Source organism: Eucalyptus grandis, chromosome 10 (genome assembly GCF_016545825.1).
Source record: "Eucalyptus grandis isolate ANBG69807.140 chromosome 10, ASM1654582v1, whole genome shotgun sequence".
NCBI classification, from domain to species: Eukaryota; Viridiplantae; Streptophyta; class Magnoliopsida; order Myrtales; family Myrtaceae; genus Eucalyptus; species Eucalyptus grandis.
In genome coordinates this window covers 37,602,254-37,709,568 of record NC_052621.1, presented here as the reverse complement: position 1 = coordinate 37,709,568, position 107,315 = coordinate 37,602,254, and the positions used below count along the sequence as shown (strand labels likewise).

Genomic DNA, 107,315 nt, shown 5'->3' with positions numbered 1-107,315 from the left:
TTGAAAGTGGAGGAGAAAGCATATTATAGGGAGTGATTGGAGAACTCTGAAGATCATAACCCAAGATGATTGTGAATTACAAAAGTAGCCACATGTCAAAACAAGACTTCCTCCTGTTAGTGGATTTCATCAGCAAATTTTGGTAACAGGACTAATCTTTCTGAGCCTAGATGATACCGAATATTGATGATGATTTTATTCAATGATATGAAAGATTAGTTTCAGCACCTTCATGATTTTATCGAATGCTTGTCCACACTTTTTAAGCCTTATAATACTTGTTGATTTTCAGTGAAATTTAGATGCTTTGCTTGCTGAAGATTTTTGACTTCCCTCACAGCCCGAACTTGTTGGAGAGGATAAACTTCCTTTTTATATATGTTGTATAGACATTTTCTTGATAAAATTTCCTCAAGTTTTTTGTTGAAATTATGAAGGATGCCAGCAAGTGTTGGAAGGTGACAAAGTCTCACACGGGTGCAAGATTTTGGCAATCCCACATTTTGTTGGGTATTAGGAGGAAATCACTGTGGATATGCTATCAATTAAGAAAAAAATCTCATCATTTATGACAAATTTGATAGCCACATCCAAGAAAAATTATCCATCAGCTACTCTTGGAAGATTCATTAATGGTTGATTTCTAACTTACCCTATCTGGTAGGTCTGAAAAGGAATAATACCTTCTCATTTTGTTATCAAATCCGAATGTTTCTCCCTTCTTGTGATATGATGATATAATATGAAGAAGAGCAGTTTGGATGTTTCAAAATGAAACCTCATTATTATTGAAAAGAAAGTTGACAAAACGACACCAGTATATCAAGAAGGTATTTAATAATATCTACAGCTGGAAGAAGCTGGAATTACTACTTACTCATCTCAAATTGGCCTCAATGAAGTTACTCATTTCACAGTCAGATAAATCCTCTATATTTCCGTATGATAATATATATATCTACTATGACCTCCTCATGCAAACCCAAAACAAAAAACTGTGACCTTACATGTGGTCCTTATACAATTATAATTCCACATCTTCTAAATTGAAATTACATACTCTAAATACAACATGCAAAAATGAACATGTATAGTTGGAACTCTGAGTATTGGAAAATGAAACATACACTATCTCATGAACAAATTAATGATAAGTATAGTTGTTCCAAATCCATGTGCCAGGCACTTGGCCAAATTGCAGGGACATTGCTATGGCCACACAAGGTCACAGGTTCAAACCCCATGACCTCAAAACTTAAAACTTATGGGGTTTATCATGTCAAAACCATTATTTTGGAGAATATCGGTGCATAGGAGTGGCGATGCAGTGGTACAGAGGGAAAGCCACAAAATGGAGGACTTGGCAATTCTAGTGGGCACATCTTGGTGCAATACTAGCACAGACCAGTGGTGCCAGTGGTGGGAAGGAAGAATAACAGTTAGCCAGGCAGTAGTACACATACTATTTTTTTAACTTTCTCCATTCACCACTATTTTCTTATTCCACATATTCATACCTATCCTCCATTGTCCTCTGTATGAGTATCTTTTATAACGCGTGACAATATTGCTCCTCTTATCCCCATATGATATCGCAACCCAAATATATAAGAGTCTATTTAGGCACCGATGTTCTAACTCCCAAAACTTTTTTCTGTACGAAATTTCCTCATATAATGGAGAACTGCTGATGATAAATAAAGTTTGTGATAATCTAATGTTCTATAAAGGTTGACCATTTATAGAAATCTGTGCTATGTAGATGCCAAAACATGAGGCTAAAATAAGAAGACCAGCTTTCTTCCTATTTATCTGGTCTTGGCTCTTTAAAGAGTTTGGCTTTTGGGTTTGGATTGGCTTGCAAATTTCAAAGTTCAGAAGAAGTTAAAGGGATATATGCAAGGCTCTTACATAGGAAAGAATGTTAATTAAGACCAAGAAATTTTTTTTCCCATTGTAGCTAGAAGACATCCAAAAAAGAGCATGAATATTTGAAAATCTAATTAAAAAAATAATAATAATTAAAGAGTAGTTGGAAAAGATAATTTAAGAATGATGTAATCTGAGTGAAATGATCGGACACAACAATATATCCAAACTCAAAAAGATATGACTACCTATATAAAGGTGATAGAGGCAAGCTGATGCAGCAAACAACTTGCAAATATTGTGCATGGACGATTCAACCCCGATTAAAGTTCACTAGAATTGTGGCTTTTGCTAAATTGTGACCAAAAAAAGAGATCTTCAGACAAGTTAAACAGATCAACACCTTTTCTAAAACAATTCTATGCTTGAGGAGGGAAAAAGCAAGTGCAACTGGAACTATAAGTAGAGGTATCTTAGTCACAAAAGTTTCAAGCCAAAGGTGCGTGCATAACTGATGCTCTTCAGGTTAAGTCCCATCGCATTGATTAGTAGTAACTCCGTTATATCATTGGTTTAAATGTTAATATCGACAAACACCTGATTTCTCAGGTTTTTGTAGAGATTCACCTCTGAGAATGCAATAGATTTCAGTTCACTAAAAGGTCTGGATACACCTTTTCAGGATTCCACTTAGACACAAAAGTTTAGTCTGTAGCCAAGCTGCAGATTCATATCAGCTTTTTCCTCAAATCATTTGAGAAAAACCATAATGCATACTATTGTGAGAAAGGATTTCATAATTCTCAGGAAAAAAAAAAAATCATATGCAATACAGCCCGCAGAGGAAGGACTGGGCTTATAACTTCGAGAAGCAAAACATCAACCCACAAAGGAGACATATGCCATTTATCTCCAAATGGCAGAAAAAAGCAAACTTTAACAGAACAGAGGTATCTTTTCGTTTTGAATTATGAAGAGATGAATGTATTGTTCTTTTATTTCTAGAAAAAAAAAAAGGAGCTGAGAAAACACCGAAGTACACGACGCTGATGAAACCAAGCTGCAATGCCAATCGACGAACAGAGGAAAAAAGGGAAAAGGATTGATAACCATCATTAGAAGAACACGAACCTGGGAATAGAGAGAAAGGAACGAGGCAGTCGACGGAGACCATCTCCATCTTTACTCTTTTTTCTTTTCTTGGCCATCGTCTTCCTCTTTACCGAGAGACGCCACCACAAGTTCATCATGCAAAAGCAGCAGAGACGGAGGAGTGGAGGGAAAGGCTCTTGAATCTTTCAGTAGAAGATGGGCCGATTTGGATCGCAGCACAGCCCCTAGGAAAACGTGCAATAATAATAAGATGGTGGTTTTGTCTTGGGGCCAAAAAAGAAACCCAGTTTTCTTGAGAATACCTCGTTTTGTGTATATACATTACATTGGTGATGGTCTGTTGTCAAGGTTTTTTTTTTTTTTTTTTTTTTTTTTTGGTCTAATCTATTGTCAAGGTTGACCATTTTCATTTTCATGTATTTGTGCCATTTCTCCCTATTTTTTTCTGGTGTTGGCCTTACGCCAAGTTTGGCTTGTAGGTCTGGGTGAGGTGGAAAATCACAATTCACAAGAACTTTGAGGTGCTGCACGCGAGGGAATGAGAGAGGATGTTGTTAGAGATCAATCATATACAGTAGCCTATAAAGGATGGACCGACTTGTTATCCACTATGGAATATGTCAATTATATTACATCAACGAACAATTTGATGAAATAAAGTTGTAATATTCTATTGACAAATCGAAAAATCATTTGATACTATAATTATATGATCAATGTGAGACCAAAATCAAATTTAAAAAATGATTGGGTTGGGTGGCAATTCTTGATTTTTGCTCGCTCTTTGAAATCTCCCGTAAATAAGGAGAGCTATCAGTAAAATTCAGGAGAAGGAAATAATAAATCACCAAAGAATAAGAACCTGGGATTCGGAGTGGAACCAAGCCGTCGACCGATGATCATCTTTCGCCTTGTTCTTTTCTTTTTTATATCTCTTTCTGGCCATCATGTTCCTCTTTTCAGTGACTCCACTATTTCATGCAAGAGTTGGGGAGAGAGAGTGTTGAATTTTTTATTTTGGGTTATAAATAAGCTTCACTATTTATACCGAATGGTCAAATTATTTTTTTCTATTATACGGTAAGTTGCTATCGTTATTATGATTTATTTATTATTGATTATACACAATCACATGAAATTTTTTCCTATTTCAAAATTACTGATCACATTCAAATATTTACGGATTATTAATAAAAATAATCACCATGAAAATCATCAAAATTACGAGGAGTTCTTGCTTATTTTTCATTTTCATATCTTCTTTTTTATTGAACATTTTCACAGCTTGCCATGTCGAGAAATTACTAAATACAAGAGCTACTAATTTTCAATGTTCAAAGGTTTCCTTCTAATTAAACGATCCATATTAGAATGCGTGGAACACTGAATTCAAATTATCGTTGCAAAAATAAGTTAGATAGTACATATTTATATTACCATATTGTAGGGAAGTATTCTCAAAGCCCCGGGCTATATTACCAGGGATCATCTGTTGATCCACAACCACGATTACGGAGGGGAAAAGATGAGAATAATGACCAATAAAAGAATATATATTCCATCGTGGACAAAATTTAATATGAGCCAAAGCTCATTACATTCTTGCGTTTGTTTGTTGCTAGGAACTATAATCAACTCACATTTACAAAAGCAAGAAAAGAATCTATGTCCATCCAAGGACTGATAACTAAAAGCTCCTGGACACCAGGGACTTCTTGAAACGCTGTATTTTGTACAGGGGCCTAAATTGTAAGCTCTTGTATATTGATACCTTTTAAAGATTCATCACTTCTATGACTATCCAAAAATATAGCTTCATCACTTCTATGACTATCCAAAAATATAGCTGTTGTTTCCCATGCTCCGCAACTATGACCTTCAAATCAGCGATGCCGACTCCGCCACAGTCCCCAAGGTGTAGGTGGGCTGCCTTTTGGAGTTGAATCATCGGATGTATTTTCTAGTCGGACATCCTTTGATTTCGCCCTAATATATCTAGGAGGGCTGGCATCCGGAGTTGAATCACTGGACGTGCTTTTTAGTCGAACATCCTTTGATTTTGCCCTGATATATCTAAGAGGACTAGCTTCTGGAGTTGAATCGGATGTGCTTGTTCCAGGATTTTCAAGTTGCAAACCCTTCGATCCAACCCCAATTGCTCTCGGCGGGCTACCTTTTCGAGTCGAATCATCAGATGTGCTCGTACTAGGATTTTCTAGTTGGACATCCTTTGATCGTGCCCTGAACTCCAAGACATTATCCTCGGTACTTTCATCATCAAGTTGCAAATCCTTTGATCCAACCCGGATTGCTCTTGGCAGGCTAGCTTTGAGAGTCGAATCATCAGATGTCCTCATACTAGAAGTTTCTAGTTGGACATCTTTTGATCGTGCCCTACACTCAAAGACATTATAATCATTGCTTGAGTCATCGCTAGACTCATGTCCACTGATATTTTGGTTGCCAAAGTTGGGAGCTTCAACTTCTAGTAGTCTGGTGGCCGCTCCAGCCCTGGGAAGGAACACGGGGGACTTAAGTTTGTAGCCAAGCGAACTATAAAGATTGTACAATAAAGCTTATCAAAATCCAACCCCTTATCATAGTCTGTCCTTCAATATCTTCATTGACTCTGAACTTTGGCCACTCCTCCGCCTAAGTCATGGAACTCTGCTCTAGGAGTTATGGCAGACTCTGGGAGTCGAACCTGACCTGGTGGTCAGGAGGACTCTTTTTGGTCTCCACTTCAACCCAAAAATTTATCCATAATAGGTCGGTGTAAGGACAGTGAATACTACTATACTAGCCAAACTACATACTCATATTAGCTTTTCCTGAACCATTTGAGAAAAATCAGAATCCATACTACCGTCAGAAGGGATGTCATAATTCACAGAGAAAAAAAAAATCATATGCAACACAGCCCACAGAGGAAGGGACTGACTTTTAACTTTGAGAAGCAAAACATCAACCCACAAAGGAGATATATCCAATTATGATTATTCATATCATGGTAGTCCTATAAGGGTGTAGTTCTTTTGCTCAGAGGAAAAGAAAAACAAATGCTGATGGTCTGCAATCAACGAAGCTTCCATTGACGAGTTATACAAACGCGAAAAAAAAAAGAGAAAAAAAAAATATTCATCGAACTCAATAGGAAAAGTCCAAAATCAACTTAAGCTTGCACACGTACTTGTTGAAGCATACTGGAAAGAAAAGTCTGCCGCTTAGCTTTATCAATAATAAGTAGCAAAAGCCTACTTTTATCTGCAAATGGCAAAAAAAAAGGCAAAATTTAAGCAGAATAGTGGTATCTTTTAAGATAGATTATTATTATTATTATTATTATTATTATTATTATTATTATTATTATTATTATTATATTTTTTTGTAGAAAAAGGAACTGAGAAAATTCCAAAGTACCCGACGCAGATGAAACTAAGCTGGCAATGCCAATCGACAAACAGAGAAAAAAGGAAAAAGGATCGACAACCATCACAGATGAATACGAACCTGATAACAGAGAGAGAGAGGAACGAAGCAGTCGACCGAGACCGTCTCCATCGTTTCTCTTCTTTCTTTTTACGGCCATCGTCATCCTCTTTTCTGAGAGACGCCACCAGTTCATGCAAGAGCAGCAGGGACTGTGGAGTGGAGGACGAGACTCTCTTGAATCTTTTAGTATTTTCAGTAGATGGGCCAGTTCACATCTTAACAGTCCATGGGAAATCGCGCAGAATGAAAAAGAAGTATTTCTAAACAGAAATTATTTTTGAAAATAGAATAATTATGAAGCGTATAATAAAATGGAGTTTTTATCCTGAAGTCCTAGGAAGAAACCCAGTTTTCTAGAGAATTACCTCAGTAATATATAATTCAGAAGTAAATTTCATATGGCATATGATCTATTCTTAAACCGAAAAGTCAAAGCACGAGGCTAAAGTAAGAGGAACTGCTTTCCCCCCGTTTTTCTGGGGTTGGCCATACTCGAAGTTTGGCTTTTAGGCTTGGGGCTGGCATGAAAACCTGCGATTAATAAGAACTAGCAGCAGCTGATGCACACAAGGCACTTACAGAGGAGGATGTTTTTGGAGACCAAGCACATAAAACTTTTTCTTGTAAGAGCTACGTGACATTTAGATCGGCAGGTGAATATGAAAAGATATAAACAGGAGGGGAAAAAGGATTGAAAAATGATGTAATATGATGAAAAGAGAGGACGCATTAATATATTACGGTACAGAGTACACAATTATATCTCTGCACTAGCCTCACCGTTTAATTAGATAGTAAGTCAGCTCTAGATATAACCACCTACATCAACGAGATGGATGATTGACTTCTAATCTGCTATCGAAAACGTCAATGCATATGTTATCGTTGGACAATCTGACTGAACAAAGAAGACCGTGTGGGGTGGCAATTCTTTAACATCCCCTCGCTCTCTGAATCTTCTGTGATTAAAGAAAGCTACCGGCAAAATGCGAGAAAAGGATATAATACAGTACCATCACCGAAGAATAAGAACCTGCGAATTCTTGAGTTTGGCTCCCTCTTTGAAATTACACGTTGTCGAAGACAGCCACCAGTAAAGTTCAAGAATAGAAAATAAAGAAACTGAGAATTAAGGGTGGGACGAAGTGATGACTATCTTCCTCGTTCTCTCTCTTTTTGGTCATCATGTCCCTCTTTCCTGCGACACCGCAAGTTCATGCAACAGCTGGAGGGCAGGAGGGAGGGAGAACGTAGAGTTGCTGTATCCTTTTTCAGACATTATTTGTTTTATTACCAGGGAGAGATGAGAGCAATGACTGAAGTCGACTCAGTTCCTAGTGTATATGACCAATAAAAGAATGAAACTTTAATTTTAGACAAAACGAATGCAATCCATATACAAGCTTGCGTTTCTATTGTATAGAAAAGGACTATAATCATCACATTTACAAAAGCAAGAAAAAATCTATGCCTATACAAGGGCTGATAACTAAATGCTCCCGGACATTAGGAATTTCAACCTCTGTATCTTTGTACATGGGCCTAATTGTAAGCTCTTTCATATCAATGCCTTCTTAATATCTATTACACCTATCATTTTACCCAAACTGTAGCTGTTTTCCATGCCCTGCACCCCGGCTTTCAAGTTAGTGATGCCGAAATTGGCTCCGCATCAGTCCCCAAGGTCTAGGCGGGCTAGCTTCTGGAGTTGAATCATCCGATGTGCTTGAACTAGCATTTTTTAGCTGCACATCCTTTGATTGAACCCTGACTGCTCTAGGTGGGCTGGCTTCCGGAGTAGAATCATCGGATGTGCTTGTACTAGGATTTTTGCGTTGCACATCCTTTGACCGAACTCTGATCGCTCTAGGTGGGCTGGCTTCTGGAGTCAAATCATTGGATGTGCTTGTACTAGGATTTTCGAGTTGCACATCCTTTGATCGAACCCTGGTTACTCTTGGCAGGCTAGCTTCTGCAATCGAATCATCGGATGTGCCCATATTAGGATTTTCTACCTGGACATCCTTTGATCGAGCCTTGAACTCGAAGACATTATTCTCGGAGCTTTCGTCACCATCAGACGTGCTTGTACTATGATTTTGAAGTTGCACATCCTTTGATCGTGCCCGGAACTCAAAGACGTTGTCCTCAGAGCTTTCATCATTACTGGACTCACCTTGACCTATAATTTTGTTGCCCATATTTGGAGCTTCTTCAACTTCTAGCAATCCGGTGGTTGCTTCGGCTCTAATAAGAACATGAGAAATAAGCTTGGAGCCAAGCGACCAATAAAGATCGTAAAATCATATGCATCAAAGTCTAACCTTATAACATCATCTTTGCTGTTCAATATCTTCGTTGACTGAAAACTTCTTTCATTCCCATTCAACTTTCTCACTCTGATAATGACAATCGGGACCAAACAAGACAGGTAGTTTCATTAGGACAAGAAAGAAACATATGCAAGCACAAATATCAAAAAAAGGCAAAACTTACACGACGGATGAAGTAATAGGGTCGGGATTAACAGCCACCTGTCGATGCTACAAGATATCCAAGAAGCACATAAGCAAGAAGTTATTTCCAACTTAATGATACAAAACACGGAATGATAACAAATTAAAGTCAACACTTGCTACAAGACCAAAAAACAAAAAAAGTGAGTACTTACTTCATCTGGCAAATCATCTTCAATGAACTCCCAACGTTCCTTCTCAAGGTTTAAGATTTCTTTGTCCCCGTCGTCGTACAAAACCTATAGTCCAAATCAGGCCATATATATTTAGCACAATATCAAAGAAAATGCAGCTGCAAGATCTCACAATTAAAGGAAAGAGGTAGCAGCAAATAGAGCAAGAGACGCCAGCTCAAACAATTACATAATTTGTAGAAAATTAGCTATCAGATGGGACTTGAGGATAAAAAAAGCACCGATCCACATATGCAGATACACCCAAGAAGCTAACTGAGCTGATCAAAACAAATGGCAGGTCACAGTTACAGAAGCTTCTGAAGACTATGATAGTTATCTCACCTTGTGCTTTTTTGTTATATGGTTGTAAGATTCAATTCGGCCATCATAGAACCTGTAAAATGACCGATTAGGAATAGGAAGAAAATGATATAAACAACCCTAGTGCTGTAGACAATCACTGAAGTGACGGCAGCAGCTAGCCATCAATTAAGGAACAGCAGGAGCAATTGCAAGAAGGAGATGAGAATTGAAAAATATCATGCTCAACCAAGAAAGAAACAAAGTATTCCAAGTGAGGGTCCTAGGGTGCTCACATCTCATCCAATGGCCACCAGACCTTTATTCTCCGACCAATTAATCCGTCAGCAAGCACCTCAGACTCCTGAAAGTCATTTAAAGAAATACATGACTGTATGAAAACTAAAAAAAGGTGCAAAGACTATGCAACATATCAATTAGGAAAAAGTAAGAAATAAACCAAGTGCCAATGCTCTTTAATAACTGTGAACACAAATTTCAGCAGAGCTTTGCAAGATACTTCGTTTTTATAATAATGACAATGATAATAACAAAAATTGAAGAAGGCATACTTAAATAATATAACGACAAAGAATGTAGTAGATATATAAGATAAAATCCAATAAGCATATGAAAAGTGTACTGCAACAGTTACAATCATACCCTTGAGGTGCCTTTACTAGTGTCATTTCCTCCTTCAGCTGGCAGCTTCATTTTTTGATCTCTAAGATCAACAGGGAGCAGAGCTGCCTCACCTTGCAAAGTCTCCACATTTATTGTAGAAACCGTGGGCATAGCTGAAAGATCAGTTCTGCTCATGGAGATCCTTCTTTTATGGCGCTGTTCAGTAGTTTGACCCTCTCTGTACAGCCAAGAAAGAACATAACCTTCCTCAGGTCTCATGAGTGAATTGGGTTTTGGTTCCCTTTTCCTGGGAAGTATTGAACCCTTGGAGCCTAGGAGATCAGCGATGCCGTGTTCAGGAGAACCACTAGTAGCATTATTCAGAGTAGTAGATTCATTTTGGCATAGCAAAGCCACTACAGAAGAATAATCATCCAAAGTGGTGCCTATTGAATGAAGTGCTCCCTTAAGTGGTCTCAGCTTTGCTGCACAATCCAAGATCAGTTTCTCTCCCAATTTCCAACTGGAAGGTGACACTTTCTGCAAGATGGTATATCTCTTATTAGAGAATGAACAAAACAAAACCAAGCTAAACCAGCAGAAACATAAAAATTGACAGTAACCTCATTCTCCTTGAGCACACTATCCAGGAGACGGATCAGAAGATCTGAGCTGATATCTTCACTTTCAGCAAGGATGTCAGCCATTATTTGTTCCACGGCCCAGCATTCATCAGCAGATGGATTTAACCTTAATAAAAAAAAAAGCACCCATAAAAAAATAAGAGAGTATCAAAAGGTAAATGCTAAAATGTCAAAAATAAAAAGATGTTGAGAACTATCATTTAGTAAAGTCATAAGAGTGTTGTTGCGGTCTGTCGTAACAAAACTGTTAAGCCAAGTTATAATCCAACTACCAGAAAGCCATTTAGGTGCCATTATTTTTTCCAACCCTAGAATTAAGGTCAAGAGCTTGCACAGATATCGCTAAATCTCAATCTCTCTTGTAAAGATAGCAGTGTAACACCTTATATAAAATCCTTGCTACACCAAGCAGAATATCGAGTTTATCAGGAGATTCTTCAACAAAATTGAAAGGTTTAAAGCACCAAAACAAAACCATGTAAAATAGTCAAAAGATTCATCCAATCATGAAAGGCAAGCTAACTCACAAATGAACACTGATGTACATAAAAACTCATCCACAATTTTTTTTTTTTTTGGTCGATAACTCATCCGCAATTAACTAACTACAAATATCAATTTTTTGAGTCATAAGAAAGGTTACTAGACAGCAAGACAAGCCAAATTGTGATATTCCAGAAAACAAAAATGCAACTCAACTGAACAATTTCCATCAACTACTGTTATTGGTCAAAGATTAAGAAAGCTATCCTTTTCTTATGATATCTGGTAAACTATTATGCGAAAAGAAAAGAAAAGAAAAAAAAAAAAAAGAGCGTAAAGTGTTCCTGATGATAATAGTACCTAGTAAATACCCAGAAATGTTGGCACATATGAAGAATTTGTGCCTCACATTCAAGGTCAAGCATTAGCAGACCTGCCTTGACCCTTGCAATGGTTTCCAGCATAGAAAGGGCCTTTTCATGACTCCGTGTCGAGGGTTGAGATAGCTTTGAAAGAGCCTCCACGATCAGTTGAAAAATTGCCTGCCCATGAATGGATACTTAAGAAACTGTGAAAGAATAAAATTTTATCTAGAGAGGAGTGAGTTAATTGTATTAGAAAATCTCCAGAGTTTTGTTTTATATACCTTCATCTGATCGTCATTATATGGCTGCACTGGCGATGCTATCCTCAGAATCTCACTGAGGCAAGATGCCACTGTAACTCTAACATCCTCGTTACAATGTTTGAACAGAGCTTCAGCTATAAGACCCTTCATGACAGGAAGAAGGGCATCCTGGAGGAAGTCCGATGGTTCTTGCTCCATATTCACCAAGACATCTTCAGCATTCTATGTAGGGGGGACATGCACATGAAAGCAAAAGTCAGTTTCTATATCTAAATAAACAACATTAAAGAGAAATGTTTCTGGAAACGCAGAAGGAGAACAGCCACCTCAGATGCTCCAATAATTGGTGATGTATGCCCTTTAAGTGGTCAAACAAGTGGGGAGGGAAAAGATAAAACTAGAGATTTGACCTTGAAGCTCATGGTAGCACAAGAATACCATCCAGCAGATGGATAAGTGGACAGCAAAGAACACCAAGTACAAGGAGTAATGCTTAGATGAAATCCGTTTGACTCGTTTAAAGTATGCTGAAACCGAAGTTCTATAGTTTAGAAAGGAGTTTGAAAGCCATTATATGAACTCACTCTCCTATCCATATGAACTAGATGCCTTTGCCCACAAGCATAACCGCCAAATGGATTACCATATATCAACCAACTAAAACAACAAAGATGCCTGATGAGCAAATTGATGAGAAGCCAAAGACAGGAGATCAATCATCCCCCAAACAAACATCAACCATCCCCAAGCATTCAAATTTATCCCGATGAAACACAAATAAGAAATTTCAATGCAAGTAAAGCTGCACGGCTCAGTAAATCATCATATGCATGAATTGGTAAATCGAGGCAGCATACATCAAGAAGAGTGAGGAGTTCATCAACAGAAGAAGGGGCATTGAGGAGGCCATTGCCAACCAATCTAAGCTGTGTTGCCAAAGTCCTCTCTAATGAAGAAGAAGATGACGCCATTTTTTCTCTTTTTACTTTGGGTGGCAACACACGCTATACAGCTCAAACGAACACAGAGAGTACTAGTATTCTCTTGCAGATTTGCACAGAGAGTAATCAGAAACTCATCTACAATATATAGGGAAAACAAAACATGGCAATTCAAAGGAAGAAACGGAAACACGGTAAGTTTCCACCTATGCTATGAACCTGGTCATATTCCTTGAGTTCTGATTTAGCTGCCAATTTTGGTTTCTTGGTTGGACTCTGACTGTGTGCTCTTTGCTATTGTGACAAAAAATGAACATGATAGCTTTAAGTGGTATTTCGTATCTTGGGAACTTAGGAGGACCAATTACTTGCCATTCCATTGGCTTTTGCTCTGGATTCTGTACCTAATCACTCTTAAATTGCTCCAGAATTTGATTTTTCTGGCTTTCCTAATTATTAACCTGCTCAATATTGGTTTCTGTAGACTGACCAAAAAAGAAAATGAGATCTATATATTAACAACCGAGACAGAATAATAAAATCCATAAGATATGATGATAAAACAATACGAGCTTGTCCAAAGAGAACAAGGTATGTAATATCAACAAAATAAAGACTTAGACATGCGACCAATAAATTCAAATTTCAAAAGATTGTTGTGAAAATGCAAATCAAATTTTTTTATTACATCCTTTGGTTATTTTTTTAAGAAACATTTATTAAAAATCACAGTGATACACCTATATCCATGTACAATATTTGAGTATTGGCAGGCACCACCATTTTAGCTTGACATTTTGTGCCAAACATGAATAGGTGCAAGTATTACAATTTGGTGTATGTGATGACTGGCTTATAAGGTTCAAATCATATTGAATAGATTATGTTTTCTTTTTACAGAATATTGGTATCAAGGTGACAGTTCTGAACATACAATGGTACACCCAACCTGGAGATAAGTACAGCAGTGACCACAGCACAAATATAGTTTTAAAATGACATGAGCGCAATAACTTACGATTCAAATGATTCAATTCGATTTTGACTTTCTTCTTTAAAAAAAAATTGTTATCACCTTGTGCAATATTTGTGCTCTAAATAAAGCCAAAGGACATGACGCGAATTGCTAATGAACATGACAAAGCAACCACATTTCAATTCAGATCGCATCCCTCTCAAACTTGGCTCAAACTTCATCAAAATTAAAGATAGTTTGGATCCAGGTCCATCTCAACTCAACCTAAATCATCACATAGAGCACGTAAATGAGAAATTAAACATTACTTGTCCAGGTTTTTAAGCTCAAGCAGCGCATTGCATCGACTCCACTTTGTTACTGAGTTATGGACAGTAATAGTCTCAATCGCTCAGATTCTTTTCTTGCCAAGAGATGCCCATGACCTCCAGTTCCACTTTTCCATTTGAACTTAGAACATGTGTACACGATCCACAAATCCTGAAAGATCATAACTGCGGTCTCAGCTGTTAGATTTGGTTCTTACATCATATTAAGTTTCTGAAAACGATTAGATCTGAAAGCGATCTCAATGTGCACTGGAAGCAATAGCAATTTATATGCATGGTGCACTGTTAATAAACAAAAGCTCTCTGTTCCTTTTCCAAATTGAAAAATTGGATAATAGTAGATACCTGCTCATAGAGAGTTTCTTCTTATCTTTGTAACACAAGGAGAATTCCTGCAAGGACATTTAAAACAGAGAGAAATTGAAAAAATAGTGTGATCAGCACAGTAACATTTCAACGAATGAGAATGACAATAGATATGCATATTGTCTAATAACAAAGACATCCACCTTCAAGTTTTTCTCCGACCGAATAACTGCAAACTCTTTCTTGCTTGCTTTTGGACAATAAACTGTAGTACTCCTATATCTGAAGGATTTTGGATCAACAAAGCCCTTCAGCAAAATTATTCAATTCAAACAAAACAAATACAAAACCTAGGAGAAGAATAAAAGCTAGATCAGTCTAGTAGATTATTGAAGGTGCTATTTGTGAGGTGACACAATGAGGACATACGGGTATTTATAAGGGATGAAATGCCATAGTGCGCCGCCACCTCCAATGAGATTTCTCAAGATAAAACTAGGTTAAAATTGTTAGTAGGTTAACGCCGCACGTGACATGCTCGTGTCAATAAGTACTGTTGTGATTGTGGCATGTCACGTGACTGCATTTATAAATCATATTTTATTTAGCTTGTTTGAAGTTTGTTTCTTTTTTTTGGTAAAAGTAATAAATATACTGAGCTTTAACCAAACTATACAAGAAGAGATCACGGGACCAAAAACTTACACTCAGAATGACAAGGAGTCATAGCCAGTAGAAGGGTGCCGAGATGAAAAGACTGTCAAAAGTGGCAAAACCAGTGAAACCAGCATCACACACTAACACGGCAAAGTAAGAGCTAAACAGCGAAACCAGCTTGTTTGAAGTTCAATTAGCAATACCATGAAAAGGCTATTATTTTAACAACTAATACGTCTTCTTTTTTTCCGCAACAAGTATTTATAACAAAATTTATATCAGTTGCATCAAGGGAAAAAAAAAAAAAAAAAAAAAAAAAGAACAGCAGGAATGAGGATGGGTTTCGAAAGTTGAGAAGAATGCATATTATAGGGAGTGGTTGGAGAAACTCTGAAGATCATAACCCAAGATGATTGTGAATTACAAAAGTAGCAACCTCTTAAAAAAAGACTCCCTCCTGTTAGTGGATTTCATCGGCAAATTTTGGTATCAGGACTAATCTTTGTATGCCTAGATGATACCGAACATTGATGATGATTTTATTCAATAATATGAAAGATTAGTTTCAGCACCTTCATGATTTTATTCAATGCTTGTCCAAACATTTTAAGCCTTATAATACATGTTGATTTTCAGTGAAATTTAGATGATTCGCCTTATTTTACATGCTGAAGATTTTTGACTTCCCTCACAGCCTGAACTTGTTGAAGAGGATAAACTTCTTAATTATACATATTATATAAACATTTTCATGATAAAAATTCCTCTAGTTTTTTGTTGAAATTATGAAGGATGCCAGCAAGTATTGAAAGGTGACAAAGTCTCACACAGGTGCAAGATTTTGGCAATCCTACCTTTTGTTGGCAAGAAGGGTATTAGGAGGAAATCATCGTGGATATACTATCGATTAAGAATAAAATCTCATTGTTTATGACAAATTTGAAAGCTGCATCAAAGAAAAATTATCCATCATCTACTCTTGGAAGATTCATTAATGGTTGATTTCTAACTCACCCTATCTGGTAGGTCTGAAAAGGAATAATACCTTCTCATTTTGTTATCAAATCTGAATGTTTCTCCCTTCTCGTGATATGGTGATATAATATGACGAAGACCAGTTTGTATGTACAGCTCATTTCAAAATGCAACCTCATTATTATCAAAACAAAATTGACAAAACCACGCAAGTATATCAAGAAGGTATTTAATAATATCTACAACTGGAAAAAGCTCGAATTACTACTTATCCATTTCACATTGGCCTGGAAAACAAAGTTACTCATTTCACAGTCAGATTAACTCTCTCCATCTCCGTATGATAATATATGTCTAATATGACCTCCTCATGCAAACCCAACACAAAAAACTGTGACCTTTCATTTGGTCCTTATTCAATTATAATTCCACATCTTCTAAATTGAAATTCCATACACTGAATACAACATGCAAAAAAGAATTATGTATAGTTGGAACTCCAAGTATTGAAAAATGAAACATCCGCTATCTTGTGAACAAATTAATGATAAGAATAGTTGTTCCAAATCCATGTGCTAGGCACTTGGCCGAATAGCAGGGACGTTGCTATGGCCACACAAGGTCAAAGGTTTAAACCCCATGACCTCAAAACTAAAAATTAAGGGGTTTATCATGTCAAAACCATTATTTGGAGAATACTGGTGCATAGGAGTGGCGATGCAGTGGTACAGAGGGAAAGCCACAAAATGGAGGACTTGGCAATTCTAGTGGACACATCTTGTTGCAATACTAGCACAGACCAGTCGTGCCAGTAGTAGGAAGGAAGAATTACAGTTAGCCAGGCAGTAGTATACATACTATCTTTTTTATTTTTTTCATTCACTACTATTTTCTTATTCCACATATTCATACCTATCCTCCATTGTCCTCTGTATGAGTATCTTTTATGACGTGTGACAATATTGCAGCTCTTATCCCCATATGACATTGTAACCCAAATATATAAGAGATCTATTTAGGCACCAGATGTTCTAACTCCCAAAAAATTTTTCCGAATGAAATTTCCACAAATAATGTAAAACTGCAGATGATAGAAGAAGTTTGTGATAATTTAATATTTTACAAAGGTTGACCATTTATAGAATCTGTGATATGTAGATGCCAAAACATGGGGCTAAAATAAGAAGAGCAGCTTTCTTCCTATTTATCTGGTCTTGGCTCTTTAAAGAGTTTGGCTTTTGGGTTTAGATTGGCTTGCAAAATTCAAGGTTCAGAAGAAGTTAAAGGGATATATGCAAGGCTCTTACATAGAAAAAAATGTTAATTAAGACCAGGAAATTATTTTTCCCATTATAGCTAGAAGACATCCAAAAAAGAGCATGAATATTTGAAAATCTGATAAAATAAATAAATAAAGAGTAGATGGAAAAGAAAACTTAAGAATGATGTAATTTGAGTGAAATGATCGGACACAACAATATATCCAAAATTCAAAAAGACATGACTACCTATATAATGGTGATAGAGGTAAGCTGGTGCAGCAAACAACTTGCAGATATTCTGCATGGACGATTAACCCCTATTAAAGCTCACTAGAATTCCAATTTTTATGGCTTCTCCTAAATTGTGACCAAAAATAGAGATCTTCAGACAGTTAAATAGATGAACACCATTTCTGAAAAAATGCCATGCTCATGGGAGGGAAAAAGCAAGCGCAACTGTAAACATAAAAGTAGAGGTATCTTAGTTGCAAAAGTTTCAAGCTAAAGGTGTGCATGACTGTTGCTCTTCGGGTTAAGTTTCACGGTAATGGTTACTATTAACTTCTGTTATATCATTAATTTACATGTTAATATTGTCAAACAACTGATTCTTCAGGTTTTTGTTGAGATTCAAATTTGAAAATGTAATAGATTTCAGTTCACTAGAAAGTTTGGAGAGACCTTTTCAGGACTCCACTTCAACCCAAAAGTTTGTCCGCTATAGGTCGGTGTAAGCTACTATTAAATTAGCCAAGCTGCAGATTCATATCAGCTTTTTCCTCAAACCATTTGGGAAAAACCATGATCCATATTATTGTGAGAAGGGATTTCATAATTCTCAGGGAAAAATCATATGCAATATTAGCCCACAGAGGAAGGGACTGACTCGTAACTTTGAGAAGCAAAACATCAACCCATAAAGGAGATATATCCAAAGATGATTACTCATATCATGATAGTCCTATATGGGTTTAGTTCTTTTGCTTAGGGTGAAAAAAAAAAACAAACAAAAACAAATGCTGGTCGTCTGCAATCGACGAAGCTTCAATTGACGAGTTGTGCAGACGCGAACACAAAAAGGAAGAAAATTTCATGGAACTCAATAGGAAAATGACAAAATCAACTTAAGCTTGCACTGGTACATGTGGAAGCATACTCGATTAGAAAACTTTGCAGATGGGCTTCGTCAATAATTAGTAAAAACCCGATTTTATCTTCAAATGGCAGAAAAATCAACAATTTTTAACAGAACATACGCATCTTTTCGATTTAAACCATGAAGAGATGAATTCACTGTTCTTTTGTATACCAGAAAAAGAAAGGAGCTAAGAAAACGCCAAGGCACCCGACACTGATGAAACAAAGCTGGCAATGCCAATCGACGAATAGAGCAAAAAAAGGAAAAGGATTGACAACCATCATTAGAAGATTACGAACCCAAGAATAGAGGGAGAGAGGAGCAAGGCAGTCGACCGAGACCATCTTCATCTTCATCTTCATCTTTTTCTCTTCTTCTTTTTTCTTGCTTTTTTGGCCATCGTCTTCCTCTTTTCCGAGAGACTCCACAAGTCCATGCAAGAGCAGCAGAGACAGAGAGGAGTGCAGGGAGAGACGCTCTTGAATCTGTGAGTAGAAGATGGGCCAATTTGGATCGTGACACAGCCCATCGGAAATCGTGCAATAATAATGAAATGGTGGTTTTGTCTTGGGCCCGAAAAAAAAGAACCCAGTTTTCTAGAGAATTGCCCCATGATTATTTAATTTAGAAGTGAATGTTGTATATAATGTATGATCTCTTCTTAAACGAAGGTTGACCATCTTCATATATTTATGTTACCAAAAATTCAAAGCACGAGGCTAAAATAAGAGGAGTTGCTTTCTCCCTATTTTTTTGGTGTCGGCCTTCCCCAAGTTTGGCTTTTCGATTTGGGTGAGCTGACAAGTCCAAGTTCATAACTTGAGGGCAGCACCTACAAATAATGTTGTTTGAGATCAATCATATGCAATAGCCTACAAAGGATGAACCAACTTATAATCCGTTATGCAATATGTGAATTCACACCGGATTATGAGACAATATGATGAAACAAACTGTAATATTCTATCAATGAATGGAAAATCATTCAACAGTATGACCAAATAATCAACGTGACACCAAATTCAAATTTTAAAGATAATTGGATTAGGTGACAATGCTTGAATTTTGCTCGCTCTATGAAATCTCTAGTAATCAAAGAGACCTATCAATAAAATTATAATACACAACGAATAAGAACCTGGGAATTCGGAGTGGAACCAAGCAGGCAACCGATGACCATCTTCCTTTTTGTTCTTTATTTTATTTTATTTTATCTCTTTCCTGTGACTCCACTAGTTCATGCAAGAGCCGGGGAGAGAGAGAGAGTGTTGAATTTTTCATTTTGGGGTATAAATAAGCTTCACCATTTACACCGAAATGGTCAAACTATTTTTCCTTTAATATGAGATGTTGCTATCATTATTATGATTTATTTATTATTGATTATACACAATTAAATGAAATTTTTTTGTATTTCAAAGTTACCGACCATATACAAATGTTAACCGATTATTAATAACAAATGATCACCATGAAAAAATAAACTTTGCGAAATTCTTTCGTATTTTTCACTTTCATATCTTCTTTTTTATTAAACATTTTCATATCTTGCCATGTCCAGAAATCCCTAAATACAGTAGCTACTAATTTTCAATATTCGAAGGTTTCTTTCAATAAAAGAATCCATATAAGAATGATTGGAGCGCTGAATTCACATTATCGATGCAAAAATAAGTTAGATAGTACATATTTATATTACTATTTTTCAGGGAAGTATTCTCAAAGCCCCTGGCTATATTACCAGGGATCATCTGTTGAACCACAACCACGAATTCGGAGGGGAAAAGATAAGAATAATGACCAATAAAAGAATATACATTCCGTCGTGGACAAAATTTAATATGAGCCATAGCTCGTTACATTCTTGCGTTTCTATTTTGTTGCTAAGAACTATAATCAACTCACATTTACAAAAGCAAGAAAAGAATCTATATACATACAAGGGCTGATAACTAAAAGCTGCTGGACATCCGGAACTTCTTCAACTTCTGTATCTTTGTACAGGGAGCTAAATTGTAAGCTCTTGCATCTTGATACCCTTTTAAGATTTATTACTCCTATGATTTCACCAAAACTACAGCTGTTCCCATGCTCTGCACCCTTGAGTTCCATATTAGGGCCGCCGACTCCGCCACAGTCCCCAAGGTCTGGGTGGGCTACCTTCTGGAGTTGAATCATCGGATGTGCTTTGTAGTTGGACATCCTTTGATTTCGCCCTGATACATCTAGGAGGGCCAGCTTCTGGAGTTGAACCATTGGATGTGTTTTTTAGTTGAACATCCTTTGATTTTGCCCCGATATATTTAAGCGGGCTGGCTTCTGGAGTCGAATCACTGGATGTGCCTGTACTGGGATTTTCGAGTTGCAAATTCTTTATTCCAACCCTGAGTGGTCTTGGCGGGCTAGCTTCTGGAGTTGAATCATCGGACGTGCTCATACTAGCATTTTCTAGTTGGACGTCCTTTGATCGTGCCCTAAACTCGAAAACATTATCCTCAGTACTTTCATCATCAAGTTGCAAATCCTTTGATCCTACTCTGATTGCTCTTCGCAGGCTAGCTTCAGGAGTTGAATCATTGGATGTGCTCATACTAGAATTTTCTAGCTGGACATCCTTTGATCGTGCCCTGAACTCAAAGACATTATCCTTAGTGCTTTCATCATCACTGGACACGTCTCCACCTACATATTGGTTGCCCAAACTTGGAGCGTCTTCAACTTCTAGCAATCCAGTGGTTGCTTCAGTGGTTGCTCCAGCCCTAATAAGAACACGAGAAATAAGCTTGCAGCCAAGTGAACAATAAAGATCGTAAAATCATGCGTATCAAAATCTAACCTTTTAACATCATCTTTGGAGTTCAATTTCTCCGTTGAGAGAAGACTTTTTTCATTCCCATTTGAATTTCTCAGTCTGATAATGACAATCAAGACGAAACAAGACAGGTAGTTTCATTAGGACAAAATAGAAACATATGCAGACAAAAACATCATAAAAAGGCAAAACTTACAAGACAGGTGAAGTAATGGGTTTGGGATTAACAGCCACCTGTCGATGCTACAAGATATCCGAGAAGCACATAAGCAGGGAGTTAATTTCTAACTTAATGATACAAAACAACAGAAAGATAACCAATTAAAGTGAACACTTAATGACCAAAAAACAAAAAGTGAGCACTTACCTCATCTGGCAAATCATCCTCAATGATCTCCCAACATTCCTTCTCAAGGTTTAAGATTTCTTGGTCCCCGTCATCGTACAAAACCTATAGTCCCAATCAGGCCATATATAGTCAACACAATAACAAAGAACATGCAGTTGCAAGATCTCAGAGTTAAAGATAAGAGGTGGCAGTGCATAGAGCAAGAGACACATGCCCGAACAACTATAAAATTCTGAACATTTAGCTATCAGACGGGACTTGAGGATAAAAAAGGACTGATCTGCATAATACAGGTACACCCAAGAAGCTAACTCAGCTGATTAAAACAAATGGTAGGTCACATTTACAGAAACTTCTGAAGACTATGATAGTCATCTCACCTTGTGCTTTTTCATTATAGGGTCATAAGATTGAATTCGGCCATCATAGAACCTGTAAAACAATCAATTAGGAATAGGAAGAAAATGATATAAATGACCTAGTGCTGTGACCATCACTGAAGCAAACAGCAGCAGCCAGCCATCACTGAAGGAACAGCAGTAGCAAATGCAAGAAGGAGATGAATTGAGAAATAACATGCACGACTGAGACAGAAACAAAGTATTCTGAATGAGGGTCCTAGAGTGCTCACATCTCATCCAATGGCCACCAGACCTTTACTCTCCGACCAATTAATCCATCGGCAATCACTGAAGACTCCTGAAAATTATTTAGGAAAATACGTGACTTCATGAAAACTGAAAAAAAGAAGCAAAGACTGCAACGTAGCAATTAGGAAAAAGTAAGAAACTGAGTGCCAACCCTCTTTAATAACCATAAACACAAAATCAGTGGAGCTTTGCAAGATACTTCAATTTTATAATAATAACAATGATAACAATAAAAATTGAAGCGGGCATCCTTAATAGTATTACGACAAAGAATGTAATAGATACATAGTATCAGATCCAATCAGTGTATCAAAGGTATATTCCAACAATTACAATCATACCTTTGAGGTGCCTTTACTAGCGTCGTTTCCTCCTTTGGTTGGCAACTTCATTCTTTCATCTCTAAGATCATTGGGAAGCAGAGCTGCCTCACCCCTCTTCATGTTTGACCTCAATATAGTTCTTCTCTTCATTGTAGAAGCCATAGGCATAGCCGAAAGATCACTTCTGCTTAAGGAGATCCTTCTTTTGTGGGTTTCTTTAGTAGTTTGACCCTCTCTGTACAGCCAAGAAAGATTATAACCTTCCTCGGGTCTCATTAATGAATTGGCTTTCGGTTCCCTTTTCCTGGGTAGTACTGAACTCTTGGAATGTGGGAGATCAGCAATGCCATGTTCAGGAGAACCACTAGGTCTCAGCTTTGCTGCAAAATCCAAGATTAGTTTCTCTCCCAATTTCCAACCGGAAGGTGCCGCTTTCTGCAAGATGGTATATTCCCTATTAGAAAATGAACAAATCAAAACAAAGTTAAAACACCAGATACATAAAAAATGACGGTAACCTCATTCTCCTTAAGGACACTAGCTAGGAGATGATTCAGAAGATCTGGGCTGATATCTTCACTTTCAGCGAGGATGTCAGCCATGATTTGTTCCACAGCCCAGGATTCATCAGCAGATGGATTGGATCTTAATTAAAAAGGAACCCATCAAAAAATAAGAGAGTATCAAAAGGTAAATGCTAAAATTTCAAAGTAAAAAAGACGTTGACAACTATCATTTAGTAACATCATAAGAGTGTTGTTGCAGTCTGTCATAACAAAACTGTTGAGCCAAGTTATAATCCAACTACCACAGAGCCATTTTGGTGCCATTATTTTTCATTACACTAGAATTAAGGTCAAGAGCTCGCACAGATATCACTAAATCTCAATCTCTCTTGTAAAGACTGCAGTGTAACTCCTTATATAAAAAGTCCTTGCTATACCAAGCAAAACATTGAGTTTAGAAGGAGATTCTTCAACGAAATTGAAAGCTTTGAGGTACCAAAACAAAACCACATGAAATAGTGGAAAGATTCATCCAATCATGCAAGCCAAACTAACTTATAAATGAACACTAATGTACAAGGAAACTCATCCGCGATTAACTAACTACAACTATCATCTTTTTGAGTCATAAGAAAGGTTACTAGACAGCAAGACAAGCCAAATTGTGATAATCCAGAAAACTAAAATGGAACTCAAAAGAGCAATTGCCATTAACTACTAGTAATGGTCAAAGATAAAGAAAGCTATCTTTCTTATGGTTCTGGTAAACTACTATGCAAAAAGAAGAAAAAGAAGGCGTAAAATTTGCTGATGAGGACCTTACGAAAAAAAAAAAAAAAAAATTGCTGAAGATAATATTACCTAGTAAATACCCAGAAATGTTGGCACATATGAAGAATTTGTGCCTCGCATTCAAGGTCAAGCATCAGCAGACATGCCTTGACCCTTGCAATGGTTTCAAGTATAGAAAGGGCCTTTTCATAACACCGTGTCGACGGTTCTGATAGCTTCGAAAAAGCCTCCGCGATCAGTTGAAAAATTTCCTGCCCATGAATGGATACTTAAGAAACTGAGAAAGAACAAAATTTTATCTCGAGAGAAGTGAGTTCATTGTATCAGAAAATCTCCAGAGTTTTGTTTTATATACCTTCATCTGATCGTCATTATATGGCTGTACCGGTGATGCTATCCTCAGAATCTCACTGAGGCAAGATGCCACCGTAACTCTCACATCCTCGTTACAATGTTTGAACAGAGCTTCAGCTATGAGACCCTTCATGATGGGAAGAAGGGCATCCTGGAGGAAGTCCGATGGTTCTTGCTCCATATTCACCAAGACATCCTCAGCATTCTATGTAGGGGGGACATGTATATGAAAGCAAAAGTCATTTTCCATATCTAAATAAACAACATTAAAGAATACAGAAATGTTTCTGGAAATGTAGAAAGAGAACAGCCATCTCAGATGCTCCAATAATTGGTGATGTCTGTCCTTTAAGAGGTCAAACAAAAGGGGGAGGGGGAAGATAAAACAAGAGATTTGACTTTGAAGCTCATGGTAGCACAAGAATACCATCCAGCAGATGGAGAATTGGACAGCAAAGAACACCAAGTACAAGGAGTAATGCTTAAACGAAATCCGCCTAACTCGCTTTAAGTATGCTGAAACCAAAGTTCTATAGTTTAGAAAGGAGTTTGAAAGCCATTATATGAACTCACTCTCCTGTCCATATGAACTAAATGCCTTTGCCCACAAGCATAACCACCAAATGGATTCGCATATATCAACCAACTAATAAAACAAAGATGCCTGATGAGCAAATTGATGAGAAGCCCAAAGACAGGAGATCAATCATCCCCCAAACAAACATCAACCATCCTCAAGCATTCAAATTTATCCCGATGAAAAACAAATAAGAATTCCCAATGCAAGTAAAGCTTCACAGCGCAGTAAATCATTATATGCATGAATTGGTAAATTGAGGCAGCATACATCAAGAAGAGTGAGGAGTTCGTCAACAGAAGAAGGGGCATTGAGAAGGCCATTGCCAACCAATCTAAGCTGCGCTGCCAAAGTACCCTTGAATGAAGAAGAAGATGATGCCATTTTTTCGCTTTTTACTTTGGGTGGAAACACACACTATACAGCTCAAACAAACACAGAAAGTACTACTATTCTCTTGCAGATTTGCACAGAGAGTAATCAGAAATTCATCTACAATTTATAGGGAAAACAAAACTTGGCAATTCAGAGGAAGAAACGGAAACACAGTAAGCTTCCAATAATGCTATGAACCTGGTCTTATCCCTTGGGTTCTGATTTAGCTGTCAATTTTGGTTTCTTGGCTGGGGTCTGACTGTGTGCTCTTTGCTATTGTGACAAAAAATGAACATGATAGCTTCAAATGGTATTTCATATCTTGGGAACTTGGGAGGATCAATTACTTGCCATTCCATTGGCTCGTGCACTGGATTCTGTACCTAATCACTCTTAAATTGCTCCAGAACTTGATTTTTCTGGCTTTCCTAATTATTAACCTGCTCAATATTGGTTTCTATAGACTGACCAAAAAGGAAAATATGATCTATATATAAACGACCAAGACATAATCATAAAATCCATAAGATATGATGATAAAACAATACGAGCTTGTCAAAAAAGAGCAAGGTATATAATATCAACAAAATAAAGACTTAGACATTCAAACAATAAATTCATGTTTTGAAAGATTGTTATGCAAGTGCAAATCAATTTTTTTTTATTACATCCTTTGGTTATTTTTTTAAGAAACATTTATTAAAAAATCACAGTGATATACCTATACCCATGTACAATATTTGAGTATTGGCAGGCATTGCCATTTTAGCTTCACAATTTCTGCCAAACTTGAATAGGTTCAAGTATTACAATTTGGTGTATGTGATGACTGACTTATAAGGTTGAAATCATATCAATTAGGATTATGTTTTCTTTTTACAGAATATTAATATCAAGCTGATAGTTCTAAACATACAATGGTACAACCAAATTGGAGATAAGTCAGCAATGACCACAGACACATATAATTTTGACATGACACAAGCACAATGACTCGCGATTGAAATGATTTGATTCAATTTTGATTTTCTTCTTTCAAACAAAATCATTATCACCATGTGCAATATTTGTGCTCTAGATAAAGCCAGAGGATATGACACAAATTGCTAATAAACATGACAAAGCAACCGGATTTCAATTCAGATCGCATCCATCTCAAACTTGGCTCAAACTTCATCAAAATTAAAGATAGTTTGGACCCCAGTCCATCTCAACTCAAATTAAATCGTCATATAGAGTGTAAATGAGAAATTAAACATTATTTGTCCAGGTTTTTAAGCTCAAGCAGCGCATTGCATCGACTCCACTTTGTTACTGAATTATGGACAGTACTCATCTCAATCAATCAGATTCTTTTCTTGCCAAGAGACACATGACCTTGTTCCAAATTTCCATTCGAACTTAGAACATGTGTAAATGATTCACAAATCCTGAAAAATCATAACTGTGGTCTCAGTTGTTAGATTTGGTTCTTACATCATATTAAGTTTCTGAAAACAATTAGATCTGAAAGCGATTTCAATGTGCACTGGAAGCAATAGCAATTTATATGCATGGTGCATTGTTAATAAACAAAAGCTCTCTGTTCCTTTTCCAAATTGAAAAATTGGATAATAGTAGATACCTGCTCATAGAGAGTTTCTTCTTATCTTTGTAACACAAGGAGAATTGCTGCAAGGGCATTTAAAACAGAGAGAAATTGAAAAAATAGTGTGATCAGCACAATAACATTTCAACAGATGAGAATGACAATAGATATGTATATTTTCTAATAACAAGGACATTCACCTTCAAGTTTTTTTCCGACCCGAATATCTGCAGACTCTTTCTTGCTTGCTTTCGGACAATAAACTGCAGTACTCTTCCTATATCTGAAGGATTTCTGATCAACAAAGGCCTTCAGCATAATTATTCAATTCAAAAAAAAAAAAAAAAAAAGCAAATACAAAACCTAGGATGAAGAATAAAAGCTAGATCAGTCTAGTAGATTGTCGAAGGTGCTATGTGTGAGGTGACACAATGAGGACATAGGGGTATTTATAAGGGATGAAATGCCACAGTGCGCCGCCACCTGCAATGAGATTTCTCAAGATAAAACTAGGTTAAAATTGTTCGTAGGTTACGCCACACGTGACATGCTCGTGTCAATGAGTACTGCTGCGATTGTGGCTTGTCACGTGACCGCATTTATAAATCATATTTTATTTAGCTTCTTTGAAGTTCAATTAGCAATACCATGAAAAAGCTATTATTTTAACAACTAATACAAAGTCTACATCATTTTCTTTTCCCGCAACAAATATTTACAACAAAATTTATATCAGTAGCATCAAGAGAAAAAAAAAGAACAGCGGGAATGAGGATGGGTTTCAAAAGTTGAGGAGACAGCATATTATAGGGAGTGGTTGGAGAGACTCTGAAGATCATAACCCAAGATGATTGTGAATTACAAAAGTAGCCACCTCTTACAAAAAGACTCCCTCCTATTAGTGGATTTCATTGGCAAATTTTGGTAACAGGACTAATCTTTCTATGCCTAGATGACACTGAACATTGATGATGACTTTATTCAATGATATGAAAGATTAGTTTCAGCACCTTCATGATTTTATTCAATGCTTGTCCCAATATTTTAAGCCGTATAATACATGTTGATTTTCAGTGAAATTTAGGTGATTCGCTTTATTTTACGTGCTGAAGATTTCTGACTTCCCTCACAGCCTGAACTTGTTGAAGAGGATAAATTTCTTTATTATACATATTGTATAAACATTTTCATGATAAAAATTCCTCTAGTTTTTTGTTGAAATTATGAAGGATGCCAGCAAGTATTGAAAGGTGATGAAGTCTCACACAGGTGCAAGATTTTGGCAATCCTACCTTTTGTTGGCAAGAAGGGTATTAGGAGGAAATCATTGTGGATATACTATCGATTAAGAAGAAAATCTCATTGTTTATGACAAATTTGAAAGCCACGTCGAAGGAAAATTATCCATCATCTACTCTTGGAAGATTCATTAATGGTTGATTTCTAACCTACCCTATCTGGTAGGTCTGAAAAGCAATAATACCTTCTCATTGTGTTATCAAATCTGAATGTTTCTCCCTTCTCGTGAAATGGTGATATAATATGAAGAAGACCAGTTTGGATGTACAGCTCATTTCGAAATGAAACCTCATTATTATCAAAAGAAAGTTGACAAAACCACGCAAGTATATCAAGAAGGTATTTAATAATATCTACAACTGGAAAAAGCTCGAATTAGTACTTATCCATTTCACTTTGGCCTGGACAGCAAAGTTACTCATTTCACAGTCAGATTAACTCTATATTTCCATTTGATAATATAGTCTAATTTGACCTCCTCATGCAAACCCAACACAAAAACTGTGACCTTTCATGTGGTCCTTATTCAATTATAATTCCACATCTTCTAAATTGAAATTCCATACACTGAATACAACATGCAAAAATGAATTATGTATAGTTGGAACTCCGAGTATTGAAAAATGAAACATATGCTATCTTGTGAACAAATTAATAATAAGTATAGTTGTTCCAAATCCATGTGCTAGGCACTTGGTCGAATTACAGGAACATTGCTATGGCCACACAAGGTCACAGGTTTAAACTCCATGACCTCAGACTAAAAATTAAGGGGTTTATCATGTCAAAACCATTGTTTTGGAGAATATCAGTGCATAGGAGTGGTGATGCAGTGGTACAGACGGAAAGCCACAAAATGGAGGACTTGGCAATTCTAGTGGACACATCTTGGTGCAATACTGGCGCAGACCAGTGGTGCCAGTGGTGAGAAGGAAGAATTACAGTTAGCCAGGCAGTAGTATACGTACTATCTTTTTCACTTTTTTCATTAGCCACTATTTTCTTATTCCACATATTCATACCTATCCTCCTTTGTACTCTGCATGAGTATCTTTTATGACGTGTGACAATATTGCTCCTTTATCCCCATATAACATCGTAACCCAAATATGTAAGAGATCAATTTAGGCACCAGATGTTCTAACTCCCAAAACTTCTTTCCGTGTGAAATTTCCCCAAATAATGTAAAACTGCAGATGATATATAAGGTTTGTGATAATCTAATGTTCTACAAAGGTTGACCATTTATAGAAATTTGTGCTATGTAGATGCCAAAACATGAGGCTAAAATAAGAAGAGCAGCTTTCTTCCTATTTATCTAGTCTTGGCTCTTTAAAGAGTTTGGCTTTTGGGTTTAGATTGGCTTGCAAAATTCAAAGTTCAGAAGAAGTTGAGGGGATATATGCAAGGCTCTTACATAGAAAAAAATGTTAATTAAGACCAAGAAATTATTTTTCCCATTATAGCTAGAAGACATCCAAAAAAGAGCATGAATATTTGAAAATCTGATAAAAATAAATAAATAAAGAGTAGTTGGAAAAGAAATTTAAGAATGATGTAATCTGAGTGAAATGATCAGACACGACAATATATCCAAAACTCAAAAAGGCATGACTACCTATATAATGGTGATAGAGGTAAGCTGGTGCAGTAAATAACCTGCAAATATTGTGCAAGGACGATTAACCCCTATTAAAGCTCACTAGAATTCCAGTTTTTATGGCTTCTGCTAAATTGTGACCAAAAAGAGATCTTCAGACAGTTAAATAGATGAACACCATTTCTGAAAAAATGCCATGCTTGTAGGAGGGAAAAAGGAAGTGCAACTTAAACTATAAGGAGAGGTATCTTAGTCGCAAAAGTTTCAAGCTAAAGGTGTGCATAACTGTTGCTCTTCGGGTTAAGTCCTACGGCAATGATTACTACTAACTCCGTTATATCAGTGGTTTACATGTTAATATTGTCAAACACCTGATTCTTCAGGTTTTTGTTGAGATTCTAATTTGAAATGTAATAGATTTTCAGTTCACTAGAAAGTTTGGAGAGACCTTTTCAGGACTCCACCTCAACCCAAAAGTTTGTCTGTTATAGGTCGGTGTAAGATACTATCAAATTTGCCAAGCTGCAGGTTCATATCTGCTTTTTCCTCAAACCATTTGAGGAAAACCATAATCCATATTATTGTGAGAAGGGCTTTCATAATTCTCAGTAAAAAATCATACGCAATATCGCCCACAGAGGAAGGGACTGACTTTTAACTTTGAGAAGCAAAACATCAACCCAGAAAGGAGACATATGCCATTATGGTGACGCATATCATGATAGTCCTATATGGGTGTAGTTCTTTTGCTTAGAGGGGGAAAAAAGAACCAAATGTCAATGGTCTGTAATCGAACGAAGCTTACAACGACAAGCAATGCAGACGCGAAAACAAAAAAGAAGAAGACTTCATCTAACTCAATAGGAAAATGATAAAATCAACTTAAGCTTGCACACGTACACGTTGAAGCATAGTCGATTTTGCAGATGGGCTTTGTCAATAATTAGTAAAAACCTGAATTTATCTGCAAATGGCAGAAAATCAACGATTTTTAACAGAACAGAGGCATCTTTTCGATTCGAACCATGAAGAGATGAATTCATTGTTCTTTCATATCCTAGGAAAAAAGGAGCTAAGAAAACACCAAGGCACCCGACACTGATGAAACAAAGCTAGCAATGCCAATCGACAAATAGAGCAAAAAAAGGAAAAGCATTGACAACCATCATTAGAAGAATACGAACCTGGGAATATGGAGAGAGGAACGAGGCAGTCGACCGAGACCATCTTCATCTTCATCTTTTCTCTTCTTCTTTTTTCTTGATTCTCTGGCCATCGTCATCCTCTTTTCCGAGAGACTCCACAGGTCCATGCAAGAGCAGCAGAGACAGAGGAGTAGAGGTAGACACTCTCTTGAATATTTTCAGGAAGTTTTGCTTTGGAGATTTTGTTTTCTAGAGAGAGAAAAAGTTACCCGTTATTTTGTAGCAATGACCCCATTGTCATTCCGTAAAATGCAATTAGCTCCCCTAAGTGCGGTCCGTTTCTCAAATTGGTCCCTCAACTTGAGTTTATCGCAAATAACCCCATGTACCTGATAAGTAAATAATTAGGGGCAATTTTGTCCGGAAATGAATAAATAAAACTGCACGGAAAAACTAAAACAATATGATGAAGCCTAGAATATAGAGAGAGATGGAGAGAGAGAGAGCAAGCGAGGCGCAGGGCCGGCTGGCGGGGATGCCGTCCAAAAGGGGAAGACAACCTTAAAACTGACCAGACATCGTCGGAGCTCCAAATCAGATCTATAATCCATAGGAGCATACACGATACAATCCCAAAGTGAGAAGGAAATACCAATAGAAATATCAATAACCGGTTTTATTTATAGGAAACTAAGACCAGTTCATTGGCTGTCATTTCCTTTAGATGCATCCATCCCTGCACTCACTTGTTGAAGACTCTAATGCCAAGCATCAACGACAAGTCCTCTATGAGAAATTGCCCAATACGAACAGCGTGATTCCCTTCTCGCTCCTCATCCACACACAATCTCAGACACGACCACAAAGTAGACACTGAAAAGGGAGTAGAATTCCCACCGTCCTAACAAAGTAAAGATGAAGGTGCTCAAAACTCAAACCATTCCCAGAGGAAAAAACAAGGCTCAATATCAATGACCAGAGCCGCCATACTCGAAGGGGCGATGTGGGCAGGGCATTCGCCTAAGCCCCTTGCTGAATCTAGGACGCCATCACCGTCCAAACAGCCGCGTTTTAAGAGATGAATAGAATTTTCCCTTATTGTTTTCAAAATCAACCACCATTGGTTTCAAGTGTATTATTATTACCAGGGATCAAGAAAACTGGGGATGTATCATAACGGAGGCCTCCCCAACCATGCAGGGAGAAAGAGAGCGAGTAACATGACTAAGGAACTGATCCACACTTCTAGCTTCCCAAAGAATGAATAAATACAAATTCCATTTCTAGGCCATATGAAATGAACATGAGCCATTTCTCTTCCAAGCCTCACAAATACTTGCATTTCTGTCATTGCAGACATTTCCAGGAGCAATGACAGATCACCGATGCCTATACGAGGGCCAAAAGACTACAAGCTCTTGCACCTAGACCTCTATACTTTGCATAAGGAGCCAAACTTGTAAGATCTTGCACATTACTTCTAGTAATCCTACCACTACAAAAAGCTATTCTACTTCCTAAGCAGCCTCAAAATTTTCCAAGCCGATGACGACAAAGCTTCACTTCTGCCACCAAGGTCTAGGAGGGCTAGCTTCAGGAGTTGAATCATCTGACGAACTTGAGCTAGGATATTTTTGCTGGACATCGTTGGACCGGACCCTGAGCTCATATAAGTTATCTTCAGTGCTCTCATCATCACTGGACTCATCTCTACCCACATTTTGATTCCCAAACTGTGGAACTATAACTTCTGGGACTCTGGAGGAAGCTTCAGCCCTGGAATGAAAGCACTGGAGATCAGCCTCTACTCAAGCGAAGCAAACAGCAATAGATGTACAGTATCCAAATCAGACCTTTCAATGTTCTGTTTGATCATTAATTTCCTCGGTAAGTGTGACTTCTTGCTGCTGCCCTTTTTGTATTCCCGCCTGACGGAAATCAGAAACCAAACAAAATAGGTGATATCACCATGCAACCCAAGAAGTGAATGCAGGCAAAGATATTGAGTGAAAGGCAAAACTCACTTGACAGGTGAAGATTTGACAGGTGAAGATTCGGGTTTCAGGAGATCAGCCTCCCATCGCTGCTAGAAAACACCCAAAAGAGCACATTACATGGCAATTAGTTTTAAGTTTCAAACTTGTGAGTAAACATACAGAGCACAACTTAAAGTGAACACTTACTTCATCTGGCAAATCATCCTCAACGAACTCCCACCGTTCCTTGTGAAGGTTTAATGTTTCTGTGTCCCCGTCATCGTACAAGACCTACAGTCCACAATCAGGTGACATACACTTCAATATGAAAGAACATTCGATTGCCAGATTGCAAGGGGTAGGAGCAAAGTTAGGAGGCAGTGACTAGCAGCACAAGGGACAAGATAGACGAGTTCAGAAAATGTCTTTTTTCAAAGAAACCCTTCGGACTGGTATTGAGGATAACCACAGGAAATATTGATCTGCACCATCCAGATGGATACAAGAAGCTGACTGAACTGATAAGAACAGATGGTAAATGTCAGTTGAAGAAGTTTCAACATATGAAAATCATCTCACCTTGTGCCTCTTCCTAAACGGGTCATAAGATTGAACAACACCATGATAAAACCTGTAAAACAAGCAATAGGAAGTAATTGATAATTACCCTTAGTGCTAGTGACCATCAGAATAAAGCAACAGCAGTAGAAAGTGCAAGATTAAGAAGATTGAGAAAGAAACAAACATGCAAAACCCAAATGATCATGTAATATCCCAAAGTGAAGGTCCTCGAGTACTCACATCTCGTCCAATGGCCACCAAACCTTTATTTTCCGACCCACTAATCGTCTGCCAGGCACCCCAGACCCCTGAATAAAGTCAATAAAGGAATTTTGAATTTGTGAAAATCAAACTGAGGTGAAAAGAATATGCTGCGCAGCTAGAGAGAGAGAGAGAGAGAGAGAGAAGCAGCTCCAGACCTTTTGATGACTATATAAAAAAGTTCAACAAAACTTTTTGGATATACTTCAGTATGTTGATCCAAAAAAGGGAAAACTTCACAATTAAGAAAAGATAATAAAAGTACAGCATCAAACCAAAATTACAAATATACCTCTGATACGGCCTTGTTAAAATTGCTCATCCTTCCCCCAACTATCGAGAGCTTTGATTTTTTCCCTGCAAGATCCCTAGCGACCAGAGCTTCCCCATCACAAGCAACGGTGGTCTCACCCGCATCTGGTTCAACATTCACCTTTTGCGGGGTTCTTCTCTTTCTCGAAGAAATTTTAGGGGCAGCTGAAAGATTATGTCCATTCGAATGGACTTTCCGACGACCAGATTTTTGCCTATTTACACGTAGCCAAGAGAGTTTGTAGCCTTCATCAGGGTTCATCAATTTGTTTGGCTTCGGTTCCCTTTTCTTCGGAATCGCCTCAAAGTCAATTTCTAGCTCAGTTGAACCCTTGGAATCTGCAGAATCAGCGTCGTCTGTAGATGTTTTAGCAACAGGAACAATGTCGGGGAAAAGAAGGGCAGCAGCATCACTCATACTCGATCCAGGAGCACTATCCAGATCAGGAACAACTTCTCCAGGGGAAAACACAAGCCCATGAGCTGCCTGATGGAAAAAAGTCGAATGAGACAATAATGATTTTCTTCAGCCATTTACAAGGTTCAGTTCAGCCAAGGGGAAACGATAATGAGGGAAAGGACTACCAGATAGAGAGAAAGCCTACTGAAATGAAGAAAATTGGCACTATTTGTTTCGCGAAAAATATTTTCCAGGGAAACATTTTCCTCGTTTTCTAGCATTTGGTTTGCTTTGGGAAACATGTCAATGGAAAAGTATGCTTAAATTCAAGAAAACAATTTCCTCTTTAAAAAATCAGAAATAACTTTCCAAAATAAGACTAGATATCAACACTTGGGCCCGAAACTCTAAGCTTGGGCATGGACACCCCACTGCTAATTCCCAGGTCCAAGACCAAGTCTCCAGCATCTGGGCTTGAGTCCATCATAGCTGAGCCCATAACCCCAGTGCCTGAGTATGGATCCCTGGCGCCCTCGCTCGAATGCATCAAGGCAAAGGGGGGGGGGACCCGCCCCAAGTCCATCAAGGCCGGGCCCAAAGCCCCAAAGCCCCAAAGCCCGTGTCTCATACCTGCCACCTAGGCCCGAGTCCACAAAGGCCAAGCACGAGATCCCAGTACCCAAACTCAGATCCCAACACTTGGGCTTGGGTCCACGAAGGTCATGCCCAAGTCCATAGAGATTGGGCTCAAGACCACGGTGCCCATGCTCCGGTCAATCAAGGCACCCAGGTCAGGGTCTATCGCGGCCAAACCAAGGACTATAGTGCTCGTACCTGGTTCCCTGGCTGCCCATGCACAAGTTACTAGCGCCCAAATGATGTCCGTCTATTTAGGAAAATCAAATCCAATTTTTCCAAACCAAACGACGAAAAAATATTTTCTAGTGTGTTTTTTACGTTTCAGCCAACACACCAAAAAAAATTGTCATTTTCCTGAAAAATAACTTTTCAGAGAACATTTTCAAGAAATGTCATATTTTCCATAAAACAAACGAAGTCTAAATGAGGGACTTGAACATTAACAGCCAACCCTAGAGGGCTCATTAGACAAATGGTGGAAATGAGTACATATCGTCATACTTCTCTATTGACCTTTTGTACTTTGTCTCGAGTCTTTTACCTACTTTTGTATTTTGTCTAAAGTCTTTTCTGGCTCATACAGCCACTTAATATGGCATGAAGCACCTCAACATGCATGAACGACAGAAAGATGCACAAAGCTAGACATGAGGACAATTCCAAGAAATCAAGCCCCGTAAATCAGCTTTTGTACAGCAAAGCAAAGCATTGTATATACACCATCCAAGAGAACAACAATGAGATGAAAGAGCCAAAGTAAAACATTTCAAAATTTTGGCAGCTTATCATAGGCAATGGAAAATCTTTATCGGAAAAGACAATAAACAGTCAGCACCTAAGTTCCATTTTATCTAGAACCTTATTTCATGGGAGGATGGCAAATCAGAAGCAATACGATTATATTCAGCATCAAGAGAAAGGATGGGGTCCTATAAAAATCAAGAGACGCACCACAGGTTGTGAAGAACCATTAGCATAATTACTCTCCATCGTTGTAGGCTTCTTTTCACATATGGAAGCCACAACAGGAGAGTAATCATCCACAGTGGTGCCATTGGATTGCACTACTCCATGAAGAACAGGTCCAAGCTTAGCTGCACACCTGGCGATGAGCCTCTCTCCAAGCTTCCAACACAAAGGTGCAACGTTCTAAATGACGGTATACACCCCATCAGAAACTAAAGCACACAGAAACCACACTAATGGCAGAAAGGACCAAGACAATTACCTTATTTTCTTTTAGAACACTAGCAAGAAGAGGACTGAGAAGCCCCAAGGAGATCTCCTCACTTTCACCAAGAATGTCCATCATGATTTGCTCCACAGCCCACAGTACATCTTCAGTGGGATCCGACCTTGACCAAGAAGAGATCATAAAAAAATGACAGCGTATCAAAGGTGAACACTACAGAGAAAAGAAAAAGGAGAAACAGTAGAAATATGTCGAGAACTATAATTTTATTCAAGTAAGCCATCAAATGAGAACATTGACAGAGTGTCCTATCAAAGAAATGTTGATATTTACACTAGAAAGTCACCTTTTTTCCCCAACATGAATAGGATCACTACTTGATACACAATATACTACAAAATCCTTCCTTGAGGACTGCTTCCTTTTCATAAACATCCACTTGTATTTTCTTCATGCTCAAAACATCTTACTAGTTAAAGCATGTACTATTCTTGCCAAAGACGACAAAAAGTAAAAGGTGAACTTAATATTTCAATTGTTAGCATCAAAAAAAGCACATAAGAGCTAATATATGACAGAGAAATGGGAAGACAGAATAACAAAATAATGAAGGCACTGGCAGATAGATCCTAGAATCCACCTTCTCCAAAGAGGTAGGATTTGTTCTTGCCACCTTCCAACCCACCCCCAAAACCCCCATCCCAATATCAAAAGAAGAAGAAAGACTTTTTACTACTATTTCTTGCACTTCAAGTTTTGGATTTTAGGATAACCCAGCCACGATCAGCTTAAGACCAAATCTTTAGTGCAGACCCCACTTAATTGAGTTTAGCAGGAAAATCTGTGCCTATATTACCAAACAGAAAGTCATAAGTACCAAGGAAAACCATGTGACCTTGTTAACCAGATTTTTGTCCAACCACAAAAGGAACCTACCTCATAGATTAGCCTTGATGAATGTAATCAGCAAATATCATGGCATCATGCTCAACATATTTGAGTCAAAAGTAAGGTTAATGGATAAAAAGACAAGCAAAATTTCTTCAGTCAACTCGAAGGACTCAGAAGAGCAATGCTATCCTCTAGAATATCAGTCAGTCCAAAAGACTCACTTATATTCTCATCAATAAAAGAGCTTTCAGTCTCTCAAAATAAGTCCAATTATTATACAAAAGTGAGAAAATAAGTTAGTTAACAAATGTATCCAGTGAGCCTTTTACCTAATGATTGCCCAGAAATTTTGGAACATCTGGACTACCAGCGCATTGCATTGAAGGTCAAGCATAAGAAGGCATGCTCTGACCCTTGCAACAGTCTCAAGAATGGACAGGACCTTTTCATAATATTGCATGGATGGCTGAGATAACTTAGAAAATGCCTCCACAATTAACTCAAAAATCACCTGCACGTCAATGAAATGAATTGATACGAAAACCATTCAATACTAACACGCCAATTTTAAGTAACATGAAAAGTGTTGGCTGCATCAAAATAGCCATTTCAAAGTAGGATATCAGATATTACACCTTCATCTGGTCATCATTGTACGGTTCTTGAGGCGCACTTATCCTCAGAACCTCACTAAAGCAATATGTTACAGAAACCCTAACACCCTCAACAGAATGTTTCAAAAGAGAATCAGCAATTAGTGCCTTCATAAGTGGAAGAAGGGAATCTTGGAGAGGGTCTGACGGTCCTTGCTCCATGTTAGCTAACAGATACTCAGCATCCTGAAATGCAGTTGAACATGTAAGTCATGGTAATAACATTAGCTGATAAGAGAAATCCTTCCAAAATCACAAGAAGAAAAGGCACACTCATTGAAAATAGTAAAGCAGTGGATAAGTGATGTCAATGAACAAATAAAAAAATCATCAAGTGTACGAGGGGGATGAAAAATCAAATAAGCAACGGAGTTTTAAAACTCATGGGGGCACAAACATCATTAATCGTGCAAAGAAGCAAATGTTAAAGAAACATTAAGCACAACAAGCAATGTAAGTAAAGCATTCGTGCCTCCACTGCAAAGGAAAAATAAATAAAAGATAAAACACCATATCTGATATTTTATGGTCCGGAACAGAGCTTGATAGCCATTATACGACCTTAAGGTAGAACATAGATATTAACTGAATCTAGACCTCCAAGTAAAACTTTATCTACCAGATAACTTAGCGTATCTGCCACAATTATTTCCTGATGATTCTTGACATGTCCCAACTGCCAGCGGTTAGCAAGAGAAGACCCAGCAAGACAGCAAGGGGGCATTTGACACATGATAATTAACAAATGAGTAACTAGAAGTACAAAATTAGTATATTTCACCCAAAAATGCACCATATGAATTGCCGCAATGGGGACTGAATACATAACGTCAGATGACAAGAAACATCATACGTAGCCAAAAGGCGATCAAATGAGCCTAAAGCTGCAATCTTGGAAGGACAAGGACACAATCTACAAAACCATGTGAAGAATCATTATATGTGATACAAAAGAATGATGGAACAAATTCAGAAGAGAAATGGCAATCAGTTCCAAAGGCAAAGAACGCCGACGAGTAATTCAGGGCAACTACCAAGCAGCACCAAACAGCTATTCAAACACCATCGAGCTATATCCCAACGAGCACAGCACACGCAAGAAAACCCAATGCAAGTGAGGCCAAGAAACACTGCACACCAGATCATCATATGCGAATGCATGAATGGGCAAATTGGGCAACCATACTTCGAGGAGAGCGAGCAGCTCATCGCCAGAAGAAGGGGCATTGAGGAGGCCATTGCCAACCCATCTGAGCTTGGCTTCCAAGCTCCTCTCGAACGAGGAAGAAGAGGACGCCATTTCTCTCTCTCCTCACCTGCAGCGGTCACTCACGCACGCACGCACTCTCACGCTCAAAGAAACACAAAGATCGGCGATGTTCTCTTGCGGGCTTCGCGGGTAGAGCAATCCGAAACTCATGGTGCGTTCTAAAGGCGAAAATCAAAACTGGGCAACTCGAGAGCAAGAGTGGGGAGGCAGCGATTGGGGATTCGAGGCGTAGTGCAGACCATGCAGGCTGATGCAACCAAGAACGGAATTGAGGAACACCCGAATTCGGATTCCGCCAATACTATGAATTTGGTCTGAATTCTTGGGCTTCGAATCCGCTCCCATTTTTGGTTCCTCGGCCGGCTCCTCCTCCGACTGTGGCACTGTGCTCTTCATTGGCGCTTTCACGTTTGCTTCTTTCGAGTGACCAAATAATAAAAATAAGAGCTTTCAAAGGTATATGTCAAATCTTGGGGACTTTGGAATTTTGGAGGACATATAATTCACTTGCCATTTTATTTCCTTCTTAGTTTTTTCCCTAGGATTTTGTGCTTAGTCGCCCCCCTTAATCACTAAAAATGTTCAACTCTATGCCCATCACTTAATTTTATCTTTTAAAATCGTTATGTAACAAGATAGGTGTCGTAATCATACTATATGATCCGATATTTGACCACTTACCATTTGTTTAGTAATTGGTCATGTTTCGACATAATTTTAATAAAACCAACATCATTTCATTTCCTTTTAAAAACGATATGATATGGCTATGAAATGACATCGTTTCCCTCTAGTAACTCAAGTAACAACGTTGATTTGATTTCCAATTTCATGTCCACTTCTTTTTTACTTTTGTTGTCCATGCAAGTGGTTCCATAAGATTTTTAATGTTTGTTTGGGAAGAAACACTATGAATAAGGTCACATTGGTCACATTAATATAAGTTTGGATTTTTTTTTAGTGTGAATAAGAAGTTTAAGGTAGTGATATTGCAATAGGAATAGTATAGTATTTTTTGTGGAAATAACTCGGAATATGACTATTACGGTGACTTTACATGGCATAAAAAGAGTTTGGGATATTAGCATCACAACAAAAATAATTTAGAGTTTTTAGTAGTATTAATAATTTTTTTTTTTTTTTAAAAAGGTGAAGGCTAATGCACCCCAACTTTGGCTCTATATAGACCTTAAGAAGTTGAAAATGACAAATATACCCACATTATGGATCCCGCGATCCCCCTGGAGGCCGCGGCACAGGCATTCTCCCGATGCCTCACTCTGCTCCCATCGCCCCACGCTCGTTGTCGGAGGCTGTCGCCGAGCAGACCATCATGGATCGAGCTTGCCCCCATTTCATTGCACCCTACACACTTCCGTTTGCACGGACTTGCGCCCTACAAACTCCGCTTGCACGGACTTTTTTTTTTTTTTTGGTCAAACGCTTGCACGAACTTACTGGGAGTAGAAATGATCAGTTTTCAGTCTGATCCAATTTTCCTTAAAAATCGAAAACCAAACTGGGAGGATCGGTTCCCATTTTTTGGGACCGAGAACTAGAATAGACAATCTTAAGATTAGAATTCAAACCGGACCAACTGGTTTGATCAAATCCAATAGAATTGGCTATTTACAAAAAAGAATTTTAAAAAATTAAAAAAAAAACTAGAGTTATTACAATTTTATGATTTATTGTCACTTAAAAATATAAAAATATATAGAGTTAGTTCGGCTTGGTGCGGTTTTCTCCTAGAATCGGGAACCAAATCGACACTCTAGGGGATTGGACCAAATCAGTCGATTCAGTTCAGTCCGAGCAATTCTTGATCAAGGCAGTCCGATATGCTCACTCCTAGCTAGGACTTATTGGGAAACCCGCACTATGGGTACTTCTGTCATTGTGATTTCTTAGGGTGTGTACAGAGCTAAAATAGGGGTGGGCAATGGGCATGGCTCAAGACAGAAGAAAAACCCGGGAACAAATGAAACATGACAGCAACATCAAAAATTTGATTATTCAAACAGAACACAAAAGCTGTCTTAAAATTTGGTTCTCCGCGTCTCATAAACGCCTTCAAATGAACATGCTCTTGAGAGAGAGAGGGAGGGAGGGGGAGGCCATTCGTTTCCTATCTCCGTTCCTCTCTCTGTTCTTCCTCTCCGCTATCGCCAATCTTTTCCAGCTCGTGTTCGCTGCGTCGACCCCTCTATCGATCCCTTTGGAAGGTCGCTTTCAATAACCGGGCATGTTCCAACTCTGTTGTTCGACATGCTGTCCATGTTCTTGCGTTGGATTTGGCTTTTTTTACTTTCCGGAGCATGTTGGGTGTCCATCAATTTTGTTGGTCGTATATAAAGTATAGACCTTTACGTGACCTTTTGCAGATTCGGTTCGACCCAATAGGCTTTCGGATAAGCCTGAATTTTTCTTTTTCAGGTTGATTGTATAAGTCTTTGTTTAGAGCGTGCATGATAAAATTTCTACTTCTTTGTTTTTCTATTCCCCGAACAGGTTTGGAATAAAAATTCGTGTGGTAACGCAATTTGATTTTTCTATTTTGAAATAAATTTATATTCCAAAAATAGATTTGAAGAATAAATCGAAAATTTAAAATTTTTAACTTCTCAATTTTTATTTCAGAAATTGAGAAATCAATTTCTGGCCAGAAATCAATTTTTGTTCTAGAAATCAATTTTTGTTCCAGAAATTTTGTCATGTACACTCTTAAAGACCTGAAATTTCGTCCATTTCGGCTTCATTTATGCCTTAAAGGGACGTTGCTATTGCCCAAGAGTGACTCAATTCATATCCGCAAGGTTTGTAACGATAACATGTGCACTCTTAGAGACCTGAAATTTCATCCATTTCAGCTTCATTTATGCCTTAAAGGGACGTCGCTGTTGCCCAAGAGTGACTCGATTCATATCCGCAAGGTTTGTAACGATAACCTTGAGCAAGAATTTGAGCTAATCCGCGCAATTGTCAACGATTATTTGTACATCGCCATGGATACCGAGTTCCCTGGTGTTGTTCTCCGCCCTGTGGGCAGTTTCCAGAGCCCAAATGACTACCACTACCAAACATTGAAGGACAATGTCAATCTGCTGAAGCTGATTCGGTTGGGTCTCACGCTCTTCGATGAGAAAGAGAACTTGCCAACTTGCAGGACGGATAAGTATCGCATATGGCAATTCAACCTTCGGGAATTCAATTGACTGAGGATGTCTTCGCAAGTGATTCCATCGAGCTTCTCAAGCAGTGTGGCATAGATTTCAGGAAGAACAATGAGAAGGGCGTTGACGCAGCGCAATTTGGGGAGTTATTGATGTCATCTGGCATCGTGCTGAATGATAGCGTTTATTGGGTGACTTTCCGTGGTGGTTATGATTTTACTTGCTCAAGCTGTTGACGTGTCAGGATTTGCCCAACACGCAATCCGAATTCTTTAAATTGACAGACATGTATTTCCTGATGTTATATGACATCAAGCACCTGATGAAGTTCTGCAATAGTCTTCATGGAGGTCTGAACAAGCTCGCGGAGTTGTTAGAAAAGGAAAGAGCGGGGATTTGTCACCAAGCTGGATCTGATAGTTTGTTGACATCCTGTACTTTTAGAAAATCGAACGACAATTTCTTTAAAGGATCACTGGAGAAATATGCTGGTGTATTGTATGGTCTAGGTTTTCAAAATGAACAAAGTACACAACGAACATTAACTAGAATTTAGTAGAAGGGTTGTTTTTGAAGTTGTTTGTCCTACTTTGTCTTATGCAAATGCTGCTCTGTGAATTTTGGCAGAGTTTTGTTAGTTAAAATTTTCACCATTATCTTTTAGTTGTTTTGAAGTTCATAAGATAAGCTGGATTATAATTGCTTTTGGCTTTGGTACATATCAACAAAGCTTTTTCACTAGAACATGTTTGTGGAACAAATTATGTTCAGAACAAGGTCCTCTTGTGAGTGTAAAAATTATTTTTAAGAATACATGTTGACACAATATCTGAAAGTAAAATAACTGGCAAGATTTGCTGTACTCCTGGATTTTGAAATCTTCTTCTCCTGATGCCAAATGTACCATCTTCCGCTTCTCCATGACGTTGTGGAAGTATCATGTATCAATTTGTGTATTAGTGAATTCTGCAGATGATGAACAAGAAATGCATATAGCATATAGATACGCAACAATGAAACAGTTTGTACTACATGTTGGGCCAGCCACCCTTGCTATCTGTAGATCTTGCTGTCCGAAATGGTTTTTCTTGCATTCAGTTGTAGGGCTATATGTGATTTGTGTCCCCTTCTTTTGCTTCTTTGTGTGTCCTCCAGAAGTTTTATCAAGCAATTTTCTTGATATCTGATCGAGTAACCTATGAGGTTAAAACTTTTGAATGATATGTTAGAGAATATATATTCAAGTTCACTGAGCTGATAGCTAGAATGTTTATAAATGATATGCATCTTTGTTGTACTTGTCCTCAGGATTAAGAAATGCTAACTCATTTACCGTTTGGTCGTTTAAGGCATTGTTACGTTACTTTAATGTGACCAAACACATTAAAAAAAAGTTGTCATCCTTGCAGCGGGTAATTACAACTTTCAGGTCAAAGTTCTTGTTATCATTCTTTCTGGTGAACTTGTTGTCCTTTCTAAAACTTCTTTTTCTTTTGAGGTTTTGTTGTGCGCCCTCTCTGCTAGTTCCATCGAATGCCGTAATCTCTCAGTTCCAGCATGATTGAGTGCTGTGTTGAGCAATGGAATGCAATCATTCTGTGTACTTGTTGGGATAGGATGATTTTCCTTTTCTACCATTGAGTGTGACGGTGCCTTCTTTGCATTTGTTGCTGTTCTATATTCACTTATGCTGCCTATTTTCTCCCTGAAAATAGGTGGTTTTTAGCACCTCCCGATGTTTCATATGCAGTTAATGTTGAGGTTCTCAGTATAGCATCCAGGAACTTTAATGAAATTGTCCCATCCCTACAGAGCATGTTTGGCTCTATGATGTCGCCACATGAAAGAAAGAAATTTGTTTTAAAGGCCTCTTCTGTTCCAAAATGACTGGCTAACAATGGGTTTCATTTTCGATGCTTGATTTCATATTCCTCCTCCATTGTACAAAGCACAACAAAATCAATGTCCTTACAGGAATGCTCCTGGTGTTCTTTTTGTGCTACTGGTTGATTTGACAATAATCCTTTATTACTACACAGGATGTTCCTACAGTCTTGCACGATGTCAAAGCTTTGACGGAGACTGCAATCAAGTGAAAAGGGAATTTAAGGCACAGAGCTTTGATTTTAAGCTGAATTGAAGTCCAGGAGATGAGTGGAGAAGCAAACAGGTAATCTGGGGGTGGCCACACATCCTTGAATGAGGAGAATTTATGCCCCCCCTATGTTTAAAGTTCTTTTCTTAGGTAAGTAGGTATAAACGGTCTTCTCTTTTGATTCTCAAGGGATGTGATGTGCAACTAGAGAATGTTTCACTGAAGATACACGGAGCCACGACTGCTGCTATTAGCCATCAAGCCATGTAGATCCCACATGGACTCGACCATGGTCAAGCTGCCGGTAGTGGATTTCTAGTTTCGTAAGTCACGTCGTAATGGCTAGCGAGAGAACTGGGGATGGATCATTTTTCCGTCTCCATGGACGTTGTTTCCCAATATCATATCCATTTTTGTTACTTTGATTTAGTAATTCAGTTGGATTAAGATGCCTACCTCAAGCATTATGGTCTTTTCATTTGATGAATGGATTGTCGATGGTGAGGCACACTTAGTTTTTTGAATGCTAAATGAAAATATCATCTGATGAAAACCTTGTTGCAGAAAATAAGAAATTAGCTCAATACATGAGAGAGAACAGAAAATCATGAACGGCTCAATTTTGTTCTTAAGAAACATATTTCCAGAGGAGAGAGAACAAGAACATTATTTGCAAAGCTTGGCCTACTTTTTCCAGACCCGATATCATAATCAACGGTTGTCGACACATATGAGGATCTCAGTTTCTTACATGGACTGATGAGGAATAATTATTCTTGTACTTAAGATTCAAAATGTGTTAATTGGCATCTAATTCAGTTAGCTTTAGTACTTACAAATCTCAAGAATTGATTATAATCAAGTTTAATAAGGCACTTTGTTGTTTAATTTTTTCAATGGTCGACATCAGTCGTGGCCAGATCACATATGGTGTCCTTTGATTAACTATATTCAAGAGATGTTAGGTGCGCAATTTACGCTTCACACACTAGAAAAACAAAGATTCCCCTTAACTGATTGAACTTCTACATTGCGTGCATATGTCTAGAAGGACAGAAACTCGAAACTCAGTTTCCCATAGCAATTTTTTTTTTCTATCGCTAATATGATAGACGTAATCAATTACAGTTAAAAAAATAAAAATAATCCACATTTTTCATGTACTTGATGCAACCTTCAATTAATCCTCAAACGGCGATTGGCTGAATATTAACGCCCCGAAGAAAGCACAATCTGAGCCATATTCAACCAAGCAAATGCAAATAAAAAATCAAGGATGTCATCCAAATTTGGCTTTCCATAATTATGGCAGGTAAAGTGACAAATGCACGCGACATGATTGCGGAAAAACTTTCCAAGATCCGTCTCCCCCGCACATGCAACCAATAGCGAGCTAAAAGAAAATGAAGAACAGTCAAAAAAGCATATAACGAAAGATGTAAACAAGATAATTTACATGGCAACTCCCTCTCTCTCTCTCTCTCTCGCTTTCTTGGGATTCTCCAAGTCAACTATCTTCCTTCGTCTTTAAATACCTCAAACCAGAGTCATTGCTTTTCAAACTTCGTTCCAAACTAGTACCCCAAAGTTCAGTACTTGCCCACCTACTGGTTGTTGCATAAATTCTTCCCAAAAGAGTACTACTTACGGCTGATCTGAAGTGAAGTTGGAAACTGAAAAATGGAGAATGAGGAAGTCCCATCAGCCCCTTCAACTCCTGTAACTCCAGGCACTCCAGGAGCTCCACTCTTTGGAGGTGGTCAGAGGGCAGAGAGAAGTCATGGAAGGAAGTCACTTCTCAGGAACTGCTCAGGTTGCTTCACTGTGGAGGCTTGGTCCATGGAAGGAGGATTGCCCAGATCTCTGTCCAGCTCATTGCTACACCCGCCAGTTTCACTCGCAAGAAAGGTACTCGTTATGCAATGAGAATTCGACTTTTAATCTGACCCATTATTGTCATTGCCTTTTGTGAATCATGTGCCATTGCAAAAAATCAGGTGGGAGCAGAATTCATTGGCACCCTCATACTAGTATTTGCTGGAACAGCCACACCCATAGTGAACCAGAAGACTAATGGATCAGAGACGCTACTTGGCCTCGCTGCCTCCTCTGGCCTCGCCGTCATGATCGTGATACTCGCGGTCGGCCACATCTCTGGAGCCCATCTCAACCCGGCTCTCACCATTTCCTTTGCAGCTCTCAAGCACTTCCCTTGGAAACATGTATGGAAGTTACCAAGATATTCTAATTTACTAACACGAAAAATGTTCTGCAGGTACTGATGGTTTGCTCTAATTTCCTTCGGGTATAGGTGCCTGTTTACATCGGAGCACAGGCAGTGGCCTCGCTGTGTGCAGCGTTTGCGCTGAAAGGGATATTCTACCCGGTAATGGGTGGAGGAGTGACTGTTCCTTCGGCAGGTGTTAGTGATGGTCAAGCTTTTGCTCTGGAGTTTATCATCAGCTTCAACCTCATGTTGGTCGTCACTGCAGTGGCTACCGACACTAGAGCTGTAAGGGACTCTTCATGTTTGAATTACTCTCTTTTGTTTTGTCCGAAAACAGCCCTCACAAAAAAGCCATCCCAACTCCGAAAGAACAAGTAATCGGACTCATTGCCATCACTTTGTCCAGTCAGTCCTCATTTCGGTTCGAAGTGAAGGATTCTGTGAAGATGACCATCTTACTGACACTGCACATGATCTTTACATTCATGAATAGCTCCCTCATGGCATAAAAGTGACTATAGCATCAGTTATGGGGATGGATATTATTTCCTTATAGGTGTGCAGATCCGTGATTAGAGATACAACGTGCATTGTCCTCGATGCAATTATCTTCTTAGTTTAATCCGAGGAAAAGGAGACATCTTCTGTGTTTCCATTTTTAATTTCCTCGAAATCCACCGACAATGGTCAGATGCAAGGTGCCACTTTGGCAAGGTAATACCGCAAAGTAATTAAAAATCAAACCAGTGCAGAGATTGACCTCTCGGGCTCTCACGTGCCCATGGTAAAGAAATCAGGTATCTAAACAAAAGGCTTGCTCTTTCCTCCCTCTACAAACGAGGTCATTGAACAGTAATAGATGCAGCCATGCATGATCACTTGCACTTTCAATATTCCTCATCTCAAGTTCTCTTGTCTGCTGCTTGCTTCGCAAGTAAATCAAACACATGCACATATGAACAAGATGAAATGGAATGAAAGTTCCATTTACCTACCCATTGGCATGCTTAATCGATTTTCAATTGAAAATGTACACACAGGTTGGAGAGTTGGCGGGAATCGCAGTGGGAGCTACCGTTATGCTCAACATCCTTATCGCCGGGTAACTAGGAATTCTCAGTTGTTTTAAATCTTTAATTGGTTTAGGGAACTTTTGTTGTCCTCAATACATGCCACATAAATGCACACGAGTTCCAAGATTTTCACCACCAACTCAGCTTGTAAATCACCTTCAGATTAAGCCAAACAACAAGAAGAGAAAAATCAATCCGAACAGGCAAAATTAGGTATTGTCCATGCTTCTCTCGGTATGGAAATTTATTAGACCCCCGGAAATATTAACACCCCATAAGCATTGTGTGACCAACACAAAAGGTCTTTCCTGCATGCTGGGTATGTAATACCTTAACAATGCATCTCTGTGTATTTCAGGCAACAGGCAACGTTGATGTGTAAACACTGCTGTCTGTATGTTTCAAGACAAAATTACTCTTATCAAGCCAAAGGAGCTTGAGGGAAAAAAAAGAGAGCATGAAAGCATATTGATAGCAATAAGAATAAAAACCTCTCTTTGGGTACTGATGAATAAAAATGATAAAACTTACTTTTCGTCCTTAGCTCAAGCTCATACAGATTCATAAAACCACTAAAAGGGATAAGACTAACAAACCAGAGAAAGGAAAAAGAGAATATAGTTGAGTTGAAAACTATGGGACGTAGAACTCAATATCAGTCACAGGGGCATCTCCTTTTGTTTCATTGCACAGGCCAACCACAGGAGCTTCAATGAATCCAGCAAGGACATTGGGACCGGCCATAGCAGCAGGAAACTACAGAGCCATCTGGATTTACCTCACTGCCCCCATTCTCGGTGCGCTTTGTGGAGCTGGAATATACACTGCTGTTAAGTTGCCAGATGATGGAGGAAACAACCAGGGAAAGCCTTAAGACTTTTATGTAGATTCAGGAGGCGACAGGCAAACATAACACCATATTGCCACATTTAACAGAAACTCCGATAAAACAAGTATGACATAGATCAACAATATCTATTATGCACCGGCAACGTATATAGATGAAGCTAGCTATATTGCCTGTTAAGTTACTTTAATTGAGTTATTTTTTATTTTCAGAGTTTTATTTCTTTTTTACTTACATAAGGGTATAATGGTCATATACAATTTACATTTAATATAAACACAATGGGTATAGAGTTTCTGTTACACAGAAATCTACAGCCCTCTCTTTGTTTCTTTTACGTTCTCCTTCTCCTTCTCCTCCTCCTCCTCCTCTCTATTCCTTCTCTCTTCCTTCTTTCTCTCTTTCCACTTGATGCGGGTTCTCTGATCAGCTTTGTGACATTGCCCTCTGCATTTCTGTCTTACTTTATTCCTTTTTTGCTTCAAAACAGAATATTGGTCTGTAGCTACAGCGAAGAAAAATTATGCATACATTTGGACATTTGGCTTCTTGATCTATGTATTTGGGATCGAGAGGAATATATGCAATAGAATTATATTAGTCAACCATAACACAGTCATGAAACAGGCAAATCTTGTGCTTCCAGAGAGTAGATTGGTGATAATTGATTGATAATTATAGATTTCAACAATATTGCAGGTGAAATTCGCAATCTTTGCATGGTCTTAAACTATGCTTATGAGGCTTATAGAATTGATTACCATGCACAATCCATGTAGAATCTCACGCAGCTTTCTTGGGAACTCTACATGATTCTTAAGATATGATTACCAGGGTCTCAACAACAGTACAATACTATGAAACTACAAGTAAACTTTAGATGCATAGAGGAAGATTACAACCATTTTTTAAGTTAGGAAATGTATCAAGTACTCATCTGTACTCAACTGCCTTGCTTATGGAAGTCATGTATTGGAAAGAAAATATAAATGAATCAAGCAAACTTAGTCTGCTACAATAGATCACGCAATTAGGCTAGTAGTTGGCAATAGTCCCCCAACATCGATTGTTACAAATGCAAAGCTAACTTACTCGGCAGCGGAAAGAAAACCAAGCATCAAGCAATAACATCTGTATTGCCACGTCATTCAGCAAAAGAGCTAAATCTAAACCTCAGAATGCATTTGCTTGATTTTCATCTTACTTCAGAGAGTAACATCAGTTTTAACATCAGCTTTTGCGATCATCACTGGAACTTAAATCGATTTGAACCATGTCTCCATTTGAAAATAACTAACAAGCCAACACCTCCTGTAATTAGCTAAAGCATAGACTATACTCTGCTGTCTTAACAGGAACAAGATGAAAAAATCGAAGCTTTGTCCTAAAATTCTAAGCAACACAACATACTCGATGCCGCAAAAACAGGAGGAAGCTAAGCAGAAAGAGTTGGTATCCCGAATAGCACCCACCTCAAAATTCAAGCTTTCTTCGAATGCCTCGCCGAAAGATCCAGCATTTCAGAGCTTCAGAAATATCCTTCTCCGACGTAGCATTCAGATCGACATTAAAAGAAGGCCACAAATTATCCCCCAAAACGAAGCAATCGAACCCAGCTACCCGCTCAAACGAGTCAAACCATGGACGCAACACCGTGCTGACCCAATTCCGGCGCGGGTCGGGTCGAGGACCTGCGGCGGCAGAGGGAGAGGGCGGAGGCGGCGATGAGGACGCCCAGGACGTCGGCGAGGGCGTCCTTGGCGGAGGCGCCGTCGGAGGGGAAGACGCCGAGGTGGTCGGCGGCCTCCTTGGCGGCGCCGGCGAGGAGGGGAGGCGACGGATCCGACGAGGAGGAGCGGCGGCGGAGGAGGGAGGGGCGGGGGCGAGGGAGGCGAGGCGAGAGAAGAGGAGGGTGAGGGAGAGGCAGAAGAGGACGTGGTACAGCTTGTCGCGCGCCAGCCATGGGTCTTCGCGATCGACCATCGTCGGTCACGTCGTACTTCCAGCTGAAACTCCGGGATTTGAACGAGTGGAATGAAATGGCGACGAGAGGCATCTATATGAGAATGCCTTTACCTTTTCCTTTCCTTTCCTTTGAATTCATTCATGAGAAATTTTTTATAGTCAAAAAAATTAATTTATGATAAATTTATTACAGATATACAAATTTGAGGTTTAGAAAAAATTTGAACATAATTACTTATGAAGTGGCAATATCTAAATAGCAAAATTTATAAAGTGGAAACACCAATTTGTCATAATCGAAGACACGGCCAAATCCTCATATAATTGCATAGAGTACATTCCGCACCATGATTGTTTGAGGATATATTTCTTGGTTCCGATTCATAAGAAAGAACATTAAGATAGCTAGCTGCTGAGATATTCTGAAATCACAAACGGAATGCAACCACCACATACTCAGCATTCGACTTGAGTTTTATCGCAACAGACAGAAGAAAGCAAGACCACTACCATTAATTTCAAAATTTAGGTAAGAGCCAACAAAACTGTGGTACTAGTCCAAGTCTGTCTTCACAAGCAAAGATCAGCCTACGCTAGTTCAGTTTCCTGATTAGTTCATTGATGTGATCCTCTCGATTGCCAGTTTCTCCACCATCCTTGTACATTCTTTTAGTTCTCCTTAGGCCTCCTTCTGGCTTGCTGAGCATAAAAGGCCACAGGAAGCTAGTAACCTCCTTAAAATGTGGACCCACATTAGCGATCTCATGGACTATATCCTCTGTGCATAAGATGCCATACTTGCCCACTTCCTGCTCCAAAAAAAAAAAAAAAAAAATTGGCAAAGAAGGTTCTTCACACACACGAAACGCAAGACGACATGTGATGATACAAAGGGCTGGGAATGGTCCCAACAAAACTAAGGGAAGACAGCATATGCTTAATGAACAAATTTCATCTACTAGATTTCATGATGAAGTACCTGCTCAATGATGTTATTGTCCGTTAAAGGAACCCTCTGCTTGTCAATGTTTGCAAATCCCTTCTTGATAATAAGCTCCCTCACATTTGTAAGATTAGGATACCTTCAAAAAGAGAAAAAAGACAAGACAAAAAAGATCCTCCATAAAATGCTCAGGTACAAAAGACTAAGTTAGGTTAGGATAATCATGAAGGCATTAACAGGTTTCAAAATAATCACAGCGCATATGTAGAAGATGGCATTCAAATGCTAATTGTGATGCAAACATTCAACTAAGGCCAGGTGGTAAACTTTACTCCAAGGGCAGAAGACTATTAATGACTGATAATTTTTTATTAAGAACTGTCAAAGGAGATATGGAAATAGTCAAGGCCTATGTTTTTGAATAATTAAAAGTACTTATGACTTATCAAATGCTCTTAAAGCTAAGAGGTGTTACCACGCATCTTAGGCCAGCTCCACTAATAACCAGCAGCATGTGATCTATGGGTCCCAAACAGGCAGGGCTTGAGAAGACAGTATTTCTATCCCGTCTAAAAAATTTCAGTCTTTTTGACTAAAGAGGGTTTTCTGCAGTTGAACCACAAGTTGAGGAACAGACCCAAAAAATGTCACCAGCTCCTATAGCTGTCAGCAACATGACAATTACTACTACAGAATCAAAGAAGGATGCAAGGCAGAATTTAAGTTGCCTACCCATACGTGACATACGGCTCCACCTTTTGCAGCATCGCCAGGATTCCTTCAGTTGCCTTCACAAAGACACCACTAAGGACTCTTCTTAGTCTCAGATTGTTTAAGATCTTTTTAGTTTTTGGATGCATGTCATTTTTCCTGGGAGGAGAAGATGGTAGAGTTCAGAATGTGAGGACAACAAACCCACCATAAGAAATAAACTCCACTGGGCAAGAATCCCACCCTTGAATGCGGATAATGAAGAGCAGCTTCGCATTCGTCGGTGCTACTGGCGGTGCTCGTCTCTTAACCCTGTGTTTCATTCGAATGAGATCAAGTTCCTACACAAAGAAGCAAGGTAAATGATTTTGTGTCCTGTTTCATTTATTTTCCACATTCAGGAGTCAACAGAGGACCGTACGGGCATCATCAAGAAACCAAACACGATCTACGTTGTGAAACCACTGGATGTTCCCGCAGAAATGTAGTTGTAGCACCAGTTAATTCATAGTAAGCATGGTCAACAAAAGAAAAAGAAAGAACAAATGGAAAGGGGCAAAGACTGTGGCCATGACATGGGAGGAAAAAAGGTCCGACTAAGCTGAAAGTGTAGCGAAGTCCACATAATAGCCGAATACCTCTAGAGCTCAATGGGAAGCTTTCAGCAAAGTTCTCGTTCCACTGGTTAGGCTGTACCATGTAGGCGTCACAACAGACATCAACCTCCAAAATCATTGTGCTACTGACACTCTAAAGCTGACTCTACATAGAGTAAAAGTCGAGTCTCTCGATAACAGTACTGCCGAAGCAGCCCCCATCATACACGAATGTCTCTGAAGCACCAATTAAATCGACCCCAAACGGATATACACGGAGAGGACAAACTAAAATGGCCACCCATGAAATAGCAAAGCACGAGTAAGCAATCGAATCGCACGACCTTCCTTCCACGACGATCGAGATTCAGGAACCTAACTACAAGTTCCCGTTTCCCAATTCCCAGTTAACCCACAAGTACCCGCACAACCTACATCAGGACGACACGAACCCCGACATCCAAACTAAACTAAAAAGTTGAAAAAAGACGACAGCTCACCTTCTCCCTGAAATCTTTGATGAACTGCTCGGGCATTTTGAAGTCGCTCGATTTGGAGTGCTTCGACCTCTTCTGGCGCAGCTGGAGCTGGGCCCTCCGCCGGAGCGCCAACTCCTCGGTGCTCTTCCTCTTCTTCAGTATCGCCTCCTGCACGTACGTCAACGGCTGCGCCGCCGCCGCCGCCTCCTCCGCCATCGAATTGCCCAAAATCAGAAAATCCCCCGAAGCAAGAACCCTGCGCAAAGCCCAGAACGCGCCGATGAGCCAGAGAAACAATAACCATTGCAGCGAACAATCGAAGCTAGGTTAAGAAGAAGATGCCTACTGATCTGCGGATGCGAGCAAGGACCGTGAGCACAACGCGAGGGAGGCGAGGAGGAACGACTGAATGCTAGAGCTCCCGGGAGAGGAGGAGAAAGATTAGGGTTTTAGGTTGTTGCTCTTCTTTAAGATATTACCCAAAAAATATATATATACATTCGGTGCGGAGAAACGAAATATATGGGAATTTTTTCAATCATTAACAGCACAAAAATTTACTTTTTCTGATGAAGAGAAAGTAATAGGATTATGTGGAAAACTAAAACTAACCACATTTAAAGTTAAGTAGCAAATTTATTTTTAATCGGGGAAAAAATTACTCTGGATAAAACTTTACTGTTTTAAAAAATAAATTCTCATTAAATCTGCTGACATTATAAAAGATAATTCACATATTTACATCTCAAATCGTCGATATGTAAAAGAATATACAAATTATTTATCCAATGATGGGCATATGAAATATTCTTCATGATACTCTTTGGAAAGTGGTAATGCATAAAAAATTGCAAACCATATTTGAAAGTGGTGAGTTAAACGTCTTAAAAAAAAACACATTTTTTCAATTTTTCCACCATCACTCAATATGAACTTAATTAATGGCAATACTTGATCATATACCATCTGAAATTTCAGGATTTTATTGCACGTTCGGCATAACTTTTAGGCCGATAATTTTTTTCATTTATGTGAATAGTTGGTGGAGATAAGAAAAGACCTGCGGACCGGTCGGGGGATAAGAATAACTTCCCGCGAGTGGCGGCAATTTTGCAAGGAAATAAAGAATAACTTCCCGCAATTAGAAAAAAAGGCCAAAAATAATAATAAAAATAAAATTAATCAAGCACGGTGAATTGAGGAAGAAGCGAACTGGGCCAAATTGCCGTTGGGGGATCGGGCGGTCTGTCCCCGTCTCTCTCGACAAAAACCCACGGAGCCCGAATCGAAATCCGCAACGCCAACCTCCGATCGCCGCCGCTCGCAATCCGCCGCCGAGAACCGGAGAGCCGAGTTCCCGGAATCCGATCCGGCACCGGCGGAATCCCTCCGTCGCGATCGTCGCCCCTTTCTCCGATTCGATTTCGCGATAAGTTGACAGCTCGGCTGCTCGATTCATGGAGGTGCCGAGCTCATGGGACGCCCTCCGCAAGCAGGTCCTTATTTTTCTTCTTCTTCTTCTTCTTCTTCTTCCCTTATTGTCGTCCTCGTCGGAATCGATTTGACGAGCTGATGTTCCTTTTGTTCTTGTGATTGAATGGATGAATTCTTTGTTGACTTGCTGGAGATCGCCTCGGTCGGGCCTTCGTTTTTGGCTTGATTTTAGGATTTCGTTTGACTTGAATGTCGTTTTGTCATGTCCGGCGTCTGATCCACGAGGAGTCTAGGGGGCGCGATGGAGTTGATTTTGTCGGTGTCAGTTGATTAAGGTCGACTGTCCGATCTGGCGAGGATTTCGCGTGACGACTCTGGAGAGTTAGAGTCTCTGCCCCTTGAGTATTGAACGGTCCAGATCCTTTACATGTGAAGTCGATAAAGGTGGATTCGGTCGCTCAATTCGGAATTAGTGGTGCATTTTCGTCTCGACATCCTCAATCGTGCGTTACAAGAGATGTCTTGAGTGCAGAGTTGTTTGCTCAGTTTTTTTATTTTCTAAGCCGAGTACTTATGGCAATGTTGGATATGTGCGCGAGGCCGCACAGATTTTAGGAGTGTTTGGATGCCCGATCCTGATGTTTTGCAGTTGTTTGTGAATTATAATCACGGTTTCTGCAAATGCTAACAAGGGGAGCATGACCTTTTGTTGCTGAAGTGGAAAATGGTCTAAATATTCCCTGCTAGGTGAAGCCACTATTTTCCTCGAGCATCCTAACCCGTTTGTAATTTCCTTAGAATCATTAGAGTTGTCAGAATGACTCTATGACAATTTACGGATCTTATTTTTCCTGTCTCATCATGATTCCTGTCAATGTCGCTGCTGCATGTATCTTTCGCTTCTAATGTCTCTTGACCTTTTGAGTGCAGGCAAGAAAGCTTGAAGCTCAGTTGGATGAGCAGATGAATTCATATAGGAGGATTGCTTCTGCAAAGGCTTCTTCTAAAGCTGATGCTACGGAGACAGATGTTGAAACTGGGATAGATCGACTACTGAAACAGCTCGAACAAGTAAATATACAAATGCAAGCTTGGGTATCATCTGGAGGATCTGAGATGGTTTCTCATACATTGACACGGCATCAAGAAATTCTACAAGATCTTACGCAGGTATTTTTGGCAGTTTGACATTGGTTAATAGGGTCGTCGTTTTGAGATTTGACTTGGTCTAAGCACCAAATGATACTTCAGTGTTGGTTAATTTAGAGTCAACTTGAGATCTTTGAGTCTCAGCTGTGTTTTTGGTTGCTCATCAGAATATCAGACTGGAGAAGATAGAGTAGGGCTGTGCAAGAATTTTTCTTAATTGCTCTTATATCACAAGCTCATCCTAGTAGAATGATCAATTCAGGGACTAGAGGTTATCATATCCTATCATATTTCACTGATTGTTGTGCATCATACAAATAGGTCATGAGCAAGAACTTCAGTGAAAAATGCACGCATTTTCAAAAATAGTTGAATCTTCTGTAGGAAATTATTGATTTATTGGCAAATCTTTTATAAGTGCAAACCATCAAAATAGGCAGATGGACTGCCCACTCCTCTCTTGATTCAAATGTACTCCATGAAGGTGACTAAACATAATCATAAATCACACTAACTTCAATTGGTTACATACTGGATGGCAGATAAAATCATTATCATTCCTGTTGTGGCACAAATTCTGGAGCTACCTCAGCATTCGGAACTCTATTCCATTTGAGAAAAAGTAACAACATAGGCTTCGGTTGTTGAGTGGTGTCAAATTTCACTTTGTGTCTTGTCAATATGATCAAAATATTCTATGTTATTTTCTTCATGTTTCTGCCTTCTTAGGTCTTTCCTTTTCCTTTTCCCTTGCACATTCACCAAACTTGCCAAGTTAGAAGACCCTGCAGATTACCATGAGTTGCTGATTTACCATGTTTCGTTTTAACATAGAATGTTTCTTCCATCACACCTTGACTGTAGCAATGGTCTCAACTCCATTCTTGTCTACTTGATTTTTTTCCACATGCCTACCTGCGAATCTTAATACTTCCCTCCTGACTTTCAGATTATCCTTTGTGTGAGCATTGCTAGTATAATAAAAATTTGTATTGCATTTTGCTCTTTACTTTTTCTGTGATTTTTGGCTGTAGGGGGAAATTTTTTATTGCTAGGTACCTAGCACCTGTAACTGAAATATTCTTGTTTTGATCAGATGGCTGTGTAATATGTCGTTCTGAACAGAGTTTGATATTCTAGTGGGATAATTTTAGTAGGTCATTTTAACAGACTTGTCCTTTGTATTTCTATTCGCATTCTAGTGTATTTGGATATTAAGAAGAGAGAGAAAAAGTCACTTGTACTTAGGCTGCGTTTGGTTCAACTTTTAAAATGGGCCTTGGGGAAATGCAAATATCTTTGGTCTAAAGGGCTTTGGGGAAATACAAATTGCATTTGGTAAAAAATTCTTGGCAAAGCTATTTTGGCGTTAAGAGTGTTTAGCAAATCTTTTTTTATACAGGGCTTTTGGATTTCATTTTTTTCATTAAAAAAATTAAACTCTTTGCTGATTGTAGTGAAGGTAAGGGTAGTTTTGGAACAATGAGAGGTAAAACCAAAAAACTAAAAAATCTATGATGGTAGTTTTGGGAAAAAAAAAAGTAGTTCAGCATGCATGTGGTCAAATGTTGAAAGCCCAAAGCTAGTCCCTATCAACATTGGGCTTTCAGCTTTTTCAAGGCCAGCATTTCCCCCAGGGGCTTTGGAGACTGAAAGCCCCTTGGGAAAGTTGAACCAAACGCACCCTTAGAGATGAGATGCTCAAGTTCATGAAGATTACAAGACATGAGTTTATCTTTTCTTAGAAGGGCATGACTATGCCATTCTCAAGTCTATCAGTTAAGCTAAAATACCTCCTTTCTTGATCCTGTATCTTCCACTGTTCTGAACAGAGTTTGATATTCTAGTGGGATAATTTTAGTAGGTCATTTTAACGGACTTGTCCTTTGTATTTCTATTGGCATTCTAGTGTATTTGGATATTAAGAAGAGATAGAAAAAGTCACTTGTACTTAGAGATGAGATGCTCAAGTTCATGAAGATTACAAGACATGACTTTATCTTTTCTTAAAAGGGCATGACTATGCCATTCTCAAGTCTACCAGTTAAACTAAAGTACCTCCTTTCTTGATCCTGTATCTTCCACTGATCAGAAAATAAAAGTAGCCTCTTTTACTTTCCTTTTTATACTCTCTCTCTCTCTCTCTCTCTCTCTCTCTCTCAATATTGGTTGCTCTCTGTAAGAACCGGGGAATTTATTTTACATGGGAATTTCCTATTTGTTGGGGATGTGGAATGTTATATATCAAATTTTCTGGTATGGATGAGGGACTTTATCTTCCCATGACTAACTTTCTTTTGGGGTAAATTCTCATGACTCATTTGGGTTTTGAGGAAACTTCTCCCATAAACTTACAATTCTATGCCTTAAGAATTGGCCGAATTACCTTAATTTACATGAATGCAGGAGTTCTATCGACTTCGATCCAGCCTAAGAGCTAAACAAGAGCATGCTTCACTCCTTGAGGATTTTAGGGAGTTTGATAGGACAAGGCTGGACTTGGAAGATGGCCACGGTTCTCCAGAGCAAGCGCTCCTTAAGGAGCATGCATCCATTGGCAGAAGTACAGGACAGGTATGCAATATTGGCTTCTAAAATAATGGCATAACAATTTGCTTGTTGCTATTGAAATTGAAGATAAATTATGACGCAATGTGCCAGTATCAGGGTTATTGTTTGTTGTTGATGAGGTGTCACATGTAGTTTTTTTCATCTTATAGCGTGTTGACAATTTTGGTATGAACTTACAACAAGAACAGCTTGGCATGGCTACTATATACATCCCGTGTGTGTTATCAGCAACTCTTAATTTTGTGGGCATTTCACTGTTTGTTATTTTGTTTTTAGTCATAACCTGTGGTTATTAGGGAAATCTCTTGAAATATTCTGCTGGCACCTTCACCATTAGGTATCAGCTTGCATCATGGCTCTCTATATATTTTGCTTTTGCTAGGGTAGAATCTGAATATGCGCTATCCCAGTTTCTTTTGTTTCAATTTTTAGTTTCATCTGCTCTTTCAACACCTGGGCTTCTTTTATGTCAAATAACTTGATGGTTGTCCAGATGTTCTTTTGTGATCATTGCTTCTTTTACTGTATCAATGGATGCACGGACCTATACCTTTGCAAGCCACTGGCTGAACAATCTAGGTGATCAGTTCGGTGTGGTATGGGAACATCAATCTCTAATCCACTAATGTAGGTTTAAACTTAGGTACTTTGTATGTGTGAATATCTTGGCAAAACGAAAAGCCTTGGTTATTCGTTGGACCACCTTATTGAACATGTTCCTCTGCTGCAGATGGATAATGTCATATCTCAAGCTCAAGCAACACTCGGTACCCTTGTTTTGCAACGTTCCACTTTTGGGGGCATCAATTCAAAACTTAGCAATGTCAGCAGCCGCCTTCCATCGGTAAGTGGTCATTTCATTTATAAAATTTTATGGAACACAACCAAATGTTCTAAAAATTTAAATTGTTAGATGAATGCGTGGTTTATATTCAAACACTCTAATACTTTCTCTGACACGTAAGCTGGACTTTATCCTGAGACTAAAGGGTGAAAATATATAATGAGGAGGCAAATAAGATATCTGAAAAGATCTGAGCTCAGGACCATCCTATGCTGATACTGTGAGGTTTTATAGGCCATAACCGATTACTCTAAAAGTTTAAGATATTAGATGAAGGCGGAATTTAATATTTAAATATTTTGACATCAGTATATGTATTAGGGATAATATGTTTGGGGACTTGGTTGCATATGAAGCCACAAAACTTCATGGTCATGGCATAATGTAAAAAGTTACGAGTGCCTTTGAATAAGTTTTTTCTTGGTATTATCTTTTGACCAAAACAAGACGTGAAGGAGAGCGATATTAAGAGGTAAACATGATGGGAAGCGAAATCTATGTAAATAATAGATCAAATATGAAGGACGGATGGTTCTGTATTTTCTTAGCTTATATGTAATATTTCTACATGTGTCGTGTGAACAAATGTATTTTCTCTGATATGTTGCTGCAGGTTAATCAAATTCTCTCAGCAATAAAGAGGAAAAAGTCAATGGATACCATCATACTCTCTCTTGTTGCTTCTGTTTGCACATTCCTTATTTTCATGTATTGGCTGAGCAAGTAACGATGTCATTTTTAGCATTACTAGTGGATTGTCAGTATGGGCCAATCTCTCTATGTTTTGTAATTAGTTGTTCTTTAGAATGCCTCATCTGTCTTTTTATACCATTTCTCTATCCTTCAAATGGATGCTGTATCTGCATTTTACTGTTTATAGAGATAATACCAGATGCACTCAAGGCTTTGGGTCCACCATTATCTTTGTAGAGCTTTCGAACTCAGTCTCCATTACCCATTGCTTGAAGTAACGCCATAATGGTTTTGAGGCAATCCCAACATTGACCATCAACTGGGTCAACCTACAGCACATTCTCTTTAGTCATTTATTTGCCTTTGCCTGGGGAATCTTTTTTTGTTGCAAGTCCACTTATTAAATCCAATGTTTGTTTCGAGGGATATTCAAGACGATACGCTCTATAAGCTGTGTGGCATATTGTGTGTGTTATTCTTTAATGCTCTGAGTTTGATCTGGATTTTGAATTTGGTATTTTGAGGATGAATTGGTGGTAGGGATGATGTTGTCACTGCCGGGATTTTTTCCCAGTTATGAGGATTTTGTGGACATTTTTGACTTTGAAATTGATTGTTCTCACTGGGTAAATCAATTGACAATGCGCATTCAAACTTACTCTCATTGATGTCACGCTCGATTTTGTTAAAGATTATTTCATTTGAATACCTGTGATGCCCATGTGGAAAGAAAAACTTTCGTTTAATATTTCACCCCTAAAATGAGTGAAGTAGAATTGTTCTCCAAGTCAGCTGTCAAGTGAGGCTGAAAATTTGAAAGCGAAGAAGCTAAGAAGATACCATTACAACTACATCCGTCTTGGATGACCAAGCCAGAAAGTGACCGACTCTTAGGACCACCTCTCCAAGACAAAAAGTTGGCCAAGGTCCACTCAACTTGCAAGGAAGAGGCAAGGGAGGGGGATGCGGCGATACCATAATGCGAGCGCGCCCTTTAGAGAAAGAGTACCATGTACATTAGGTTAGTGCCTGATGTTTTTTTTTTGGTTAAGAGGTTAGTGCCTGATGTTAAAATCTGAAAAAGACAATCCTTCTTGCTTGGGGACATTTACGTCCACCGATTCTGTCCTTCTCATCACGTTGCGAAAATGATATGCTCGATATGATTGGCAAGGGAGTGCAATAATTTGAGGACATCGTCAGAGGAATGCCTCATTCAAATGTCTCGATCTTGGGACATTCTGTTACGCTTCTGCTTTACGTCTGTTCTAAATAGTCCGGGGAATCAAATCAAGATAGAGGGACTGACCTTCTCGGAGGGTCATTATAGAACTGCAATTTCAGTAGTCTAAACAGAATCTTAGTTGTAGATTCTAGTTACGGAAATTGTAATATTTCAGTCTCTGTACCTTTGCAGAACCTTAAAAGCATGAGGGTGTGTGTTAAAGAGATGGGGTTCCATTTCTTTCAGGTGCCAGGGAGGAGTGAAGTTGTCACTGCTTGGGTTGGATGAGGTTGACGTTACTGCAGCTTTAAAAATGTTTGACGAACTTGCAGTGTAGAAAATGAACGGACAGAGAAATCTAGACAGATGCTCGGTCCAATTGATTAGCAAAGGCATGCTTAACATAGCCTAACAAAGAAATTATATTTAGCACATGTACAGGAGAAGATCAAACGGTTCAAAAACGAGAGCTTTTAACAACCAGTTAAGACTGTTATGCGTGCCCATCATTCACGCTTTTCCTGATTGATCAAACAATTTGTCTTGGCTCTTGTTTGATCTCGGGCTTGATTTCAGGAAAATCAGCACGAGTGATAATGATTCATGAGGATTAACATGCGTAGGACGGCAATCCGGGAGCATGTCAAGGGCCCTTTCCATCAACTCCTCCATCCACCTGTCTGCCACTTGTTTGTGAAGTAAATCTTTCGCCACTGCGAGAGGACAAACGAATCTTCTGTTTGCATGTGGATTGAATTGGACTTTTCATTTGTGCACATGAAGTTTTTGATTGGGGACCACGCATCCAAATTGACTGTTAGTGCTGACAATAGAGACAAAAATTTAAAAGAGAGGGATTTGTACTTCTAGTTTTCCTTTCAATCAAGATTCAAGGCATGAAGACCAATGGAGAACTGATTTACTTCGAGAAGGATGCCCCCGAGTTGAAGTGATATTAGGGTCTTAGGGGTCATATTTAGGTGTTTGTCATAATCAGGTCATTTTGGTCTGGAAAAATCACTCAAAGTAGGCAAAGCTTTACTATTCACTCTGGACGGATACCTATTTCTCCACCCGGCTTTTAGGTCATAATTTGCGAAATTTGCTGGAAAGCGTATATTACTATGGGAGGAACCCAGTAATTGCAAGACAAACTACAATTACAAGAGTAAGGCCCTTCACAATTTTGATAGCGGTTCTGCACTTTGCAAATCCATGAAATTCAATGGAGATGATGCTAAAACTTTTTATGTAATATTAAGTGTCTTTGCTCCTATTTACCAGATGCAAACTACCCATGGCGAGAGGGGGAAAAATCATTTTCAAGCCGCCATGTAATTAGGTCAAATTAGACGTATGAGAGCCCATAGAGTAACCTTAGTCTAAGAATGCTTCGACGACCGTATTATTGGAGTCTGGTTATTGCATCCTAGTCACTCTGCCTGTTTCCCATGTTCTTGAGTATTAAGATCTGCATAGACATGATCTATCTGTAGATGATTGATATTCGTATCATTAATCATCGGTAAAGACGCTCACTGCAACTTGATGGATGAAATTGAGATGGTTCATGTGAAGAACCCTCAAAACACTAGCTAGTTACCATGGTAGTAGTACTGAGAATCACATTGATGGCTAACATCTTCTATGCGAATTCTGACATTCCCACTCCATCTACTGGTATTTGTCTTCTTGCAAAGCTCTGGCCTACCGACTTAAAATCCAACACAGACACAAGCGACCGCTTTCTGTCACTATCTCATTACACCCGCAGAGAGGACGCATACCGAAAAGGAGTTACCTGTACAACCCGTGTTTCCAACCCTCAATTTGCCATCCGATATCCGTGAATTGATTCCCAAGGAAACTTATAAAGATGAAAAAGAAAGGCAGAGGTTTGTATTAACCATCGATTCTGCTAGGTCACAGTGGATTAGATATTGACTAAAAGTTTCAGCAGATTCCTAGGCATGGAAAAGGACATATATGGAGCCTTTACCTTCTAAGTGTGGGAGCTTACCTAACAATGTGCACTGATCATTACGAATATATGTCACTTCTATGTGCGAAACAGATCGACTGACTTTCTGGTGCCACAGTTTGGAGAGAGGAAGGGCGACGTGAAATTTCCAATTGTTTTCTCCTGCTTTAGTCGAACTTGAAATAGAAGTTTCCCATGAAATGATGAAATGTCAGTTTAACAGAAGATTAAGGTTAAAGGAAATCAGTTTAGCTAAGGCCGATTAGGACGAGAACCCCTTCGGGCGATTTCTCAGATGGCACCTCGCAAGCAGCTGATGCGAGCTTTTATTGTCAATATACTTCGACCTTTTCAAAAACCATCCGGTGAGATAACGAGGATATCATTGTTCTGCTCTCCGGGTCTATAATCTGCATTGTGAAGAAACAATCATAAAAAAAGACCTAATCAGAAGACTGAAAAGCAGAACTTTTTAGAATTAATTAGTTGAACCAGGAGGTCGCCTATCTGCACAACCGTGCTGACTGCTGAGACTTTGAAATGATGACACTAGTATGGTCCACAACTCATATATGGTAATTATTCCATGAACAAACAGCACCTGTTTTGAACCATATTTCCGTAGGCACCCACTAACTTCAAGGGTGCACTAGAAACCTACAGTGCACAGTATGGACAAGCGATTGCTCCCACAATGACTGAACTCTTACACAAGATAAGGACATGACTTTTTCTGTGAAGATTTTGCATATCCTTCATTCGGGTGCCAAATTTTACAAAGCCACATCTTTTTAAAGATAAGTCCATTCCAAGACTCACATGAGTCCAAAAACCAAAAGGGCGGATTTATTCGGTCTTGGATTTAATATGTGAAGACACAGCTGCGGACATTCACAAAGGAGGAGCGTGAAGCACAAACACAAGAATGGCCAGAAGACAGGAGTTTGAGGCGAAGAGAAGAACAAAAGTACACGTTTATAGTGCGTACATGGATATAGGTGCACGATATCGCTCATGAGTTTCAATCAAGAGTTTGTAACATCTCTCTCTCTCTCTCTCTCTCTCTCTCTCTCTTCCAAAACTGTCCTGGTCCTCATATCCTAGTCCTTCTATATTAAGACCTTGTAACTGCAAAACAGGAGCAGTTCCTTCCATACATAGCTCAGAGCTTTTATTACTGGCCCATCAATAGGCTTTTGAATTTGAATATATTTCTCTGCAGCAAAAGGTTGTTTCCATGGCACATGACTAGTAAGCCGCTTTTGCTAATTTCCTCCGCATGTACCCTCCAAAGTGAGAGCAGGTCACTCAGAAAACCCAACCTCAGCTTATCATCTGAAGTCCCCTCTCTTGTGAAAACCTCATATCTTAAGCCATGGAGGGGATGCAAAAGCTAGAGGAAGATCATCAGAGACAGAGAGAAAGCAAGAATTCCGCTCTTACCCTGGATCTCAGCCTATCTAGGGAAGATTCCTGTCACGGTTCGAATCCAGAACTGGATCTCATCCAAGGTTTCGACTCCGATTCACCTCGAAACTCTGAAGACACCCTTCCAGGTAGTGAAACCGAGCCAAGAGTGTTTTCATGCAACTATTGTCAGAGGAAATTTTACAGCTCTCAAGCACTCGGAGGCCACCAGAACGCGCACAAACGAGAGCGGACGCTAGCAAAGCGTCACCGGATCGGCGGTTTTGCGTATTCCAGCATGGCCTCCCTGCCTCTGCATGGCTCTTATAACAGATCTCTCGGCATTCAAGTGCATTCCATGATCCACAAGCCGCCTCACACTTATGGACATGACGGGTGGAGTCGGCAATCGCTGAATCAGCAGCCTGCAGTTGGAAGACTTGTGGTACAGGATTCTTTTCGTGTGGGTATAACCACCACAGGATCATCATCAAATTCCGGGATCGGCAGATTCGACGGAGTCAGGAGGATTCCTTCTGCCGCCGAAGGGATGGGAGGATCCTGGTGGGGCAGTGTAAACCATTTGGATACCAAACAAGATGAAGTGCAGAAAATTGACTTGTCCCTGAAACTCTAAGCTGTTTTTCTCTTCCTTTTCCCCCCCTTTTTTCGCCCTCTCCAAGCAAAAGTAATGACATTATCTTACTTCTTCAGGCAAAGTTGGTTTATTTTGTTTCGGGATTACCATCTGTACATGCTTTTCTGAGTATAGACATAAATCACCGTGGGATGGACTAATTTCTAGGACGCTTCTACTGTCTCCTATAATCTGGAAATCCGAGTTTCTTTGTGCAGAATTAAGTTTTCTTAACAGTAGATTTCCATGGGTTGCGGCTAGCCGTAAAAACTGGTTTTGACAACCAGTGCAAAGGGCTTTTGTAAACTTAATGTGAAGTCACCTATTAATATTTGAATTTGGCCGCTATTAAATTAATGGAGGACACTAGTTGGAAGTTTAAAAGGAGAGTGAAGGACAGAGATCAGACTGAGTCTCCCAAAACATGACATGCAACAGAGTTTTTATTTAATTAAGAAGAGTAGCTTTTTTTTTCACATGCGTTATTAGTTTCATGCGGACATGATGGTCCACACTGGCAGGGGTGTCATCTGAAAGCATGTTCTTGTCATCTCTTGTTGTCACAAAACACTAAATGCGCAATGCTTGTCAAGAAAGAACATAGTAGAGTTGGATGGCTGTGATTTGTCTGAACAGCATTACAGATACCTACTTACAGTTGATTATAGACCATTTTTGTTTGGTATGGCCATGTGAGATGGCGCAGAATGGCCCACACAAGCTCTGCTATCACATCATTTTCCATACACAAACTTTGGGTAAAATCTGCATATTCATTTGATTTCTCACCTAATAAGATTTCTTGACTGTGGCCATCAAAGCAGGGGCCCACAACAGACCCCGATGTGCACTGGTTGCATCTTTTCATTAGTCATAATGCAACTTGGATTTTCCACAATCAAGAGTTAATGTGACAGAAACAGTCGCATCGTTACGACAGTTAATTACCCCAGTAATCCGACAATAGTGAGGACTATGATTGAGTTAGATGCAAGTCATAATGAAAGTTACAAGTCATGAACGCTCACCAAAGTTGGCCTCTTAGGTGGACAGTCCTTTTTTGTGCAAAAATGGGAAATGAATTGGTTTGTTGTTAAAGCAAGAAACCCCAAAAAAGCACCCGATTAGGAAGATGTCTGTGTTCAAAATGGACTCACCATTGGCTGAGATTGGGTGGGAAGCTTTACTGCAGACAATGGTCCTCACTTTTTTAATCTCATCCTAATACGTATAACGCATTGTTAGTTTCTACAAGTTGGGCATGACTTCTTAAATTACTTGAGAGAGACTAATAATCACACATCATCTTTTCTATATCCATCAATCAGATTGGTTGACCATGTCATTACACTATAAGTTTTTACACAGATAATCAAACGCAGAGATCTTAGATCATGCAAGACCGGACTGCATGCACGGTTTTCCCTCCCGCGTCTCCTTATTTCTGCTCTGAATTCTCCACATTTCAGAGCATGCATGAAGAATCAAACTGATAAATGGATCAAACTGATCATTTTGCAGGACTAAAAGCACATATCCATCCGCGCTTACTTTAATTGATAGTAATTCCATTTAAAGAAACATACGGCAGGTTTTAATAGCAGCCTTTTATTGTCTTAAGAGGGGTTGGCATGTTTACCGCAACTATGAAGCACTAGGAAGTCATTATAATTTGCAAAGGTAACAAGTGATTTGACTTTTTACCTCATTCAAAATGAGTATGATTCTTCAGAACCTAGTAAATGTGCATATCGTAGAGTGTAGCGTTAGGGAACTAATCACTTGATATCAAGCACAAATAGAATTACAAGGAATCAGGATCCGTTCACGGAGGAGGTCGCTTCACTTGTTCCTTCATTCACATTGCCTCTGCTCAACATCATTCCTCCATAAATCACCACCTGCTCTTCATATGCCATATATCATGACCAAAAAATACGAGGTTCCCTTCAATGGCATCCTGATTTACAAAGAAAACAAGATGGCCCGGATCACAAAATAATAGCCTTTTGCCAATTCAACCTAATTCAAAGACTCATTAAATAACTACAAGGGATAGATGATGGATAAAAATTAACAAATTTAGCCCATGGCACACGAACAACTAATGATACCATAAGTACAGGATGCTAGACTAAACAACCAATCAGATCAACAAGAAAATTCTCTCAGGCATGCAGTTCCCCTGTCTGTACCTTTGTGAAGCAACTTTTGGACATGGATTTCTGTTATGCCAGAGCATAATTCGTGCATCTCTTTCCAGAAAAAATAAATCTTTCTTGGCAAAAACGTCATTCAAATTAAGCACCACAGAAATCTCATCCATTTTGGGTCTTAATTGGTCTGATCCTTTGGGAAGAAACAGGAACTAAAGCTGAACCACCTCCCTCTTCTTTACCATCATTGCTTTTAACCACAGGTTTTCCAGGTTCTGGCTCTGCAGTGCTGGGCTTGGCTGATGATTGAATCTCTTTCTTCATTGCATCCTCCTGCTTTGCACGAGAGCTGCCACCTGATTGTTTCTTTGCTTCGACAACTATTTCCTTCACAGCCTCTTCCAGCTTGTCGAGTCTCACTTTTACCTCAGAAAGATCCTTTACTGAATCCACTTCTTCTTCTTCTGGAGTTTCCTCTTCCATCTCTTTCAATTTCTTTTCTTCTTCCAGCTTCTTCTGCTCCAGTTCCTGAGATAGTGACAAAAACAACAAAATGATAAATCATACACATAGCAAAGGTCAGGTTACTGGCAATTTGAATTGAGCATATGAAAGAAGAGATTAAACCCTTTAATTAGTCATCATCACATGGGCAACACTCCAACAAGACACAAACTATCCTTTTTTTTTTTTAACAAATCAAACAGAAAGAAGCAAACTAAAGTCCCCATGCATGTAATAAATTATTGAGTGACAAGAACTGCGATGTCAAGTATCAGTGTTCACTGGCTAAGTATGTAAAAGGGCGAGGCTTACAGCTTCCATTCTTCTCATTTCATATCGCGCATATTGAGCCACCAAGTAAACAGCTGTCACACAAACCATCCGCTTTAAGACAGGAGCACCAAACCAACAGGCAACATTGTAAATCTGAAATTCGATAGTTGGTAGACTTCGTAATACCCAGTGAAGGCATGCAGGCAAAGAAAAGCTGTACCAGATGGAAATCAATCCTGATCATGCAACAAAGAACTGTATAAGAAGAAAGTTCAACATTAAGTGAGAAAAAAAAAATTAAAAGAATTTGAGATTGGACCGAGTATGATTAAGCATTGTGAAGAATCGGAGATTGCATTCCCAGTTTGCATCTCACATATGAGTCATATTACATGTTGGCTACCATAATTATGACAAGAACACAGCCAGGGTTTAACATTTCAAGAAAGAGCATCATATGTCTGGTGGAGCTACAAAAGCAAGAAATGCAAATTCCATAATCATGAGGAGGAACATCTACACCTAACCTACCCAAAGTTCTTTTTCTTTGGGGGATCAGTGAACAGGATCCTCGCGGCAGTCATGAAATCCAACTTCTCCAGCTGCCTGTACGCCTTCTTGTAAGCGCCGATGCTTGATTCAGCATTCTCACCATTGCTAGAATTGGTGATGAAGGTGCTGGATGTATCGCCATTCTTGCCACCGGAACTGCTGTATGATCTCGCTCGTCGAAGTCTGTATATCCTGGTGAGGTGAACCCAAGCTTTTTGGGCACAAAACATCACTAGCTACCCCCTCCCACTTTTGAACTACATTCTGCAAAATCCAAAGGTAATCTAATTTCACTTTCTACAAATAAGCCACAAACAAGACATACCATTCAGTAAGAACTAAACGAAACAATCCAGCAAAAACAAAAGAGGCCGCGAATTTTGTTCTCAGAAGATTCAATAACTCTCTCCCTACCAACATGCTAAATTGAAAGCTACATTTCTTGCTACGCGCGAATTAACAGAATGAGGCGAATGCATCCAGCATTCCAATGGTCAAGACCGCGATTCGCGTTCTAAATAACTTGTCAAACCATCGGAGAGCTAAAAGACAGCGTCGAGAATCTTTCCGCGCCTGTCGGATGAATCAACAGCCGAAAATGTACAACCTTTCAGCACACTGCAGTGCGGCCAATATCCTAACGATGTTTACTGCAACTTCAGAGGCTAAAATCCTACTAATACTCCCAATCAACATCAAAGACCGCCATATCACATCCACGCCACATCAGTCCCCGATCAATCTCGAAAGCGGAAAACGCTCGGAGGTTATCAGACATGAACAGCAACTACTTCACTTCCAAGTCGCACGCGAACTACGCGGACACAATGAACGAGATTGAAACCTACCAGGTCGTCGCGGAGAAAGGCGGACAGCGAGATCGGCGGCGATCGGAGGGAAGCGAGCTCGAGGTGTCCGCTGGGTGGCGGCGGCGGCGGTCGGTGGCGGAGTCGTCCGGTTGAGCGGCCGCGGGGGTTGGGTTGGGGTAATGCTCGAAGCTGGGCTCTTGTGGTGGGCCGGAGATTGTTGGGCCAAATCGACAAATGAAAGCCTTTCCTACCTACTCGCCAGGATTGTTTGAATAGAGGAGATCAAATCTTGTTCTCAATTTTAATTTCAGGACATAACTTTTTTTTTTTTTTTTGGTCGAAATTTCAGGACATAACTTACATGCTTAAAAACGTTTTTGATCAGGAGTGGCCGGCCGGCGGACCGTGTTTGCTTGGCACTACACAGCCTCGTGCCTAGTAGTGGCACGACCCCTTTGCTCCCGGGTCAATGCTTGAACACTGACTTGAGTAGGATTAGATTAGTCTAGTCTCAAAAAATTTATTGGGTCAAGTTAATTTTAATATGGATTATTGAAAAAGTTTAGTTAAGACATATTTAAAGTTTGTGCCCAAGCTCGACTTTTCTTTGAATACATATTGATTATGAATTCCAAGACTCAAACTCACAATTATCAAATGATTAATATGAAATTACAAAATAAAATATCACATTAAGGAGATGGAAATTCACGTGTCTCTTGATTTTAACAAGATAACTTTAAACCATATGAGGTCAGTTTGGATCTCAATAACCATTGTATGGCATGTTTTTGCTTTTCTTTTTTAGAATTTTACCCGCAAAACTGGATTATTTTTTGGCCCTTTGAAATTTAATTATTAATTTCGACTTGATTATAATTTCCTAAAGATTTTCAATGAAGAGATGATTGTTGCACGTTATATTTTTAAAATGCTTCTAATTTCTAAAAATGTATGCCCCTGAGACTTTCGAAACCATTTAAATTAAACCTCCTATTTTCAATTATGCCAACCATTTATCCCCATATATATATATATATATATATATATATATGAAATTTATTTTAGAAAATTTATGAATAAAAAATTAGCTTTGCTAAGATTTTAATGGACGCTATGGGTGCGTTTGTTTGTGTTTCGTTCAAAAATTGTTATAGGAACAGAAATAGAAAAAACTATTTCTATTAGGGAACAACTTTTGACTAGAAAGACGCGTTTAGTAAACTTATTCCGAAAATAAAAAATGAATAGAAACATGTTTAGTAAATTTATATTCTTTTTTTATTTCTTTTAATTTTTTTTAATTATTTTATTTTTTTTCTTTTTTTTTTTTTTTCTTCTTTTGGGCGGTCGCCGCCGCCATGCCGAAGTCGGCGACCAGCCAACGAGGGCCAACTGCGGCCTCGCCCGGCCACGGCGAGGCTCGCCGGCCCCGGTGAGGCTCGGCCTCGCCTTGGCTAGGCGAGCTCGGGCTCATCGAATTTGGGCGAGCTTGAGCGTCGCCCGTGTCGGCGAGGCTTGGCCTCGCCCAGGTGGGGGAGCTTGGCCTCGCCCAGATCTGGCAAGGTCGAGCGAGCTCACCCAGATCCGGCGAGGCCAAGCTTTGCCAGGGGTTGGCGATGCTCCGGCGAGGTCGCTGGCCCTCGACGGCCGGTCGTCGGCTATGGTCGAGGTCGGCAACCGACCAAAGAAAAAAGAAAAAGAAAAGAAATTAGAGAGAAAATTTGTTCTTCAAAAGTGTTTCTGTAACAAAAAATTAATTTTTTTTTGTTTCTTATTTCCATTCCAATTTTGTTCGGGGAAAAAAAAAACAGATTTTGAACTAAAACGCAAACAAATGCGTTTCTATTCTTTTTTTTTTGTTCCCGATAACAAAAAAACAAAATTTTTGTTCATAAAAAAAAAAAAAAACACAACCATGCACGCCCTATATATCGATATAGGAACTATTTCCAGTCATACATCTCTATGTTAGATCAATGTTCAACATCAATAACATAAATATTATCAAGTCAACACATTGGATCATTACATGTTAATTACTAAACTATTATATCAATCGATACATTTCATAAAGGTCGAATGAAAAGATCGAAGCGAATATTTTATTCCACGTCCACAGAAATCATTAAGTGTATCTAACAAGAATTTCCAAATTTCCAAATTAAGCAATCGGCAATAATAAAATCGAATTAACTTATTTTCCCGTTAAGAAATAAGATCGTCAGTTTAAGCGTCGCATAATTTATCAGAAAAAAGAAAAAAATGTTAAAAGAGCGCGCCTTATGTTATGAAAATATAAATATTTTCACGACGAATTTTTCAGAAAACTGGATTGTCGGAGTATAAATGTTGGATAATAGGGATGACGATAAATTTGAAAATCAAGATCAGAAAGCTTCACTTTGGCGCGGGCGGCGAACGAGGGTCGTCGTCACAACAACGCTACGCTCAAAAACGCCAGAACCAAAAAACGCAAGCACCTATAAATAAAACGCAGGCTCTCTACAAACCCGCACTTGAAAAATCTCTACTTTTTTTCCCTCTTCTGAGAGAGAAGTTCTCCGCCTCGAAGCCGCGACGGCGCCCGCCCTCCTCCTCGCTCCGCCGCTGCAATGGCCGCTTTCGGAGCAGCTCCCGCCGGGAACCATAACCCTAACAAGTCTTCCGAGGTACTTGCTCTTCGCTGCTACGGCGGTGCGAGTGTTTTCTTGCTGCCGCGTCGTTCGGAGTTAGATGGGCGTTAAACCCGACGGCGATGATCGATCGGTTTCAAGCTAGAGGACTGGCGTGCTATCGTGCGTGCTCGCCGTCGGTTTTTTCCCGGCGACTCCTTTGGATGCTTGAATAAGTTCGGTTTAGCTCCGATCGCTCGCGGTGTTTTCGGATTTCCATTAGGGAGACGCCTTCCTTAGGAGGCCGCGATTAGTAGATTTACGTTCGGTGAATTATGCGTTGTGCGTGCGTGTGATCAGTTTGGCGATTTGGTTGTTGTTTTGTTGGATTTTTTCCGTTAGTTCTGATGGGACGGTTGGTTTTAGATGTTAGCTTGATGTCTTTGGCTAAGCTCTTTCGAATGTGACGATGTCAGGTGATTCAACCTCCCAGCGATTCCGTTTCGAGCCTGTGTTTTAGCCCGAGGGCCAATCACTTAGTTGCTACTTCGTGGGATAATCAGGTTTGCACAGCTCGGTTTGTATTTTGCTGAAACCTTACGGGCAAAGATTAATTGCTGCATTTTTAGCTTTTTGTTGACGCCCATTTGTTTTTTCCCTGTTGCCATCTCGAAAATCTTTGTAGGTACGGTGCTGGGAACTTACGAAGAATGGGGCTTCTGTAACTAGCGTGCCCAAGGCGTCGATGTCCCATGACCAACCGGTGATTGTCTAACCTCGGTTTCGTATTAAAAGGATTTTGTCCGAGTTTTGGTTTCCATGATCTAATATGTTTTCATATATGCTTTCTGGAAAATATCTCCATTTCTTTTAAAAGGTACTTTGTTCAGCTTGGAAGGATGATGGAACGACTGTCTTTTCTGGCGGCTGTGATAAACAAGCAAAAATGTGGTCTTTAATGTCTGGAGGTCAGCCAGTGACAGTTGCCATGCATGACGCACCCATTAAGGAGATTGCTTGGATCCCAGAGATGAATGTCTTAGTTACAGGAAGCTGGGACAAGACCCTGAAGTACGAGTTATTTTTCTTGTCATTTGTACACATGGCACAGGAGTATTTTATCACAATCTGCTCCATTTAACCGTCAATTTAATTGATGTACATTAGCTGGTACAGGTATCAGCGATGGTGCTGCAATCAAATTTTTCTCATAATTCCAATGTTTGTAATTCTAGCATAGAATTGTAGTGCATGGATGGAGCAGCACTATCTCATGACTAAGCCAATGCTGCATTATATAGTTGCTCTGATCTTTTAATTTTCTGCTGTTATAATTATGTTGAGACTCGCATTGGTCATGCTCTTCTGTCTTTGTTGCATCGATTTTGGAGGATAATGACCTTACATTATTTGCATGAAGATGTGTGCACATAATTATTTTAACAATGTACCACGAGGATAGGACTCGCAATGTTTCTTCCCTGTTGATCCATGATATCTGCAGCCTGATCTTATTTTTTGGAGAAATTTCTTGATGCAACTTGTTTCAAGTACTGATGATATTTTCTATATATCGTTTCGACATGATTAAGGTACTGGGACACGAGGCAGTCAAATCCAGTACATACTCAACAGCTCCCAGAGCGCTGCTATGCAATGACAGTGAGATATCCCCTGATGGTTGTTGGCACTGCAGATAGGAATCTTATTGTCTTTAATCTGCAGAATCCTCAGGTATAATCTTCTAAATTTTCAATCTAATTGAATGTTTTCATTTCATTTAACATGTTTGTTCCCATGGAATATCACTTGACATTGCAATTGTTATCCTCCATAAGTGGCCCACTTATCTGTGTTTTAAGCTACATTCAGGACAATATCGGTCCCCTTTTTATGGTATGCGATTTTGATGTGCATGAGAGACATTGGATGCTTGTTTGCATTATCTTCTGCTAATTGTGTGCCCAGACATCATGTAACCTTGGCAACCACTTTACACTTCGACTAAGAAGGAACAGGAATAGGATACTTTGCACATCCATTGTACTTGTATGCTGATACAGGTCTTGGACATGGTTATTGCTCACATTGACCTTAGACTCAAGATAATGGATAGTAGGCAAAGTTTTCCTCCACTTGCTGGACCTATTTCTCAAGGAGACTAAAGCACCTAATTAAATTTAATCTATTCATAGGCTCTCGATTGAAGTACGTTTACATCACTTAGCACATTACAACGCAATTTTACTCAGCATATAAGATGGCAGTTATCTTTTTCTACCCAGGATTATATTTCATGATAATGGTCTATTTACCTGTTTTTTTTTTTTTCTTTTTGGTAAGAACTATTTACCTGTTGTTGCACACAACTTTTCTCTAATTTCTTTAATGGTCTGAACTTGCTAATGGCAGTAATAAAACAATTTTTTTTTTTTCCTTCAAGAAGATTTAGAAACAAAAAGAAGTCGTCTTTCATTCTTTGCTCACAGTTGATAATTCTACCTCAATTTTCCAGTACTACTGGAATGAGTTTCAAGTTATCTAAGTTTTACTGTTGGAAATGATAACAGGCTGAGTTCAAGAGATTTTCTTCACCCCTAAAGTACCAGACAAGATGTGTTGCAGCTTTCCCTGACCAACAAGGTTTCCTGGTAAGTACTCAGTTGCCGCTAGTTATAATGTGTACCATTTTCTGCTATTCATTTGCTCAATACAATATGACTTATAGTGATGAGAATATGTACCACACAGCTGAATTAAGTTGATGTGATGAGAATGAAACAATGGTCAATTGCTTCTAAACCCTATATTGTGATACAATTCAGATTAAATCATGCTTGTCATCCTTTTCCCATGATTAAGTACATTGGTCTTTGTCACTCAGTGACATTTTTATATTCTTTATCTTGTACTATATTCTTATTGCGGTCCTTTAAGTTTTAGCTCCTATGTTAATGGTAAAATTCTGTTAACTCTAGGTTGGATCCATCGAGGGGAGGGTTGGCGTTCATCACCTGGATGATTCCCAGATCAGTAAAAACTTCACATTTAAGTGTCATAGAGATAACAACGACATTTATTCTGTCAACTCCTTGAATTTCCATCCAGTGAGTCAATCTTCAGTAATCCATATTGGCAACCTCATCTAGACAGTCAACATTCATCCAGAGTTTGACTTTCTTACTTCAGGTGCATCATACCTTTGCCACTGCTGGATCTGATGGTACTTTTAACTTTTGGGACAAGGATAGTAAGCAGAGACTTAAGGTCTCTCTCTCTCTCTCTCTCTCTCTCTCTCTCTCTCTCTCTCTCTCTCTCTCTCTCCCTGTGGTTGAGTTTGGCGAGTATTGCTGTATCTCATTTTTTATTTTTTTTTGTCCTGAGTACATCGTGAGGACCATTGGCTGGTAAAATGATGGTAAGGTCCAAGGTTATCATGGTTTAGGATATTATAGTATAAGGTTTTCAGCACCTTCATAAACCGAGAGTACTTTTTGAGTGGTCATAGGGCTCTCCACCTGTCTCTTGGGCTAGCCATAATGTGTTGAGCAGATCATCTTCATTTTCTTTCCTTTTAGGCCTTAGGGAGACTTTGCTTACGTTAGACATGATCATGTTTGTATAGTTTTAATGAAATATAGTTGAGTCGTCTTAATTCATCTAAATACTTGATTTATCTTTTTGCAAATCTCTTCATGATTTCCCTCTGAAGGTCTCTTACTTCAAGGGTGAAGGTATCCAATTAAGTAATTTTCAAAAGCATAGAACAAGTACTTGATGAATAGACTGGTAATTGTTTCAGAACTACTTTGTTGCTATTCTCAGGCAATGTCAAGATGCAGCCAACCAATACCTTGTAGCACCTTCAATAATGACGGCACAATATATGCATATTCGGTGAGTCTCTTTTCACATTCTATAGATAGATTCCTAGTCCATCTTGTTTCTGTAATGAATTCTATCTTCAGTAGAGAGATGCATAGTGAAGGAGGAAATCATGCCACTTCCTCGTATAAACATATCAAGAGATGTTCTTATGTGCATTTGTGTAAATACATCCAATGTTTGACTGTGCTGAGTGAGATGTCATCGTTCTATACTTGGTATTTGCCAACTCCATCTCACGACATATTAATATAGACTACAACTAGGGTAGATTCACTTCACTAGTCTGGTGTAGATTCACTTCACTTCATGCATGACTCGTTTAGCCACCACCCCCTCTTTCAGTTTCTTATTGCATACCCACTTTGCTTTAAGAAGGGGCTCAGGCTCATGGTGTTTCTAGTTATTTTCTTGGTAGATTCACTTCACTAGTCTAGTGTAGATTCACTTCATTTCATACACAACTTGTTTAGCCACCACCGCCTCTTTCAGTTTCTCTCATTGCATGCCCACTTTGCTTTTAGAACAGGCTCAGGCTCAGGCTCAGGCTCATGGTGTTTCTGGTTTTTTTTTTTTGGTTGCCTCTGATTGGACTTTCTCAATAGCCAAGTCTTCTCTTATAAATTGAGAGAAATATGCAGGAAGCAAGTCTTTGTGATATTATTGCTTTACCCTAAAAAAGGTCTATGCAATATTGAATAATTTGATCAAAAAGACATTTCTTTCCTTGCTGTTCAGGTTAGATTTTGCTAGAAAACATTAAAGTTGTTCTTTAGTTATAGCATCCACCTGTGTGGCTCCATCAGCCTTCTGCTTATAGTAGCCTCTCCCTCTATCTCAAGTCAAATGTATACCGTTTGATTTAAATTTGTACAGTGACCCCAACTACATATTTTGAATATGTTATGATGTGATTTGCACGCATGGCCAGGCAGTGCTCTCCTTTTGGTTTTTCTTCTGTACACAAGAGGACTATGATTGTATCAAGGACAATTAGGGATCTGACTAGCGCTGAAATTTGTGGTTCAACTTGCTTACAGGTCTGTTATGACTGGAGCAAGGGGGCAGAAAATCACAATCCTGCTACAGCAAAGACCTACATCTTCTTGCACTTACCACAGGTATTTTTATCCTCATTTCCACTGACTGCTCTTTTAGTTGCACTTAGAAGTGCCTGGATGGGGGGATTGCTTATAAATGGCTACATATGCATTTTGATTGGATTACAGGAATCGGAGGTCAAAGCAAAGCCACGGGTTGGAACAACTAACAGGAAGTGAAGTTGCTGATTAGTTTAGAATATGAAGTTTTGAGGAAAACAGTGGCAGTGAAGAAAATGGTGCTATTCATTTGCCAGAAATTGTAGAATAGGAATGGTCCTTCCCTCTCATTGTGGTTTTTTGAGTCATAGTAATCCATTGTTGATATTTTTTTTTTCCTTTTTTTGCTCATTTTCATATACCAGTAACTTTTGCGGTCTCTGATAGGCCAAGTTCTATTAACTGTGGTAGATGGGAAGAGTGGCGCTTATTTCAGTACTGTTTTTGTCAAGTCATGTCTATCACATTGATGTTTGAAGATTAAATACATTTCGTACTTCTCAGGAACACAAGCAAAATTTTCACCAGTATCATCAGAAATAAAAGATGTCTAGAGCATCAATTGCTCGCCGTTGCATGAACTGCATTTGTCTCTGTCCCTGAACATATGAAGTATTGATAATTATCCCTGAACTTCTGTTTTTAGCTAGGGGCCGATCATAACATGTCCTTGACTACTGCTTTTACCGTGATCAAAGTTAATAATATTTGCTAATGTGCAATATCCCATGAATCGTCATCAAGGAGCCAAGCTTGAGAAATTGTCAGTTGAACTCGATAGGTAGGTGCTGTAAACAATGCAATTAGTCTTGAGCTCATCTGCTTTATTTTGGCTTTAGTTTCCCCGCACCATTATGAGAAACTGTTCTATTGATAGGTCCCCGTAGAACGGGATTTTGGGTTTCCTATTGGTTCGAAGCAGCATGCCAGAGGGTGCTACTTTTCGTTCTACTTTACTGAGATTGGCTTAGCATCTATTACATCTAGGGTCCAGGCACAATCAGAGCTTGCCATCGTGTGATTATGTTTGCGGAGCTGGCATATGGCTTTTAGATGCTCTTAGGATTTCGTTCAAATTCTTGCCTTGCCGGCTGTACTAGTTGGCGTCGCAAGTAGAAAAATGAATTCAAATACTTTCAATTGTGAAAGTGATGCTTCGGTCACCTCTGGTAAATGGACTGGCTCCTGGACTTTGGATTGTTGGAGTAAACTTCTTTATTATTTTAAAGTTGACAAAATATTTCCAAAAGCCTAGTCTGGAAAACTTTAGACTCTTCTGTCAAAGTCAGATTGCCAGATTTAAGATTCAAAGTCTGCCCTTACTTACAGTTTCCAGATCGAAGAATGAAGACTTATCTAGATGTCGGATTATTTTCAAGGATTTGATTCATATAGTTTTGGACACGCGACATGACACGACACACACGACACGTCGACAAGTTATTTCCAAAACATAGAGAATTCCGACACGTTGTGACACGTTATTATTAAATAAATATTTTTATTTTTAATTAATTTTATTCAAATTCACAAATAAATAAATAAAGAGTTTACAATGAATTTATACTAATAATATTAATAAATCTATTCTTAGAAAATTTGAAAAACATATTCATAATTAATGCGTAACCATATTTGAGAACATATTTTTAACTTTAATAAAAATTATGGATAAGACTAATGACTTACAAAAAAAAAAAAAAAAGAATCAACTTTATTTAAATAAATCTATGATATTCTATAATCATCAAAATTTATTATTATTTAACATTCAATATTTTTATTTTTTAAAATAATGTTTTAACTCATTTATTTATTTTTATAATAAAAATAACTTTACTGCTCAAAATTATTTCCCCCTCTTTTCTTTCTAAACTCTCGTCCCCAAAAAATTGTTTCCCTCCCCCATTTCTCTCTCCCTATCCCCATGCCACCCCCAAAATCTTGCCCTCGATTTCTTCCCTCTCTCTCTCTCTTCCTCTCCCACGTCGGCACCTGCCACCCCAGATCTTCCATTGATTTCTCCCCCGCTCTCTCTCTCTCTCTCTCCCCCTTCCCTCGACAGCACCTGCTCCCCCTACTCCCAGCCCCATCAATCACCCCCATTCGGTTTCTTCCCCCACGCCTCCCCCTCGGTTTATCTCTTCCCCCACCCCACACCACCTCCCCTCTTTGGCCCGGTTTCTTTCCATCGTCCCCCACCACCCTTCCCCTTGCTAAAACCCTAACCACGGCCTCTTCTTCCTCCTCGTCACACAGCTCTCTCCCGGTTGCCTCATCGCAGTCGCTCGCTGGAAGGGCTCTCTTTCACATCTGCAGCCTTGTCACCGGCCCTCCATCACAGCATCGCAAATGCGGCCTTCTAGATCACCTACCCTTCCTTTGGCCCTCCCTCGCCGTCTTGACCTTGCCTCCGCTCCCTCAGCCTCGCCTCCACCCTCCATTGTCATCCTCTCTCTCGAACACGTGCGTTGGAACGCGTCAAGAAAGGTTGATCACATGAGCGTGTCCGAGCATGTCAGACACGACATGGAAGCTTCGGCAACGTGTCGGTGCATCATAGATGGCTGAATATAGTATCTACTTGATTGATTATTCTCATTGGAATCCACTCTGATTTGAAGATCTTTTTAAATGTGAGCAAAGTTGGAAGGTTCTACTTATGGAAACCAAAGATTGTATGGGCGAACAGGATTGACGGGCATTTATCACAAATCATCTAACGACTCGAGATTACCTTAATTGATTCTGTCAAACAGGTAGATTGAAAGAATTTCTTTGAAGTGAAGGCGTGAAGGATTATTTAAGGCAGACTCTCCAGTTGTTTGAAGAAGTGCGTAAAGGAAAATTTTCAAAGTCTGAAACTTTTTAGTTCCTTGCTCTTTCACTTATCGAGCTCAAAAGTTGTATACGAGAAAAATTCTTAGTAAGACTTTGTGAGAGACTAGTAGAGACTCTCCACTAAGAAAGTCAAAGATCACAAGTTGTAAAATCTCTTTTGATTCATAATGGAATCTAACCAGTGGGCTGTTAGCGCGAGAGAGTGAACGTACGCTTGAACTAAGCCGAACCATTATAAACTTTATGTTATAATTCTTTTTCCTTAACTCCTTACTTTTATTTGTAACTTTATATAATTGTTTAAAGCTGATTATGTCCTTAGTCTATTATATTCTATAAGCAATTTACTTCTACTAAGTCTTGCGAAAATTTTTCAGTTATAGCTATTCACCCCCCTTTAGATGTTTGCACTAGCCCTTTCATGGAGGATGGACAAAACAACTATAATATATAAGTGTTTGGCGAGAAGACCAATCAAATCCTAAAGCTTTTACTTCAATAATCAACCTCTGATGCAAACCATCGCTTGTGGTCAAGATGAAAACAAGCTTTTTCCTCAAACGCGATGCTTGAAAATTCACCTCAAATATTAGAATTGTTAATTAGAGGGATGCCACATGTATATAGAACAAATTGCAACTTATGGTTCATTTGTTTCGTGGAAAATGGGCTAATTCCAGAAAATATTTTCCTAGAAGTCATTTTCTAGAAAAATGACAATATTTTCTGGTGTTCAGTTAAAAGAAACAAAGCATGTACAATCCTCATGAGAATCTTTCAGTTGAGTAGCCTGTTCTCACCCTGCGTATTTTTGTGTTCTAATAAACAAAAGAAAAAATAAGCAAAGCAACCACCTGCCGCGGTGGCTTCGCTGGATAAGGCTTTGTTGATCCTTGCCCTCAAGGTGAGGGGTTCGAAACCCAGTGAAGGCACTTGGTGCCTTAATCGCTTGCAAGGGGTGGTGGTTCCTTGTGCGGCCCCAGGATTTGCGCGTCGGCTACCGACTGTATGGGGTTTCCTAGATCATAATATAAAAAAAAGCAAAGCATGTAGAGCCATTTGCTTGTACAATGTATAATTGTAGGATAGAATAAATAAAGAAAATGATAAGCAAGAGTGCAAAGCGCGAGCTTGAGATCGACGAGCTCAAGGTTCACCTGGCGACGATTGACGACTAGCCAAGAAAGAAGAAGATGGAAAAAAAGAAGAAGAAGAAATGGGAGGAGGAAGTGATGATTTGTAGATTTGTAAGATAAGAGAAATCAAGTGAGGAAAATGTTTTCCACTTTTCAAAAGTGGAAAACATTTTCCCTTACCACCGCCTGCGGTGACCCAGTTAGATAAGTGCTATCATGATCCTTTGCGAGAGGGGAGAATTTTGAATCTCGCTAGCCGCACGGGATCTTAAATGCGACGTCGGGGTGGTGGGTCCTCCACTAGCGTTGCCTTTGGGTTTATCCCCCGTTACCCCGGGCCTGTCGGGCTGTCCGTGTTGGTACGATGCGCGAGTTCCTTGGGTCATAAAAAAAAAAAAAAACATTTTCCCTTAATTTAGAAGACTCTTTTCCTTTCATGGAAAACATTTTCTTCATGGAATTCATTTTCTGTAAAACGAATACCGGAAAATTCGAAAAATATTTTTCCAAAAATTATTTTCCACGAAATGAACGGAGCCTTAGTTTTTAAAGCAGTGCGGATGGACCCTCTCAAGTTGCAATGAAACTTTTCGTTTTTCTGGGAGAACTACCAACCAGATTCGATAAACAAAGCATGATGACATCCTAATAGCAATGGAGGCATATAGAGAGCGGAGTCTTGTGCAGATCAGAGGGACTTGTCCCATTTCATGTTGATTGAATCCGTAATTACAAGCGGCAACTCAAAAAATCCGTAATTGCAGGTCAATTTGGCTCATAAATTTGGCTTTTTATCCTATTAATTTGTCATGAAATGTCATTTTGACAAATTTTTTTTATAAAAAAAAGTATGAATTGACGGCCAAAAGTAGGAATGATTGAGATGGTACTCTCTTAGATTCACAAGGAAATTAGGAAAATCAAACATTCATCCTTTCCTTTTTCATTTGCAAAGAGCACCGGAGAGATTCATTATTGGAAATGAAGAACATGATAATTTCGATGTCATCTTTTCATGCCTCATCTATCCAAGTAAAGAAGCTGCAAAAAGTTTCTTCCTGATCGAGTGCAGCTGGGTTGCAACTTTCTCGATGTCATGCGTCTTCTAGGCTCCTCCACAGAGCAAGCGAGTCCAATACGATATACTGTTTCCAAACATTCCTGAAATATGTTGCTTCTTTCGTGTCGCAAATCTTGGGAACGGCTGTGGCTCTCTCCTTCGTGAAGCAACACGGGATCGATAATCTCCACAACTCGTTGGGCCAAAGCCTCCGCAACATAATTATGAATATTCAAATTATCTCTGAACATGTCGCTAGAGGGACTTAATCCCGTGAATATCTCTAATAAGAGGATGCTGTAACTATAAACATCACCTTCTCTTGATACCTGGCTTCCGCTAGCACAGTTTACACATATTGTGGCATAAGAAATATCAAAAACAAGAATTTGAATTCACAAAACAAAAAACCACTAGTGTCTATAAGGACAAGTTGATAATGACAAAGTCTAAGCTTTCTTTCGGGGGAGAGATGTTTATCGGGAGCGGCATAACCAACGGTTCCTCTTGAACCAGCAGTACTCATATTTGCTCTAATGTCAGACATGGATTGGAGGACAATCTTCGCCAACCCAAAGTCACCAATATGTCCAACCATGTCAGCATCTAGAAGGACATTACTTGGCTTTAGATCACAATGAATAATTGGGCTTTCACAATGATTATGGAGATAAATTAACGCCGAAGCAACATGAATGGAAATGTTTATCCTTCGGAGGAGACTCAATTTCTTGGAATGCCCATCCGCATCATTTGGAGCTGGATTTGGGTGCAGCCACTCATCTAGGCTGCCATTGATCATGAACTCCTAAACTAAAGCCTTAAACTCATCACCCTTATGATCAATGCTTGAGCACGCCGTCAAGACTTTTAGAAGATTTCGGTGTCTTATACACTTTAAAGCCTCGCAATCAGCTTTGAAACTCTTGAGAGCACCATGCCATGTTAAATTAAGCACCTTCATTGCAATGGCAATTCCGTTCTCCTGGAACAACCCCTTGTAGACGGATCCAAAACTTCCGATCCCAATCAAATTAGTTGAAGAAAAATCATCGGTTGCTTTTAGAAGAGCTTCGTAAGGTAGATTCAACATAGAATCATCTAAGGAGCTTGAAATTTGCGCGTTTCTTTTCATCTTCAACCGACATAGATGTAACCGATGATTTTTCAAAAAGGATGGTGACGATGAGTTTCAACTTGTGGACTCCTCCTTTGTTTTTGGAGTTTCGAGAGACACATTTAGGGAGCTCAAATTCAGGCATTTCCCCACAGAGCTTTTCATTTCCAGCAACAAAAGTTGCGCTCACATTCCTAAAGACACCTTGAGTTGGTAGCGAGCCTTCCAAACGATTGTAAGATAAATTCAGCTCTTCCAAAAATTGAAATGCCTCCAGGAACTTTGGAATTTCATCAGAGAAGCTACTGTTGGAGAGATATAACTCCACAATGATCTTTAATGAGCTAATTGATTGAGGAATGGACCCATGGAAAAGGTTATCTCGCATTTTCAGTATTGTCAGTCCATCACAATTGCTTAGACTGCTGGGGATTTCACTGTCTAGAATATTTCCTGAGACATCTAATGTTTCCAAATGTTTCAAGTTGCCAATTTTCATCGGAATGACTCCATTTAGATGGTTTCGAGACAAATTCAAATAGAGGAGGTTTCCTGCCACGGGGAATATAACCGGACCACTAAGATAGTTGCTAGAAAGATCTAGGTATGTCAAGCTCTGATATTTGACTACATATGAAGGAATAAGCCCTTTCGAGTTATTTTCGGCAAGACTAAGCTTGTTTAACTAGTGCAAATTTTGCAAAGAGGATGTGATTATACCAGATGGATTGTTGCTTTCCAAGTTCAATAGTAGAAGATTCAAAAGGTTTCCTAAATTAGATGAGATCGAACTCGAAAGAAGGTTGGGACCTAATGTTAATATTCGCAAGTTCACAAGTTTATTAATCTCTCTCGGGATCTCACCCAAAATTAAATTTAGGGCAAGTGACATGTCTGTTAAAGTAGCAGAAAGATTATTGATACATACAGGAAGGGTTCCACCCAATCTATTATTATGCGCCAACAATCTCCCTAAGTTAGCGGCATTTGTTAGTGAGCAAAGAAAGCTCAGATCACATGCATCAAACCTTCCACTCCTGAGATAATTGTCGAATATGACAAAAACCCAAAGTTTACGGAGATTTGCCAATGAGGGGACTTTCCCAAAGAGCTCATTGCTAGCAAGTTGGAGCACTCCTAGATTTGTGGAATTGGATATCGACGAGGGAATTGATCTAATGAAGTGGTTTTTAGCAGTGCTAAAAATTTGAATATTCGGAAGAGTAAATCCTATATCTTCAGGAAGAGCCATGGATTTGGTTCAAAACTATGTCAAATATAGTTAGTGAAGACAAGTTGAAGACATAAGGTGGAATGGTACCTGAAAGCCTGTTGACTCCTAAGGCGAGCACGTGAGTTTGGTTAGTTGACCTAGAGATTGGGGAATAATCCCACTCAAACTGTTGGAGGGACAAGCAATAATCCTCAGAGATGATAAATTGCCTATGAATGAAGGGATGTTGCCAGTTAGTTGGTTTATACCAAAGCTGATCCTTTGAAGATTTGACAAAGAGCCTAGCTCGATTGGAATTCCTCCAACCAACTGGTTGTAACGGAGGCTTAAATCTAGAAGATTCGTGCAACTTGATATATTCCTAGGAATCTCGCCCGTTAGTGAATTATTGGATAAATCCAAGAATTGGAGCCGACGCAGCATGCCAATTTGTGGAGGGATTTCAAGCTTGAAGCTATTGTTTTGGAGCAGCAGCAGCCTCAAGAAGCTAAGGTTTCTTATGTGAGAGGAGATGGGTCCTGAGAGTCCTTGGGAATGGAGGTCCAGTATAATGACTTTGTGGTGTTGACGACCGCATATAACCCCATATCATTGGCAAAAGTCGGTGCTATCATTCCATGAGTTAAGAGATCCAAAAGGATCCCTAGTCATTTCGGCCTTGAATGTAAGTAATGCAAGCTGTTCTGTATCATTAAAAGCAGAAACGATGATAATGAAGCATGACATGAGGAGGGCAGCCAAAAGAAGACAAGAACAAAGGACTTGTGGACAAATCAGACCCAAATGTGCCATTTTATGAGCATAATTTGAGTACCAAGTCTCAAAGGGAGGGCAAGAAAGAATGATTTATGTGATATGTATTGGTTGAGCAACTTGAGTTATATATTAAACAGCCTCATAGAGAAGACCTTTTATAAAAAGCTATGTAGGACTTTGAAAGAGTTGTTTCCGGCGCACGCTTGACCCACAAAATCCGTTCAAAGTATGACGCAACTTAAGATGGTCTTCTAATGCTATAAATCATGTACCATTATTTCCACCCACCTTTTTTCCAATCTGAATGCTCGAAATACATGCTTGGGCAACCATTGGCAATAACCATTCAATGTCAACAAAACCTTTTTGTGAGAGAATTATGATATGTGGATGCCACTAACCAATGGACACTCCATACACATCATTTTTCACGTTCTTGTAGTGAGTTTGAACCCAAATCACACTTATGTGGAAAGGGATCTTTACGTCCTTATTCCGCTTGAAATCCAAGACTAAAAAAAGTTTTACTTTTTTACCACCACTTGCGGTGGCCCAGTTGGATAAGTGCTCCTATGATCTTTTGCGAGAGGGGAATAGTTCGAATCCCGCTGGTCGTATGAGATCTTAAGTGCGATGTTGGGGTGGTTGGTCCTCCGCTAGCGTCGCCCCAGGGTTTACCTCCCGTTACCTCGAGCCTGTCGGGCTGTCCGTGTTGGTACGGTGCGCGGGTTCCTGGGTCATTAAAAAAAAGTTTTACTTTTTCTTATTGGATTGACATCAAATCTAATTGGGATTATAGTTAGAATGATTGACAATTCATATCATCAATCTAATACTCTGACAATTTGGGTCGTTTTGCACTGATTGCAATTCATTTCAATTAAATACCCAGATAGTGTGTCAATTTGTGTTATCTTTAAAATATGCAAAAGATCTCTTTAAGTGCTATAACTTGGCACAAATGGATACTTAAGTGCCATATTTTAATAAAAGTGGGACACCTGAGTGCCACTTCTAGCGAAACCAGCCGAAAATCATACGTGACAATTAAATATTAATATTTCTCGCTGAGGTAGCTTGTCGGAAAGCTGACTCAGCTCTAATTCATCCAAAACGACGTCGTTACTATAGTTGGCCAAAATAGAACCCTTAAATCAGCTAAAACAATGTCGTTTTAGCATAATTTGAATTTTAATATAATATATTAAATTAATTAAATTAAATTTAAAATAAATAATAAATATAATTTATATTAAAAAAACCTGAGGAGGAAGAGGAAGGTAGCGGCGGCCGAGGGCTGAGCCCTCGCCGCCGCTGCTTCCCGCCGTCGCCGGGAAGGTGGGGGAGGGTCGCCGCCAGTTGCCTCCCTCCTCCTCTTTCCCCCCACCCCTTTTTTTTCTTCCTCCTCCTTCCTCCTCTTTAACCGCCGGCTGCTTCCCCTCCTCGTCCTTCCCCCTCACCGGATCTAGGCGAGGGTTGCGAGCCCTCACCGAGGGTCGGCGACCCTCACGGCCGGGCCAAGGGCCATCGCCGCCGGGGTCACCTCGGCGGGCGGCGGCCTGGCTGCAATGCAAGGGTCGTTGACCCTTGCCGGATTTGGGCGAGGGCCACAAGCCTCGCCTTGGATCGGGGTGAGGGCTCGTGGGCCCTCGTCGTCGGTCGATCGGGGTTGTCGGCCCTTGGCCGTGGCCTAGCGACCTTGGCCGACCCTCCCCCTTCATCGCCGGCCCTTCTTTGGTGGCGGTAGGGAGGTGGCGGCGATGGCGAGGGCTTAGCCCTAAGCCGCCTCCTTTTTTTAAAAAATTTTAAAATATTTTTAAAATAAATTTTTAAATAAATTCAAATTTAAATTAAATTAAATTATTTTTTATATTATTTTTTTACCATGTCAGCATCAAAATGATGCCGTTTTGCACTTGCTTCGCTGGAAAATTGACACGTTAGCGTTTTGGTCAGATTGGCATTCAAGTGATCCATTTTGCTCCGATTTTGACACTTTATATCTTTCGTAAGTTATGGCACTTAAGTGTCCCTTTGTGCCAAGTTATGGCACTCAGGGTCCGCGTCTCCTTTAAATTAACTTTGTCACGTGTAGTGTAGGATTTTTCTCGATACGTCTATAGCTTGCTCAAGTTTATCTCAGTTATGAATTGCCGCCCCTTGTTCTATTAGTGTGAAAATTTGTGGAGAGAATGATTTCGATAATCTCAAAATTATTCTAACATGTTTAGTGCCTTATTTACATTGCGAAAGGAAGAGGAGGATTAAGACAAAAGTTGATCATCATAATTAGTACGAATTGCGATTCCCTTGCACATGCGATAAACATGAAAAAGAAATATTATATTAGAAATTATAAACGCTTTTTACTAAATGTTTCAAGATTATACAATTATGTTCTTATGAAGTACAATTAGTAGCATCGGTTTTTGATTGCCAAATGTGGGGTGGATTAGGGGCACATCCTCCTGAGACGAGGAACTGTGACCCGCAAGGGAAAGAAAATTTCAATAACTTTTTCTTAAATAATATATGATATATAACCATTAATATTTTCTTAACAATTATGAGTTATTCTATTTTAAACTTATTTGTATTCTATAATTATTAAACAAAATCACAATCTCATTAGCTTAACTCTACTTATTTATATTCATGTGTTTATATTATTCACTTGAGAATGCGACTAAGCTGCACCCATACGGGTGGCTTTATATGCCCGAGCCAATCAACTATAGATGCAGCTCTTTCTACCATATGTTGACATGTGATTCATTCACATCACACTTACATAGCGGTGTTATCCCCTGAATTGTCATGCCACCATATGAGGTGGCACCACCACGACGTTAGCCATGTGGTGACATGTGTCGTCGTACCTGTTGTTGACCGGGCTTTTGATGTGGTGCTAACATAAGCATTTTCTTCATCACTTATACATTTTGTTGTCATATTTGCACTCTCTCTAGGCCAAAATCATGATAATTCATTAAAAGAAATAGTATACTGCGCAAATTATGGAATGCGGTTCATGAAAAACAATCAATACCCATGTTGGGTTATTAGAAGAATCACTTCTTTTGTCTCATAATCAACGACTGTTTCACCAATAATTGTATTACCCTCAGTCAAAGACAAATGAGTTTTGCACAAATGAGACGTAAATGTGCCATTTTATGAGCATAAATTGGATACCAAGTCTCAAAGGGAGGCAAGAAAGAATGATTGAAGTGATAAATATTGGTTGAGTAGCTTGAGTTATATATTAAACAGCCTCACAAAGAAGACCTTTTATAGAAGCTGTGTAGGACCCAGAAAGAGTTGTCTTTGGCACGCGTTCGAACCACAAAATCCATTCGAAGTATGTATGACACAGCTTAAGATGGTCTTCTAATGCTATAATTCGTGTAGTATTATCTCCACCCTCCTTTTTTCCAATCCAACTGCCCAAAAGACATGCTTGGGCAACCATTGGCAATGGAGAGTCAATGTCAACAAAACCATTTTGTGAGACTATTATGATATGTTGATGCCACTAACCATTGGACACTCCAGACACATCATTTTCCATGCATCATTTTTGGCGTTCTTACAGTGAGTTTGAACTCAAATCACACTTCTGTGGAAAGGGATCTTTACATCCTTATTCTGCTTTAAATCCAAGACTAAAAAAAGTTTTACCTTTTCTTATTGGATTGGCATCAAATCTATTTGAGATTATAGTTAGAGTGATTGACAATTCCATTCTCCTGGAGCAACCTCTTGTGGACGAATCCAAAACTCCCTATCCCAATCAAATTAGTTGAAGAAAAACCATTTTGCTTTTAGAAGGCCTCCGTAAGATAGATTCAACATAGAATCATCTAAGGAGCTTGAAATTAGCTCGTTTCTTTTCATCTTCAACTGACATAAATATAGGAAAGTGACAACGAGAGTTATTCCGAGAAGACCAAAAAGGATGGTGACGATGAGTTTCAACTTGTGGACTCATCCTTTGTTTTTGGAGTTTCATGAGATGCACTTGAGGAGCTCAAATTTAGGCATTCCTCCACAGAGCTTTTCGTTTCCAGCAACAAAAGTCACACTCACATTTCTAAAAACACGTTGAGTTGGTAGTGGGCCTTCCAAACAATTGTAAGATAAATTCAGCTCTCCCAAAGACTGAAATGCCTCCAAGAACTTTGGAATTTCACTAGAGAAATTGTTGTTGGAAAGATCTAATTCCTCAATACTTCTTAATGAGCTAATTGGTTGAGGAATAGACCTGTGGAAAAGGTTACCCCGCATTCTTAGTATTACCAGTCCATCACAATTGTCACGCCTCGATCCTTAAGTGCGTGCCCATCCCTTACCCGGTCGATTTATCAGCAAGTTCTATCCCTTAAGACTCGATTAGGAAACCAATATGCCGTAACGGTTGCCTAGGCACAATCATGAGTCAGGAGACTTACCTTGGCCTCAGTCCCTATCTGCAAGTCAATATTATTTATAGATATCTCACTTCACATTCATCAATCAATTCATAGATCAATCGACTTGGTCGATTACATGTCAACAATGACCATTCCCCGGCCATTTCAATTAATACTACCTATAAGTCCGATCATATCTAAGATTATTTATTATAAGCCGATAATAGATAGTATAGCTTACCAAAAGCTGTCTCAAATATTGAGATAATATCATATATATATATATATGCTCACTAGAAGTTGCCTCAATTTCTGATATAGTATATTATATATGATCACCAAAAGTTGCCGCAATTATAGTCATATAGTATACTATTGCTCACCAGAAGTTACCGCAATTACATTAATATAGTATACTATAACTCACCAGAAGCTCACCAGAAACTGTTGCGATTATAGGTCTAATCATCTGACAATTTCTCCATTTTTATCATACCCGATAAAATATCGTGTGTGAAGATATGGTTGCTCTTAGCCAAAATATCATAATTTTTCTTTCCACAAATACTACCATTTTTTGTAGTCCAACAAAAGATTTTTAGTGTTGTCAACCGATGCCCGATTATTTTTCATTAATAACAAAAATCATTTAATTTAAAAAATAATCGGGAGAAGTACATTATAAGTGTCATAAGTTGTGTACGGCGCTCATTCTGATGCTAAAAGTTTTCGTCGGATCACTTAAGTACCAAAATTTTTGAAAAACAATCATTTCAGTGCCCATGCCAATCCGGTTGACTGAAAATCCGACGTGACAATTTTTTATTAATTTTTTACACTGATGTGGTTCGCCAGAGAGTACAGTCAGCATGTAAACCATCAAACGACGTCGTTTGGTGTCTTAAACCCCAAGTCAAAACCCTAAATCCCTAAATCGAGAGAGAGAGAGAGAGAGAGAGAGAGAGAAGCCATGGCAGCGTTGTATTCTTCCCCGAAGAACAACACTAGTAGAGAGAGAGAGAGAGAGAGAGAGAGAGAGAGAAGCTCCCTGAAGAACAACACCAGCAGAGAGAGAGAGAGAGAGAGAGAGAGAGAGAGAGAGAAGCTATGGCGGCATTGTCTTCTTCCCCAAAGAACAACACCAGCACTAGCCACTCTTTGAGCAGAGCCCAATCCACCATCTAGTCTAATCTAACAACCTAATTATACTTAACTTAAACTAATCAATCATTAAGCATCATTAGTTTACTAAGCGAGGATTAGTGAGCTAAACTCACCGAAATAACGCGTGGGTCGGTTCAAACCGATGGGAATGGTGCGGGGAACAAATAACTCCAAAGCGGACCTAGAAACCGAGGCCTGGAACACCTCCAAAACAACCACACAAGTCGGTTGGAAACTCACTTCGAAACTTGCTAACCTTGGCTGGAAATTACAAAAAAAAAACCAATCAGTTTAGGCGGGACTTGCTCGAGAATGAAAGAACAGACCAAACTGGACTTTGGCGGGGCTTTACCGGCGGACAAATGGTGGAAGACAGCTTTGGTTGAGCTTCCAAAAACTAGAAACAACAGCTAGGTGAGAGAGAGAGAGAGACGGCCAAGGAGGACGACGGTGCGTGGCTAAGTGGGCGCGTGAGCGCGAGGGGTGAGGGCGGCACCGGCGCGGCGACAGGCGGCTGGCAGGGACGGCTGCTGCTCCTCCTTCTTCGGTGGCTGTTGGCGTCGACTAAGGGAGGGAGGGAGAGAGAGAGATTAGGGCTGGTTGGAGTGAGAGATAGAAGAGATAGAGATGGGTGAGGGATGGGGGATCCACCAAGGCTTGATTTTTCCACACTTGGTCTCCAGGTTTCAATCTAGACCAAGTATCATCACTTAGCCTTCATTAGGCCACCAATACACTTCCTATGACTTCTCAATTGGTCTATTTGGCTAGGGGGATGGGGGAGCTACGAATTTTGCTTCTGTTAGCTTCAATTGGCCACTCATTTCTCTTCAATTCAACTTCAAATGGTTTCTATAAAATCAATTGATCAATCGTTGATCATCTTGGCATTTTTCCCCACCCATATATCCATCTTGCTTTTCAATTTTGCCATAAAAAACAATCCTCGGCTTTTTTCTACACAAAAACGACCCGGCGACGACTTTTTTCTAGAAAGTGTCGGTTGTCAGAAAAATCTTTTGAGACTGAGTCGATTCTCCTAAAATTTATTGTAACATGACAGAATCTTCAATTTCTGAAATCGGACTTAAATTGGCGATTAATTTCACTCCGACGCATTTTTAGCGTGACCTAAGCTATCGGGTAGTTTTCAAAACTTTTTAGGGCAAATGACCTGTAGTCGATTTTCTTCGAACCACATTGAACCCAATTGACACATTGGCGATTCTCAATTATCGTGAAAATCTCGATGATTCATTTATGGATACAGGGTACCAAAACGACAGTAAAATCAAATTAGTGCTAGTCGACGAGAATTTCCCAATTTAGTGGAGTCACCCATGATCGGCCACACATCTTTATTTAACCGACTTATCTCTAATCTCAATTCAATTTTTAACTGTGTCGTAATGACCTTTAAAGATGAGCATAGTCGAGAAGCCGATTCCTAGTCGAATTCTCAATTCTATTGCCTTAAAGCTTCTTAATGGCTTCCCTAGATTGTTTAATTATCTCGAGAGTGATTAGCTTTGAGAACAGCCCTATAGGCGTATCGATGAAATGCCCGATCAATTCAGTAGAAAACAGGTTGAAAATTTAGGATGTCACAACAATTGCTTAGACTGCTGGGGATTTCATCATCTAGAATATTTCCCGAGACATCTAATGTCACTCCCCGAACCCCGAGTGCGTAAACATCCCACGACGGTTGATTAATTTGCGATGGCTCAGGACCAGTCGCTGACCCATTCTTTTTCTCTTTCGATTAAACGCAAGTGGGAGTATATAACATAAACACCAACAAACAACATGGATAGTAAAAACACAGCAACCAACTTTTCCAAAAATAGTACTTTTATTTATATACTTGTTAACCCTAGGAAGTATAATATTACAAGCCTTTTTCAAAAACTGGCAGAGGTTTAAGGTTAACTTAAACTTCTCTAGCGGCGAGGCCAACTCCTCAACGCCACAGGGACCTTGAATCGAACATAACGGTTCTCTAAATTACGGCTCTGAAAATAACAAACAACAATGGGGTGAAATATAAATCTCAGTGAGTTAACAACCTAAACCCAAACTAGGACGCAAATTCATTTCGGAGGCAGCCTAAACATACAACGGGATACAATCATCCCTCGCCTTGGCATATCCCTGCATATTAGTAGATCACATATGCCATTATCAATACAACAAGCATAATCAATAACCAGAACAAATAACTCTCATACACCAAGCATATACACAAGTCCTGATTATAATCTAAAACCCGTTTTGGCCCGTCTCATACCATGCCTCATAGTTTTACCTCATGATCAAGCGCAATACATCACAATCATTGACATGTGTTTTGATTATTACAACCTTTCAAGCCACAGCCAACACTTGGCAGTTTTCCAACGTGACTGGGTATTCCACCCCATCAGGCGTGGCATCGTCTAAAACTCCTACTTAGACAACATTCTATAAGGAGCATCTGTCCAGTCTCAACAGCGACTACGCATTCAGATCCCCGCTGAGCATCTGATAAAAATCGGGCATCGCTCCCGAACTCTCATTGGATGATAGGTTCGATTAAATGACCACTCAAGTACACTATCAACCAAGTCAATTTTTATCTGCTAGTAATTAGCCCAATATAAAAGAATTTGCATTCAAACAATCAACTTTGGCAAATTTTCACACTTAAAATTCTAATAAAATATTCATACATGGTCACGTATTTGAAATTAACCCATCAAACTTTGTCCACTTTTATTTTAAAACCCCAGTGCTTTATTTCACACGTAAAATTAAGAGTCCATACCCAACACCTCAAAATTCGCTATTTTTCTTGTCCATAAAAACCTTCTTTGAAAATAATAAGTAAAGCATATACATTAAACAACCAATAACGCAGCATAACAAGCTCAAATAATTGGAACTATGCATAGATCCATCCAATATAATAATCATAAAATTATACTTAACGGATAATATGTCATTAATTATACTCATCACGATTAATTAGGCTAAGTACGATTAATTAAACTAAACTTGTTAATTAGCCTAACTATATTAAAATAATTACAATTAATTAAATAATTTACGACTAATTAAACAAATTATGATTAATCAATCAACTCACAATTAATTAAACAAACTCAATTAATTAATCTAATCACGATTAATTAATCTAATCGTAATTACTTAAACTAATCACACTTAAATTTAATCTATACCGTCCTTAATCGAAATTAAGGTTAAACTAAAATTAACTAACACTAACTATCATTATCCTTTACTAACCTATCCCTAAATGTAATTAACACTATAATCAAGGATTATGAGTTAACTCATGAATTCTGACGATGGCGAGCTTACAGCAATGGTGGCGTGACGGGGTCGAGAATACGATGTTCTTGACTTGAGCGGGAGCTTGAATGGTGGCAGCAAAGCCTCTCAAGGCTCACGACCACAAAGAGAGGGTTCAGTGGTGGTCTAACGGCGAAGGTGGTGGCTTGAGGTGATGAGGACGGTAGCGGTGGCTCAAACAACGGCACAGATGTGGTGATGAGCGGCAGTGATCCAGCGGCCAAAGATGGTCGTTTGGTGAAGTTGAGGAGCAGCCAAGCTTGGTTGTTCGGTGGTGAAGACGGCAAATGGCACGGCTTCAAGCGGCGGACAAAGGTGGCGTGAGTAGCGGCGGTCAAGAATGGACAAGGGGCAGCAAAAGGAAAAAAAATGAAGAGGAAAAAGATGAAGAATTTGAGGGGAAATGAAAGCAATTGGAAGGGGAAGGAAATAGGTGAGTTCGGTTAAAGAGGGGGAAGAAAACGTGGGGGAGAGAGAACGGGCAGTGGGCAGATGGGTTGGCATGAAGGGGAAAAAGTGAGAGAGAGAAAGTAGGGGTGAACGGTTCCAGGTTCCGGTTTGGTTTCGTCTGGAACTTGGAACCTACCCTCGGGTACAGGTTCCTCAAAATGAGGAACTTGGAACCTACCCGTGGGAATTGAGAACCTGAAACCTACCCTGTCACAGGTTCCAGGGTCGGTTCCAGGTTCCAACAGGTTTTTTTTTTTTGTTATTTTCAGATTTGAATTATAACATATGCGCACGTTATCCAAAAAAAAAAATATATAACGTACGCGCACGTTACCAAAAAACTATAACGTACGCGCACGTTACCAAAAAAAAAAACTATAACGTTTGCGCACGTTACCAAAAAATATATAACTTATGCGCACGTTACCAAAAAAAAACTATAACGTGCATGCACGTAACCAAAAAATATATATAACGTATGCGTACGTTATCAAAAAAAACTATAATGTACGCGTATACTACACGGTAACTTCCCACATCTTAGTAAACATACCAATTCCAACTGTCAAGAATTTGAACATACATAATCAAAACTAATAAGAAGTTCTCAAAGAAGTTTCTAAAGAGATGAAAAACCAGAAGTGTCAACAAGATCTCAAATTTTCATCTACTCCGTAGTGTGTACTCTGCAACCATTCCATGTGATTCATTTGGCACAGCAAAATCTTGCAAAAACATAAATACAAATCAATCAAAATCCTAAGTAAAGACACAGAAAAAAATCAATATCGATAATACTCCATGAAAGATACCATTTTGCCCATTTAATTTTTTTGACAACATAGTTCAAAAATTCAATATACATAAAAATGAGCTTGCATTAAAATTATGACAAACAAAGTTGCTCATCAATAAGCCAACAAAAAACCTTGCTTGACTTCTCAACCGTTGGATCCATTGCAAGTGCGACACCACCAACTTTATTTATCGACCATAATCTCCGCATTAAAACCAACCACATCTGAAAAAAAGAGGAAGAGATTAAATAAAATATTCAGTTATCAGATATACAAAAAGAATTACAATATATAAAAATATAAACATTACTTACTCAACTCAAATTGTTTTGCGTTCTCAATACACTCTTCAACATCAAGCGGTACACGAGCGGCTCTCAACCAATCTTGAGTGCAAATCAAAGCTTTCACTACTTTTGGAGTTAAAGAACTCCGAAAGCCATTAAGCACACGATCCGATGTACTAAAAATTGATTCTGAAGCAACGGTAGTTACAGGAATTCACAAAATATCTCGAGCCATCAAGGAAATGATCTTATATTTTGAGCCATTAGTCTTCCACCAAATCAAAATGTCAATACCAAGATCCTTTTCATTTTTTTTTGAAGATACTCATCAAGCTCGGACTTTTTGTCATCGCTCCCTTGTTCATTCGAGTAGAAAAACATTTTCTTCCAAGCTTGGGCGTTATGCTTCTTTATTCATTCGCTACCACTTGTATCAGTATTGGAATTTGAATTACTACTACTTACACCTAAATTATGGTCACCAAAATCTTGATCACTTGAAGTAAGAGAAGATTGCTAATAAAATTGATACAAACGCTCCAATGTATCATTCACCTTGTAATGCATCTCTTTAATTTTTGATTCATCATCATAAATTTGTCCATACAAGAAACTCACATAATTTAACTTGGCTCTAGGATCTAACACAACCGCAATCAATACCATCATATTCACTTTATCCAAGCTTCCATAATATTTGTCAAATTTTTCTTTCATTTTCACACATATATCTTGAAGCTTAGGATTCGAAGCATTGATCGCATCTTTCAAATTTCTATACAAAAGAGCTATCCTTCAAAATAATCATTTGAAATAACATATGAAGTCCAGACATCTGATTGGTGGCATCATAGAATATTTTGAGAAAATCCGAAAGAATAATAGCATTTTCCCAATCATCTTCACTAGGAGTTTCATAATTAAGCTCACTTACAAAAAATGGATCGTGATCTTCCATCCTTTCGAAAGCTTTTCTGAACTTTATGGCGGTGTCTAACATGAGGTAAGTGGAGTTCCATCTAATGGCGACATCAAGAACTACCGAACCCTTATAAGTGATCTTTTCTTTCTCAATGCAAGATTGAAATTCTTGGGCTCTTATGGGAGAACTCCTTATATATCTAACCACATTTCGAATACGTGCAATGGAGTCACATACCATAGTCAAGCCATCTCTCACAATCAAATTTAATATATGAACTGTACACCTCATGTGCAAAACACTACCATTTAATATTAACGACTTTTGTTTTGAAAGTTTATCCATCAAATAGCTAACTGCAACATCATTCGAGTTAGTATTATCCACGGTAATTGTCGACACTTTTTTTTCTATTCCCCACTTCTCAATGCATCCCTCCACCATTTTTCCAATCTCTTTACCCCTGTGACTATGCATCACCACAAAATTGATGATTCTTTTATGCAACTTTCAATTTTCATCAATAAAATGTGCAGTGAGATACAAGTAATTCAGATTTTGATTGGAAGTTCATGTATCGGTCGTGAGTGCGATCTTAGAATTAATCTTTTCAAAATAATTCTTCAAAGAAGTTCTTTCACATAAAAACAACTTCATGCAATCTTTTGCCACTATGAAACGCGATATATGTTTGAAGAGAGGTTGTAACTTACTAACATATTCACAAAATTCAACACGCTCAACCAAGGAAAAATATTGTCCATCAAGGATGATGAACTGAGCAAGCATTAGTCTACAACGCTCTTGATTAAATGCCCATGTTGATAAGATGCTACCAATACTAGAATCCCCTCCTCCCTTGCCAGCCATGTTGACATTACATGGTACAAAAAATTTCTGCCTCTTATATAGATTACGGGGAAATCTCTTGCATGTGGTCAAGTGCTTTCTCATTGCAGAAGTACCATTAGCAACACGGTACTTAAGCATTGACCCACAATGAATGCACTTCACTTGATATATGTTTCTATCCTTATCACTAATTTTCGAATAATGATTCCAACATTCAAATGTATGTTTCTTATCATGGGAAAGATGAGAACCGGGTACCTTATTTGTGGCACTCGAGGTAAGGGGGTGCCTCTTCTTTAATTTCATCGTTGGAAAACTCCAATTCCGTAATCGGAGTCATCTCCTCACGTCCCTCCACCTCCATTAACATGTTATCTTGATACATTAACTTGGCACTGCACAACAATAATAGAATATAATTAGAAATTTCAAAACAAATAGTAAACTAGAAAGTAAAAATAAAACACCACTATAACAAGAATGTCTAGAGGTACACGTTTTGAAAATAATTTCGATTAAACCCTTAAATAAACTCAGAAAATTCTGAAATTTGGACACGTTGTATTTAAGACCTAGAGGTACAAGTTTCATGAAGAAATCATAGTCCAATTCGTTCTGGATTAAAAGATAAAATCGATTTACTTTTCCTATTCTCTACTTGCACAGTTTTTGAAACATTTTTGGTTAAATAGGCAAATGAACTACAAAAATTACGAAATTTAAATATGTTGTAGGGAAGACATGAGGAGAGATATTTCATGCAGAACACATTTCCAAAAGAACCTCATACAAAATGATATAGTCCACACATTACAACTTACAAGATCCGAACACATCAGATTGCATAGTTTTAGAAACATTTCCGATTAAATACCCAAATGACCTTAAAACATTATGAAATTCGACTATGTGATATCCAAGACCATAAGATAGATACTTCATGAAAACATCGAAGTCAAATTCGTCCTAGATAATTAAATATGGACGGTTAAAATCCCTGTTCGTAGTACCGTAATTCCAGATCTAACCATCTCCAAAGGACCACGATTTCACCTACCTATTCTTGTTTTTTTCTCTAAATTTTTGATATGTTGTACCTCAGGATGTCCTTTACAACTTTTGTTAAGAAATCGAAGTGAAATTTCGACAAAAAAGGTTGCCTTACAGTCCATGCATTCATCAAGGGTCGGTCCCAAAATCTCCAGATCCAGTCTTTCCAAAGAATAACGATTTCACCCACCTATACTTGTTTTTTTTGTCCCAAATTTGAGTATGTTATACTCCAAGAAGTCCTTTACAACTTTCATTTAAAAGCCGAAGCCAAAATTCAACTATAACATCACATCCAAGTCACTAGAACATCCAAGGTCGAGTTGTTTTTCTCGAGAACAGTACACTAGACTAGAGTACCACTCTCACAACTTCAATTTTCCGCATTCTATACATCCAAAATTGTCACCACTTTCACAACTTCAAAAAATTGAGCAACCTACTCACAGACAACAAAACAAATTCCCCCCTCAACATGGAAACAGACCCCTTGCAACTAAAGAGAAAGAACAATACCAAAAGAACAAGATAGAGCTAATTGCAGTCACTCTACACATATTTCAAGTAGTAGCAGCTCACCGGTAGAGTAGGGACGGCCTGCAGCCCGGCGGTAATTGCTGGTGAGCAGGGGCGCGGAGGCATTCTGCTGCGTGGCGAAGCTCGTGAGTGAGAGGGATAGCTGGCGGAGCTAGGGGCTGCATCGGGCAGAGTAGGAGCAGCGGCGCTGGGTCATGGCTGCAGCAGGCGTCGGCAGGGCGTGGGAACAGCGACGGGGGGTGGCGCTTCGGATGGCTGTAGGGCGGTGGAAGATCGAACCACTAGCAGCACTCGCGGTCGTGGGTTCCGCAGGTGGAGACGCGGCGATGCGGCGCGGAGATGGCCGGTGGCTCGGGGGACGCCGGTGAAGGGGGAGAGGGAATGTGCGGGTGCGGGTGCGAGATTGAGGTTGAGAGATAGAGAGAGGGGGCGGCTACGGGCGAGTTTGAGAGAGAGAGAGAGAGAGAGAGAGAGAGAGAGAGAGAGAGAGAGAGGAGAGAGGGGCGGTCGTGGGTTCCGCAGGTGGAGACGCGCGGTGCGGCACGAGAGATGGCGGTGCGGCGGAGACGCGGCGGCGGCGAGATGGCCGGTGCGGCGCGGAGACGCGGCGGTGCGGCGCGGAGACGCGGCGGTGCGGCGCGGAGATGGCCGGTGCGGCGCGGAGACGCGGCGGTGCGGCGACTGGGCGAGTCTGAGAGAGAGAGAGGGGGCAGCTACGGGCGATTGGGCGAGTCTGAGAGAGAGAAAGAGGGGGGGCATCCGCTTTTTCTGCCCTAAGTAACCGGTTCCGGTTCCCGGAGAAAAGGAACCGGAACCGGAACCGGTCCCCCCTTGGAACCGGGAACCGAACCGGACCCTCCTCCGGTGCGGTTCCGGTTCCCAGGTAACCTGGGAACCACGCTCAGCCCTAAGAGAAAGAGAGAGAAAGAGAAGGAGAGAGAGAAAATTGATATTTTTTACAAAATATCTTCCATAAACTCCTCTCCTCCCCATATTTTTCCCCCTTTTTGTTTCAATTTTCTTAAAAGTTCACTTTTTGTCCAAAAATCACAATCTTGCCACTGGGTCCGACTCCCTTTCCCGTTTCAATTTTTTTTCCCAATAATTCCTTTATGGAAAATTTTGAACTTGTCAATAATTTGCAAATAGATGAGGTGACGTACAATAAATTAGTCTTAAAACCCTTAAAAGTTTGATATCCGATATCAAATTAAATTTCATGGTTAAAAATCGATCAAATGCGATTCTAGTACGACCTAAACTATCGGATGGCTTTTAGGGGTTGACCCATGGTCGATAATTTTCTAGTCACGTTTGTCCCTCTTCGAATCATGGACAACCATCGCTTGTCATGTAATTGCGAGGATTTACTTACGTATCCCATATATAATATCAATAGAAAATTGGTTTATCGTTGTTTGACGTGAGTATCGTAATCTTGTGGAATCACCAACAAACCGACTACGTACTTCCGTCGAATTGATTTATATTCATTCGCTAATGGATGTATAACAACGTAGCATTGACCATTATCGATTTTTATGGACAAGCAATCGATCTCTAACTGAATTCTCTCGTCTTTCGCGTTTTAAACTTTTATGGCCTCACCCAATAGATTAGTTACTCATGAGTTATCAGTTCAGAGTAAAATAACTATAAGTGCATCGATAAAATAACCATTTCATATATTTCGAAATATGGGCCAAATTTCGGATATCACATCTAATGCGTCCAAATTTTTCAAGTTACCAATTTTCATCGGAAGGACTCCACTTAGATGGTTTCGAGACAAATTCAAATAGAGGAGGTTCCTGCCATGGGGAATATAACTGGAATGCATCCAGCATTCCAATGGTCAAGACCGCGATTCGCATTCTAAATAACTTGTCAAACCATCGGAGGGCTAAAAGACAGCGTCGAGAATCTTTCCCCGCCTGTTGGATGAATCAACAGCCGAAAAGGTACAACCTTTCAGCACACTGCAGTGCGGCCAATTTCCTAGGTATGTTTACTGCAACTTCGGAGGCTAAAATCCCACTAATACTCCCAATCAAGATCACAGACCGCCATATCACATCCACGCCACATCAGTCCCCGATCAATCTCGAAAGCGGAAAACGCTCGGAGGTTATCAGACATGAACAGCAACTACTTCGCTTCCAAGTCGCACGCGAACTGCGTGGACACAATGAACGAGATTGAAACCTACCAGGTCGTCGCGGAGCGAGGCGGACAGCGAGATCGGCGGCAATCGAAGGGAAGTGAGCTCGAGGTGTCCACTGGGTGGTGGCGGCGGCAGGTGGTGGCGGAGTCGTCTGGTTGAGCGGTCGCGGGGGTTGGGTTGGGGTAATGCTTGAAGCTAGGCTCTTGTGGTGGGCAGGAGATTGTTGGGCCAGATCGACAAATGAAAGCCTTTCCTACCTACTTGCTAGGATTGTTTGAATAGATGAGATCAAATTTTGATCTCAATTTTGATTTCGGGACTTAACTTACATGCTTAAAAATGTTTTTGATCAGGAGTGGCCGGCCGGCGGACCGTGTTTGCCTGGCCCTACACAGGCTCACACCAGCAGTGGCGCAACCCCTTTGCTCCCAAGTCAATGCTTGAGCACTAACTTGAGTAGGACTAGACTAGTCTAGTCTCAAAACTTTTTATCGGCTCAAGTTAACTTTAATATGGATTATTGAAAAAGTTTAGTTTAGGCATATTTAAAGTTTGTGCCCAAGCTCGACTTTTCTTAGAATATATAATGATTATGAATTCCAAGACTCAAACTCGCAATTAAGGAGATAAAAATTCACACGTCTCTCGATTTTTACAAGAAAACTTTGAACCGGATGAGGTTGCTTTGGATCTCAATAACCATTGTATGGCATGGCATGTTTTCACTTATTTTTTTAGAATTTTACCCACGAAACTGGATTATTTTTTGGCCCTTTGAAATTTAATTATTAAGTTCAACTTGATTATAATTTCCTAAAGATTTTCAATGAAGAGATGATTGCTGCACATTAAATTTTTAAAATGCTTCTAATTTCTAAAATTGTATGCCCCTGAGACTTTCGGAACCATTTAAATTAAACCTTCTTTTTTCAATTATGCCAACCATTTATCCACATATGTATATAATTTATTTTAAAATTTATGAATAAAGAATTAGCTTTGCTAAGATTTTAATGGACACACTATTTATCGATATAGGATCTATTTCCACTCATACATCTCTATGTTAGATCAATGTTCAACATCAATAACATAAATATTATCAAGTCAACACACTAGATCATTACATGTTAATTAATAGACTATTATATCAATCGATACATTTCATAAAGGTCGAATGAAAAGATCGAAGTGAATATTTTGTTCCAGGTCTACAAAAATCATTGATAACTCTATAAAAATAGAGTTATTTTACCTATTTTAGATAATAAATAATGCAATATCTATGAGAAAATATTTGGATTTTCTTATGATTATTTGAATTTTCCTTATTTATACGGAATAATGAGATATGGAGAAGATAAGAAAAAGAATGACAAAAATCAGGAATTCAAATAAAAAAAGTAATGGAATATGGATATCAAATCAGGGATCCTTGATTTTATTCGCTAATGTTATCTACAAGCGTCGAGAGATAAATATCAAATAAAAGATCATCTGATAGAACATCGAGAGGGAGAGAGCAGTTAGGTTTTTGTTATATCGTTTTTCATTATTTTGATAGTTTTTCAAGTATTGTTAGATCGTTTTTTATTGTTCTAATAATTTTTCAAGTATTTTGAAGAGAAAACAAAAGTGGTGACAAAATTCTTATTTTTTTATTCAAGATGTTGGGTTTGATTTATACTTTTATTTCTTCATCTGCTATGTTTAAATTTTCTTTTGTTAGAGCTACGATGTAGCCTAACCATGATGATGTGAATTTCATGATTTTTATGTTTTATAATTGATTTCATTCATGTGAGTTATATATTATTGTGTATAATGATTTTGAGTGATTGACCTACTTGAATGATCTGATGTGCATGTTTGAGACTGAGGAGTGATAATATGTAATTGCATGTTTGAGACTGAGGAGTGATAATATGTAATTGCTTATTATAATATAAAACCATGAATTAAACATGGATAGAAATATACTGCGTTATTTGTGTAATTTTCAGTGATAAGGTAATCCGAAAGACTTATTGTAAATAAGGAATATTCATAGTTTTTAATGCACTTATATTTATTTTTAATTCACATAGAGATATAGTTGATTAATAAATTGAGTAGGTTTGCTATACCTAGAGATAGAATAGTAAATAGATTATAAAATTCCGCTATCACATGTTTGATATCGTTCTTGTACCCACAATAATATGAAATTCATATAAATGGTTATGGTGAAATTGGATATTCTAACATATTTATCCGATTGATTTACTGCATTTAGTCTCCAAATTTTGTTTTTAATTTATTCTCAATTATATTTTGATGTATTAGATAAATTTTAAAATTAATCTATTTTAGTATTTAATTAGTTTATTAATCATCGATCTCTATGGGACAATATTCTTTATTATTATTATATTACTTGTTCAATATATTCACTTGTATTTAGAAATTTACGAACAATCATTAAGTGTATCCAACAAGTATTTCCATATTTTAAAATTAAGCAATCAGTAATAATGAAATTGAATTAACTTCTTTTCTTGTTAAGAAATAATATCGTTGGTTTAAGTGTCGCATAGTTTATCTGAAAAAAGAACAAAAATGTTAAAAGAGCGCACCTTATGTTATGAAAATATAAATATTGTCACGATGATTTATTTAGAAAACTGGATTTTCGGAGTATATATGATGTTAGATAATAGAGATGACGACAAATTTGAAAATCTCGATCAAAAAGCTTCACTTTGGCGCGGGCGAACGCGCGACGTCGTCACAACAACGCTACGCCAAAAAAACGCCAAAACCAAAAAACGCAAGCGACAGCGCCCGCCCTCCTCCTCCTCCTCCTCCTCGCTCCGCCGCTGCAATGGCCGCTTTCGGAGCAGCTCGCGCCGGGAACCATAACCCTAACAAGTCTTCCGAGGTACCTGCTCTTCGCTGCTACGGCGTTCTGAGTGTTTTCTTGCTGCTGCGTCGTTCGGAGTTAGATGGGCGTTAAACCCGACGGCTATGATCGATCGGTTTCAAGCTAGAGGACTGGCGTGCTGTCGTGCGTACTCGCGGTGTTTTCGGATTTCCATTAGGGAGACGCCTTCCTTAGGAAGCCGCGATCAGTAGATTTACGTTCGGTGAATTATGCGTTGTGCGTGTGTGATCAGTTTGGCGATTTGATCGTTGTTTTGTGGATTTTTTCTGTTAGTTCTGATGGGACGGTTGGTTGTAGAGGTTAGTTTGATGTCTTTGGCTAAGCTCTTTCGAATGTGACGATGTCAGGTGATTCAACCTCCCAGCGATTCCGTTTCGAGCCTGAGTTTCAGCCCCAGGGCCAACCACTTGGTTGCTACTTCGTGGGATAATCAGGTTTGCACAGTTCGGTTTGTACTTTACGGAAACCTTACGGGCGAACATCGACTGCTGTGTTTTAGCTTTTTGTTGACGCCCATTTTTTTTTTCCTGTCGCCGTCTTGAAAATCTTTGTAGGTACGGTGCTGGGAACTTACGAAGAATGGGGCTTCTGTAACTAGCGTGCCCAAGGCGTCGATATCACATGACCAACCGGTGATTGTCTAACCTTGGTTTCGCATTAGAAGGATTTTGTCTGAGTTTTCGTTTCCATGATCTAATATGTTTTTATATATGCTCTCTGGAAAATATCTCCATTTCTTTTAAAAGGTACTTTGTTCAGCTTGGAAGGATGATGGAACGACTGTCTTTTCTGGCGGCTGTGATAAACAAGCAAAAATGTGGTCTTTAATGTCTGGAGGTCAGCCCGTGACAGTTGCCATGCATGACGCACCCATTAAGGAGGTTGCTTGGATCCCAGAGATGAATGTCTTAGTTACAGGAAGCTGGGACAAGACCCTGAAGTACGAGTTATCTTGCTTGTCATTTGTACGCATGGCATAGGAGTATTTTATCACAATCTGCTGCATTTAACTGTCAATTTAATTGATGTACATTAGGTGGTGATGGTGCTGCAATCAAATTTTTCTCATAATTCCAATGTTTGTAATTCTAGCATAGAATTGTAGTGCACGGATGGAGCAGCACTATCTCATGACTAAGCCGATGCTGCATTATATAGTTGCTTCAATCTTTTAATTTTCTGCTGTTATAATTATGTTGAGACTTGCATTGGTCATGCTCTTCTGTCTTTGTTGCATCGATTTTGGAGGATAATGACCTTACATTAATTGCATGAAGATGTGTGCACATCATTATTTTAACAGTGTACCACAAGGATAGGACTCACAATGTTTCTTCCCTATTGATCCATGATATCTGCAGCCTGATGTTATTTTTGGAGAAATTTCTTGATGCAACTTGTTTCAAGTACTGATGATATTTTCTATATCTCGTTTCGACATGATTAAGGTACTGGGACACGAGGCAGTCAAATCCAGTACATACTCAACAGCTCCCAGAGCGCTGCTATGCAATGACAGTGAGATATCCCCTGATGGTTGTTGCCACTGCAGATAGGAATCTTATTGTCTTTAATCTGCAGAATCCTCAGGTATAACCTTCTAAATTTTCAATCTAATTGAATGTTCTTCATTCGTTTAACATATTTGTTCCCATGGAATATCACTTGACATTGCAATTGTTATCCTCCATAAGTGGCCACTTATTTGTGTTTTAAGCTACATTCAGGACAATATCAGTACCCTTTTTAAGGTATGCGATTTTGATGGGAACAAGAGACATTGGAAGCTTGTTTGCATTATTTTCTGCTAATTGTGTGCCCAGACATCATGTAACCTTGGCAACCACTTTAAAGAAGGAACAGCAATAGGATACGTTGCACATTCATTGTACTTGTACACTGATACAGGATTTGGAGATGGTTATTGCTCATGTTAACCTTAAACTCAAGATAATGGATATTAGGCGAAGTTTTCCTTCATTTGCTAGACCTATTTCGCAAGGAGACTAAAGCAACTAATTAATTTAATATGTTCATAGGGCTCTCGATTGAAGTATGTTTACATCACTTAGCACATGGCAACACAATGTTACTCGGCATATAAGATGGCAGTTATCTTTTTCTATCCAGGATTATATTTTGTGATAATGGCCTATTCACCTGTTGTTGCACACAACTTTTCTCTAATTTCTTTAATGGTCTGAATTTGCTAATGGCAGTTATAAAACAATTTTTTTTCCCTTTAAGAAGAATTCAAAAGAAAAAGAAGTCGTCTTTCATTCTTTGCTCACAGTTGATCCACCTCAATTTTCCAGTACTACTGGAATAAGTTTCAAGTTATCGAGGTTTTACTGTTGGAAATGATAACAGGCTGAGTTCAAGAGATTTACTTCACCCCTAAAGTACCAGACAAGATGTGTTGCAGCTTTCCCTGACCAACAAGGTTTTTTGGTAAGTACTCAGTTGCAGTTGCAGTTAGTTATCATGTGTATGATGTGCATCATTTTCTGCTATTCATTTGCTCAATAAAATATGAATTATAGTGATGAGAATATGTACAAGGCAGTTGGGTTGCGTTGACATGATGAGAATGAAACAATGGTCAATTGCTTCTAAACCTTATATTGTGATATAATTCAGATTAAACCATGCTTATCATCCTTTTTTCATGATTAAGTGTATTGGTCTTTGTTCCTCAATGACATATTTATATTTTTTATCTTGTACTATATTCTTATTGCGGTCCTTTAACTTTTTGCTCCTATGATAATGGTAAAATTCTGTTAACTCTAGGTTGGATCCATCGAGGGGAGGGTTGGCGTTCATCACCTGGATGATTCCCAGATCAGTAAAAACTTCACATTTAAGTGTCATAGAGATAACAACGACATTTATTCTGTCAACTCCTTGAATTTCCATCCAGTGAGTCAATCTTCAGTAATCCATATTGGCAACCTCATCTAGACAGTCAACATTCATCCAGAGTTTGACTTTCTTACTTCAGGTGCATCATACCTTTGCCACTGCTGGATCTGATGGTACTTTTAACTTTTGGGACAAGGATAGTAAGCAGAGACTTAAGGTCTCTCTCTCTCTCTCTCTCTCTCTCTCTCTCTCTCTCTCTCTGTGGTTGAGTTTGGCCAGTATTGATGTATCTCTATTTTTTTTCCTCCTCCTGAGTACCATCATGGTAAGGTCCAAGGTTAACACGGTTTAGAATATTATAGTATAAGGTTTTCAGCATCTTCATAAAATGAGAGTACTTTTTGAGTGGGCATAGGGCTCTTCACCTGTCTCTCATGCTATTACTCAGGCTACCCATAATGTATTGAGTAGATCATCTTCATTTCCTTTCCTTTTA

General features: G+C 39.1%; 11 protein-coding genes and 1 pseudogene across 27 annotated transcripts; 6 read left to right on the top strand and 6 right to left on the bottom strand.

The window, feature by feature from the left end:
* Positions 1-7,825: 7,825 nt before the first annotated feature.
* Positions 7,826-18,861, bottom strand: LOC104423219. 7 transcript variants are annotated; one of them, XM_039303495.1, is made up of 15 exons: positions 18,729-18,861; positions 15,103-15,154; positions 14,601-14,679; positions 14,437-14,483; positions 14,071-14,256; positions 11,864-12,067; positions 11,578-11,759; positions 10,714-10,840; positions 10,130-10,630; positions 9,763-9,830; positions 9,509-9,560; positions 9,146-9,229; positions 8,971-9,017; positions 8,799-8,873; positions 7,826-8,721 (listed from the first exon to the last, which is right to left on the bottom strand). In XM_039303495.1, exons 6-15 carry the CDS (start codon positions 12,041-12,043, stop codon positions 8,121-8,123), a joined length of 1,917 nt encoding a protein of 638 aa, XP_039159429.1. In that variant the 5' UTR covers positions 12,044-12,067; positions 14,071-14,256; positions 14,437-14,483; positions 14,601-14,679; positions 15,103-15,154; positions 18,729-18,861; the 3' UTR covers positions 7,826-8,120. The 7 variants fall into 7 exon arrangements, with proteins under 7 accessions (XP_039159429.1, XP_039159428.1, XP_039159431.1 ...); XM_039303494.1 differs by lacking the exon at positions 15,103-15,154; XM_039303497.1 differs by lacking the exon at positions 15,103-15,154 and having other exon boundaries at positions 14,071-14,242.
* A 1,400-nt stretch (positions 18,862-20,261) lies between these two features.
* Positions 20,262-31,176, bottom strand: LOC104423223. The gene is made up of 13 exons (XM_039303501.1): positions 30,839-31,176; positions 26,956-27,049; positions 26,792-26,838; positions 24,217-24,420; positions 23,931-24,112; positions 23,082-23,208; positions 22,582-22,998; positions 22,222-22,289; positions 21,971-22,022; positions 21,609-21,692; positions 21,438-21,484; positions 21,266-21,340; positions 20,262-21,188 (listed from the first exon to the last, which is right to left on the bottom strand). Exons 4-13 carry the CDS (start codon positions 24,394-24,396, stop codon positions 20,543-20,545), a joined length of 1,878 nt encoding a protein of 625 aa, XP_039159435.1. The 5' UTR covers positions 24,397-24,420; positions 26,792-26,838; positions 26,956-27,049; positions 30,839-31,176; the 3' UTR covers positions 20,262-20,542.
* A 774-nt stretch (positions 31,177-31,950) lies between these two features.
* On the bottom strand, positions 31,951-39,372 carry LOC104423214. 9 transcript variants are annotated; one of them, XM_018863933.2, is made up of 13 exons: positions 38,823-39,372; positions 37,667-37,870; positions 37,361-37,542; positions 36,177-36,303; positions 35,900-36,097; positions 34,330-34,396; positions 33,890-34,266; positions 33,577-33,644; positions 33,355-33,406; positions 32,983-33,066; positions 32,824-32,885; positions 32,653-32,727; positions 31,951-32,575 (listed from the first exon to the last, which is right to left on the bottom strand). In XM_018863933.2, exons 1-13 carry the CDS (start codon positions 38,982-38,984, stop codon positions 32,359-32,361), a joined length of 1,875 nt encoding a protein of 624 aa, XP_018719478.2. In that variant the 5' UTR covers positions 38,985-39,372; the 3' UTR covers positions 31,951-32,358. The 9 variants fall into 9 exon arrangements, with proteins under 9 accessions (XP_018719478.2, XP_018719479.2, XP_018719476.2 ...); XM_018863934.2 differs by having other exon boundaries at positions 33,890-34,248; XM_018863931.2 differs by having other exon boundaries at positions 33,890-34,396.
* A 2,413-nt stretch (positions 39,373-41,785) lies between these two features.
* Positions 41,786-42,683, top strand: LOC104424194 (annotated as a pseudogene).
* Positions 42,684-45,707: 3,024 nt separating this feature from the next.
* Positions 45,708-48,701, top strand: LOC104423212 (aquaporin NIP6-1). Its single transcript, XM_010035701.3, has 5 exons — positions 45,708-46,130; positions 46,220-46,444; positions 46,534-46,734; positions 47,490-47,551; positions 48,216-48,701. Exons 1-5 carry the CDS (start codon positions 45,903-45,905, stop codon positions 48,394-48,396), a joined length of 897 nt encoding a protein of 298 aa, XP_010034003.1. The 5' UTR covers positions 45,708-45,902; the 3' UTR covers positions 48,397-48,701.
* LOC104423213 lies at positions 47,965-50,440 on the bottom strand. Its single transcript, XM_010035702.3, is given in 3 exon segments — positions 47,965-48,334; positions 49,842-50,248; positions 50,251-50,440. Coding segments are annotated over 2 exon segments (348 nt in total). The 5' UTR covers positions 50,353-50,440; the 3' UTR covers positions 47,965-48,334; positions 49,842-50,002.
* Positions 50,441-50,620: 180 nt separating this feature from the next.
* Positions 50,621-53,545, bottom strand: LOC104423211 (60S ribosomal protein L7-1). Its single transcript, XM_010035700.3, has 6 exons — positions 53,410-53,545; positions 53,085-53,319; positions 52,232-52,329; positions 52,010-52,147; positions 51,314-51,416; positions 50,621-51,143 (listed from the first exon to the last, which is right to left on the bottom strand). The coding sequence occupies exons 2-6, from the start codon at positions 53,277-53,279 to the stop codon at positions 50,928-50,930; spliced, it is 750 nt and encodes a 249-aa protein (XP_010034002.2). The 5' UTR covers positions 53,280-53,319; positions 53,410-53,545; the 3' UTR covers positions 50,621-50,927.
* Positions 53,546-54,263: 718 nt separating this feature from the next.
* Positions 54,264-60,054, top strand: LOC104423210 (Golgi SNAP receptor complex member 1-1). Its single transcript, XM_010035699.3, has 5 exons — positions 54,264-54,559; positions 55,428-55,667; positions 58,053-58,220; positions 58,948-59,061; positions 59,675-60,054. The coding sequence occupies exons 1-5, from the start codon at positions 54,521-54,523 to the stop codon at positions 59,786-59,788; spliced, it is 675 nt and encodes a 224-aa protein (XP_010034001.1). The 5' UTR covers positions 54,264-54,520; the 3' UTR covers positions 59,789-60,054.
* Positions 60,055-63,740: 3,686 nt separating this feature from the next.
* Positions 63,741-65,192, top strand: LOC104423209 (zinc finger protein 3). 2 transcript variants are annotated; one of them, XM_018863371.2, is made up of 2 exons: positions 63,741-63,991; positions 64,183-65,192. In XM_018863371.2, the coding sequence occupies exon 2, from the start codon at positions 64,336-64,338 to the stop codon at positions 65,002-65,004; it is 669 nt and encodes a 222-aa protein (XP_018718916.2). In that variant the 5' UTR covers positions 63,741-63,991; positions 64,183-64,335; the 3' UTR covers positions 65,005-65,192. The 2 variants fall into 2 exon arrangements, with proteins under 2 accessions (XP_018718916.2, XP_018718917.2); XM_018863372.2 differs by having other exon boundaries at positions 63,741-63,995.
* Positions 65,193-66,995: 1,803 nt separating this feature from the next.
* On the bottom strand, positions 66,996-101,116 carry LOC104423207. 2 transcript variants are annotated; one of them, XM_010035696.3, is made up of 5 exons: positions 101,077-101,116; positions 68,469-68,753; positions 68,124-68,173; positions 67,977-68,029; positions 66,996-67,688 (listed from the first exon to the last, which is right to left on the bottom strand). In XM_010035696.3, exons 2-5 carry the CDS (start codon positions 68,717-68,719, stop codon positions 67,323-67,325), a joined length of 720 nt encoding a protein of 239 aa, XP_010033998.2. In that variant the 5' UTR covers positions 68,720-68,753; positions 101,077-101,116; the 3' UTR covers positions 66,996-67,322. The 2 variants fall into 2 exon arrangements, with proteins under 2 accessions (XP_010033998.2, XP_010033997.2); XM_010035695.3 differs by lacking the exon at positions 101,077-101,116 and adding an exon at positions 69,338-69,521.
* LOC104423208 (protein RAE1) lies at positions 71,795-77,428 on the top strand. The gene is made up of 11 exons (XM_010035697.3): positions 71,795-71,970; positions 72,390-72,476; positions 72,599-72,676; positions 72,791-72,984; positions 73,506-73,647; positions 74,484-74,564; positions 74,892-75,020; positions 75,103-75,180; positions 75,739-75,810; positions 76,839-76,919; positions 77,028-77,428. Exons 1-11 carry the CDS (start codon positions 71,914-71,916, stop codon positions 77,076-77,078), a joined length of 1,050 nt encoding a protein of 349 aa, XP_010033999.1. The 5' UTR covers positions 71,795-71,913; the 3' UTR covers positions 77,079-77,428.
* A 2,734-nt stretch (positions 101,117-103,850) lies between the features above and the next one.
* On the top strand, positions 103,851-106,630 carry LOC104424193 (protein RAE1). The gene is made up of 7 exons (XM_039303056.1): positions 103,851-103,951; positions 104,302-104,388; positions 104,509-104,586; positions 104,701-104,894; positions 105,403-105,544; positions 106,325-106,405; positions 106,595-106,630. The coding sequence occupies exons 1-7, from the start codon at positions 103,895-103,897 to the stop codon at positions 106,628-106,630; spliced, it is 675 nt and encodes a 224-aa protein (XP_039158990.1). The 5' UTR covers positions 103,851-103,894.
* Positions 106,631-107,315: the final 685 nt, after the last annotated feature.

Coding starts and splice junctions, on each gene's coding strand:
- LOC104423219 (XM_039303495.1), bottom strand. CDS start 12,043: ATGGAGCAAGAACCATCGGACTTCCTCCAGGATGCCCTTCTTCCTGTC. Junction 10,631..10,713: donor GTGTGCTCAAGGAGAATGAG/GTTACTGTCAAT, acceptor ACCATCTTGCAG/AAAGTGTCACCTTCCAGTTG. Junction 8,874..8,970: donor CCTATTACTTCATCCGTCGT/GTAAGTTTTGCC, acceptor TGTCATTATCAG/AGTGAGAAAGTTGAATGGGA.
- LOC104423223 (XM_039303501.1), bottom strand. CDS start 24,396: ATGGAGCAAGAACCATCGGACTTCCTCCAGGATGCCCTTCTTCCCATC. Junction 22,290..22,581: donor CTAGTAAAGGCACCTCAAAG/GTATGATTGTAA, acceptor AATAATTTTCAG/GAGTCTTCAGTGATTGCCGA. Junction 22,023..22,221: donor TGGTGGCCATTGGATGAGAT/GTGAGCACTCTA, acceptor ATTGTTTTACAG/GTTCTATGATGGCCGAATTC.
- LOC104423214 (XM_018863931.2), bottom strand. CDS start 38,984: ATGGCGTCCTCTTCTTCCTCGTTCGAGAGGAGCTTGGAAGCCAAGCTC. Junction 36,304..37,360: donor AATTTCTGGGCAATCATTAG/GTAAAAGGCTCA, acceptor TTCTTGGTCAAG/GTCGGATCCCACTGAAGATG. Junction 33,407..33,576: donor TGGTGGCCATTGGACGAGAT/GTGAGTACTCGA, acceptor CTTGTTTTACAG/GTTTTATCATGGTGTTGTTC.
- LOC104423212 (XM_010035701.3), top strand. CDS start 45,903: ATGGAGAATGAGGAAGTCCCATCAGCCCCTTCAACTCCTGTAACTCCA. Junction 46,131..46,219: donor CAGTTTCACTCGCAAGAAAG/GTACTCGTTATG, acceptor GCAAAAAATCAG/GTGGGAGCAGAATTCATTGG. Junction 46,735..47,489: donor TGGCTACCGACACTAGAGCT/GTAAGGGACTCT, acceptor ATGTACACACAG/GTTGGAGAGTTGGCGGGAAT.
- LOC104423211 (XM_010035700.3), bottom strand. CDS start 53,279: ATGGCGGAGGAGGCGGCGGCGGCGGCGCAGCCGTTGACGTACGTGCAG. Junction 51,417..52,009: donor GAGCCGTATGTCACGTATGG/GTAGGCAACTTA, acceptor CTCTTTTTGAAG/GTATCCTAATCTTACAAATG. Junction 51,144..51,313: donor ACAATAACATCATTGAGCAG/GTACTTCATCAT, acceptor TTTTTGGAGCAG/GAAGTGGGCAAGTATGGCAT.
- LOC104423210 (XM_010035699.3), top strand. CDS start 54,521: ATGGAGGTGCCGAGCTCATGGGACGCCCTCCGCAAGCAG. Junction 55,668..58,052: donor TTCTACAAGATCTTACGCAG/GTATTTTTGGCA, acceptor ACATGAATGCAG/GAGTTCTATCGACTTCGATC. Junction 58,221..58,947: donor TTGGCAGAAGTACAGGACAG/GTATGCAATATT, acceptor CCTCTGCTGCAG/ATGGATAATGTCATATCTCA.
- LOC104423209 (XM_018863371.2), top strand. CDS start 64,336: ATGGAGGGGATGCAAAAGCTAGAGGAAGATCATCAGAGACAGAGAGAA.
- LOC104423207 (XM_010035696.3), bottom strand. CDS start 68,719: ATGTTTTGTGCCCAAAAAGCTTGGGTTCACCTCACCAGGATATACAGA. Junction 68,174..68,468: donor CCAAAGAAAAAGAACTTTGG/GTAGGTTAGGTG, acceptor TTGCATGATCAG/GATTGATTTCCATCTGGTAC. Junction 68,030..68,123: donor TGCCTGCATGCCTTCACTGG/GTATTACGAAGT, acceptor TTTGTGTGACAG/CTGTTTACTTGGTGGCTCAA.
- LOC104423208 (XM_010035697.3), top strand. CDS start 71,914: ATGGCCGCTTTCGGAGCAGCTCCCGCCGGGAACCATAACCCTAACAAG. Junction 72,985..73,505: donor AGCTGGGACAAGACCCTGAA/GTACGAGTTATT, acceptor GACATGATTAAG/GTACTGGGACACGAGGCAGT. Junction 75,811..76,838: donor GCACAATATATGCATATTCG/GTGAGTCTCTTT, acceptor ACTTGCTTACAG/GTCTGTTATGACTGGAGCAA.
- LOC104424193 (XM_039303056.1), top strand. CDS start 103,895: ATGGCCGCTTTCGGAGCAGCTCGCGCCGGGAACCATAACCCTAACAAG. Junction 104,587..104,700: donor CGATATCACATGACCAACCG/GTGATTGTCTAA, acceptor TTCTTTTAAAAG/GTACTTTGTTCAGCTTGGAA. Junction 106,406..106,594: donor CTGACCAACAAGGTTTTTTG/GTAAGTACTCAG, acceptor GATATAATTCAG/ATTAAACCATGCTTATCATC.